Source organism: Gorilla gorilla, chromosome 20 (assembly GCF_029281585.2).
Source record: "Gorilla gorilla gorilla isolate KB3781 chromosome 20, NHGRI_mGorGor1-v2.1_pri, whole genome shotgun sequence".
Taxonomy (NCBI): Eukaryota; Metazoa; Chordata; class Mammalia; order Primates; family Hominidae; genus Gorilla; species Gorilla gorilla.
Window position 1 is genome coordinate 11,652,691 of NC_073244.2, and position 121,896 is coordinate 11,774,586.

The window sequence follows — 121,896 nt, forward strand, 5'->3', positions numbered from 1 at the left end:
TCTCAGCACTTGGTGTCAGGCCTCTGAGCCCAAGCTAAGCCATTGTATCCCCTGTGACCTGCATGTATACATCCAGATGGCCTGAAGCAACTGAAGAACCACGAGAGAAGTGACAATAGCCAGTTCCTGCCTTAACTGATGTCATTCCACCATTGTGATTTGTTCCTGTCCCACCTTTACTGATCAATCAACTTTGACATTTCTTCTCCTGGACAATGAGTCTCGTGATCTCCCTACCCAGCACCTTGTGACCCCTGCCCCTGCCCGCAAGAGACAACCACCTTTAACTGTAACTTTCCACTACCTACCTAAATCCTGTACAACTGACCCACCTCCTATCTCCCTTTGCTGACTCCTTTTTCGGACTCAGCCCGCCTGCACCCAGGTGATTAAAAAGCTTTATTGTTCACATGAAGCCTGTTTGGTGGTCTCTTCACACAGACACGCATGACACTTTGGGAGGCTGAGGCGGGTGGATCACCTGTGGTCAGGAGTTTGAGACCAGCCTGGCCAACATGGTGAAACCCTGTCTCTACTAAAAATACAAAAATTAGCTGGGCGCGGTGGTGGGCACCTGTAATCCCAGCTACTCAGTAGGCTGAGGCAAGAGAATCGCTTGAATCCAGGAGGAGGAGGTTGCAGTGAGCCGAGATCATGCCACTGCAATCCAGCCTGGGTGACAGAGGGAGATGCTGTCTCAAAAAAAAGAATCTGTGCAAAGCAGAGGTCCAGGCGCATTAGAGGAGCTGAAGGAAACTCTAGGCTGGGTCTTCACAAGTGGAAGATGAGACAGTGCTGCTTCTGGGGCTGAGCCACATCCAGCCATGGTCAATGGTGGCATGTTTAGCACCAGGGTGATAGGAAGCCATGCAAAGCTTCAAGCAGTGGGGTTGCTTTTTTTTTTTTTTTTTTTTTGGACACAGAATCTCACTCTGTCGCCCAGGCTGGAAGTGCAATGGCATGACAATGACTCGCTGCAGCCTCCACCTCCCAGGCTCAAGCGATCCTCCTGCCTCAGGCTCCCGAGTAGCTAGGGCTACAGCCATGTGCCACTATGCCTGGCTAATATGGTTTATTTTTTGTAGAGACGAGGTCTCACTATGTTGCCCAGGCTGGTTTCAAACTCCTGAGCTCAAGCAATCTGCCCACCTCAGCCTCCCAAAGCCCTGGGATTACAGGTGTGAGCCACTGCGCTTGGCCATTTTTCTTCTTCTTTTTTTTTTTTTTTTTTTTGAGACAAGGTCTCACTCTCATCCAGGCTACAGTTCAGTGTGGCGATCATAGCTCACTGCAGCCTCTAACTCCTGGGCTCAATTGATCCTCCTGCCTTAGCCTCCCTGGTGGCTAGCAGTACAGGCATGCACCACCACGTTAATTTTTAATTTTTTTTTTTTTGAGATGGAGTCTTGCTCTGTCTTCCAGGCTAGAGTATAGTGGTGCAATATCGGCTCCTCCGCCTCCTGGGTTCAAGCGATTCTCCTGCCTCAGCCTCTTGAGTAGCTGGGACTACAGGCACGTGCAACCATGCCCGGCTAATTTTTGTATTTTTAGTAGAGATGGGGTTTCACCATGTTGGCCAGGCTGGTCTCGAACTCCTAGCTTCAAGTGATCCTCCCACCTCAATCTCCCAAATCCCTGGGATTACAAGCGTGAGCCACCGCACCCGGCCAGGTTACCATATTAATATGTGGTTTGAGATGCTTTATCAGGACATGCTGGGCACAGGCCATCGGGACAGAGCAGAGGAGAGCGGGGAGGAAGAGGAGGCTGTTTTCAGGCGTCCTGGCAAGCGGTGAGGGTCCTCTGCCCCAGAGCGGTGGCCTCACCAAGGCCCTCTGTGTGCCTCAAAAGCACTCCCTTGGCCGGGCACGGTGGCTCACGCCTGTAATCCCAGCACTTTGAGAGGCCGAGGCGGGTGGATCATGAGGTCAAGAGTTCGAGACCAGCTTGGCCAACATGGTGAAACCCCATCCCCACCAAAAAAAAAAAAAAAAAATACAAAAATTAGCCAGGTGCGGTAGCAGGAACCTGTAATCCCAGCTACTTGGGAGGCTAAGACAGGAGAATCACTTGAGCCCGGGAGGCGGGGGTTGTAGTGAGCCAAGATTGCGCCACTGCACTCTAGCCTGGGAGACAGAGCAAGACTCCGTCTCACAAAAACAAAACAAAACAGAACAAAACACAAAAGCCCTCCCTTTCCCCACCCTCTCCTGTAAATCACAGGAGAAGTCCAGGGAGCCAGATAGGCTTCCTGGAATGGAGAAGAGAAATGATCTGGAAGGCTGTCCTTGAGACAGGATGGCCTTTAACTCTGTCAGTCCCAAACTGGGTGCAGAGGCGACCGAATCTAAGGTCCAGCCTCCATGTATGATGTCTTCCCTGTTCTAGAAATCATTTCCAGGAGGCTGCTTCACGCTGCCTGGGGTTCCACCATCTCGGTGCCCAGCCAGGCCCAAGACAGTGGGGCAGATTGAGGGGACAGGGCTGGGCCAGGGACTGGAGTCTCCCAGGCAGGCCATTTCCAGAAGGGGGGACCTAAGTCTGCTCTCTGCTCATGTCCTCGCTGGGGACATTCTCTGTGACCGATTAAAACAACTTGTGGGCTTATCAGTCTCAGTATCACTTTGTCCTGGTGTTAGAGGAAAGGGGTCCCAATCAGACCCCAGGAGAGGGTTCTGGGATCTCACGCAAGAAACAATTCAGGGCTAGTCCCTAGAGTAAAGTGAAAGCAAGTTTATCAGGAAAAGTAGAGGAATAAAAGAATGGCTACTCCATAGAGTAGCCTTGAGGGCCGCTGGTTGACCGTTTATGGTTATTTCTTTTTTTCTTTTCTTTTTTTGAGATGGAGTCTCGCTCTATCGCCCAGGCTGGCTGGAGTGCAGTGGTAGGATCTCAGCTCACTGCAACCTCCACCTCCTGGGTTGAAGCGATTCTCGTGCCTCAGCCTCCTGAGTAGCTGGGACTACAGGCGTGCGCCACCTCGCCCAGCTAATTTTTGTATTTTTAGTAGAGATGGGGTTTCACCATGTTGGCCAGGCTGGTCTCGAACTCCTGACCTCAGGCAATCCACCCACCTCGGCTTCCCAAAGTGCTGGAATTACAGGCGTGAGCCACCACACCTGGCCTGAACCACCGTGCCCAGCTGGTTATTTCTTCATGATATGCTAAACAACGGGTGGATTACTCATGCCTCCCCTTTCTAGACCACATAGGGCAACTTCCTGACGTTGCCATGGCATCTGTAAACTGTCCTGGTGCTGGTGGGAGTGTGGCAGTGAGGATGCCCTGAGGTCACTCTCGTCACCATCTTGGTTTGGGTGGGCTTTGACCGGCTTCTTGACTGCAACCTGTTTTATCAGCAAGAGCTTTATGACCTGTATCTTGTGCCGACCTCCTGTCTCATCCTGTGATTTAGAATGACTTAACCACCTGGGAATTCAGCCCAGTAGGTCTCCGCCTCATTTTACCCAGCTCCTATTCAAGATGGAGTTGCTCTGGTTCACATGCCTCTGAGAGTGGAGCCCCAGCCAGGATGGGCAAGGCTTCCGCCCCACACAGCTGTCCTGTGGATGTGAAGACAGGTCCTGAGAGAGGGTGTTCATTGCTGAGTCACTTGGAGTTTCAAATGTAGCAGGCTGTCTCCAGTTGGACAACTGCACTCTGTGCCCCCTGCCTCCTGCCTAGTTCCCATTCTTCAGGGCTTGGTGCAGACAGCTCCTCTAGGGAGCCTCCACAGATAGGGGCCCTCTTCCAGCCAGATCAATTCCTTCCACTGGCTCCTGCAACTGCCTCTGTCTCCCCTGTCCTAGCTCAGGCCACACTGTTTCCCTTCTTTCCCCTGCTGGGCTGGCAGCCTCGTGAGGACAGAAAACCTAGAAGAGCAAGAGATGAGGGAAGCTGGAGTGAGAAACCCAAGGGTAGGTCTCTAGTGGAGGGCCACAGGACTCTGCCCAATTCCAAAGTTGTGATCACCAGGCAATGGGAGGCTGGGCTGGCTGAGGCAATGGTGCTCCTCCTGCCTCAGGCAATGGCAATGGGGGCTAAGTCCACACTCGAGGCTGAGCTCCAATCACACCTGAGGCCAGACTCTGCCTAAGCCCCAACAGCAAGAAAGTAGAGGTTGGTAAATGCTTTCTTGGGTCATTTTTTTTTTTTTTTTTTTGAGACAGTTTTGCTCTGTCGCCCAGGCTGGAGTGCAGTGGCGCGATCTTGGCTCACTGCAAGCTCCGTCTCCCGGGATCACGCCATTCTCCTGCCTCAGCCTCCCAAGTAGCTGGGACTACAGGCGCCCGCCACCACACCTGGCTAATTTTTTGTATTTTTTTGTAATAGAGACGGGGTTTCACCGTGTTAGCCAGGATGGTCTCCATCTCCTGACCTCGTGATCCACCCGCCTTGGCCTTCCAAAGTGCTGGGATTACAGGCGTGAGCCACTGCGCCCGGCCTACTTTATTGGGTCATTAAGGAATCCTGGTCAATTTGGCCACATCTGCCCTTTCCTGCGTGTCCTGTCCCTCCACAGGGACTGGAAATGAATCACATGCTTTTTTTTTTTTTTTTTTTGAGACGGAGTCTTGCACTGTCTCCCAGGCTGGAGTGCCGTCACCCAGTCTCAGCTCACTGCAATCTCTGCCTCCCAGGTTCAAGTGATCCTCCTGCCTCAGCCTCCCAAGGAGCTGGGACTACAGGCACATGCCACCACGTCCGGCTAATTTTTGTATTTTTAGTAGACACGGAGTTTCTCCATGTTGGTCAGGCTGGTCTCGAACTCCTGACCTCAAGTGATCCGCCCACCTCAGCCTTCCAAAGTGCTGGGATTACAGGTATGAGCCACCGTGCCCGGCCACATGCTCCTTTTGACAGAGCAGGGCAGAAGACAGATTCCTGGTGAGGTCACCCCACCCCACTCAAATGTGGTCATTACTGCACTGGCACTGTCACCCATGGAGCCCCTGCCCTGTCCCCAAGATCCACCCTGGCAGCTCACGGCCCACATCTGATTGGCCCTCACCCTGAATCACTTCTTGTGTCCTTTGAACTGGTTCCCTCCTCCTGTAACATCCAACCCCAGTCCACCTTGTTCACGTAGCCAGGAGTTGGGAGGGCTGGGGGTGGGGATTGGGATTGCAACCCAGGCCCCTTGGCCATCAGATCCACAACTGGACTAGCCTCCAGCCACTGAGATCTGGAAGAGGAGCTGCGGCCAATTGCCAGAGACAGTGTGTGCTTATCTTGAAATTGCTGTGTGACCTGAGAGATTCCCTGGCCCTCTCTGAGCAGGGCTCATCAGGCTAGTGCCAGGTGAGGTCTCCCTGTCAAACAGCTGAGCCCAGAGCCCAGATTGCGGGATCACGAGGACCTCCTCGTTGGGGTCTCTGCCCTCATCGGACCCCCCAGCTCCTCACTCAGCCTGGGCTGGGTGGGTGATGGAGCAGCTGCCAGCCTGCTGGAAATTTTTCTCCCCCTGGGGCCCAGGGCTGGGAGCCAAGGGCAGCTGCCGTTCAGAAGGAGGGAGAAGGCCCCACGGGCTGGGCTGGGTGCGCCATGAACCACATGTGAGATCCGGGGCATACAGGGAGGCAATGGGGGTTGGGAGCGGTCCTGGGGTTCCAGAGGGGGCAGGCCAGCCAGGGTCCCCCAACGTTGGCCAGGTGGCTGGGCCTCTGCCCTTGTGGGATCCAAGGAGGGTTTCCATGTCCCTGTAAAGTCTCAGAGGAAATTCCAGAGGGAGAGAAAGAGAAGTTGGGAAAGGGAGCTGTTCACTCTGACATCAGCTCAGGTAGAGGCGGAGACAATGGGGGCTCCAGGGGCGTCAGGGGACAGAGCAGCCTGTCCCCACTCCAACTCCTTACCCCCAGCGGACTGGCCCCACACCACCCTGTTAGGAAGACCTGGCCTGGCCTCCCGTGAGCCCCGGATCCCCTCCTGGGACCCCTGACTTGCAGCCAGGCAGTGGAGAGAGGGGCCCAGGTGTGTGGTGTGGGTGGCAGGTGAGTGATGGGCCCATCGAGGCTGGCTCAGGCCCGGAGTCACAAGGGGGTTTGACAGAGACTCTCCAGTCCCCTCACACCTTCCCCACCCTATGCCCCTCCACCCTCCCACCTGGGCCTGGGGGAGCGAGCCATCACAGGCACCTCTGAGGCATGTCCACTGTGCAGATGGGGAAAGTGAGGCTCAGATAGCACCGGGTAGTCACCACCACCCTCCACCACCAGGTCCCCCATGGCATTCTCCAGAGAGCAGCAATTTCCCCCAAGCCCAGAATGTTCCAGAATGTTCTGGAGTGTTCCAGACGTCCTCATTTACAGTCAGAAGCCACCTGCAGCCCCTAAGTGGTGGAGCAGGGCTCTATGCAGGGCTTGCCAGATTTTGGAGTTCTTGACCTGAGATCTTCAGAAAACCGACTTTCACCTCTGGCAGCTGTGTGGCCTTGGGTGAGTTCCTCAACTTCTCTGGGCATCAGCCACCTCCTCTACAGAGTGGAGCCACTGCCGGCACCTTCTTCAGGAGGCTGAGGTCATGCTGATCCTCCCACCACCCCCGCAGGGTCTCTGCGTACCCCCCTGCAGGGAGGAATGTTTGGCCTGGGTCTCTGCGTACCCCCCTGCAGGGAGGAATGTTTGGCCTGGGTCCCTGGCCCTCTGTGGGCCTCAGTTTCCCCTCCTGTAATACTTTTAAGAAGCCCACCTCTCCCTGCCCATCCACAAGGCCACATACACGGTCACAGCCACTTGCAGACACAGCTTAAGAGTCCCACATGTGTCCACACACAGCCCACTTCACCACACCCAAGGACACAGGTCCATGCAGACACAGCCTTGCGCAGTCACACAGAGAGACACACACAGACTTGGAGAGCCCGGCACACTCAGAGAGGGGCCACTGCTCCGTCCAACACTCAAAGCCTCACTCCCAGGCCACACATTCCGTCTCACACTCACAATCACCGCCACCTACGAGCACCCACATAGAGCCACAGGCAGGCATCGAGACACATCTGCAGGCACTATCAGAGTCACGCTGAGGTCATAGCCACAGTGATGCGTTGGTGACACCCACCCGCTGGCGGTCACACCGAGTGTCCCCCAGCCATGTGCACACCACTGCTGATGGTCACACACATACCCTTTGCCCTCCTCCTTCGGGGACCCTGCCCTTCCCTGACCTGCCCTGCACACCTTGGGCAACACATCCAGCTCCCCTGGACCCCGTACCCTGGGCAGAGAGGGTCCCTTTATTCCAGCCCTGCCCACCTTCACTCCTGGAGAGCGTGGGCCCCACTCCTCAGCCCTCAGAGCCTGCATGTCCACTGTGCAAATGGGGAGATTGAGGCTCAGAGAGCACCTGGAATTCACCACCACCTTCCACCACCAGGTTCCCCTTGGCATTCTCCAGAGAGCAGCAATTTCCCCCAAGGCCAGAATGTTCCAGAATGTTCCGGAATATTCTGGACATCCTCATTTACAGTCAGAAACCACCTGCAGCCCCTAAGTCGTGGAGCAGGGCTCTATGCAGGGCTTGCCTGACTTTGGAGTTCTTGACCTGAGACCTTCAGAAAAAAGACTTTCACTTCTGGGTGGGTGCCAGAGCCCACCCCAGGGAGTCAGCTGAAGGAGAGGACCCCCGAGGGATCTGAACGCCTCCCCCAAGAGGCTTGACCTCCAGGGTCATAGAAAGTTCTAGAACAGGGTTTTCTGCCCCTGGACATTTGGAACCATCATTGTTGGTTGTAGGGGCCCCGACTCGTGCATTGTAGGGGGTTTGGAGTAACCCTGGCCTCTACCCACTAGGTGACCTCATCCTCCTCCCCTGGTTGTGACAACTGAAAATGTCTCCAGACATTGCCAAGTGCCCTTGGGGACAGAATCGCCCTGCGTGAGAACCACTGTTCTAGAGTGAGGAGGGACACAGGAGCTTTCCTTGAAGCATTCTCATCTGAAAATGTTAACAGCATTATCTGTTTGCACCCCTCATGGGTGGTTAACAACAGCAATAAAACCACAAGCGAACCAGCCTGCACCATCGCCCGGGGGCAGGGCCTCAAGGGCACCAGTTCTCAGGGCCCAGTGCCCTCCAGGGTGAGGCATCGCAACACATCCACAGGCACTATCAGAGTCACGCCGAGGTCACACCCACAGTGATGCATTTGTGTGACACCCATCCGCTGGCGGTCACACCGAGTGTCCCCCAGCCATGTGCACACCACTACTGATGGTCACACACATACCCTTCGCCCTCCTCCTTAGGGGACCCTGCCCTTCCCTGACCTGCCCTGCACACCTTGGGCAACACATCCAGCTCCCTTGGGCCCTGTGCCTCCCAGCGGGTGAGGCTCCTAGCAGGTGACATTCAGTGTGGCAAGGTCTCTGGGAGCAGGTCCCAGCAGGTAAAGTCCCCGACAGCCGAGATCCTCAGTAGGTGCAGCCTCCAGCAAGCAAGGTCCCCAGTAGGCACCATCCCCAGCCCCAGCTGGCAAGGTCCCCAGCAGGGGAGGCTCCTGGCAGTGAAGCCCGGCAAGTGAAATCCCAGGTAAGTCACGTGCCTGGCCACCAAAGACTCCAGCAGGTGAGGCCCCAGGCAGGCGAGACCCCAGGCAGCCGAGGCCCCAGGCAGCTGAGGCCCCAGGTAGGTAAATCCCCCGACTAGTGAGACCCTAGGTAGGTGAGGCCCTGGGAAAGTGAGGTCCCGGCAGCCCAGGCCCCATGCCGGCCTCTCAGGTGAACCAAGCCGCTATGCTGCGCACCGTCTGGTACCTGGATTCCTGCTGCAGCTTCCAGCAGGCCTTGCAGAAATCCAGTGCCCAGCTGAAGGAGCGAGGCCGCAGCGTCTCCCGCCAGCGAAAGTAGCTCAGGTAGCGGGCGTGGTCCTTGTCCAGCTCCTGCAGGTACCGGGCCAGGTCCTTGGGGCTCTGGAAGTCGTCCACGTGGATGAAGGCGTCGGGCGGCAGGAACCTCTCGTAGTTGCCTCTGCTGGGGCCCAGCACCACGGGCACGGCCCAGGCCTCCAGGGCGTTCCTCCACAGCTTCTCGGTGATGTAGTCGGGGTGCAAGGAGTTCTCGAAGGCCAGATAGAACTTGTACCGGGACAGCGTCTCCATCATGGTCCCCTTGGGCAGGGGCTTGTGGGAGTGTCCATACACGTCCACCTTGAGATGAGCCTTCAGGCTCTGGTAGTAGCGCACCCTGGCCGAGTCCGGCTTCCAGTTGGACACCGCCCAGGCCACCAGCTCGGTCTTGGCCGAGAGGTTGAGCGGCGGGTGGGCAGGCTGGCCGGACCACGGCTCCAGCCAGCCGTAGGGCGTGAAGATGTCGGAGTCACTGCGGTAGGACATGGTGAGATTGAAGTATCCGTCCAGGGCTTCCAGGTGCCGGCAGTTGCTGGGGGACTCCATGCTGAACCAGATCCAGCGCTGCCCCTGCGGCCTGGTGGGGGGCGGGAGGTTGGCACTGGGGTTGTACATGATATCCCAGTGGTGCACGATGACCGCATCTGCCTGTGGGTACACATTGGAGTTGGCAGTGATGTTGCAGTCGGCCGCGCCGGGCACCATCTCTGAACAGCGGGGCAGAGCCACGGGTGTGTTAAAAGGCCACGTCCACAGCAGGATCAGGAGGGTGGGGTGGGCAGGGGTCGCCGCGCTGTCCTGGCAGCGGGACCCATTGGGAGCCCTGGTGACAGGTTCCACTGCCATAAGCCCTGGCCTAGGGGATCCAGTGGCATGGTCTTGGGACACACGCAGGTAGGAGAAGAAACACACAGCCACCAGCAGCTGAAACAGCAGCCCGGCCAGACAGCGGCGCCACAGCCACTGTGGCTTGGCTGGGCCCAGGGGATCCATGGGTCAGAGTAGCTGGGAAGAGAGGAGAGAGGAGTGAGGGTCATTAAGGAAGATCACCCACTTCCTGGCCACGTGTCCTGAGAGAAGCTGTTATAATTTATGACACAGCTTGTCATAAATGCCCCCAGTACCCCTGAGTTGAGGATTGAATTTATAACTCTGACAGGGAAGGGTACAATGGGATTAGGTTTTGCAGGTAACATAAGAGTTCTCCAGATAAGGTAGGAGTTGAGGGAAAGGGTGTCCGTTGGATGAGGAAAGAGCCAGTGCCAAAGCCTGGTGGGGTGAGACACCTGAGCAGTTTGCAGACAAAGAAAAGGAAGTGCTCAGGGCTGCCAGTTTAGGCTTGATTTTCTATTCACTTGGTCTTTCAATCAACAGACACTCAAAGCTAACCCCTCTGGCCCTCAGACAACTGTCCCCGTCCTGGGGGAGAGGCTGAGGCTGGGGAGAGGTGGGGAGGATAGGAGGGAGAATGGGCAGGTGTGAAGACTCAGGAGAGGCAGGGGCTGACCAGGCAGGGAGTGGGGGGACCTGGGGCCCCAGGGAGGAGCAGGCTTTCAGGGAAGATGTGGAACCCTGCTTGTTCTGGAGACACCCAGCGTAGAACTGGAGGGAGCCCAGGGCCCTCAGAGTGTAGGCACTGGGTCTGGGAAGCCTGAGAAGAAAAACCTTCAAAGAGGCTAAGAGGGCGACCGGAGGAGGAGGAGGGAACCCGAACCATGCTTTGTGATGGGTGAGGTGAGGCTTGGACGCCAGGGTGGACTGTTTACAGTTTTAAATGTACATCTAAAAACTGAACAGCATATTTAAAAAAAATTTTATAGGCCAGGCGTGGGGGCTCATGCCTGTAATCCCAGCATTTTGGGAGGCCAAGGCGGGCAGATCACCTGAGGTCAGGAGTTCGAGACCAGCCTGGCCAACATGGCAAGACTCTGTCTCTACTAAAAAATACAAAAATTAGCCGGGTGTGGTGGTGGTGCCTGTAATCCCAGCTACTTGGGAGGCTGAGGCAGGAGAATCACTTGAAGTGAGCGGAGATCACACCACTGAACGCCAGCTTGGGTGACAGAATGAGACTCTGTCTCAAATAATAATAATAATAAATTTATAACACAGCATCTTCCTCTGTCACCCCGGCTGGAGTGCAGTAGCATGATCTCAGCTTACTGAAGCCTCAACCTCCCAGGTTCAAATGATCCTCCCACCTCAGCCTCCAGAAGAGCTGGGATTACAGGCAAGCGCCACCATGCCCAGCTAATTTTTTTTTTTTTAGACGGAGTCTCCCTCTGTTGCCCAGGCTAGAGTGCAGTAGCACGATCTCAGCTCACTGCAAGCTCCGCCTCCCGGGTTCATGCCATTCTCCTGCCTCAGCCTCCCGAGTAGCTGGGACTACAGGCGCCCGCTACCATGCCCGGCTAATTTTTTTTTGTTTTTAGTAGAGATGGGGTTTCACCATGTTAGCCAGGATGGTCTCCATCTGACCTCGTGATCCACCTGCCTGGGCCTCCCAAAGTGCTGGGATTACAGGTGTGAGCCACCGCGCCCGGCTTTTTTTTTTTTTTTTAATTTACTTTTGAGACTTGGCTCACTGCAACCTCTGCCTCCCAGTTTCAAGTGATTCTTGTCCCTCAGCCTCCTGAGTAGCTGGGATGACAGGTGGGTACCACCATGCCCGGCTAATTTTTGTATTTTTAGTAGAGACAGGGTTTCACTATGTTGGTCAGACTGGTCTTGAACTCCTGGCCTCAAATGATCCACCTGCCTCGGCCTCCCAAAGTGCTGGGATTACAGGTGTGAGCCACCACACCCGGCCTAAATAAATTTTTTTTTCCCCACCAAACACAACAGTATTGTTTTGGTAGAAACCCATGTCACCATTGCTACCCAAAATTTAGTGCCTAAAAAGAGAGGTGCTTATGGTGTCAAATTTCCATACGATTGTTATTTCTTTGTATGAAAGAAAGGATGTGAAGTAGCTCATTAATGATTTTCTACATTAATTACATATTGAAATAACGCTTTGGATGTATTGGGTGAAATAAAATATATCATTAAAATTAAATTGGCCGGATGTGGTGCCTCACGCCTGTAATACCAACAATATTGGGTGGATCACCTGAGGTCAGGAGTTCGAGGCCAGCCTGGCTAACATGGCGAAACCCTGTTTCTACTAAAAATACAAAAAACTAGCCAGGTGCTGGCACATGCCTATAATCCCATCTACTCGGGAGGCTGAGGCAGGAGAATTGCTTGAACCCGGGAGGCGGGGGTTACAGTGAGCTGAGATTGCACCACTGCACTCCAGCTTGGACAACAAAAGCAAAACTCCATCTCAAAAAAAAAAAAAAAAAAGAAAAACATTAAATTTCCTGGTATTCTTTTTTAATGTGGTTGCTGGGAAGTTTTCTTTCTTTCTATCTTTTTAAAATTATTATTATTTTTTGAGATGGAGTCACCGTGAGCCACTGTGCCTGGCCTGTTGCTGGGAAATTTTAAATTACATTCGGGGTAGAAAACAGTTTGGTGCTTCCTTGAAAAGCCTGAGAGATACTTATCACATCACCAGCAATCTCCCTCCTAGGTAGAAGCCCCAAAGAATTAACAACAAAAGGACGCAAACAGATACTTGTTCACCCATGGTCATAGCAGCCTGACTCACAACAGAACAAACAGCCCAAAGGTAGAAACTACCCAGATGTCCATCAATAGAAGAACAAATATACCTAGTGTGATCCATCCACACAATGGAATATCACTCAGCCATGAAAAGGCTGGGCGAGGTGGCTCACGTCTGTAATCCCAGCACTTTGGGAGGCCGAGGCAGGTAGATCACGAGGTCAGGAGATCAAGACCATCCTGGCTAACACGGTGAAACCCAGTCTCTACGGAAAATACAAAAAAATTAGCTGGGCATGGTGGTGGGCGCCTGTAGTCCCAGCTACTTGAGAAGCTGAGGCAGGAGAATGGTGTGAACCCAGGAGGTGGAACTGGCAGTGAGCCGAGATTGTGCCACTGCACTCCAGCCTGGGTGACAGAGTGAGACTCCGTCTCAAAAAAAAAAGAGAAAACCTGTCTCTACTAAAGATATAAAAAAAAGAGCCGGCATGGTGGCGCACGCCTGTAATCCCAGCTACTCGGGAGGCTGAGGCAGGAGAATTGCTTGAACCCGGGAGGCAGAGCTTGTAGTGAACCAAGATTGCGCCACTGCACTCCAGCCTGGGCAACAGGGCGAGACTCTGTCTCAAAAAAAAGAAAAGGAGCGAGGCTCCCACACAGGCCACAGTGTGGATGAAGGTTGAGGACATCACACTCAGTGACAGAAGCCAGACACAAAATGCCACACAGTGTGTGATCCCATTTCTGGGAAATGTCCAGGACGAGCCGATCCACAGAGACAGGAAGTAGAACAGAGGTGACTGGAGGCTGGAGAGGGGAGAATGTTTGTTTAACGGGTCCAGAGTTTCTGTTTGGGGTGATGAAAGTTTTGGAAAGACGCTGGAGTGATGGTTGCACAACACTGCACGCGATGCCACTGAATTGTATGCTTAAAAATGCCTAAATGGGCCGGGTGCGGTGGCTCACGCCTGTCATCCCAGCACTTTGGGAGGCTGAGGCGGGAGGATCACCTGAGGTCAGGAGTTTGAGACCAGCCTGGCCAACATGGTGAAACCCCGTCTCTACTAAAAATATAAAAATTAGCCGGGCATGGTGGTGCACACCTGTAATCCCAGCTACTCAAGAGGCTGAGGCAGAAGACTCACTCCAATCCAGGAGGCGGAGGCTGCAGTGAGCAACAAGAGCGAAACTCTCTCTCATAAATAAAAAAAAAAAAAGCCTAAATGGTGAAGTTTATGTTATACATATATGTATGGATATATGGAATTACAATTTAAAAATAAGGTGGCTGGGCGCAGTGGCTCACGCCTGTAATCCCAGCACTTTGGGAGGCCAAGGCGGGTGGATCACCAGGTCAGGAGATTGAGACCATCCTGACTAACATGGTGAAACCCCATCTCTACTAAAAATACAAAAAGAAATTAGCCGGGCGTGGTGGTGGGCACCTGTAGTCCCAGCTACTTGAGAGGCTGAGGCAGGAGAATGGTGTGAACCCGGGAGGCAGAGCTTGCAGTGAGCTGAGATCACACCACTGCACTCCAGCCTGGGCGACAGAGTGAGACTCCGTCTCAAAAAAAAAAAAAAGGTAACACACCAAAAACCATTGACTTATTTACTTGTACACCTTAAGTTGGCTCACTGTATGGTATGTGAATTACATCCTGATGACACCGTTTATTTATTTATTTTTGAGACTGAGTCTTGCTCTGTTGCCCAGGCTGGAGTGCAGTGGCACAATCTCAGTTCACTGCAACCTCCACTTCTGCGTTCAAGTGATTCTCCTGCCTTAGCCTCTCAAGTAGCTGGGATTACAGACACACACCACAATGCCCAGCTAATTTTTGTATTTTTAGTAGAGACGGGGTTTCACCACATTAGCCAGGCTGGTCTCGAACTCCTGACCTCAAATGATCCACCCGCCTCGGCCTCCCAAAGTGCTGGGATTATAGGCATAAGCCACCACGCCCAGCCGATGAAGCTGTTTTAAAATGATGTAGGGTTGCCTGCTTTCTCTGTTGGGCCAAGTTGGTCTTAACCTTGCAGCAGGTGACCTGGGTGTGATGAAGTGATCCAGATACCCAGTCCCAAGCTCATGCCAAGGTTCTGGAAAGAGATTCAAAACACAAGCCCTCAGGGCACAGTCGGAGCCCAGAGTGGGAGGGAGGTTGAACTTTGACCAATTACTGCTTTGTACCATTGCACTCTAGAGCCTCGGGCACAGGTTTTTATTTTTAAGACGGAGTCTCGCTCTGTTGCCCAGGCTGGAGTGCAGTGGCGCTATCTTGGCTCACTGCAAGCTCCGCCTCCCGGGTTCACGCCACTCTCCTGCCTCAGCCTCAGCCTCCCGAGTAGCTGGGACTACAGGGGCCCGGACACCATGCCCGGCTAATTTTTTGTATTTTAGTAGAGACGGGATTTCACCGTGTTAGCCAGGATGGTCTTGATCTCCTGACCTCGTGATCCGCCCGCCTCGGCCTCCCAAGGTGCTGGGATTACAGGTGTGAGCCACTGCGCCTGGCCAGGCACAGGTTAATTTTTATAAAGTAATTGATATTAAGATGGAATTACATGGGCCCTGGGTTCATGGCAGCCCCTCTTAGGAGATAGTGAAGTATATTTTAGCGAGCTATAGAAGGGTAGATTGGGGCCAGGTGTGGTGGGTCACACCTGTAATCCTAGCACTTTGGGAGGCCGAGGACAGAGAATTGCTTGAACTTGGGAGGTGGAGGTTGCAGTGAGCTGAGATCACACCACTGCACAGGAGCCTGGGCGACAGAGCGAGACGCCATCTCAGTTAAAAAAAAAAAAAAAAAAAGAAGGGTAGATTGGGGAAAATGGGTAATTCAGGGGTGGTCAGGGCTGAGGTCCCACCCAAGTTGAACCCAAGATATTTTTTTCTAGAAAAAGAATGCCTGGGCTGGACACAGTGGCTCATGCCTGTAATCCCAGCACTTTGGGAGGCTGAGGCGGGTGGATCACCTGAGGTCAGGAGTTCGAGACCAGCCTGGCCAACATGGTGAAACCCCATCTCTACTAAAAATAAAAAAAAATTAGCCAGGCATGGTGGTGGGTGCCTGTAATCCCAGCTACTCAGGAGGCTGAGGCCAGAGAATTGCTTGAATCAGGGAGGTGGAAGTTGCAGTGAGCCAAGATGGCGCCACTGTACTCCAACCTGGGTGACAGAGTGAGACTCCGTCCCCCCCCAAAAAAGCATGCCCAGTTCCTCCTGGTTTGGCGAATCAGCCAGAACCTTCCATCCCCTCCTCCATCCCACTACATGCGGCACCCAGAAAGACCCCTGCCTGCGACTAGGGCCTGCTGGCCAAATTCCAGGCCACTGCACAGCCTGCAGACCCTTCTCCGGGGATTTTGTGCCCATCCAGCTGCATCCTGAATCACAGCAGACAGGACCGGCGCTGAGGCGGGAACAAACGGAGCCAGGACGCCTTTCCTACGAGGTCTCCCGGGATTTCTGGGTTGGGGCTAAAGGTGCCCCAAGACTCTCTCCCTGGATGGTGGGGGCAGCATGCCCAGGATGAGAGCACCTCCCCAGGAGGCTGAGGACAGAATACCAGCTGGATTCTCAGGACGTGGAAGAGGCCAGACCAGGTAGCAGCAGGAAGGAGGAAGTATACCTGGAGCTGAAGCCAGGCTCTGTCCAACCACTGTACCTGCCATCAGGTGACCCAGTGTGTTCTGTCCTGGAGCTGGGACATCCTCTGAAAGCAAATTGTGTGTCTCCTCTAATCCCCGCCGTAGAATTGGAAAGGGTGCAGGGATTTGGAGGCCTAGGTCATGACCCTGGTCCCACCTGTGGCCTCAGTGCAACATGGCTTTGAGCACAAAGGGAAAAGGCTGACCTGAACCACTGGTTCCCAAAGTGGGTTCCACAGGGACACCAGGGGTTCCTTGGGAGGTGGGAATGGGGAAGTGAGCAGAATTTCCACCTTCCCGCCTTCCTTCCCACCAGATCCCACCTCCCACTTAGTTCATCAGCAAATATTTCCTGAAGGCTGGGCACAGTGGCTCACACCTGTAATCCCAGCACTTTGGGAGACCGAGGCAGGCGGATCACCTGAGGTCAGGAGTTCGAGACCAGCCTGGGCAACATGGTGAAACCCCATCTCTACTTAAAAAAAAAAAAAAAAAGAAAAAGAAAATTAGCCCGGCGTGGTGGTGCATGCCTGTAATCCCAGGTACTCAGGAGGCTGAGGCATGAGAATCACTTGAACCCAGGAGGCAAAGGCTGCAGTGAGCTGAGATTGAGCCACTGCACTCCAGCCTGGGCAACAGAGCAAGACTCTGTCTCACAAAAAAAACACAGAACCACAAATATTTCCTAAGCACTTACTAAGTGCCAGGCCAAGCACTCCTGCAAGGAGCTGGAGGGTGAGTCACTGACAATACGCGAGCCTTATAAGGGAACTAACAATTAAAACTGTGGCCTTCTAAACAAAACAGGGAGGGAAAAGCATTCTGGGTAGAGGGAACAACCTATGCAAAGGCCCCGAGGGAGCAGAGGTCCAGGCACGTTGGAGGAACTGGGGGGAGTCTCAGCAGGCTGGGTCTTCACCATGGGAGAGGAGGCAGAGCTGTCGCAGAGGCCAGGCCACGGTCAGCCATGGGGTGTTCAGCACCAGGGCAATAGGGAGCCATTGGAGGCTTCAAGCAGAGGGGTTACCATGTTGATCTGTGGTTTGAGATGCTCTCTTTTCTTTTTTGAGATAGTCTTGCTCTGTTGCCCAGGCTGGAGTGCAGGTTGGCATGCAGTGGCGCGATCTTGGCTCACTGTAGCCTCTGCCTCCTGGATTCAAGAGATTCACCTGTCTCAGCCTCAGGAGCAGGGATTACAAGTACCCGCCACCATGCCCACCTAATTTTTGTATTTTTACTAGAGATGGGGATTCACCATGTTGGCCAGGCTGGTCTCGAACTCCTGACCTCAAGTGATCAGCCACCTCAGCCTCCCAAAGTGCTGGGATTACAGGCGGGAGCCCCCACACCCGTCCTGAGATGCTCTCTTCTGACACACTAGGCACAGGCCCCACATTGGTGGCCGAGGCCTCCTCTGGTGGCCTCATCAAGCCCCTGTGTGTGCCTCAAAGCCACTCCCTTTCCCCGCCCACTCCTGCAGGGCAGTGTAGAAATCCAAGGAGCCAGGTAAGTTTCCTGGAATGCAGAAGAGAAATGATGTGGAAGGATGTCTTTGACAGAGGATGTCCTTAAACTCTGTCACTCCCAAGCTGGGTACAGAGGTGACAGAGCCCACGTTTCACCTTCAGGTATCACAACTTCCCCGTTCTAGAAATAATTTCCAGGAGGCCGCTTCATGCTGCCCCAGACTTTCACCGTCTCAGTTCCCAGCCAGGCCCAGGCCAGTGGGGAGGATCGACTGGCCAGGGCTGGGCCAGGGACTGCGGTCTCCCAGGCAAGCCATTTCCAGAAGGGATGACCTGAGTCTGTTCTCTGTTCATGTCCTCGCTGGGGACATTGTCTGTGACTGATTAAAACATAACTCATAGAGGCTGGGCATAGTGGCTCACACTCATAATCCCAGCACTTTGGGAGGCCGAGGTGAGCGGACCACCTGAGGTCAGGAGTTTGAGACCAGCCTGGCCAACATGGTGAAACCCCGTCTCTGCTAAAAATATAAAAATTATCCAGGTGTGGTGGTGCACACCTGTAATCCCAGCTACTCTGGAAGCTGAGGCGGGAGAATCACTTGAACCCGGGAGGCAGAGGTTTGCAGTGAGCTAAGATTGGGTCACTGCACTCCAGCCTGGGTGACAGAGTGAGACTCCATCACAAAAAGAAAAAAAAAACAAAAAAAACATAACTCATGGGGCTCTCAGTCTTGGTGTGACTTTGTCCTGGAGCCCCAGCCAAGCCTGGACCGGCAACGCTTCCATCCCACACAGCTGTCCTGTGGATGTGAAGACAGGTCCTGAGAGAGGGCGCTCACTACTCAGGTCACTGGGAGTCTCAATCGCACCAGGCTGTCTTCAGTTGAACAGCTGTACTCTCTGCCCCCTGCCTCCTGCTTAATTCCCAGTCATCCTTCAGGGCTCGGTGAAAACAGCTCCTCCAGGGAGCCTCCCCAGATAGGGGCTCTCTTGCCCTCCCAGCCAGATCAGTCCTTTCTACTGGCTCCTCCAGCCACCCCTGTGCCCCTGATTCTAGGCTCAGGCCGCGAGGATCTCTTCCCTCTGGCTCAGATGAGCTGAGACTTGCTTGGGGGGTGCGGTGAGGCCATCTGTGCCCCTCGTTGGGGTCCTGGTCTTCACTGGACACCCCAGCTCCTCCCTCAGCCTGGGCTGGGTGGGTGATAAAGCTGTCAGCCTGCTGGAAATTTCTCTCCCCTTGGGGCCTGAGGGCTGGGAGCCAAGGGCAGCTGCCGCTCACGAGGAGGGAGAAGGCCCCATAGGCTGGGCTGGGGGCGCCATGAACCACATGTGAGATCTGGGGCACATGGGGAGACAATGGGGGGTTGAGGGCAGTGCTGGCGTTCCAGAGGGGGCAGGCCAGGGTCCCCCAATGTTGGCCAGGTGGCTGGTCTTCTGCCCTTGTGGAACCCAAGGAGGGTTTCCATGTCCCTCTAAGCCTCAGAGGAAATTCCAGAGGGAGAGAAAGAGAAGTTGGGAAAGCGAGCTGTTCACTCTGACATCAGCTCAGGGAGAGGCGGAGACCACGGGGGCTCCAGGGGCATCAGGGGACAGAGCAGCCTGTCCCCACACCTCTTACCCCCTGGGGACTGGGCCTGCCCCAGCCTGTTAGGAAGCCCTGGCCTGGCCTGCCGAGGGCCCCATCCCCCTCCCAGGACCCCTGGCTTGCAGCCAGGTGGTGGCGAGAGGGGCCCAGGTGTGTGGTGTGGGTGGCAGGTGAGTGATGGGCCCAGCAAGGCTGGCTCAGGCCCGGAGTCACCAGGGGGCTTGGCAGAGACTCTTCAGGCCCCCCACACCTTCCCCACCCTATGCCCCTCCACCCTTCTACCTGGGCCTGGGGGAGCCATCACAGGCACCTCTGCATGTCCACTGTACACATGGGGAAACTGAGGCTTAGATAGCACCGGGGAGTCACCACCACCCTCCACCACCAGGTCCCCCATGGCATTCTCCAGAGAGCAGCAATTTCCCCCAACACTAGAATGTTCCAGACATCCGCACTTACAGTCAGAAGCCACCTGCAGCCCCTAAGTGGTGGAGCAGGGCTCTATGGGGGACTTGCCTGACTTTGGAGTTCTTGACCCTGAGATCTTCAGAAAACCGACTTTCACCTCTGGCAGCTGTGTGGCCTTGGCTGAGTTCCTCAACTTCTCTGGGCGTCAGCCACCTCCTCTGTAGAGTGGAGCCACTGCCGGCACCTTCTTCAGGAGGTTGAGGTGACCTGGAAGGTCACGCTGATCCTCCCACCACCCCACAGGGTCTCTGCATACCCCCTCTACAGGCTGGAATGTTTGGCCTGGGTCCCTGGCCCTCTGCGGGCCTCGGTTTCCCCTCCTGTAATACTTTTAAGAACTCAGCCTCTCCCTGCTCATCTACATGGTGCTGGGGCCACTAAACAGACAGGGAGTGCGGGAAGCCCCAGGTGACGGTGACAGAAACCTGGCACCCCTAGAAACCTGACCCTGGCCTCACCCTCGGGCCCCCTGGCACCAACACGCTGAGGTCTGCCCACCCCTGGTACCCAGGCCCAGCCGGGTTCATGCAGCTTCAATTTCAGCCTGTGGTGGGTGAAGAGGCGGGGGCTGGACACGCTTCATTTTCCAATTTCTAGAAATAAAAGCTGTGGGGCCATCTATTGTGGAGTGGAAATAAAGCCCATTGCAAAACCTTGTGTGTGAAAAAATAACAATAGCATTTACCTCCCTGCCCGGGGAGAGAAAATTCCAGGGAATACATGGGGCCGGGGAACAAAGAGGCCTTTCTCTCATTCTGGAAAGGTTTTGTGAAGTGTGCGAGTGGCAATTTTAGAATCAGAAAAGCTAATGGAAGTATTTTCTTTCTTTCTTTCTTTTTGAGACTGAGTCTTGCTCTGTCGCCCAGGCTGGAGTGCTGTGGTGCGATCTCGACTCACTGCAACCTCCCACTATCAAGTTCAAGCGGTTCTCATGCCTCAGCCTGCCGAGTAGCTGGGATTACAGATGCCCGCCACCACGCCCACCTAAATTTTGTATTTTAAGTAGAGATGGTGTTTCACCATGTTGGCCAGGCTGTTCTCGAACTCCGGACCTCAAGTGATCTGCCCGCCTCGGCATCCCAAAGTGCTGAGATTACAGGCGTGAGCCACCACACCCGGCCCAATGAAGGTATTTCCGAGAACGAAAACGGTTAGGAGGTGGTCTGTTGGAACCTGGAGGTGAAAAGCATAATTTTCTTTCCTTTTTTTTTTTTTTCAGATGGAGTCTCCCTCTGTCGCCTGCCCAGGCTGGAGTGCAGTGGCACAATCTCAGCTCACTGCAACCTCCGCCTCCTGGGTTCAAGTGATTCTCCTGTCTCAGCCTCCCGAGTAGCTGGAATTACAGGCATGCGCCACCACGCCTAGCTAATTTTTTGTATTTTTAGTAGAGACGGGGTTTCACCGTGTTAGCCAGGATGGTCTCAATCTCCTGACCTCGTGATCAGCCTGTCTTGGCCTCCCAAAGTGCTAGGATTACAGGAGTGAGCCACCGTGCCCAGCCAAAAAGCATAATTTTCTTGGTTTGTTTTCAGGTGATGTTTTCAAGGTTTCTAAGACACCTGTCTCTCCATCGGCAAAAATTACAGCCAGTAGAGCCAGCGACCTGGGCACCTGGGCCAGCCCTGCAGGGAGTGTATGGAGATGCCACTCACCTTGGGAAGATGCACCAGGATTTATGGTCCGCTCTGTCCCTGTTGGCGTTCTCTGAAGAGTAGAAATTTTCCCCTACCCAGACTCTGAGAATGTTCCAAAGACCTCAATTTATATTTGGTATCCACCTGCAGCCACTCAGGCCCTCAGCCCAGCTGTAGCCTCTGGTCACTCCCCCTCCCAGAGGGAGACCGTGTTGAGATTTGACTTCAGAACAAGGGCAGAGCCTTACAAAAAATGAGCTGGGCATGGTGGTGGGTGCCTGTAATCCCAGCTACTCATGAGGATGAGGCAGGAGAATCACTTGAACCCAGGAGGTGGAGGTTGCAGTAAGATGAGATCATGCCACTGCTCTCCAGTCTGGGCGACAGAGCAAAACTCTGTCTCACTCACTCACTCACTCAATAAATAAATAAGCGAAAATAAATAGGCCGGGCACAGGGGCTCATGCCTGTAATCCCAGCACTTTGGGAGGCTGAGGTAGGTGGATCACGAGGTAAGGAGTTCAAGACCAGTCTGGCCAACACAGTGAAACCCTGTCTCTACTCAAAATAGAAAAATTAGCTGGGCGGGATGGTGAGCGCCTGTAATCCCAGCTACTTGGGAGGCTGAGGCTCAAGAATTGCACGAACCTGGGAGGCGGAGGTTGCAGTGAGCTGAGATCGCGCCACTGCACTACAGCGTGGGCAAGAGACGCCGTCTCAAAAAAAAAAAAAAAAAAAAATTGGCGGGGCGCGGTGGCTCAGGCCTATAATCCCAGCACTTTGGGAGGTCAAGGTGGGGGGACTTCCTGAAGTTGGGAGTTTGAGACCAGTTGAGGTCTTTGGAACATTCTGAGACTCTGGGTAGGGAAAAATTTCTATCCTCCAGGGTACTCCAACAGGGAGGGAGAGGACTGCAAATTCTGGCGCATCTCTTCCCAAGGTGGCGTCTCCATACACTCCCGGCAACATGGAGAAACCCTCTCTCTACTAAAAATAGAAAATTAGCCGGGCGTGGTGGTGCACGCCTGTAATCCCAGCTACTCAGGAGACTGAGGCAGGAGAATCACTTGAACCTGGGAGATGGAGGTTGCGGTGAGCCAAGATTGTGCCATTGCATTCCAGCCTGGGCAACAAGAGTGAAATTCCGTCTCAGAAAAAAAAAAGATCTTGTTTATTTCTTGGTTTGTCAGTGTCTTCCCCAGATTGGGCGGCTTATGGGGCAGGTCTTGGGTCCCCAGTATGACCTGGCACCCAGTGGGCACTCAGTAAACAGGTGCTGAATAAATGTCCTTGTCTGTGATGGAAGCTTGAACTCTCACTTGGAGAATTATAAACGAAGACTGAAGATCTTTGGACTTTGGGGCAGGAGTGACCCTCCCCCTGCCCCTTCCCCACCCCCCACCGACCACCCCAGAGATTACAGCCTGTCTCAGGGGAATCTGCAGGTGAGGTAGTCCTCACCCCCAGTGACACAGGGCGGGACCTCGCAGGGCTGGAGATGGAGGAGGCCGGGTGGCAGGCGCAGGCAGGCAAAGAATGCTGCCGCAGACGAGAATGAATAAACAGGCTCCTTGGATGTCAGAGGGTGGGGGTGGGGGGACGCTTTGAACCTTACGCCTGGCTGGGGATGTTTGGACAAGGCAGGCGGCCAGCGGGTGTCATCAGGGCTAAAATTAACCTCCACTTCCCGCTCAGCCCCTCCCCCTGGGCCAGGAGGGAGGCTGGGGCCCCGGCCATCACTTAAGTGCGCGCTGTATGCGGGACAAAGCTCCTTGAAGAAATCAATGCACGTGGTCCTCTCAACAACCCCGACAGCTGCTATCAGTAATGACATTGTGATTTATCCCCATTTTGCAGGTGAGGAAACCAAGGCACCGAGAAAAAGGGAGGCTGATAGCCACAAAACTCAAAAGCAGCAGAGTCAGGACTCGAACCTGGGATTCAGGGAGTGTGTTCTCACCTGGAGGTCTCCCTGAAAGCCAGGGGAGATGAAAGAGACCCTGAGCGATGAGTCCTTGGCGGAGGCGGAGGCAGGCATGCGGCCACTCACTCACCCTCCCCTAGGGACCTCTCCAGAGGTTTCCAGAGTTACAGTAACTTTGGGTCTTTTTGTGCAAATTCCAAGAGATGCCTGCTGTGCCAGCGACCTGCTGGGACCTAAAACACGCTCATTGAGCCAGGGAAGGGTCAAGGAGGGGGCGGGGACAGGGCTGGTGGGCTGTGGAAACCTCGTGCAGATGGTGAGATATTAAAATACATCCACTCCACAAAAATTAGCTGGGCGTGGTGGTGCGCATCTGTAATCCCAGCTACTCAGGAGGCTGAGGTAGAAGAATCACTTGAACCCGGGAGGCAGAGGTTGCAGTGAGCTGAGATTGTGCCACTGCACTCCAGCCTGGGTGACAGAGCGAGACTCTGTCTCAAAAAAATTTAAAAAAAAATTTAAAAAAAAATCCACTCCAGACCAGTGCAGTTGCTCATGCCTATAATCCCAGCACTTTGGGAGGCTGAGGCATGAGAATCGCTTGAACCTGGGAGGCGGAGGTTGCAGTGAGCCAGGATCATGCCAATGGACTCCAGCATGGGCAACAGAACAAAACTCCATCTCAAAAAAAAAAAAAAAGGAATGAATGATGCTGTAAGTATATCCCAAGAATTGCATGGGATATACTTATGCCAAGCCGTGATTCATGATCTATCTGAAATCCAAACTTAACTGGATGTCTTGGATTTTTATTTACTAACTCTGATGACTTCAGCTGGGTGGGGGTGGGGGGCAGTCCCTGTAGGGGGCAGGTGCTAAGAGCAAAGGCAGGCATTAAGGAGGTGAAATCAGAGCCACACCAGGCGCTCAGGTGGCTTCCAGGACGCGACGCCTTCCTAATGGGCTTCCCAGGTGCCTCCGGGACCAGCCAGATGGAGGAGGCTTCGGGGCCTCCCTGGCCCTCACCCGCTGGGCCAGCCCCTCATCACCACCTCCCAGGTCCCTCCTGCCAGGCTCATTATTCATCTTTAACGGTCACTTGGCAGGGGGAGTGTGGGCTGGGAACACCTGGGACTCCCAGGCTTGCAGTGGGCGGCCTCACTAATGGGGGTGAGGCCCCCATTAGAGAGGCAGTAACGGGTGGGAAGGGGGTCCCGGCCCACCAAGGAGCTGGCCTGGGGCAGGAAGCATCCAATTTGGGGCAGGGGTGGGAAACAGACTTCTGCCACCCCCACCCTGCCATTTCCTTTCCTGTCGAGGCAGGAGTCCAGGGAAGCACCTCTGGATGCCTTCACCCTTCCCAATCTCCACCTGGACGGGGTCCTGCTGGGCCCCCCAGACGCAGAGGGGGCTGCTCTGGCACTCCTGCCTCCCCATATCCCAGGCAGGGGTAGGATGGATGCCCCAGCCTTGACCTTCCAGCTTCCCATCTGCCAGACTTGCTCAAGAGAGTGGCTCACGGCTAAGGAGTGGAAACTGATGCCCAGAGAAGGATCTAGAACCTCATACTCTTCCATGCTCTTAGCCACTCCCCTTTCTGTCTCTCCTCTGAGCTATCACAAATGCTGTTCCTCTCTCTTGGGCACTCCAGCCTGGATGACAAAGGGGGATCCTGTCTCTTAAAAAACAAACAGACAAGGCCGGGTGCGGTGAATCACATCTGTAATCCCAGCACTTTGGGAGGCCAAGGCGGGCAGATCACGAGGTCAAGAGATCGAGACCATCCTGGCCAACGTGGAAAAACCCCGTCTCTACTAAAAATACAAAAATTAACTGGGTGTGATGGCACACACCTGTAGTCCCAGCTACTCAGGAGGCTGAGGCAGGAGAATCGCTTGAACCCGGGAGGTGGAGGTTGCAGTGAGCCGAGATCACGCCATTGCACTCCGGCCTGGTCAACAGAGTGAGATTCTGCCTCAAAAAAGAAAAAAAAAAAAAAAAAAGAAAAAAGAAACGGCCGGGCGTGATGGCTCACGCCTGTAATCCCAGCACTTTGGGAAGCTGAGACGGGCAGATCACCTGAGGTCGGGAGTTTGAGACCAGCCTGACCAACATGGAGAAACCCATCTCTACTAAAAAATACAAAATTAGCCAGGCATGGTGGCGCATGCCTGTAATCCCAGCTACTCACGAGGCTGAGGCAGGAGAATCGCTTGAACCCAGGAGGCGGAGGTTGCGGTGAGCTGAGATCACACCATTGCACTCCAACCTGGGCGACAAGAATGAAACTCTGTCTCAAAAAAGAAAAAAAAAAAGAAAAAAGAAAAAAAAAATGTCCCTACACCCCTATTAGAATGGCCAAATCCAAAGCCCTGCCAACAGCAACCCCAAATGCCCTGAACCCCTGAGGACAGGGAGCAACAGGGAGTGTCATTCATTGCCGGTGAGAATGCAGAATGGTACAGCCGCTTTGGAACAGTTTGGCAGTTTCTTATAAAACTAAACATACTCTTAGGATGAGACCTAGAAATGGTACTCCTAGGTATTTACCCAAAGGAGCTGAAAACCTAACATCCACACAAAAACCTGCACACAGATGTTTACAGCAGCATTATTCACAGTTGCCAAGATTGGGAAGCAGCCAAGATGTCCTTCAGCAGGAGAATGGGTAAGAACACTGTGGTGTGTTCAGATGACAAAATTTTATTCAGGCTGGGCACGGTGGCTCACGGCTGTAATCCTAGCACTTTGGGAGGCAGGGGCGGGCAGATTACCTAAGGTCAGGAGTTCGAGACCAGCCTGGTCAACATGGCGAAACCCTGTCTCTACTAAAAATACAAAAATTAGCTGGGCGTGGCGGCACGAACCTGTAGTCCCAGCTACTCAGGAGGCAGGAAAATCTCTTGAACCCAAGCAGAGGTTGCAGTGAGCTGAGATCGCGCCACTGCACTCCAGCCTGGGTGAAAGAGCAAGACTCCATCTAAATATATATATATATATATATATATATATATAAAATTCAGTGCTAAAAAGAAATGAGCTGTCGAGCCATGAAAAGACACAGAGGAACCTTAAATGCATTTTTTTTTTTTTGAGACGGAGTTTCGCTCTTGTTGCCCAGGCTGGAGTGCAGTGGCACAATCTTGGCTCACTGCAAACTCTCCCCCACTCCCTGGGTTCAAGCGATTCTCCTGCCTCAACCTCCTGAGTAGCTGAGATAACAGGCGCTGGTCACCACACCTGGCTAATTTTCGTATATTTAGTAGAGACGGGGTTTTGTCGTCTTGGCCAGGCTGGTCTCGAACTCCTGACTTCAGGCATCCCTCCGCCTGCCAAGGTGCTGGGATTACAGGCATGCGCCACCATGCCCGGCTAATTTTTTATATTTTTAGTAGAGATGGGGTTTCACCACATTGGCCAGGTTGGTCTTAAACTCCTGAGCTCAGGTGATCTGCCCACCTCGGCCTCCCAAAGTGCTGGGATTACAGGCGTGAGCCACCACATCCAGCCAAAAATGACATTTATTACAATTTCTTGGCTGGGCTCAGTGGCTCACGCCTGTAATCCCAGCACTTTGGGAGGCCGAGGTGGGCGGATCACGAGGTCAGGAGATCGAGACCATCCTGGCTAACACGGTGAAACCCCGTCTCTACTAAAAATACAAAAAATTAGCCGGGCGTGGTGGAGGCGCCTGTAGTCCCAGCTACTCGGGAGGCTGAGGCAGGACAATGGTGTGAACAGGGGAGGTGGAGCTTGCAGTGAGCCAAGATTGTGCCACTGCACTCCAGCCTGGGTGACAGAGTGAGACTCCGTCTAAAAAAAAAAAAAAAAAAAAAAAAAAAAAGTCTTCATTGCTGCCCAGTGTATAGTAGCAGAAGACTGGAGGCCAGGACATGTGCTTTCACCAGAACAATGGTCCAGCCTCAAGATGGAATATTACACTGTCCTTACAAAAGAGGGGGAAGTTCTGCACTCGAAGAAAAGATCCGAGATGCATTGTTAGGAGTCAACTACGCTGAGCTGCAAGAAAGCACGGGGAGTGTGATGTTGTTTCCGTGGGGAAAAGAAAATATACAGACATGCTTGTTTTGGCGTGGAACATGGCTGGAAGGAGAAACAAGAAACCGACTAATGACCTCTGGGGATGGCGTGGGGCCTGGGGAGTGGCTGGTATTTATTCTAAACACCCTCTGGAATCTTTTGAATTGTATGGCATGAGTCTGTCTTACCTCTAAAAGAAGGAGGATAAACTGTAAAATGCATTTTAGAAAGCATGCTGAGAAAGGCCGGGCGCAGTGGCTCACGCTGTAATCCCAGCACTTTGGGAGGCCGAGGCGGGAGGATCATGAGGTCGGGAGGATCATGAGGTCAGGAAATCAAGACCATCCTGGCTAACACAGTGAAACCCCGTCTCTACTAAAAATACAAAAAAATTGGCCGGGCTTGGTGCGGGCGCCTGTAGTCCCGCCTACTCGGGAGGCTGAAGCAGGAGAATGGCGTGAACCCGGGAGGCAAAGCTTGCAGTGAGCCGAGATGGCGCCACTGTACTCCAGCCTGGGCGACAAAGCAAGACTCCGTCTCAAAAAAAAAAAAAAAAAAAAGTGCTGAGAAAAAAAAAATGGACAAAATAGAAGACTTTAGATGGGTTTGAAAAGGCTGGGGTGGCAGGGGTGGTGGCTCTAGATTTCAGGCCAGGCCATTGCTCTGCCTGCTGCCCCTCAGTTTGGGCTGAATCCCCCACCAGGCCCCCCCACGAGGCCCCCCAGAGCCCTGCTCTTGTCCTGGCTCACACCTTTCCTACTCTGGTTCAGCGAGGGTTCAGAGCCCAGTGGGGACCCCTGGAAGGTGAGATGTGGGCTGGGCTGGGGCCAGGGACAGGGCCAGGCCTGCCGGAGCCCCTTGCAGCTCGGCCCAACCACCCAGCTTTCCAGGAAGCCCAAGGGGAGGCTTGGCTGGCTCAGAGGAAGGACCTGTGTGCGCCAATGGTGGGGCTGGGGGCCAAACCAGGCCCCTCTGAGCGCCCACGCTCTGAGGAGGACCACAGCAAGTAGAGGGAGGGTGGCTAGAAAAGAGATACACAGGGAGGGAGGCCCGAGCTTCCCTATGCCTCAGTTTCCCCATAGGCCAAATGGCTCGCTGGCTGCGTGGCCCTTGTGGATGCAGGGGATGCCCAAGATGATGTGGGACCAGGGAACTATGGCTCCACTGGGTCCTAGCCTTGGACGCCAAGCCAGATAGGATAAGGGCGGCAAGCCCTGCCCCGACTTCTGGAGCCCTGAAGTAATGACTAACCTAGCTTTAGGCTTTAAGGCTGGGGCCTCCTACCAGAACACAGCCAGGAGAGAGTCACATCCTCTTTCCTAAGATCTCTACCCCTGTCTACTCCCTCTTCCTCCCTCTGTGCTCTGCTGGGGACCCTGTGGGCACAGGGATGTGGCACCCCCAAGGCATTCAGGGCTCTGGGCCCCTCTTTTTTTAGAGACAGGGTCTCGCTCTGTCACCCAGGCTGGAGTGCGGTGGCAGGATCATAGCTTACTGCAGCCTCGAACTCCTGGGCTCAAGCAATTCTCCTACCTTAGCCTCCTAAGTAGCTGGGACTACAGGTGTGTACCACCATGCCTGGCTCCAGCCCCTTTTTGGCTCTTTTGGGGGTACCCTAGTGGGCCAGTGTTGGTCCCAGGGGTCTTTGTCAGGACAAGGGAAATGTTTGGCCCAGAAGTGCCTGTCTATGGTTTAAGCAAGATCTGCAGCTGGCCACAGTGACTCCCGCCTGTAATCCCAGCACTTTGGGAGGCTGAAGCAGGAGGGTCACTTGAGGCCAGGAGTTCAAGACCAGCCTGGACAACACAGTGAGACTCCATCTCTACAAAAAATTTAGAAATTAGCCAGGTGTGTTGGTGCATGCCTGTAGTCCCAGCTTCTTGGAAGCTGAGGCAGGAGAATCGTTTGAGCCCAGGAGTTTGAGGTTGCAGTAAGCTATGATCTCACCACTGCACTCCAATCTGGGCAACAGGGCAAGACCCTGTCTTCTTCTTATTTTTTGAGATGGAGTTTTGCTCTTGTCACTCAGGCGGGAGTGCAGTGGCTCGATCTCAGCTCACTGCAACCTCCACCTCCTGGGTTCATTCTCCTGCCTTAGTCTCCTGAGTAGCTGGTATTACAGGCTCACACCACGATGCCTAGCTGATTTTCATTTATTATTTATTTATTTTGTTTATTTTTTTTTGGAGACGGAGTCTTGCTCTATCACTCAGGCTGGAGTGCAGTGACACAATCTCGGCTCACTGCAACCTCCGCCTCTCAGGTTCAAGCGATTCTCATGCCTCAGCCTCCCAAGTAGCTGGGATTACAGGCACCTGCCACCACGTCTGGCTAATTTTTGCATTTTTAGTAGAGACGGGGTTTTGCCATGTTGGCCAGGCTGGTCTCGAACTCCTGGCCTCAAGTGATCTGCCGATCTCAGCCTCCCAAAGTGCTGAGATTACAGGTGTCAGCCACTGCGCCTGGCTAAGACCCTGTCTTTCTTTTTCTTTCTTTTTTTTTTTGAGATGGAGTCTCACTCTGTGGCCCAGGCTGGAGCGCAGTGGCGCGATCTCGGCTCACTGCAAGCTCCGCCTCCCAGGTTCACGCCATTCTCTCACCTCAGCCTCCCGAGCAGCTGGAACTACAGGTGCCCGCCACCACACCCCGCTAAATTTTTTTTTGTATTTTTTAGTAGAGACAGGGTTTCTCCATGCTAGCCAGGATGGTCTCGATCTCCTGACCTCGTGATCTGCCCGCCTCGGCCTCCCAAAGTACTGGGATTACAGGCGTGAGCCACTACGCCCAGCCAAGACCCTTTCTTTAAAAAAAAAAAAATATATACACACACACACACACACACACACACACAGTAGTTGCTTCATGATGGGTGTATGTTTCGAGAAATTCATCATTAGATGATTTTGTCATGCACAAACATCCCAGCGTACACACCCCTAGATGGTAGAACGTACTGCACACCAGGCTTCATGGTACTGTCTACTGCTCCCAGGCTATAAACCTGCAGAGCATGTGACTGTACAGAATACTGTGGGCAACTGTAACATGATGACACATATTTGTCTCTAAACATCCACAAACAGAAAAGGTACAATAAAAATATGGTATAAAATCTTATGGGAGCCGGGTGCGGTGGCTCACGCTTGTATTCCCAGCACTTTGGGAGGTCGAGGCGGGCAGATCACTTAAGGTCAGGAGTTCGAGACCAGTCTGGCCAACTTGATGAAACCCCGTCTCTACTACAAATACAAAAGAATTAGCCGGATGTGGTGGTGTGCGCCTGTAATCCCAGCTACTCGGGAGGCTGAGGCAGAGAATTGCTTGAACCCAGGAGGTGGAGGTTGCAGTGAGCCGAGATCTCCCCACTGCACTCCAACCAGAGTGACAGAGTGAAACTCCATCTCAGAAAAAAAAAACAAAAACAGGCCGTGCGCAGTGGCTCACGCCTGTAATCCCAGCACTTTGGGAGGCCGAGGCGGGCGGATCATGAGGTGAGGAGATTGAGACCATCCTGGCTAACACGGTGAAACCCGGTCTCTACTAAAAATACAAAAAAATTAGCCGGGCGTGGCGGTGGGCGCCTGTAGTCCCAGCTACTCCGGAGGCTGAGGCAGGAGAATGGCGTCAACCTGGGAGGCGGAGCTTGCAGTGAGCCGAGATCGCACCACTGTGCTCCAGCCTGGGTGACAATGCGAGAGAGCATGACTCTGTCTCAAAAAACCAAAATAAACAAAAACAAAAACAAAAAACAAAAAATTAGCTGAGTGTGGTGGCAGGCACCTGTAATCCCAGATACTCGGGAGGCTGAGGCAGGAGAATCGCTTGAATCCCTAGGCGACAGAGACTCTGTCTCAAAAAAAAAAAAAAAGTCTCATGGGACCCCCTTCACATATGCGGTCCGTCAGTGACCAAAATGCTGTTACACTGCACATGACTGTTTGTTGAATGAATTCTGAGTCTCGCCCCTGGGTCTGGAGGGCTTCTCTTCCCGTGCCTTCCCACACTCCACTGCAGCCATCACCTCATGCGGGGAGAGTGAGAAGGACCCTAATCCCGCTCCGAGAGCCTATACCACCCAGGCAGCAAAGCAGGGCCAGGCAGGGCGCAGAGCCACCCCCAAGTGGTTCTCAGGCCCCACCTCTGGACCTCCTACCCTTTGCAGACCTGGAGATTCATTCATTTGTTTATCCATTCATTCATTCCACACATAGTTCTGGAGCCCTGCTGCGTTCCTCGGCTGGGTGCCGGGGTGTAGGCAGAGGATATAACAGCCAGGATGCGTCCCAGTCCTCAAGGAGGTGCACATAAATAACACACGTGATGGTGACGTGGGACTTAGAAACTGGCATGGGCTACGGGCGAAACTAGAAGGCAAATGAGTGTGGAGTGCTGGTGGCCTGGGGACGGGGGATGAGGAGGTGGCTTGTGAACTGAGAATTGAAGGAGGTGAGGGGTGAGCTTGGGGACATCTAGGGGACAGGCATTGCAGGCAGAGGGTATGGACTATGCAAAGGCCCTAGGGCAGGACTGTGCCAGGGGTGTTGGAGGAAGAGTGAGGAGGCTGGTGGGGCTGGAGCAGTGAAGAGGGGAGGGGAGGAGAGGGAGGGGAGGGGTTGGGACACACAGGGCACGGTGGGCTGTAGAGAGGATTTGGGCTTTTCCCCCAAGTGGGGTGGGAGCCATGGAGGGCTGTGGGCAGGGGAGGGGCGGGACCTGACTTAGGGGCTCACGGGCACCTTCTGGCTCAGGGGGTAGCCAGGTGACCAGGGCAGAGGGGACTACGCTTGTCGTGATGATGGAATCAGACCAGAGGCAGATCTGGGACAGATTCTGAAGGCAAAGGGGCTCGAGATGCGGGGAGGGCAGGAGCAGCTCTTCAGTCCCAGGAGGGGCACACATCAGCCCCGTGGGGTCTTCTCAGCTGTGTCCCACCCCAATCATGTCAAACGCATTTATAGGAGCCCACAGCCCACACTCAACACAAGTTTAAAGGAGTACAGTTGTGCTCAAGTTGGCAGCGAAAACACCTTCCTTTTCTCAGTGAGGTATTTTCTTTCTTTCTTTTTTTTTTTTTTGAGACGGAGTCTCACTCTTGTCGCCCAAGCTGGAGTGCAGTGGCGCGATCTTGGCTCACTGCAAGCTCCGCCTCCCGGGTTCACGCCATTCTCGTGCCTCAGCCTCCCGAGTAGCTGGGACTACAGACGCCCGCCACCATGCCAGGCTGTTTTTGTATTCTTAGTAGAGACAGGGTTTCACCGTGTTAGCCAGGATGGTCTCAATCTCCTGACCTTGTGATCCGCCCGCCTCGGCCTCCCAAAGTGCTGGGATTACAGGCGTGAGCCACCGCGCCCAGCCCTTAGTGGGGTGTTTTCGCTCCAATCTCCAAGACCACTAAGAAAGTCTTAAAGGAACAAATTGCCATTTTCCAAACAATAGCTATTCTTAGGAGAAGAAGTAACACTTCTTTTAGCTACTGCCAAGCCCTGGGAAGTCACCTCCTGGGCCTCAGTTTCCTCATCTGTAAAATAGGACTAATGCCTAACAGAGCTCACGCAGGGCTGCGCAGACTAAAATGAGCCAAAAATAATAATAACAACTGCACCTGCCTGGCAGGTGGGAAAAGCTTGATGTTCCCCACCCCCCCCCTTTTGTCTTGCGAACGTTTTCTTGGCTCACCCAAGAGCTTAGAGACCCCCGGCGGTGGGGCCTGGGTCAGCGCCAGCCCAGGCCAGCGTTATTTATTTATTTATTTTTGATACAAAGTCTCACTCACTGTCTCCCAGGCTGGAGTACAGTGACGTGATCTCGGCTCACTGCAACCTCCACCTCCCAGGTTCAAGGGATTCTCGTGCCTCTGCCTCCCAAGTAGCTGGGATTACAGGTGCCTGCCACCACACCTGGCTTATTTTTGTATAGTAGAGACAGGGTTTCACTGTGTTGGCCAGGGTGGTCTGAAACTCCTGACCTCAAGTGATCCCCCAGCCTCGGCCTCCCAAAGTACTAGGATTACAGGCCTAAGCCACGGCGCAGGGCCAGGGCAGTGTTCTTGGAGCCTTGTCTCTGCTGGGGATGTGTCTCCAGGGATGGATTCTCGGGAAGCAAGTGTGTGCCCTGCAGCCCCCAGGCACCTCTCCTGGGCCAGCAGGCCCCTGATCGCCCACGGCTCTCCCTCACAGCAGGCCTCTGCTGTTGCTGTGTGCTCTGCCTGGACCACCCTCCCGCTGGGTACACATGGAAAAGCCTCTTCATCCTTGGGCCCTCTCTGCTGCGCCACTTCCTCCTCTAGGAAGCCCTCCTAGCTCCCCAGGGAGGCTCTGCCCCTCCTCAGTTCCAGCCCTGACTGCCTGGGGCTGGGAAGGGCTCCATGAAGTTCAGGGTAAACTCAGGAAGGGTCCCCCATGGCCCATCAGGGAGCCTGCTGGGACCGATGTTCCAGACGGGGGCCCTCTTGTGTGTGGGGTGGGAGTGACGTCAGCCCTCCACAACCTAGTAAATGTTTATGGGCCAGGGGGCCTGGGCTTTGGGGTTCCCTGGAACCCAGCAAGAGACCACCCCCTCGTGTTCCATTCTAGGGGGCCTGTCCTGCAGGCGAGGTGGGGGCACCTGGCAGGCCTGCGCCAACCCTGGCGGCTGGCCCGGAATGGGCTGGGTGGGCGGCGAGCACAGCTCCTGGTCTGAGCCGTCGGCTCCCTTGAACACAGGGGGCACCTGGGGCTGGGAGGTGCGAAGGGGCTTGCTGCCTTTAAATTTCAAGCTCCACTACCCAGGGTGGGCCTTAGTGCGTGCATCTGTGGAAGAGGGCTAAGAGATCTGGTACAGGGTTTGGGCCGCACACGGGCCTGGAGGGCTGGGGAAGGACTTGCAGGGGGTGGAGGCCTGCGTGGAACCGGTCCCAGAAGCGGCCATGGTGCAGGGCTGAGGGTGACCGTCGTGGGGACGTGGACTAGTCTTTTCTCCTGTCCAGCCTTCGGTGTCCTTGGCTGGAGGTTTGGGGCTGTATTGCCCATTCCTATAAGCCATCACTTCTTGGCTGCTGTGGGCACAATGCATGGGAAGGAAGGGGGATGAGGGACAGACAAGGCCTGGAGTGCGGAGGAAGGGATGGAATCTGACGCCTGTGTCACCGCGGGGCTGGGGGCCTGGGGATGACCACCCGGGTCCACACTGCCCAGCAGGCCGTGCTGTGGTGGGCGCTGCCCCCTGCCGGCCACAGTAGAGACAGAGGCCGGTGCCCTTGAGTGGATGGGATGCCCGTGAGTGGATGCGATGCCTGCAGGGAGCTGGAATCGTCTTTCTTTGTGGGGCATCTCTGAGGGGCCCTTATTCCCATTTACCAGGTGGGAAAGCTGAGGCCTGGGTGCTGCCGTCCTCTGAGGACAGAACAAGGAAAGAATCAAGTTCTGGGATTTGAACCCAGAGTGTTTTAACAATGACTCTATTCGGGCTTGGACAGGTGTCAGGGCCCCTGCCCCTCTGGGTGCGGGGTGGGTGTGTCCGCCCTTTCTCAGGGAGCCCGAGGCCCGGGCACCCAGCTCCGGAAGTGGACGTGACCCTGAGCTGTTGCATGCCCCCCTTGTGCTGGAACACGCGTGGACATCTGTGCTCTCTCGAGAGGACTTCGAGGCAGGCGCTGGAAGCAGGGACCCAGAATCTCTGTACACAGTGGCCGGGCACAGTGGCTCATGCCTATAATCCCAGCACTCTGGGAGGCTGAGGTGTGAGGACTGCTCGAGGCCAGGAGTTTGAGACCAGCCTGCACGACACAGTGAGATCCTGTCTCTACAAAAAATAAAAATAAAAACAATTAGCTGGCTGTGGTGCTGTACACCTGCGGTCCCAGCTACCAGGGAGGCTGAGATGAGAGGGTCACATGAGCCAGGAAGGTCAAGGTTCCAGTGAGCCATGATCCTGCCACTGCCCTCCAGCTTGAGAGACAGAGCAAGACCATGTCTCAAAAAGACGAATTTTTTGGTAGAGACAGGGTCTCATTGCGTTGCCCAGGCTGGTTCCAAGCTCTTGGCCTCAAGCAATCCTCCCACCTCAACCTCCCAAAGTGCTGGGATTACAGGCTCAAACCACCAGGCCCAGCCTACAAAATTTTTAAAAAAAATTAACCAGGCATAGTGGCGGTGGCCATAGTCCTGACTACTCGGGAGGCTGAGGTGGGAGGATTGCTTGGGCCTGGGAGTTCCAGGCTGAGTTACTACTCGGGGGTGGACAGAGAAGGATATGAGGCTGAAAGTGAAGTTTGGCTTTTCACATCTAGGCCCCACGGATAGGCTTGAGAAAAGGGAAGAGATGGGGCCGGACACAGGTCAGGAGGGGGCAGGAGGGCCATAGCCAGCCCTGCCGGTTCCTGCTGTCCCCAGCCCACCAGCAGGGCCCAGATCCATCCCAGCTGGGGCTGTGCACAGCTCCGCTCCCCTGGGTGGAGCCTGGAGCACCCTAATTTGCAGCCCACCGCAGCATGTGGGAGCTTGCAGGCTTCCTCTCCAGCTGCCAGGGAGCATGAGCCAGTTCTGGAGAAGGGGCCCGGGGTAGTGCCAGCATTCCAGGGCCACCTAAATCACCGGCCTGACAGGTGGCGGGAAGGGATCGCAATTCTTTCCCTTGTCGCTGCCACCAGCCAGGTGCTGAGGGGGGTCCTGTCCCGCTCTGCCCCAGCCCCAGGGGCTGCAAGTGACCTGCCGGATGGGGACGGCTGCTGGGCCAGCCTGTCTGGGGCTCTCCGCTCCAGTGCCCAGGAATTTGGAGACGGGGCCTGGGCGTGTTTTCCACATGTTGTTGGCTTTGGGGACAGGCCCAGAGAAAGGATGGCTCAAGATCTGCAGGGGCGTTGTGACCAGAGCCCACAGCGCTGAGGGAAGGGCTGTGGGCGGCAGGGCCCAGTTTCCACTTGCTGGCAGGTCACTGGCACGCTCCCGCCCTGCCCTGGGAACTGGAGGAAGCAGAGGCTGGGGCGCATCCCAGCCATCTCCCCTCCTGGGCTCCCGATGGCCCCAGCCTGATGCACTACCAGTTCTGTGGGGCCAGGCTGGTACCCTTGGCAGGGACGGCAGGCGGCAGGCAGGCGCGTGTGCAGGGGGCCTTATCTTATCTCCCTTCCTCACTCCCTCCCAGATCCGCCCTCACCGGCCGCTGTGTCGCCGTCATCAAGCCCTCCGGACACTGACACACACATAGACACAGAATTTATTTCTGGACGCATTCTGCAGGCTGGAGGTCCCGGCAGGCACAGGGCTCACACCTTGGGTTTTGCAAACACCTCCCAGCCCTCCAGCTGGCCCATCTTGACCAGGGAGGCCGCTATGCCAAAGTACACACAGGCGGCGGCGCCAATCCCGTAGTTGTGCGCTGTGGGAGTGGGAAGGTGATGTCAGGCCCGGGTGGGGCTCGGCCGGACCAAGATGCTCCACGCCCTGGCCGGTGCCCACCCTGGGAGCCAGACTGAGACCCCTGACAGGACACTCTCTTCAGGGATTAAGTCACTCAGGAAGAGGGCCCTAGACTCTGGAGATGTGGAAACTGACGCACAGAGGGAGGCCGGAATCCAGGTTGCTTCCCAGCAGGAACCCAGGCTGTGGGTCCTCATCCCGCCCCACACTGACTACCCCCTGCCAGAAGGACACCGTGCTGTCCCCGGCTGGGGCTGGGGCAAGGCTGGGCACCGGGCCATGGTGACACATCGGTGTGTCTCAGTCTCTCCTTTGCCCTTGGATGCCAGGGCCAGGACACGCATCTGTCCTGTGGTCTGCGTACCGAGGAGCCCAGACAGTGCCCCCACTTCCCCAGGCTCTCCTGCTCTGAAGCCTCCGGGCCAGAGGAGGAAGGAGTCGTGTCCCACACACCAGGACCTAAAGGGACTCACACCCTTTGAAGAGAGACAGGGAGGCTGGCTTGGGGAGAGGGAGAAGTTCCAGCCCGAGCTGGGCTACAGTCAAGACCTCAACCCACCTCCAACCTCTGACCAGTTCCAGTGGGAGCTGGGGAGGGACAAGGCCTCCCCAAGGTCTTGACGCAGAGACAGCAGTGACGGCGTAGGCCCTGCCCTCGCACCCTCCCTCTCTGCCTGCCTGGAACCTGCCATTCATCACTCCCAACATGCCAGGCCAGAGCGGCTGAGCTGCAAGAGGGCTCGTTCACTCCTCCCGCCGGCCCTGAGGGCCCGAGCCTTGGTGGGCTGGGGGTAGGCCAGGCGCACAGGTGGGCACTGACGCCAAGCCCGGGCCCATGGGAAGGCAGGAGTGATGTCTGGCTCATGCTCCAGATGGGCTCCCCTGTGCCAAGCGTGGCCTCCTCCACCAGGACTGCACCCTCTGATGGCTGCAAAGAATGCCACTTGCTCCTCCAGGTGACCTCGGGCCACTTAATTCCCTCCCTGAGCCCTAATACCCTTTTCTGTAAAGTGAAGGTTGCAGGGGCAGCCCCCCTGCAGGGCTCCAGGTGCAGGGAGAGAGATGGCAGGGCGAGACTCCATCCATCCTCCTCTCTGACTCACAGGCCAGTGGCAGAGACAGGGGGTGACCTTGGTGACCTATGTTCTCTGACAAGGCACGCAGAAGGAAGGCGGCACAGAGCGAGGGCGGCGGGGATGCTGGCTTGTGCACAGGGTGGTCAGGACAGTGAGGGGAACAGCATTCCACCCAGTGCACTGCCCATGCAAAGGCCCTGGGGCAGGACTGTACCTGGCATGTAGGAGGAGCAGTGAGGAGGCCCGTGTGGCTGGAGCAGAGTGAGGAGGGGAGGGTGGGGAGGGGACAGGGCAGGTCAGGGAGGGCCACAGTAGGTGCTTAAGCAGCAGCAGCAGCTGTCGCTATGACTGAAATGGCTGGTGTTCAAGAACGCTGCTTTGCTTCTTGTCCGGGATGGAACAGAGAGGGTGGAGGATGAGCAGAGGTCAGGGGTCATTCTGCCAGGCTGGGAGGAGGGTGGGGGTGGGGAGGGGCCCACTCACTGCGTGCTCCCAGAGTCAGGCCTCCGGCGCAGCCACCGAGGAAGTAGTTCAGGGGGTCGTCGGGCTTCTCGCGGACATGGGCGCTGATGCAGGTGGTGAGGCCAAACACGGCCCCGACAGCAGCTGTGGGGTAGACGGGAAGAGCAAGGGCCTTGAGATGGGCACAGCAGGAGCCTCTTGGGCGTTCACTGCCAGCGTCTGGATGGAGAGAGATGCCACGGGTCGGCTGCTCACTGTGCATGGCAGCCTCCTGGCCCCAGTCCTGGAGCTGTTCTCCTGGGCCTCCCCACCCTACATGTATTCCTGATAAAGGAACACCCGACTTTCTCCGGGTGGCCAGCACTGTGGACACGGGCTGCGGAGTCAGGGAGAAGAGGCAGCCATCGAAGGTGCTCTGAGAGCTGGGGCTGTGCCAGGAGAGGGCCCAGCCATGCCCAGCCCAGCGTGCTCACCTGCAGTAAACGTGTATTGTCCGACCTTAGCCACTCCTTCAAGGAAGGTGCCCGGAGGATTGAGTGTGACTCTGTAGGCAGCGGCGGTCAGGCCTGCGAGACAGAGGAGGGAGGCTGTTCAGACCCCACTGCTGCTAAGCCCTTGCTTGGCCGGGCACCCCACTGGGTGGTCTCCCTCCCTCAGTCCTCACGATGCCCCCCCAGGTGGCTCCCAGTAGCCCCCCTTCTTTGCCCATAGTGCCCCCAGCTGCTGAGTGGCAGAGCTGGATTTGAACTCGGGTTTGCTGCTCCAAAATTGGGGGGCCTCTCACTTCCTTCCCCACTCCCCGCCAGGCCTTCCTTGGCCACCTTCTCAAGCCTGACCAGTACTGGCTCCTGCAGAGCACCTGCTGGGTGCCCATCAGCCATGCTGGCCCTGGCAGGGCACCGGCCAGCAGACGGAGACTCATCCACGTGGTGGACACAAGAACAGGCCTGAGACCTCAGTTCTGAGGCTGCTTCCGGCCTCACACCGCCAGCTCAGCGGCGCTCCCCACAGGCCCTGGCACCAGGGCCCCAGCTCCAGGTTCCCATCAATGGCTCTATTCTCCTGTGGGGCCCGGGGCTCCTGGGCCTAATCCCCCTTGGCCGCGGCTCCGCTTCCCTGCCTGGCTGCCAACGCCTCCTCCTTGCCACTCTCGACCCCCTCCTGCTGGCAGCTCGGGCCTGGGCTCGTCCCGCACACCTGGCTGCCTGGCTGCCGCCCCCGCCACCCAGCCTCGCCACTCCGGTCAGCTTTTCCATCTCTGCCATTTCCCCGGCCGCCTGGCCCCTGACATTGGCTTCTATGCATGAGGAGCCTGGGCCGGGGCCGGGCCCAGAACTCAGGGCCAGGTAGGTGGTGGGGACGGAGGTTTGATCCCAGCCCACCGTCCCTGCTGGGTGCCTAGGGGCGTCCTGAGTGAGGCTGGGCAGGCCCTTGGGCCACCTCCTCCCAGAGCCCGCCCAGCTTCACCAGCCCCTCTATGGTGGATGGGCAGATTAAGCCAGCCCGAGCCGGGGCTCCCCAATCCTCTGCCTGACTGCTCAGGGCAAACAAGCACCCCCCTCTCCCTACAGCCTCGAAACATAGCCCAGTTGCAGGCAGGGACCTCCTGGGGCCAGCCCATCCCAGAGAAAACAGAACTGCCAGGGATGGGCCCAGTCCCGTTATCCCCTCCTTCACGGGAGGTGAAGGGACCTCCGAGATGTAAAGCAATTCTCCAGAGGTCACCCAGCACAGCGAGCCTGGACGCCAGGCAGGTCTGACCACAGCCTATGCTTCACCTGCCACGACTGCCCCAGGGGAGTGGGCTCCACCCCAGTTCCCCATCCAGCTTCAAGGGACCCATGGGACATGCCAGGCCTGGCAGTGACCCCCCCCAGCAGCACCCTAGCCTCAGATCCAATTCAGCTCATGTTGGTTCTGTCCCTCAAGAGCGACTGGGGGGACTCTCACATCCAGCAGTGGGGTGAGCACATATTCAGAGCAGCCCACAGGAGGGACCATCTGCTCCCCACAAGCACAGATGGGGAAACTGAGACCCAGGATGCAGAGAAAGGGACCTCATATAAAGAGTACCTTGTGGATCTAGTTTCTCCTAATCCCACACCAACCCCTGGGATTCCTGCTCGACCTCAGAAAGGTGAATGGAGGACCAGGAGCAGTGGCTCACGCCTGTAATCCCAGCACTTTAAGAGGCCAAGGTGGGCAGATCAATTGAGGTTAGGAGTTTGAGACCAGCCTGACCGACATGGTGAAATCCCTTCTCTACTAAAAATACAAAAATTAGCCAGGCGTGGTGGTACACGTCTGTAGTCCCAGCTACTCGGGAGGCTGAGTCAGGAGAACCACTTGAACCCAGGAAGCGGAGGCTGCAGTGAGCCAAGATTGTGCCACTGCACTCCAGCCTGGGGGACAGAGTGAGACTCCGTCTCAAAATAAAAAAATTAAAAAAAAAGAAAGGTGGATGGAGCGGAGTGCCAGGTCTGGGGGCTGTGGCAGGAAAGGGGGTTGCTACTGCATCCACGGTAAGGGACTGGAGTCCAGTACAGCCGTTCCCCCAGGACTCCCCACCTGCTCCTGGCCCAGCAGCCCCATCCTCAGTCACACTTCAGTCAGTGCACACACACACATACACACATCCCCCCCTTCGAAATTCTTTTATGTATTTACTAATTGAAAGAGAGCTGGAGTCTATGAAGATTCTTTTTTTTTTTTTTTTTTCTTGAGATAGAGTCTCGCTCTGTCGCCCAGGCTGGAGTGCAGTGGCGCTATCTCGGCTCACTGCAAGCCCTGCCTCCTGGGTTCACACCATTCTCCTGCCTCAGCCTCCCGAGTAGCTGGGACTACAGGCGCCTGCCACCACGCCCGGCTAATTTTTTTGTATTTTTAGTAGAGACGGGGTTTCACCATGTTAGCCAGGATGGTCTCCATCTCCTCACCTCGTGATCCGCCTGCCTCGGCCTCCCAAAGTGCTGAGATTACAGGCGTGAGCCACCACGCCCGGCCTCTTTTTTTTTTTTTTTTGAGACAGTCTTGCTCTGTTGCCCAGGCTAGAGTGCAGTGGTGCAAACTCGGCTCACTGCAACCTCTGCCTCCTTGGTTCAAACAATTTTCCCACCTCAGCCTCCCGAGTAGCTGGGATTACAGGCGCCTGCCACCATGCCCAGCTAATTATTATTATTATTATTATTGTATTTTTAGTAGAGACGGGGTTTTACCATGTTGGCCAGGCTGCTCTTAAACTCCTGACCTTAGGTGATCCACCCGCCTCAGCCTCCCAAAGTGCTGGCATTAAAGGCATGAGCAACCATGCCCGGACTTGAAGATTCTTAATGGGAGGGGACTGCCAGCCCTGCCTGGGACCTGAAAAGTCCTGATCCAGGGCTGGGCCAGCCATGACAGTCTTATAACCCTCTCATCTCAAGAGGGAACTGACAAGACTCAGTGACGCCCCCAGAACTGTCACCGAGGGACTCCTGGGCGGAACCTCCTTACGCCACCCCCACATGCCAGCGGTCCTGACCAAGGGACCCCTAGAGCTCATGGAGCACGCCTGACACGGTGAGTGCGCCCACTATCCTCCATCCCTTCCAAAGTCCTTGAACTGGGAGTGGACGAGCTGGGACCCCCTGATTATCCCATAGAGGTCAAGGACTGCCCCACCCCAACTCTGCCCCAGCTGTCATCCAGCTGTGGTGTCCTGCCACATCCACCCCTCCAGGAGCCCCCAGCACCCTTCAAAAGGCCCCCTTCCCTCTGCTCCCCAACTGCTGGTTTCCTCTGAGCCTCCCACAGTGACCGCCAGACCCAGTGTGAATTCATTCATTCATTCAGCTACTGCCACTCATTCATTCATTCATTCACAAAGTTACCGAGTACCTAACAAGGTGCCACATTCACTCATTCATTCACTCACAAATGGTGCCCACAAGATGCTTCATTCATTAATTAATTCATTCATCCATAGTTATCATGTGCCCACAGGTCCTGGGCTCTGCTGAGTACAGTCTCCCCGTCGTCCAGGGTGCCCAACTCAGGGAAGCCAGCCAGGAAACAATTTATCTCCCTCAGATGAGAAGTGAGGGGAGCCCCGAAATGAAGTGAGTGGGGCAGTGAGGGGAGGACCCAGAAACACGTTTCAGCAAGTTCTGCACAATGAGTGGAGCTGGTCACTGAAGAATTTAGGGAGAAGGGTGGGTGCAGTGGCTCATGCCTGTAATCCCAGCACTTTGGGAGGCCAAGGCGGGCGGATCACCTGAGGTCAGGAGGTTGAGACCAGCTTGGCCAACATGGCGAAACCTTGTCTCTACTAAAAATACAAAAATTAGCCAGGCACGGTGGCAGGCACCTGTAATCCCAGCTACTTGGGAGGCTGAGACACAAGAATTGCTGGGAGGCAGAGGTTGCAATAAGCCAAGATCGCACCACTGCACTCCAGCCTGGGTGACAGAATGAGACTCCGTCTCAAAAAAAAAAAAAAAAGAAAAAAGAAAAATTTAGGGAGAATGAATGTCACCCTCGAAAACCCCGGGGCACCCTTGGAGGGCTCACAGAAGCCACTGATCACCCCTAAATCTAAATCTGATGCCATCAGCGAGCTCCTGACATGGCAACTCTATCAAAAGTTCCAACCTCCCCTTCTAAGACCCTCTGGGGAGCACCCCCTGGTCTCAGAGGGCCTTCACTCAGCAGCACCACACCCCGAGACAAGCTGTCTCCTCCAAAGGCCTCCTGAGACTGCAGCCCACTCATTTTGTATTCATGCATGAGGAATGCACACACTGTCTCACATGAATACCAACATGCACGTCTTTCTCAGTTTCAGATCCCATCCCCTGGGTGGCCCCCTTCAGCCCTTTCTCTTGAAGACCCTTGATAAGGACCTGATGGGAACACTCCTTGCTTCAGAGACCCCTAGGAGCAGGTCAGCCGACCTGGACTTGCAGCCCAGCTTCAAATGACCCTGGAGCAGTTAATATGCTTCTCCAACCTTCAGTCCCTACCTGTAAGAAATGGAGACACAATAACGTCTGTCTTACTATTAATAAATATGCAAAATATGGGAGTGATGATTAGGTCTGCCCTAATTCAAATGCCTCCCAATGGCGCCGCAACTTTGGCCGGGCCCTGTTTCACATATGCTGGAAATACAGAGTTGACCAAATTGATTCCTCAGCTTACAGACACAGCAGGTTGTAAAGACTGTTTCTTTGGGGTTTTTTTTTTTTTCTTTTTGAGACGGAGTCTTGCTCTGTCGCCCAGGCTGGAGTGCAGAGGCGCAATCTCGGCTCACTGCAAGCTCCGCCTCCCAGGTTCACGCCATTCTCCTGCCTCAGCCTCCCGAGTATCTGGGACTACAGGTGTCCACCACCACGCCCGGCTAATTTTTTTTGTATTTTTAGTAGAGACGGGTTTTCACCATGTTAGCCAGGATGGTCTCAATCTCCTGACCTCGTGATCCACCTGCCTCGGCCTCCCAAAGTGCTGAGATTACAGGAGTGAGCCACCACGCCCGGCTGGTTTTGTTTTGTTTTGTTTTGTTTTTTGAGACAGAGTCTCACTCTATCGGCCAGGCTGGAGTGCAGTGGCACAATCTCGGCTCACTGCAACGTCTGCCTCCTGGATTCACGCCATTCTCCTGCCTCAGCCTCCCAAGTAGCTGGGACTACAGGCACCCGCCACCATGCCTGGCTGATTTTTTGTATTTTTAGTAGAGACGGGGTTTCACTGTGTTAGCCAGGATGGTCTCAATCTCCTGACCTCATGATCCGCCTCCCAAAGTGCTGGGATTACAGGCGTGAGCCACCATGCCCGGCCTATTATTTTTATTTTTTGAGACAAGGTCTCGCTCTGTCGCCCAGGCTGGTGTGCAGTGGTGCAAACATAGCTCACTAGAGCCTTGAACTCCTGGTTTCAAGTGATCCTCCTGTCTCAGCCTCCTGAGTAGCTGGGACTACAGGTACGCACCATCATGCCCAGCTAATTGTTTTACTTTTTTGCAGAGATGGGGATCTTGCTATTTTGCCCAGGCTGGTCTGGAACTCCTGGCCTCAAGCGATCCTCCCACTTTGGCCTCCTGAGCGCCCGATTACAGGTGTGAGCCACCGCGCCTGGCCCAGTTTGTAAAGATTCTTCATCAGAGGGAAGAGGACTTCCAGCTCCATCTGGGACCTGATGAGTCCCAACCTGTGGCTGAGAATTAAAGGACATGATGCCCATGAAACGCTCAGGCTGGAAGGGGCAAGACTCAGATTTACTCTATGAGAGAATGCCAGGGCCGGCCGGGCATGGTGGCTCACGCCTGTAATCCCAGCACTTTGGGAGCCCGAGACGGGCGGATGGCCTGAGATCAGGAGTTCCAGATCAGTCTGGCCAACATGGTGAAACCCCGTCTCTACTAAAAATACAAAATAATTAGCCAGACGCGGTGGTGTGCGCCCGTAATCCCAGCTACTTGGGAGGCTGAGGCAAGGGAATTGCTCGAACCAGGGACATGAAGGTTGCAGTGAGCCGAGATCTCGCCACTGCAGTCAGCCTGGGCGACAGAGCAAGGCTCTGTCTCAAAAAAAAAAAAAAAAGGAGAATGCCAGGGCTTGTGGGTCCCCTTCATTCCCCTGCAAGGCTACCCTCATAGTAGCTCCTGATCCACCTCACCTAGGACCTCTCTGGCGGTCCCAGTAAAAGCTTCAGGTGTCCCTAACCACCCAGCACCCCCTGACCACAGAAAGACCTCATCCCACCCCAAAACTTTCTCGAACATCTGTACCGCCCTCAGATGCCCCAATCACGACTCATGATCCCCTCCAACAATCTGCTACCCCGTTGGAAAGTCTCGTGGTCCCTTAGCTCCTTGGACCTGATAATAGCCCTGTCTCACTCCACCATTTCCCCGAGCGTGGCGATAGCTTGGGACCGCCTCAGACGACCCCAGGGACTAGCTTGTCGCATGTCACGACCTCCCAGTGCTCCCCAACCCTGCTGGACCCCCTACCAACATCCATTACACACAAGATCCCCCCCCCACCACGACCGCCCAAGACACCCCGATGACGACCACGTGCGTACCCGCGAGACTCCCAGACCCGTTCGATCCAAACAGCCCCCAGTAACCCCACGACCTCCCTGCGGCCTCGGCCCTCCACCCTCGGGGCCCGGCCGGCGCTCACCAGCGACGCTGGCAATACTGGTGGTGCTGTAGGCTTTGCGGTGGCAATCGGTGCCATCGGGGATATCCCAGTACTGACGAAAAACCTTCGGCGCCATAGCCTGCAATCCCGACCCCACACCACGGACCCCGCCGGCTCGGGAAGCGCAAGGGCAGCCGCGGCTGGCTATCGCGAGACTTCTCGGGCTGCGCGCGCAACCTTTCGGGCTAGCGGGCCGGCAACAAGTGAGCAACTTTATTGATAGGCGCGCACATGGACATGGATCGCGCGCACGCGCCGGGGACCGTCCTGGTGGAAGAGAGCAGCACGTGGACCTCCAGGCCGATTCCCAGAGGGTGAAACTGAGGACGACTGCGATCAGTGCAGACAGATTTCGCTAGTCCCAGCTCAGGGAGTCCTAGGTTAGGGACTACTCGAGGCGGGGACTAATCTACTAGGGGAGGGGCCAGGCTCAGACTGGGACGGGCGGGACTCCAGTTGATAGGAGCAAGACATGACGAGACAATGACTGTGGGGCGGGGCATGGCGGCGATGTGGCCACACCCAGTGTCAGAATCTGCGTAGCGAGTGGTCATGCCCTGTGGTCAGTCACCAAGCTGAAGTCTGAGCCGCGTGCACTGTTTTGGGCCGTGGACAGGATCAGGGGCGGGGATTATCGGGAAAGTGACCAATGACAATACGAGAAGCTCAGCGGGACGTGGCCTCTGTTCAACCCGCGGCTGTCCCACGCCCTAGGCCGGATGAAGTACACAGGCGCTTGACTTGGGGGCGTGGCTAGAATTGGAGACATAACCTAAAAGGGACTTGACCAATCTGAGACTGTATAATGGATGAAGGGGCGAGGCCGTGCCTGGATCTACCCCTGACAGGCCACAGGTTCGGGGGGCGGGGTCAGGCTTGCTGTTTCGCGGAGTCCGGGCCAATCTTGGTGTTAGCTTCCAAGTAGGGCGGGGACAGTATCGAAGGTGTGACCAATCTCGTTTCCAGAGCCTGAGTTGCGCGAGCCGCCAAAAGATGTGGCCAGCCTGGGGGCGTGGCTGTCAAGATCTTGTCCAATCCTAGAGTGAGCCCAAACTCGGGGGCGGAGTTTCATGATCCCGGAACCGGTGGTAGTGTTTGGGTTTGAGGAGAGAGCACGACCCAGCCCTGTGGGGTGGGGTCTAGCGGGGTCAGCGACCAATCGCGCCGAGGTCTGGTGGGGCGGGGCCATCCCGGGGGCGGGGCCTGTGCCAGTTCCGGGCCGCCTGGGGGCGTGGCCGGGCCTGTACAGCGGCCTGGGCCATGTCGGCGCCGCCCGCCCTGCAGATCCGGGAGGCAAACGCACACCTGGCAGCCGTGCACCGGCGCGTAGCGGAGCTGGAGGCGAGGCTGGATGCGGCGGAGCGCACGGTGCACGCCCAAGCCGAGCGCCTGGCCCTACACGACCAGCAGCTGCGCGCCGCCCTAGACGAACTGGGTCGCGCCAAGGACCGGTGAGGCCCGGGGCCGGCCAGGTAGACTTCACCGAGGCGGTAGGCGGAGGCAGAGCCGAGGCTGGAAAGCGAGGAAGGGCAGGGGGAACCGTGTGCACTTGTATGGACGCTAGACTGAGTATGGGATTGATAAAAACACCAAAAAACTCGAATTAGTAATCAGTATGTAAAGTTGCGAGAAGTGACACAGGTGTGGACCTCTAACTTCAAACAGGCCCACTTTCCCACAGGTGCTGAGCGACGCAGGGACCACAGACCGCCCAGCGTAGGCATTGGGAGCCATAGCAGGCTCTTCAGCAGGGGAGGAGGGGATCATATCAGCATTTTAACTTTTTAAATTTATTATTATTTTTTTGAGACGGAGTTTCGCTCTTGTCGCCTAGGCTGGAGTGCAGTGGCGTGATCTCAGCTCACTGCAACCTCCACCTCCCAGATTCAAGCGATTCTCCTGCCTCAGCCTCCCGTGTAGCTGGGATTACAGGCGCCCGCCACCACGCCCGGTCGATTTTTTGTATTTCTAGTAGAGACTGGTTTTGGTCACGTTGTGCAGGCTGGTCTCTAACTCCTGACCTCAGGTGATCCGCCCACCTCAGCCTCCTAAAGTGCTGAGATTACAGGCGTGAGCCACCGCATCCGGCCTAAATTTATTATTTTTGAGGCAGGGCCTCACTCCTATGCCCAGGCTGGAGTGCACCTCGACCTCCAGAGCTCAGGTGATTCTCCCACCTCAGTCTCCCAAGCAGCTGGGACTGCAGGCGTCCACCACCACGCATGGCTAATTTTTTGTATTTTTTTGTAGAGACAGTTTTGCCGTGTTGCCCAGTTTGGTCTTGAACTCCTGGGCTCAAGCAATCCTCCCACCTCACCCTTCCAAAGTGCTGGGATTACAGGCGTAAGCCACCACGCCTATTATTTTTGAGACAGGGTCTTGCTCTGTTGCCCAGGCTGGAATGCAGTGGTGTGATCTCGACTCACTGCAGTCTCACCCTCCCTCCTCAGCCTCTCAAGTAGCTGGGATTACAGGCGTGCAACAGCACACCTGGCTGATTTAAAAAAAAAATCCTTTAGAAATGGGGTCAGACTATGTTGCCTAGGCTGGCCTTGAACTCCTGGGCTCAAGTGATCCTCCTGCCTCAGCCTCCCGAAGTGCTGGGATTACAGGCACGAGCCACCATGCTGGCCCATATCAGCATTGTTGAAGAGTCCCTCTGACAGCTGAGGATGAAAGAGATGAGACAGGCACCCAGGGAGGTGGGAGGAGCTGGGGCCCAGGTGGGAACTATTAATTCAGAGCTAATTGGACATATTCATTTTTACTGAGCACCTGCTCTGTGCCAGGCACTCATTCATTCATCTTCATTGAGCACCTACTGTGTGTCAGGCATTCTGCTGAGTACTGGAGCACATCAGTAAGACTTAGCCTTGCCCATTGGGCATCCACAGTCCAGTGGAGAGACAGACATGTCACTGGGCAGTTACACGGCCAGTGTACGTTGGCCGGTGGCGAACGGCCATGATGGAGGGGCATATGGGGCTCTGAGGGATCTCAGAGTGAAGGCTTCCCAGAGGAAGAGCCTACTAAGAATAGGTGGGAAAAGATAATGGAAAAGAACGAACTGCAGGAAGAGTGAGGGGACAAAATGAAGGTTCTCATAAGAAAATGCCATAAACTGGCTGGGTGGTGGCTCACGCCTGTAATCCCAGCACTTTGGAAGGCTGAGGCAGGCAGATCACCTGAGGTCAGGAGTTCGAGACCAGCCTGGCCAACATGGCGAAACCCTGTCTCTACTAAAAATATAAAAAATTAGCTGGGTGTGGTGGCACGCGCCTGTAGTCCCAGCTACTCGGGAGGTTGAGGCACAAGAATCGCTTGAACCCAGGAGGCGGAGGTTGCAGTGAGCCGAAATTGTGCCACTGCACTCCAGCCTGGGCAACAGAGAGAGACTCTGTCTCAAACAAACAAAAAAACAAAATGCCATAAATTAAGTGGCTTAAACAAGAGGTTTGTTTCTCAGCGTTCTGGAGGCTGGACGTCCGAGAGCAGGGTGCCAGCATGGTCAGGTTATGGGAGGGCCCTCTTCCGGGTTTGCAGATTTCTGGCTTCTCTCTGTGTCTTCACAGGGCAGAGAGAGCCAGGGAGTTCTTTTGTATCTCTTCATATAAGCACACTAATCCCATCATAGAGACCCCCACCCTGACAACCTCATCTAACCCTAATCACCTCCAAAAAGCTCAATCTCTAAATACCCTTCTGCTATGGTTAGGCTTTGTGTCTCCACCCAAATGTCAGCTTGAATTGTAATCCCATAATGCCCACGTGTTGTGGAAGGAACTGGTGGGAGGTAAATGAATCATGGGGGATGGATTCCCCTTCATGCTGTTCTCATGATAGTGAGTTCGTTCTCACGAGATCTGATGGCTGGGCGCAATGGCTCAAGCCTGTAATCTCAGCACTTTGGGAGGCCGAAGCGGGCAGATCACCTGAGGTCAAGAATTCGAGACCAGCCTGGCCAACATGGTGAAACCCTGTCTCTACTTAAAAAAAAAAAAAAAAAAAAAAAAAATTAGCTGGGCATGGTGGCACATGCCTGCAGTCCCAGCTACTGGGGAGGCTGAGCAGGCAGAATTGCTTGAACTCGGGAGGCGGAGGTTGCAGTGAGCCGTTGCAGTGAGCCGAGATCACACCACCGCACTCCAGCCTGGATGACAGAGCTAGATTCCGTCTCGATCAATCAATAAGGGAGATCTGATGGTTTTATAAGGGATTCCCCCTTTGCTGGTCTCTCACTCTCTCTCCTGCTGCCCTATAAAGAGGTTCCTTCCATCATGATTGTAAGTTTCCCGAGGCCACCCCTAGCCATGTGCAAATGTGAATCAATTACACCTCTTTATAAATCACCCAGTATCAGGTATGTCCTTAGAGCATCGTGAGAATGGACTAATACACCTCCCATTGGGGTTAGGACTTCATCATATGAATTTTGGGGAGACAGAAAGATTCAGTTCAGGCTGGGTACAGTGGCTCAGCCTGTAATCCCAGTACTTCGGGAGGCCAAGGCGGGCAGATCACTTGAGGTCAGGAGTTTAAGACCAGCCTGGCCAACATGGCAAAACCTCGTCTCTACTAAAAATACAAAAATCAGTCAGGCATGGTGGCGCATGCCTGTAAACCCAGCTACTCGGGAGGTTGAGGGAGGACACTTGTTTGAACCTGGGAGGCAGAGGTTGCACTGAACTCCAGCCTGGGCAACAGAGCGAGACTGTCTCAGAAACTATAATAATAGGCCGGGCATGGTGGCTCACGCCTGTAATCCCAGCACTTTGAAAGGCCATGGCGGGTGGATCACGAGGTCAGGAGTTCGAGACCAGCCTGGCCAGCATGGTGAAACCCCATCTCTACTGAAGATACAAAAAACTAGCCGGGCGTGGTGGTGGGCACCTGTAATCCCAGCTACTAGGGAGGCTGAGGCAGGAGAATTGCTTGAACCCTGGAGGCGGAAGTTGCAGTGAGCTGAGATTGCACCATTGCACTCCAGCCTGGGCAACAGGGCTAGACTTCATCTCAAAAAATAATAATAATAAAATAAAATATAATAATAATAAAAACAAAGAAACATTCCGTTCATAACCAGGGAGGACCCTGAGGCAGTGGTGAGGAATGTGGGCTTTATCCCGAAGGTGATGGGGAACCTCTTGCGGGTCCAGAGCAGGGAGGAGCAGGTGCTGTGGTCCTCAGTTCCGTAATCACCTCCTCTTGCCTTCCTGCCAGTGAGATTGCCACACTCCAGGAGCAGCTGATGACCTCAGAAGCCACTGTCCACAGCCTTCAGGCCACCGTGCACCAGAGGGACGAGCTCATTAGGCAGTTGCAGCCCCGGGCTGAGCTGCTGCAGGACATCTGCCGCCACCGGCCACCCCTGGCTGGGCTGCTGGATGCCCTGGCTGAGGCTGAGCGCCTGGGGCCCCTGCCGGCCAGTGACCCCGGACACCCACCCCCCGGTGGGCCTGGTCCACCCCTTGACAACAGCACTGGGGAAGAGGCGGACAGGGACCACCTCCAGCCTGCAGTGTTTGGGACCACAGTGTGAGCCTGGAATGCAGATTACAGAATGGAGACAGAAAGCCACTGCTGTCAGTGTCCTTGGGAATCACCAGCACCCTGCAGGGGGACCCTACGGCAGAGCCAAAGTCCTGTCTAAGCATCAGAACAGGCTGAACAGTCACAAAGTTTTCAAATAGGCCCACAGGCCAGGTGCAGACGTTTAACCCAGACAGAAGTGTTCTTGTTTGTTTTTAAGCTTTGAATCAGTCACCCTTGCTAAAAACCTGGCAATGCAAACACAAAGATCTGGATTTCTGGCAAGACTTGGCCAAGCTTGCCTGGAGTTCAGGGCACCCTCTTTAGCTAGGGTGTGAGTTTCTGTTGGTTTTTTTTTTTTTTTTTTTTGAGACAGAGTCCCACTCTGTCGCCCTGGCTGGGGTGCAGTGGTGCGATTTTGGCTAACTGCAACCTCCGCCTCCCAGGTTCAAGCAATTCTCCTGTCTCATCCTTCAGAGTAGCTGGGATTACAGGCGCCCACCACCACACCCGGCTATTTTATATTTTTGGTAGAGACCGGGGAGGGGGGGGTTTCACCACGTTGACCAGGCTGGTCTCAAACTCCTGACCTTAGGTGATCCACCCGCCTCGGCCTTTGAAAGTGCTGCAATTATAGGCGTAAGCCACCATGCCCGGCCCTAGCCTAGCTTTTGTAGCATGCAACTGTCTCCTTTTTATACGCCCTAAAGAATCTATTTTTGAACTCCTTGTTTCTGCGCTGTCCTTCTTAGCCCAGGACATTCACGGTGCTTTGCTTGTTGTCAAACCAGGGAAAGGAGAAAACTCCTGTGCCTTTCTGGGCCAGCCTGTCACCCTGGCCTGGTCGGCAGCCATTCCCCTACCTCCTCACTCAGGGAACTGTCACACCAGGAACCGGCGAGGGGCACAGCCTGTTTCAGACCAGAAAGGTCGGAGGCCACCCACGGCCTTCAGGATGGCGCCCGCCTGCCTGCCTGGCAACAGTGACCCATCAGTGCAGTAACAATGGGCCCATTTTCTCCTCTGGATGAACAAGGAAGGGGGTTGTTTGTACAAAAGAAAGGCAGGCTGGGGCCTGTCTGTGCTCAAGAATAAACCGGATGATTTCCTGGCCTGGGTCCTTAATCCTTTCATCCTGGCCTGGGGGCAAGAGGGAGGCCCTCTGTGTTATTTGTGCCTCCTGGTAGGGTCCTGCTGGGCCAGGTAGAATCTACGGAGCGTAGGCCAAGCACTCTCTACAGCGATTGCATCTAATCTTCGAGTTTCCCTGTAGACACAGGCTTTGTCCTCATTTTACAGCTGTGGAAAGTGAGGCCCAGGCCGGGCACGGTGTCTCACGCCTGTAATCCCAGCACTTTGGGATGTGGGTGGATCACCTGAGGTCAGGAGTTTGAGACCACCCTGGCCAACATGGTGAAACCCCGTCTCTACTAAAAATATAAAAATTAGCCGGGCTTGGTGGCGGGTGCCTGTAATCCCAGCTACTTGGGAGGCTGAGGCAGAAGAACTGCTTGAACCCGGGAGGTGGAGGTTGCAGTGAGTGGAGATTGCACCACTGCACTCCAGCCTGGGAGACAGAGTGAGACTCAGTCTCAAAGAAAAAAAAAAAAAAAGAAAACAACAACAACAACAAAAAACAGAGGCCCAGAGGTGTGAAGGGAACACACTCTGGGTCTGGAGGGCCAGGGCCACTTCCAATTCTGGGGGAAGTTATTGCTGAAATTCTGTTTTCTTTCTTTCTTTCTTTGTTTTTTTTTAAAGAGACAAAGTCTCACTGTTGCCCAGGCTGGAGTGCAATGGTGTGATCACAACTCACTGCAGCCTCAAAATCCTGGTCTCGGCTGGGCCAGTGGCTCACACCTATAATCTCAGCACTTTGGGAGGCCAAGGCAGGTGGATCACCTGAGGCCAGGAGTTCGAGACCAGCCTGGCCAACATGGTAAAACTCCGTCTCTACTAAAAACACAAAAATTAACCGGGTGTGGTGGCGCGTGCCTGTAATCCCAGATACTTGGGAGGTTGAGGCAGGAGAATCACTTGAACCCGGGAGATGGAGGCTGTAGTGAGCCAAGACTGTACCACTGCACTCCAGCTTGGGTGACAGAGGGAGACTCCGTCTCAAAAAAAAATCCTGGGATCAAGCTATCATGCTACCTCAGCCTGCCAAGTAGCTGGGACCATGGGCATATGCCACCATGCCTGGCTGCGTTTTTGCATTTTTTCTAGAGATAAGGTCTCATTACATTGCCCAGGCTGGTCTTGAACTCCTGGCCTCAAGTGATCCTCCCGCATTGGCCTCCCAAGAAATTCTTACTAAACATTTACAAATGAGATGCCAAAACAGCACTTCAATAATAGTGGTTATATTTTATAGTTCTCTACACAGAAAAAAAAAATGCTGCTTGTAACACTCATAGACATGAAAGTATTTCTCTGCCTATTTAAATAACTCTGGATTGCAGTGAGCCACCAGGATTTTGGCAGCCAGATGTCACCATGATTTCTCATAAAACTGATGATGTTACATCAGTGGTGGCCTGAATCAAGATGCTGGGATGCCTGTAACCTACAGATTGGTTTCAGACTCCAAAAGCAACCTCTTTTTTTTTTTTTTTTTTTTTTTTGAGACGGAGTCTGGCTCTGCCACCCTGCCACCCAGGCTGGAGTACAGTGGTGTGATCTAGGCTCACTGCAACCTCTGCCTCCAGGGTTCAAGTGATTCTCCTGCCTCGGCCTCCTGAGTAGCTGGGATTACAGGCATGCACCACCATGCCCAGCTATTTATTTTTTTAGTAGAGATGGGGTTTCAAAATGTTGGCCAGGCTGGTCTTGAACTCCTGACCTCAAGTGATCCGCCCACCTCAGCCTCCCAAAGTGCTGGGATTACAGGTGTGAGCCACCGCGCCCGGCCCTGGCCTCTTTTTTTAAGTTATTTATTTATTTTTGAGACAGAGTCCCACTCTGTCACCCAGGCTGTGGTGCAGTGGCATGGTCTTGGTTCACTGCAACCTCTGCCTCCCGGGTTCAAGTGATTCTCCTGCCTCAGCCTCCGGAGTAGGTGGGATTACAGGCACCCACCACCATACCTGGCTAATCTCTCTCTTTTTTTTTTTTTTTTTGAGACAAAGTCTTGCTCTTGTCCCCCAGTCTGGAGTGCAATGGCGCGATCTCGGCTCACTGCAACCTCCGCTTCCCACGTTCATGCAATTCTCCTGCCTCAGCCTCCCAAGTAGCTGGGATTACAGGCACATAACACCACGCCCAGCTAATTTTTTGTATTTTAAATAGAGACAGGGTTTCACCATGTTGGCCAGGCTGGTCTCAAACTCCTGACCTCAGGTGATCTGTCTGCCTCGGCCTCCCAAAGTGCTGTGATTACAGGCATGAGCCACTGCGCCCGACTGACTAATTTTTGTATTTATAGTAGAGACAGGGTTTCACCATGTTGGCCAGGCTGGTCTCGAACTGCTGACCTCATGATCTGCCCGCCTCGGCCTCCCAAAGTGCTGGGATTACAGGCGTGAGCCACCGTGCCCGGCCAGTTTATTTATTTATTTTTAAGAGGCGGGGGTCTTGCTCTGTAACCCAGGCTGGAGTGCAGTGGTGCGATCATAGCTCACTGCAGCCTCCAACTCCCGGGCTCAAGTGATCCTCCTGCCTCAGCCTTCCAAGTAGATGGGATTACAGGAACACACCACCATGCCTGGCTAATTTTTTGGAGTTTTTGTAGAGATGGGGGGGTCTCACTATGTTGCACAGGCGGGTCTCAAACTCCTGGGCTCAAGTGATCTTCCTGCCCTGGCTTCCCAAAGTGTTGGGATTACAGGCATGAGCCACTGCACTCAGGCAAGGCAACTTCTGACAATATAATTGTGCTGTGAGCGAGGTAAAGCCAGGCTTGGAGAAGGCTCCGATTGATGATCCTTGGGTCGGGGCGAACAGTGGGTCCTCAAACAGGGCCCACGTTGCAAGTCCTGGAAAACCCACCCATCTTAGCGGGCAGGTATATCCGACGTCTCAGTTGAAGGCCTTCGGTGAGGTGGCTTCGTCTCTTGAGGTTTATATCCAGGATCAGGGCTGCTCTTCCACTCGGGGTCACAACCTCTGGCTCACCACCTTGTCAGGAGCCAGCCCACTAAGTCACGTTTCAGGCCTGAAAACCAACAACAAAAGATCCGTAAAGACAGAAATCCTGGGACTGGCTCCTAACAACCACCAGTGACAAGCTTTGTGGCAGTGAGCAGAGGTGTCCCTCAGGCTCAGCTCAGTCTCTGTGGGTTGCAGGACCTGCCCTTGGAGATGGGCCTGGGTGGGAGGTCTTAGGGCCCCAGGACCTGGGCCACCTGGGGCTTTTTTTTTTTTTTTCTTTTTGAGGTGGAGTCTTGCTCTGTCGCCCAGACTGGAGTGCAGTGGTGCGATCTTGGCTCACTGCAAGCTCCACCTCCTGGGTTCAAGCGATTCTCCTGCCTCAGCTTCCTAAGTAGCTGGGATTACAGGCGCCCACCATCATGCACGGCTAATTTTTGTATTTTTAGTAGAGGCAGGGTTTCACCATGTTGGTCAGGCTGGTCTCAAACACCTGACCTCGTGATCTGCCCAACTCGGCCTCCCGAAGTGCTGGGATTACAGGCGTGAGCCACCACGCCCAGCCCACCTGGGGCATTTTTGTTGCTGGACAATAGAAACGAGTTCTCTATATGTTCCTCAGGCTGGTCCAAACTCCTGGGCTCAAGTGATCCTCCCACCTAGACCTCCCAAAGTGCTGGGATTTCAGGCATGAGCCGCTGTGGCCGGTCAGAACCTGGGGCCCTTTTGAACTCTGATTCCTCAGCAATTTTGTCAGCCCTGGCTCGGGCTGAGAAGCCCCTGTGAAGCCAGAGAGGGAAAGGGACCTGTCCAGGGTCACACAGGAATCATGCCTGGAGCCTCCCCAGCCACGGACTTGTCTCCATCCCGGGCATTTCAGCCCCTGCAGGGCAGTGGCCTGTCTGTCCCTCCTCCTTGGAGCCAGGAAGGGATGCAGTGCCACAGGGATCTGGCTCTGTCCCAGGCCCTGTGCGGCTGGCAGTTGAGTAAGCAGTCCGGCTGGGCGCACCCATCCCTCCCCCACTCCCCACTGCCCAGCACAGTGCATTCATGCAGCTGGGCCCCGCCCCATCTCCAGAGGCACCTTCCACTAGCAACAGTCTCCCCAGGCACAACACAGCTAACACAAGGCCCCGCAGGCAGGACTCTGGGACAGACGCAGGCCAGGTGAGCGTCTGAACAAGGGGTAGTCGGCCAGGGTGGGCTTGCGGGAGTCCCCACCTTGACCTCTCTCCCTTCCAGCTGCCCAGAGCCCAGACCAAGCATGGACGCCGTGGATGCCACCATGGAGAAACTCCGGGCACAGTGCCTGGCCCGCGGGGCCTCGGGCATCCAGGGCCTGGCCAGGTGAGCTGTCCCCTCTCACCTTCCTGACCCCGACCCCTGAGACCACTGTTCCAACCGTGTCCCCTGCCTCCAGGTTTTTCCGCCAACTAGACTGGGACGGGAGCAGATCCCTGGACGCTGATGAGTTCCGGCAGGGTCTGGCCAAACTCGGGCTGGTGCTGGACCAGGCGGAGGCAGAGGGTGTGTGCAGGAAGTGGGACCGCAACGGCAGCGGGACGCTGGATCTGGAGGAGTTCCTTCGGGCGCTGCGGGTGAGCCCCCACCTCACAGTCAAGGCGTGTGCCCTGGGCATGGGGCGACAGAGGATGCTGAGATGCGGAGACAGGGGACTCCTCCCTAAGAGCTGCTGTTAAGAGGCGCCTGCTGGGGCATACAGCCCCAGTGCTCTGCACAGCGTCTTGGGGGTTTGGGTGTGCTACCCACCACCCCCAGTCACCACCTCCTGTCCCAGCCCTCCATGTCCCAGGCCCGGGAGGCTGTCATCGCAGCTGCATTTGCCAAGCTGGACCGCAGTGGGGACGGCGTTGTGACGGTGGACGACCTCCGCGGGGTGTACAGTGGCCGTGCCCACCCCAAGGTGCGCAGTGGGGAGTGGACCGAGGACCAGGTGCTGCGCCGCTTCCTGGACAACTTCGACTCCTCTGAGAAGGACGGGCAGGTGGGTGGCTGCGCGGGGGGCCCCCTCCCCAGGCAGTTCCTCGGCCGTGCCCCCTCACGGCCCTCTGTTCCCAGGTCACACTGGCGGAATTCCAGGACTACTACAGTGGCGTGAGTGCCTCCATGAACACGGATGAGGAGTTCGTGGCCATGATGACCAGTGCCTGGCAGCTGTGAGCAGCTCCAGCTCAGCCCTGCTGCCCTGGCCTGTCACTCCCCACCCCCGCCGGAGACCTCCCTTCCCTGGGCCCCTTCTCTCCTGGGCAGCCACACCACAGAGCGGGGAGGGGCAGGTGGGGGAATGGAGGCTGCAGGACTGGCTAGACCAGGTCCCTGCTGGGCCACCAGGCGGAGGTGGGACAAAGGTCCTAACAGGAGTCGCTGGCTCAGGACCCCAGGGAGAAACGCTCTCCCCACCCACGCCATGCTGACCAGAGGCCTTGCAGCCCCTGTGGATGCCCCCGCCGAGGTCCCCCGATCCCCCCACCCAGACTGCTGCTCCCCGCCCCTCCCTTGCGGGTCCCCCAGGAAGCCAGGTGACCCCGGGTGGGAGGCTGTGTGTGGAGGCCATCCTGGAAGGAAGTTTAGACCTGCCCAGGTGTGGAGCGAGGGGCACGGGGGCATCCTAACCTCAGAAACTGAAATAAAGCCTTTGAAAAAAAAATCTGTAAAACATCAACCCCCAATCAGAAGATGGCAAATGGGGAATAAAAATAGCAGTTAACACGTCCAGCGGGCCCAGTATCTACACTCTGGTGAGCAGCCCGAGGCTGGGAGCTCTGGGCAGGGGCAGACCGGCGGGGCCTTGCAGCAGGGGTGGGGGTAAAGTGCGGGTGGTGGTGGAGAGAACAGGGCTGTGGCTGGACCCCAGCACTGGTGACACGCTGGGTGGGAGCATGAGGCCCCAGGCTGCTGGAGGTCCTCGCCCGGGGAGGTGGAGGCCGTTCCTGGTCAGGGGCTTCCTGAGGCCCCTGGGGCATGCAGAGGCCAGGGTTTTAGTTAAAAGTTTAATGTAGTTCCCAAATACATTTCATATGACAATCTTACATAAATGTTCCAAAACACATGGGCGTTATCTTGTTGTACTCGTCACTAGCTGGCTAAGGCTTAAAGCAGAGACGTGTGACTGGGTCTCTCGGGAGGGCCTCTGGTTCTTCCCGGGCTCAGGCTTGCTGGGGGCTGGCGGCCAGGGCTCTGGCGACCTAGAGGTGTGGACGGCACAGCTGCAGGAGGCCTTCTCTTAACCCTCCGAGAGTGGGACTGGGAGATTTCCTCTGAAGTCCCAAAGAGGCCCTGTGCCCAGGGGACCTCCTCCTCGGCCTCCCCAGGTGGGTGGTGCAAGCTGGCTCTTGGCCATGCTCCAGGGTCGGGTGGGCACAGGCGTCCACTCCAGTGTGCTGCGTGCTTGTGAGACTGCCTGTTCTGGGACCAGCCCCCGGGCTCTTCCACCAAGACTTGCTGAGGGTCCCCCTCTGCCTCTCACAGAAGCCCCTGGCCCTGGACTGTCCTGGGGGCAGGGACACCTGCGGCTGGGGAAGGGATGGCCAAAGCGGGAAGCAGTTTGCGCCTGGTGCCTGATGATGGTGAACCACGTGACAGATGGAGACGGGAGTCAGGGGACCCTGGGGACCCTTCCAGGTCCAGTGACCTTTTCCCAGACAGGCACTCTCCAGGCCTAGGACAGACAGGGCCCCAACTCCTCATCACCCCATGACTTGGCCTGGAGGAACCTGGGGTGGGAAACAAGTAGTCCCCCAACCTCAGAGGCCAGAACCACAGGTGGGGGACAGGGACCTCGACAGAGCTGTGCCTGCTCAACGCTCGAGAGCATCTTAACCTAAGAAACCAAAACAAGGCCTTCGAAAATAAAAAGAAAAAAAGATGTAAAATATACACCCCCAATCAGAGAGGGGAAGTGGGAAATGAACATAGTAGTTAACAGCACGTCCAATGGGCCCAGTGTCTACACTCGTACGAGCAGCCCCCCAGGCTGGGCGGGGGTCCCAGGCCTATAGTTGGGGAGCCCCGGGCAGGGGCAGAGGGCTGGCTGGCTGCTCCCCACAAAGGCAGGGCCCCGCAGCAGGGTGGGAAGGGTGTGGGTGGCGGAGAAGCCAGGGGCTCTGGCTGGACCCAGAGGCTGGCGACACGCGGGTGAAGGAACGAGGTCTCCAGTCCCAGTGAGAAGCCGTGACAAGTCTTAATGTGCCATTTCAATTCAAAGGAGGGAGGGAGGAAATGTTCTTGTTTGTTCGCTCATCAATATGATGAGGTCTCGTGTCCCAAACCACATTCAGGCCGTTCCCGAGTCTGCTTTTGAACAGGACGTGCGGGTCCAGACTGTGGCCGGCCCAGCGGGGTGTGTGGTTCCCGGCCCCGCACCTGGACGCTGCCGGTGGGGTGGGGGCGGGTGGGCGGGCGGACAGACGGACAAAGCAGCAGCCTGGTGTGCAGCCGGGCTCCCGGCCGCTATGTGCTCCCGGTCGTCTGCCCGTCCCCTTCGTCACCAGCACCTGCAGGGAAGCAGCAGCCCCGCGTCAGGATGGAGCCCGCACTTCCCAGGTCTGGCCACCCCCGCCAGGAGATCAGCACTGGATCGAGGACGGCGGGCAGCTCTTTCTATCCCCCCAGGGTAGGGACCACCCGACTCACCAGCTGCGGTGGCCCCTGAAGGAGCCAGGACATCGTCATCGTCGCTGTCGTCCTCCTCGTTGGATGGGGCTGCCCCAGGCTCAGGCGCGGGCATCTTGGCCTCCTGCTCCTGCTCCACGCGGCTGCGCAGGGCCAGGATGCGGTGGTGCAGGGCTGCATACAACTGACCTGTGTCCTTGGAGCTGGCCTGGGAAGGGAGGAGGGTATGAGACCCTCCGACCCCAGTCCTACCCCCTCCTGCCTTCTGCAGAACACAAGTGCCAAGTCCCAAGGTTCAGAGGTGACACTGCCACAAGGCCTTGTGGGGAGGCCATTGGCCCTGGGCCTGCCGGCCTCTCCCCGAAAGGATGCCACCACTCCCAGGTGGCTGGGAATATCCCAGAGGTCAGGGTTGGCGGACTCGACTGTGACACCATGACACAGGACAGAGGTGACCGCCCCACAGGGCTGTTAGCCCTGAACACATCACAACCCCTCAGCCAAACCCCAGCGGCTTCTCTGGGTTGAGAAGAGGACAAGGACCATGATCTCTATTCCTGAAGGCTGGGACTGGCGGGTCCCATAGTGCTTCTCGTGTCCCAGGAAGCAACTGAAGCCCCTCCCCCCTCCCCTCCCCACCGTCCTGCCTGATCTGTGTGCCCAGGAACCCCCACATGGCTGGCAGGATGAGGGGTCCCAGATGCACCCATGTGGCTGGCTCACCGAGATCAGGAAGACCTTCACGCCCTGGTCCTCGGTGTCCATGGCTGTGATGCGGATGCTCTTCTCGCTGGCCTTGTCGATCTGCATCTGGGCCCACAGCTTGGTGTTGAGGATCAGTCGTAGGCTCCCCTGGGTCCGCATCACTACAACCAACAAGGCCACTCAGCCCTGGCCCCCACACCGGCCCCCTCACAAACAGCCAGCTCCAAGAGCCAACACAGTCCAGATGGAAAGCGACATCACCGCGCAAAAGCCCATGATCCTCCCAGGACCCATCCACAGAACAAGACTTCTCCCTGAGGCCAGCCCTGGCACACCTGCTCCCGGGGCGGGGCTCCTCCTCCCCAAGCCTGGACCACTGAAGGCCACAACTGCAGGTGGCTGCACAGGCTGGTGCTGCAGATCAGTGGCCAGAGGCCACATGCAGCTTGTGGGAGGTTGTCTTCGGTCCACATAGGTGGGCACCAGGATGGCAGTTCCCTTGGAGAAGGGGGGATTCGAGAGGAGCACGGGGTGGGCCGCGGGAGGCAGGGGCTGACACTCAAGGTGCATGTGCTTTCTGTGTGTGTGAGACATCGGCCTCCATGGGAGTCCACGTCCTCCTGACTGGCCTCCCCTGAGTGGGCCAGCCCTGCCCTCTGGTTTCCTTAGGAGAAGGCAGAGTAGGACCGCAGCTTAGCACTTCCATGGAGAGGAGACGAGAGGACTGCGGGCAGCAGATTACGGAGGAAAACGGTAGGGCCCTGACTCTCTAGACGATGCAACACCCCCGCGCCTGGCCTGGGCCTACCCCGTGGACTCAGCCAAGCCCCTACCTTCCTGCCAGCCGCCTCTCCCCACTGGAGCAGGCCTGGAGACGGTCAGAAACTTGTCCCCCTGCCCTGGCCCAGCGAACAGATCTCCCTGAGCCCAGGTGCCCACCTCAGAGGCCGAGTGAGAGAAAGACAGAGGTGATTTTGCTCTCCCTGAAGCTGGGGAGGGTACTGCTGCCACAGGGCTACAGGCTGATGACCCAGGCAGAGGGGATGACCTGGGGGCTCAGGGCTCTATGCCCTCTCTTTCCATGGACATTTGAACATTTCCACGAGACAAAAGGAAAAACACAAGAAGACATCCATAAGGCCGGGCACAGTGGCTCAAGCCTGTAATTCCAGGACTTTGGGAGGCCGAGGTGGGCAGATCACCTGAGGTCAGGAGTTCGAGACAAGCCTGACCAATGTGGAGAAACCCTGTCTCTACTCAAAGTATAAAAAAATTAGCCAGGCTTGGTGGCGGGTGCCTATAATCCCAGCTGCTCGGGAGGCTGAGGCAGGAGAATCGCGTGAACCTGGGAGGTGGAGGTTGCGGTGGGCCGAAACGAAGCCACTGCACTCCAGACTGGGCAACAAGGGCAAAACTCTGTCTCAAAAAAAAAAAAAAAAAGAAGACGTCCATGGGGAACAAAAGAGCAGTCCCAGCCTGCAGGGACATCCCATGTCTGTTCTGACCAGAGCAGTGTTTGTGATTGAAGTGCATGAACACTACCCTTCAAGGGGGCCGCTTGAGTTACTGCTGGGCCTGAAACCCATATTTATGAAAAGGCCAGAAGACACTTTGATTTGGGAAGATAAAACAAAAAGATGGTCCCAGCGCAGTGGCCCACGCCTGTAATTCCAGCGCTTTGGGAGGCTGAGGTGGGAGGACTGTTTGAGGCCAGGAGCTCAAGACCAGCCTGGGCAACACAGGGAGACCCGTCTCTATAAAGACAAAAATAAAAAAATTAGCCAGACGTGGTGGTGCATCTGTAGTCCCAACTACTCAGGAGGCTGAGGTGGGAGGATCACTGGAGCCCAGGAATTTGAGGCGATGATCACACTGTACTCCAGCCTGGGTGATGGAGTGAAATCATCTTTAGAAGGAAAAAAAAGACACGCCCACATTTCAAATGTGCACACACACAGGCTGATTTCCTTAAGTGGGTGTGTGTATGCAGGTACTCCAAGCTAAATGTCCACCAACAGGGAAAAGTCCATTGACTGTCAATGGAATATTAACACAAAAGCTTTTCAAAAACAGTATATTTTATTTTTTTTGAGATGGAGTCTTGGTCTGTCGCCCAGGCTGGAGTGCAGTGGCTCAATCTCGGCTCACTGCAATCTCCGTCTCCCAAGTTCAAGCAATTCTCCTGCCTCAGCCTCCCGAGTAGCTGGGATTACAGACATGTATCACCATGCCCGGCTAATTTTTGTATTTTTAGTAGAGACAGGGTTTTGCCATGTTGGCCAGGCTGGTCTTGAACTCCTGACCTCAGGTGATCCGCCCACCTTGGCCTCCCAAAGTGCTGGGGTTACAGGCGTGAGCCACTGCGCCTGGCCAAAATTTGTCTTTATCAAGAGATTAGACTTGATGTTTGATTTCATTTTCCTTTCTATCATAAACCTGCCACTTCGTCAGAAAATCAGCTTAAAAACTTCCATAGACGTTTGTCCATTTTGACACTAAGAGGGTCACGGACAAGCTGGCAGCTGGAGCCAGTGTGTGAGGGTGGTGTTGAGGGCTGGGTGCAGGGAGGGGGTTTGGGGGGCGGCTCTCATGGGAGACCGACTCTGTGCCTTGACTCTCACAAGGGTAGGGTCAGGATCTCTCCCGCTTCATTCCCTTTGGAATTGCATAGTCCCCAGCCCTCCCCATGGGGACCCGGCCACAGCCCCCGCCCTCTGCAGCTCACCTAGTCGGGACTGTAGTGTGCCGTCGTCGGTGGACGCCATGTCATTGAGTCTGAGCAGCCCCCGGCCTCTCTCCACCCAGGACTGTGAGGTCTTGTCGAAGACAAACAGCTTGCACTGCATCTGGAACACAGTGGCCGCCGGTAAGCAGGGACCCCAGCTGGTGTCCTGCTGCAGCCACACCCTGAGAGTTGCCCTTTAGCCTGTGGGGACTGCCAGGGCCAGCCAACGATGGCCTGGGGGCCACCTTGGTCAGTTTTTTGTCCTGCCCTCAAGCTAGAACAGGCTTTACATTGTAAAAGGGGTATCTGAAATTAAAAGAATCACTAAGGAAATGAAAAGCAAAACAACGGTGAGAAACCTCTCTGCGCACTCTAGGATGGCTATACCCACGTGGGGAAGCTGGAACCCTCACACACTGCTGGTGGGAAGGCCGCATGGTGCCACTGCTGTGGAAGAGAGTCTGGTGGCTCCTCAAACTGCTCAACAAGGAATTACCACATGCCCAAGCAATTCCATTCCTCGGTATGTACCCAAGAGAAATGGAACATTTGTTCGTGTTCACACACAGATCGCACATGAACGTGCACAGCACCATCATTCACGGTAGCCAAGTCTCAAGGAGGAATGGAGTGACACACATGGTCCGCCCCTACAGCGCATCTCACTCAGTCTTCATAAAGAACAAGGCTCCGACACCCGCCGCAACGTGGATGAACCTCTGGCTCAGCGAGAGAAGCCAGACACAAAAGGCCACATAGTGCGTTGACGCCATTTATATGAAATGTCAAGGACAGGCAAAAAACAGAGACAGGAAGTGGTTCTGTGGCTGCCAGGGGCTGGGGAGGGAGGAGGAGTTACTGCGAACGGACAATGCTCTTTCTGGGGGAATGGGACGGTGTTCTTTTTGGGGGCAAAAATGTTGTATGTTAGATTGTGGTGAAAGTTGTCTGACTCTGTGAATATACTAGAAACCACGGAACTGTATGCTTTAAAAGGATGGATTATATAGCATTTGTACTATATTTCAATACAGCAGTTTTGTATATATAAACAAAGAAAAATACGAGACAGACACCCCTACATGGCTTTCCACATACCCCCTAAGTCAATCTCTTTCAACATGAACAGATGACAAAATGGTAAGTGGGAAAAAAGAACAGTGCTCTTAAGAACCCCACGATACGCCACCCGGTTTACAGACACAGACACCTGCTTATGTGCCACGGGAGAGGAAGCAGATGGATGCTGCCCAACCCAGGTGGTGCGGCCTCAGGAGGAGGGACGGGGGATGCCAGCAGGGGACGGTGGGGTGGAACCTCTGGCCGCACCTGATCTTTTCCCTACGAAGACACCACAGGATGCCAGGTGACAAATAATTACAGTTGCCAGCTCTGGGAAACAAGAGATGTTTGGTATGACAGTCTTTGTCATTCCCTGAACCATCAAAAATGTCTCAGGCTGGGCGCGGTGGCTCACGCCTGTCATCCCAGCACTTTGGGAGGCCAAGGCGGGTGGATCACATGAGGTCAGGAGTTCGAGACCAGCCTGGCCAACATGGTGAAACCCTGTCTCTACTAAAATACCAAAATTAGCCTGGCGTGGTGGTGCACACCTGTAATCCCAGCTACTCAGGCGACTGAGGCACAAGAATCCCTTGAACCCAGGAAGCAGAGGTTGCAGTGAGCCGAGACTGTGCCACTGTACTCCAGCCTGGGTGACAGAGTAAGACACTGTCTTAAAAAAAATTAAAACAAAACAAAGAATGTCTCAAACAGATCCTCCTCCTCTGAAACCAAAGACATGCGAGAAGCCCCTGAGCCTAAGCTCTCTCTACAAACGCCACCAACAAAGTCCCAGAGCGTGGGGCCAGTGGCCCCTCCATCATCTCAGGGGCAGGCCTGTGTGCTCAGAGGATGTGGGCCCAGCCCTTGCGGTTGGACCCCCAGGTGCATGGAAGACCCAGGGCCACCGAGGAGGGGCCGGCCCCTCACCTGTAACACATTGCTCTCCGCCTCCTCCCCGGTGATGACTTCCACTTTTTCCAGCAAACACTTCCGCGCTGTTGCCTTGGTGTAGGCGGCTGCCGACTCAGCCAGGGACTCTGAAAAGTTATTGGCCAAAAAGACTGACTGATTATTTGGCGAGAGGAGAGCCATCTCCCCTCATCCAACAGGAGATGAGAAGGTTGGTACTGGTCTCAAGGACGCCTGCTGCCCCTGGCAGGCCTGCCCCGGCCACCCAAGTGGACCCTAGACACAGCCAGGGCATGTGGCCTCAGAAGCTGCAGGGAGACCATCTGGGGGCCAAGTGTGGCCCCAGACTCTCGTGTTTGTGCCGAGCAGACGACGGGGGGACAGTGAGGGACTCCTCCACGCCTGCTGCCTGCGCCTCCCCACCCTCCCCACGGCCACAAGGCGACACAGGCCCTCGAGTTCTTTATCACAAACCCTTGCTCGCTGCAAGGCAGGGCCCTGGAGCTGGCTCACATGTGCTCGTTACTGCTGCGGGAGTTGGGCCCCTTATCCCTCCCGGCTGGGGGTGTGAATGGACCCAGCATCCCCTCATCATCCCCCAAGATGACCTACCATGAGCCCCATGCAGTGGTGGGCCGCTAACATACCTTTCTCAGGGGTGGCCTCCTGGGACGAGGACTCAGACCCTGACTCAGCAGCTGCATTTTCCCTGTTGGCATCTGAACTGACCTCGTTTAATTTTGGGGGGCTCTGCAGGGACACAAAAGCATACAAGGAAGAGGGGACTTGTGTGGTCCTTCGGCAGCAGCTCTGAGCACCTCTCTGCCTGGCCCCCAACACTACGCTGCCCCCAGCACTCCTGCCCGCTCCTGGTGACACTCTGAACTGCCTGGGAGCTCCCCACATGGTCCCTCAGGCATCACTACGGGGTGAGTGCCACCAGCCGACAGTCCCCTCGAGCCACACTGGTCACTCCGTCTGGGTGAGGCAAGACTTTGAACATTTCATTGAAATAGAAAAAGCACAGCATGGCCACGAAGGAAGAGAAGCTGCAGAGTACTTAATGCAGCCTAACTCGAGACAGAGCTAGAGTGACCAGGCAGCTCAGGACAGGCCCTCACGCAGTCGCAGTGGAGCTGGGTGGAATCAGGAAGAAAAAGGAACAGGTGTAGAGACGTAGGCAAGCCATTCTAGAACCCTCTCCCAGGCTGGCTGGGCTCCTGGGAACGGAGATGGGCCTTTCGTGCACCCAAGGCCTTGGCCGCGGTTATGCTCACAGGAGCAGGGAGGCCAGCAGCCCTGTCCACCAGCACGGCTGGCCCCGTCCCACAGGACTTTTGTCAGTTGGCCTGGTGGGGAGGAACCATGGACCCCGACTGCCAGCAGGACCCTGCAGCCTCCAGGGAAGCCCGTCTTGGGATGAAGTTGGCCCTGGTCAGCACGGAGGAGCCGGGAAAAGCGAATGCCAGTTCGTAGGCAGCCAGTGGCCCTGGCCAGTTTTCAGGCTGAGTCTGAGCAGGGTCTTCCCTCTCTCACTTGCTACTGAAGGCATCCCCATCTCACACAGGACGACACAGCAGCCCCGCTCTCCATGTCCCCTTGACCTGTGGCTGGCGCCGAGAGCCTCTGGTCCCTGAGAACATTCCCAACACAGCCACTCACCAAAACTCGCTCGCTCATGTTCTGGCCAAATACGAATTTGTTGCTGGAAGCGTCGGCACTATTGGTTGAGTTCTCTAAACTGAAGAGAAGATGTGCAATGAGTGTGGGGCGCCACGTGGGAACGTGGCCAGGCAAATGTGTGGGTACCCATGGAGCACACACTGGCGCAGAGGGCACAGTGGAGGGGCCTCCGCCACTGTGCACGGGGTGGCGTGTCAGAGGCAGGAAGCCACACGCCTCCCTGTGCCATTGAAAACATTAACCCTTAGCTCGCCCTGATGGAGGGGCCCCACAGCATGAGGGAAGCCACCTTCCACCTGCTCTACCCGCCCATCTCCCAGGCGGGACACGCTTTCTTCTGAGACACCTGTAGGGGCAGCTGGGCCGTGGGTAGCATTACCCCCAGCCACGTCAGTCAAGGACATGATGAGGTCTTTGCCCCAGGTGCCCAAACCCAGAATAAGGGGGCGCCTGAGTTGCCTCTGGCCTGCTCTGTTCTGCTCTGGGCATGAGGTCCACAAGACAGAGGGCACACTCCAAGGGCTGGGCTGTAGCCTCCATGGGCCCCTGGACAACCCCACAGAACTCTGGTCCTGTCTCAGGCGTCCAGTGAATCCCAGGACAAGGCCCACCACCCTGGCCCACCCAAGGTTGTGCCCAGAGTGGGGAATGAAAGAGAGGGGCCTGATAGCAACCTGGATTCTGGGCCTGAGTCGGGCACGGGGACCACAGACCCCTCTCTGGCAGAAGCCCTCGCGGCCACCTGCATCGCCATGCCAGGCTGGCCGCTGGGACCGAGACACACACCTGGAACTGATATACTGGAGGAAATAGTTCGTTGCGGTTGGCGTGTCTGCGTTGGGGTGTCCAGCATTCTCCATGTCGGCTTCGTCCACGCTCTCATTGATCAGCTGGGAATGAGATGGAACGCTCAGTAATCGGGGGTGGGGTGGTGCCTGGAGTTCCACAGCTCAGTGTCTGCAGACCCTCTGAGCTGCATGGAACTGCTCGGAGCCATGAACCCTCTCCTGTACCCGCCTGTGTGTTTGCGCGTGCATGTCCTGGGGGGCAGGGCTATAATCAACTCCATCACCTTTTGCTTTAACAGTTAGGATGGAAAGAGAGCTCATGAAGCTTCAAGGAGCCTTTTCCACCTTGTTACAAAACCATGCCTTGTTATAAAACCACGCCTAAGCTGGCCTCTCGGTCAATGCTTCATACCAATAACACAATGTTATAAAGCTGATGTTTTGGGGGGTTTACTATGAACATGACAGAAGCAGAATTTCTTGAGGGCCTCTTTCCTACCAGCTGCTATGCTAAGTCTGTCAAATGCACGATCTGCTTTAATCCTCACGAGGCCTGGAAGGGGGATGTTAGGGACCCTGTTTGACCAACAAGGAAGCAGAGGCTCAGAGGGTTAAGAAACCATGGCTCTGGCTGGGCGCGGTGGCTCGTGCCTGTAATACCAGCACTTTGGGAGGCTGAGGCGGCGGGGAATCACTTGAGGTCAGGAATTCGAGACCAGCCTGGCCAACATGGAGAAATCCCCACCTCTACTAAAAATACAAAAAATTAGCTGGATGTGGCAGTGGGCGCCTGTAATCCCAGATATTTGGGAGGCTGAGGCAGGAGAATCGCTTGAACCCAGGAGGTGGAGGTTGCCGTGAGCAGAGATCATGCCACTGCACTCCAGCCTGGGCGACACAGCAAGACTTTGTGTCCAAAGAAAAAAAAAGAATCCATGGCTCAAGTTTGCCCTGGAAGGAGAGGCTGCGATTTGACTGACACTGCGAAGTGCATGTAAGCCTCTGACTTCTGCAAGAAGCCAACCCCACCAAATTCAAAGCAGCTGTCTCCCCAGACTCAAGGCAGAGATTCCACAGGGCCTGAACTCCACAGGCCAAGCCCTTCCCCGCCTCTTGCCCTCCCTCCTTGGAGGGAACAGCCCCTGAGGGACTCATTATTTTGCCTAAAGCCATGGCAACAGCAACATCAACTTTCCACGCTTCTCGACTTGGGCTTCTGTTGGACGGTGAGTAACAGAAAGGAAAGCAGAAAACACAAGCCGGTGCTTTCTGCATGCTAGAGAGGTTTTTGTTTATTTCAGGGCCCTCCCCGTCGACACTACTGACATGTTGACACTGGGCCCAGAACATTCCCTGTGGTGTGGCTATCCTGGGCACTGCAAGGGGCGGAGTGGCATCCCTGACCTCCAGAAGTACCTCCCAGTTGTGACAACCACAAATGTCTCTAGACACAGCCACCGATACCGCCTCTCGGGCTTTGAAAGAAGCTTCTTGCCAGTGGAGCCGCTAGAGATGCCGTAGCACATTCCATGTCTGTGGCTGGGAAAGGTGGTGCTGGCTGACCCTGGTCTTCCTAGAGTCCCAGTGCATGGTCCAGGGCCACTGTTTCCAACCACTGCCATCCCTTCCCCACCCTACAATCTCCAAACTAGGACCACATGTCTGGAGGGCAGCCACGAGGTGGCAGACGCTTTGCTCCCTTTCAGGAGAGAAGACAGTGTTGTCACCCCACCCTGCCCCACTTAAAAAAAAATAAGGTGACAGTTCTTAATGGGGGCGATTCTACTCCACAGGGAATACTGGCCACGTCTGGGGACATTTGTGGTTGTCAGATGTCAGGAGCATTGGGTGGGTGGAGGCCAGTGATGCTGCTCAGCACCCTGCAGTGCCCAGGGTGACTCCTCAGAAACTAAGAATGGTCCAGCCGTAATGCTGCCAGTGCTGAAACGGAGAAACCCTAAAATACGGGAACAGAAACCTCTGGGCAGAGCTGAGAACACTGGACCATGCTGTCTTTCTTCTCTGCTATGAAAGCCTGAGGCCTCAGGTTCAGTCACCTTCCCTGTCCCCGCTACCATGAGAACCAGGGACCCTGACTTGAGAAGTCACTGCAGGTGAGGGCTCCGAAGCCTGGGCCGCTGGTGGGGAAGTGCCAGGGCCCAGCACACGCACACCAGCAGCGGACTGTGCCGTGAGCCATGGGGCTGCCTCGCTAACACCTTCTTTGTCCCACGCTCCCCTCCCCTGTTAAAAGGAAAATCTACCTACTTGCCTGCTGTTGAACCCGGGGAAGGCATAAAAAGTCAATGTGCTGGTTCAACAGCTCACATACCTTAACTCTGTCCCTCAAGTTCTGCCCAAATACAAAGGCTTGCTGTGTGGCGGGGTCTTTTTTCTCACAGGCTTCCTCTTCAGAGGCATTGCTGGACTCATTTTTCTGGGGCTCTTTCTCCTATCAAAAACCAAAACAAAACAGAGTAATCAAAACCAGTGCCACACTTGGCTCAGACGGATGCCCAGCAATCCCACACCAGATCATGTACTCCACACGTCTCCTCTGCATGTGCCTGCACTCCCAGCTATTCAGAAGGCTGAGACAGGAGGACTGCTTGAGCCTGGGAGTTGTAGTGAGCTGAGATCACACCACTGCGCTCCAGCCTGGGTGACAGAGCAAGAACCTGTCTCCAAACAACAAAAAAGAAACACCTGTGCCCTGCAGAAGCCTTAGTGCTGGCAGAGGACAGGAAATAACCTGGTTGCTCATCATTGGCCAAGGAATGAAATAATTTATAATAGAAAATACGGGGGAAAAAAAGTACAGCACAGCTGTTACCACCGAGAGGGAGGTAGGCCTCTGACATGCCCACAATACATGGATCAGAGAAGAAAGCAGCTTGTGGGACACGGAAGTGCGATTCCATTTCTGTTAAAGCCAACCCAGTCCCGTGTGTGTGTGTGTGTGTGTGTGTGTGGTGTGTGTGTGTGTGGTGTGTATGTGTGTTGAGGAATGCCCAGGAAAATAAGCTGGGAGAGAGAATTCAAACTACTGACGGAGGTTACCCAGGAACCTCTTAGCTGGAGGGTGGCTCCCGCTTGTTACTTTCTAGGATTTCCATTTTGTGTAAATGTTTTCAACATGTAGGCATGACTTTTGTAACTAAATATCCTAAGACCAAATGCATTTATCTTCAGATAATGGAATATGGAGTTGCTAGTAATTTGTATATGTCTTTCCTATACCACATGATAAAAAAGGTGTTGTAGAATTTGAAAAGAACTTTTAAAAGGCTTTTGGCAGATCTTTGGAGTCTCTGGCGACGTGTACAGTGGACATGAACGTGAGGCAGGGAGCGTTTTCCTGGGAGATGTCGTGAAGGGACCTGACAACCGTGAACTCGGAGGTGAGAAAGGCTGCAGGCAGCTTCTGACTGGCTCAGCGTGTCCAGCGGGCAGGGAAGCCTGGAGTTACAATGCCAGGCCCAGAATCAGCGGATCACAGCGCTGAGGGCACTTTCTGGTCCAACTGTGAAGGAAGTGAAAAGTGTAAATGTTTCTCTACTGTGCTCCCTAGAAATTCTGCTACTGCTGACTTCACGCTGCACCCTTGTGCCTGTGCAAGAGTGAACGTGGCTTTTTAAAATTAAACACACACCGTGTTTGGCGACCTGGAAGTCCTCAGAGGATGGGCTAATCCCCAGCCCCACTGGGGCCGCCTGCAGACCGTGGGGGATGCACTTCCAGCAGAAACACTCCCTGGCTCTTGGCTTTGTGCACTGTGTGCCCTCTGCTCACACCGACTGGTGCTAATCCCGGGTGGGTGGAGCCCACAGAGTCACCTGAGATGGGGCAGGCAAACAGCAAAATGTTTCTGACCACAGGGTATGTCTATGACCTGGCGGAGCCTGCTTAGAGGATTCGCTTAAACTGATAAACGAATCCCGAGGCCTGTAACCAGTCTGAGACTCTGTGTGTGTGTGGGGCGGGAGGGGAAGCCTCTTCCCCACTTTCCCAAAGACGGTACCAGGAGTTCTCCCATGGGTGACCCCAAACATCTAAGCCCTCCTTAGAGGAGATGCCTCAAAGCTCACGTTCCCGATGAGCAGCGTGTGCCATGTTCATGGGCGGCTTGGAAAAGCTCGGACTCCTGCTGCAGGGCCAGAGAAGGATACACATGGCGAGCCTGGTGAATCTCAACAGTACTGGGTGTGGTCAGAGGGCAGCGTGGGTGTGGCCGCATGGCTCCACCCCAGACCCACAGGGAGCAGTGGCTTTGGAGCCAGACGCAGGAGCTGGGAATGGCAGCCAGCAGACCATGGGGTCCAAGGATCAACTTTAGCTACTGCGGCTGCCCAGCCTGCTGGAGGGAAGATAGCACATCACAACTTCTGAGCTCAACGATTTGGGAACAAGCTGTGTGCACTGCTGAGAAGGGGCTGGAACCGGCAGGAAGACGGACTCCGTCCCCTGGGATGGGACACAGCAAGGCCTCTCCAGTGAGGAACAAGCTCTCGGTAGCGGGTGCCACCAGGTCAGCCTGTGCACTCACCATCGAGGACAATCAGAGACACTGGGAGATGGCGGGACGGGCTGGGTCACTTCGAAGTCCTTCTCCAACTCAGAACCGCACACCTGATCTGCTCAGGAGACCTCAGCAGTCAAAGCTTCCAAGCCGCAGAATGCGGTGGAAATGATCCCTATTTCCAATTCAGCAAACTCGTTTGAAAAAGGGCGTGGGGATGTTTTCAAATTTAATTGTGGACAGCCATTTTCACCCTTTGAGCCAGAACATCTACTGGGGATGGAGGGTATAAAACTGCAGGCCATGGACACAGAGCGGAAAATAAACACAAAGATCCAATCTGGCTTTTACACGGAAGATACCACATGGTGTTACCCTAACTCTGACTTCAAACCCATCTCTGCCAACTTCAAAGGAGGCTCTTCATCAAAGGCCCTTATTTCACAGTGGCTGTGAAACACAAAGCTTTTGGCCCATATAATCCAAACCATACCCCCGCTTAAATGGAACTATTTCTTTTTTTTTTTTTTTAAGGCAGGGTCTGGCTCTGTCGCCCAGGCTGGAATGCAGTGGTGTGACCTCGGCTCACAGCAGCCTCCCCTTCCCGGGCTCAAGCAATCCTCCAGCCTCAGCATCCTGAGTAGCTGGGACTACAGGTACATGCTACCATGCCTGGCTAATCTGTGTATTTTTTGTAGAGACAGAGTCTTGCTATGTTGCCCAGGGTGGTTTTGAACTCCTGGCCTCAAGCAATCCACCTGCCTCGGCCTCCCAAAGTGCTGAGATTGCAGGTGTGAGCTACCGTGTCCGGCCTAAACAAACTATTTCTGAGATGACTCCCAAAGAAAAATTTTCAACTGGAACCACACAGATAGGAGTCTCTGAGGGGTGGTTTGGGTGTGGACACAGAGAGGGGAGACATTCCTCATGTTAAACATTGCAAGACGCCCATCAGTGACAGCCGTTCCTCGGGCCCTAGTGACTCCTCAGAGTGCAGTGGTTCAGGTCCTCCCTCAAGGATCACTCCCTTGAGACATGTGGCGGTCAGCCTTGGGTGACAGGCCCTTCCGGCAGAACTTTGGGCAACAGGTCCTTCTGGCAGAGCTTGCTTGGGAGACACTCTTCTTCTGCCTGACCAGCAAGACCACCCTTGGGAATCTAGATCTGGTTTGTCAGGTACTGTTATATAGAGCCTACTGAGCAAATCCAGAGAGCCTTACAATAGGCCCACGTGGAAACTGGTTGGAACAGGCGACAGCGTGTGGACTCCACAGCGTGCTGGGAAAGCTGCCCTCCCACTCCCAAGGGGCCTAGCATGCAGCGCTTCCCTGCCTCAGGACCCACTGACCTCAAGTGCACACACCTCATCGGCAGCTTCGGAAGGACTTCTCCGTGCAGCAGTGTCAGGGGATGCTGCGGGCACTGCCCCCGTGCAGTCTGCTGGGAGGCTGACCCCGTTGGTGCCACTGCTGGGGACTGTGGGAGGGAAGGAGAGTGGGGAATCACAGGTGCTTGGCGGCCCTCCCACCCCCACTCACATAGCTGAGGAGCTGGGCCATGTCTAGTCTAGGGCCCCTTCCATGGTAAAGCCCACAGCACATGTCTCCTTTTTAAGGAAGGACCTGGTATCTCTACAAAGAGCCAAAATTCTTGGATTTAAAAAAAAAAAAGAGAAACAAACAAAAAAGAGAAACCTGCCGGGCACAGTGGCTCATGCCTGTGGTCCCAGTGCTTTGGGAGGCTGAAGCGGGGAGATTGCTTGGGGCCAGGAGTTTGAGACCAGCCTGGGCAACACAGCAAGTCCCCGTTTCTAAAATAAGATAAAACAAATTGGCTGGGTGTGGTGGTGCACACTTGCGGTCCCAGCTACTTGGGAGGCTGAGGTGGGAGGATCGCTTGAGCCCAGGAGTTCGAGGCTGCAGTGAGCTTTGATTGCACCAGTGCACTCCAGTCTGGGTGACAGAGCAAGACCCCATCTCCAAAAAAAAAAAATAAATAAATAAAATGACCTTTCAAGTTTTTAAAGATAACCTGTGAAAATTGAGGCTGAAATTCTATCTGCAAACACACAGGGATAAATCTCATTCCCAGGAGCCGGCCTGCTTTTATGAAGACAGTGAATGAACAAAGCAGGTTTCACCCACACAGTCACACGCGGCCGAGAGCTGTGAGGAAGGTGTGGAGCCGCCTCTCCCTCCTCCGTTGCCAGGGCTCAGGAGGCTTGGGGCTGGAGATGGCTGGGGGGTGATTTAAAGGATCATCTTCCCTGATCTCTCTGTATTTCTGGTGCATTCAGCAGTCACCTCTGTCGCAACACTGCTGTCCCGGGTGCAACTTCAGGAACGCTCTACCCTGCCGTCTGGGCCTGGGCGCCAGGGCTGCCGTTTCTTACCAGTCTGGGACAGCGCCTTTGGCTGCGGAGCTTGTAACACTGCCGGGCGAAGCACGCTCCGCTGCTGCTCCTTGGGCTTCTGGCTTGGCAGACCTAGGAACAGAAGGCGGCCTTCCCAGTGCCCGCGGACCCCTGCCTGCCCCCAGGCGCTTCAGAGACTGACCCCTGGCATCCCATTTCATGCCCCTTGCAGGCTAGACTTTGCAGGGAAGCACTTTTTTAAAAACTTGAGGTCTTTTTTTAACAGCTGGCCAGGAGATCTGGCTACTGTTATTTTTACATGTGATTAAGTGAAACTCCCAGTGACCGATGCCTGTGAATGAATCCAGTTAGCACAGTAACGCGGCGGGGCGTCGGCAGACTCAACAGTCAAGTGGAGACTGTAAGAGGAGAGCAGTGGATTCACAGGCAGCTACCTGGAGGCTCAGGACTCGGTGTGGGGTCACATACAGGCACATTTTGCACCTGTTTTTCAAAACAGCCATGCTGAGGAAGTCCCTCTGCCAAAGGCAGACGGGGCAAGGACCCTTGCATGTGCCCTGCCCTGTGCAGCATCCCCGGCAGCCTCACTAGCAGCCGGCTCACTAGCAGCGCGCCGCTGGAATGCAACCACCCTGCTAACTGGGGCGAACACTGTGGTATGTGGGGGCCAGAACATGAAGGACAGACAGGCTGAACCAAGTGCGCTACTGCTGGGCATGGAGCCCGCCCGATGCACCCCGCCTAGCCTGCTCCCGTGCCACCACTGCCCACTTTTCTGAACACACGAGGCTCACAGTCAGGGGTCCCAACCTCCCTGCTCAGACAGCCTCTCTTTAAAGGAACTTTCCAGGGCTCATGGGTCAGGTTACAAGTGATCTTTCTAGAAAGCAGGCTGAGCCCGCGGTGTCCTGGTGTGGCCGAGCAGAGGTCTGAAAAACGTCAGAAAGCCACCCCCCACCCCAGGGAGGCAGACGACCTACCTGCGCTGGGGGCTTGGCCGTGGATCAGCGTTGGTGGCTTCAACCGGAAGCCACTGCTCCTTTCCTCTAAAAGCACAAGACAAAATATCAACAGCAGGCCTGCCTGGGCTGGGGCTGGGCCTGGGGGGCAAGGGCAGGAGAGGACTATGGTCTTGGCCTCAGTGACTTCAGGCCTGGAGAACCAGGGAGAACATTTCCAAATTACAACAGAAGTCTCGTCCGATCAACAGGCCTGGAAGGCGCCTGGAGGAGGGGAGAGGCAAGGGCAGGAGGAACGATGGCTCTTGGGCCAGCTGCTGACCATGGGGGCAGGTGGGGCGTCAGCCGCCCTCCCAGCTGTCTATGACCTGCTGCAGGCTCAGGAGCCGAGCTGCTCAGCGGCCCTGTACCTGGCTCTGGAGAATGTCAGGCAGCCACGGAACACAGGCGCCCAGGCCCCACTTCCCTTTCCTAGAAGGCTTGTCTGTCAGAGGATGCAGCTGTGGCCAGGAAGAACCTTGGCACCACTACAGATGTCTGGGAAGTGAGATAGGTTTTTGTGATGAAAAGGTCAAAGGTGGCACACAGTGAGCCTGCCTCCCCTTTCCAGATGTGCCTGCGGAGCTTCCCGTCTCAGTGAGGGGGCACTCCTGGCCACCGTGGAAGAGGCCAGCTCCCCCTAGGCCGGAGTCCGGGCTGACAAATTCACAAAACTAGAGGGAAAGGTGAATGCCCAGGAGCTCCTGGGATGGCTCAAGAGCCCAGCCTCGCCCAGCCACCTGTCCACATGGACCCCTTCATCTGTGTGTCCTGGCAACTGTGCCCATACGGGGAGTGGGGATGGTGGTCTAATCTGATCCACAACACGAAGGATTGTCATAAAAGGCCTGTGACTCAGGCAGGCAAGCCTGTTCCTGGGCAAGGCACAGAGACTGTGGCATTATGGCTCCTGGAGGTGGCCCTGCGTTTGTGCTAAGCTTTACCCCCTTGTCAAGCTACAGGACACAAGATCAATATACAAAAATCAATTGTGTTTCTAACTCTAGCAGTGAATGACCCAAAAGCAAAATTAAGAAAATAATTCCATTTACAATAACACCAAAAGGAATAAAATACTTGGGAATACATTTCACAAGATAAAACTATAAAACAATGTTAGGGCCGGGTGCAGTGGCTCATGCCTGTAATCCCAGTGCTTTGGGAGGCTGAGGCAGGAGGACTGCATGAGCCCAAGAGTTTGAGATCAGCCTGGGCAACACTGCAAGACCCTAACTCTACAAAAAATTAAAAACTTAGCCAGGCATGGTGGTACATGCCTGTAGTCCCAGCTACTCAGGAGGCAGAGGTGGGAAGATCACTTGAGCCTGGGAGCTTGAGGTTACAGTGAGTTACGACTGTACCACTGCACTCCAGCCTGGGCGACAGAGTGAGACCTTGTCTCAAACAAAACAAAAACATTGCTGGAAGAAATTAAAGGTGTAAATCAAAAGAAAGACACCCCCTCATGCTGTCTGATTGCATTTCTGTGACATGCCAGACTAAGCAGAAAGGAGCTGAGTGGTTACCAGGGCTCAAGGGAGAGGGTTGGGGGCAGGCTGTGACTAACGGGGATGAGGTTTCTTTTTGGGATGATGGAAATGTTCTAAAATTAATCACGTGACGGTCGCACAACTCTGTGGATGTACTAAAACCACTCAATTGTACACTAAAACGATGACGACAAAACCCAAAACACTTTGTCAGCCCAAATTTTCAGACTCAAAATCAAATCAAGATTCAGCAGGCCAAGGAAGACCCCTCTCCCGCTGTGCCCCGGAGGCGCCGCTGTGCCTGGGCAGCAAGAGGATTGCAGCAACCCTTCTTACTATAATAGTTGTATGAGGGAGTCGAGCCCCAGGGGCTTCTGGCAGCCTGTGTTAGCAGAGCTGGTGCCTCTCCCGTAACAGACTGGTCATAAAAAAACAAACTCAGGAGAGCCAGATCCTGCAGGATGCGGGGGTGAGCCGCCAGATGTTCCTTTTCCGAAGGAAACACTCAATTACATTTCCAAAGCACGGAGCTATGTAGAAGACGACTGGCAATTTAGATACGTTTTTAAAAGGTCAAATTCACAATTTAGATAGTTTTTAGCAAGCTCTTCAAGCTGGCTCTCCACGCTGATGTTTTGGTCACAGACTGACTACTGCCCTTCCACACTCCGCTCCGTGCAGTGCTGGCGCTAACGCTGAGGGGAGCCTGGGGGCTGGCCCGAGCTGCCAAGTGGAAGCAGGAGACTTGGATAATCCCCGCCACCGACCTGCCACTAGTGCTAGGCCCAGAGCGTGGCCCTCTCCAGAGCTGCAGACAGACAAGGCGCGCTCCAGGGGCAGCCAAAATCTGGAGGTCCCTGTCACAGGCCCTGCTCCATGAAAACAAGGGTGGTCTCTTCTCATTCCTTCCAGAAATTTTCTTCTGCAACACAGGTCGCAACACAAGTTGCTGAATCATGGCCAGAGCCTGACGCCTGCCACATACCCAAGGGGTGTGGTCCTGTAGAGGATGCTGCACCAGTCTCTGAGGGATGCGCATCACTCCAGACAGGAAGAGGACCCCTCCCGCCGGCAGCCTTTGCCCCCCTGGGAAGCTGGCAGGCTCCCTGTCTGAGGGTGCTTTTCGCCTGCCTCAGAGAGCCCCAAGTGATGTCTGTGGGAAGCCATGCTTGCCCCCCAGGGAGCCCCAATTTAACCAGGGAAGGGATGGGAATGAGACTGTGTGCATCAAATGCTGAGAAGGCAGCCTGGCTGGAGCTGGGGTCTGTGCGTGGACGGCGCTGGTGCAGGGTGGGGAGGAGGCTCAGCCATGCGGTGGGCAGGGAGTGATGCCTGACGCACAGAGGACAGAGGGTGCCGGTTTCTTAGTGCCAGAAGAGGGCGGAATATACCAAGGGAGGTGCCCATGTGCCCCTGGCATCATCTCCACATGCAGGCAGGCAGGCAGAGAGTAAGAGATCATGTGGACAAAGATGTGTGTCCCCAGCTCTGTCCGCGGAGGGCCGGGAGCAGGGCTACACCCGAGTCAGTGAGATCGCAGTACCGCACGGAGTGATTTCAGACCTTGGTTTCTAAAGACCATGTTCCCTGAAGAACCAGCGTGCCTCTGAGAAATGCAGATTCCAGGACTGGGATGAGAAAAGAGGCTGAGCCGGGAGGCTCTTGTTGTGACAAAGTAAGGGAAGTGCTCAAATGAACAATGGGGACCTGCCTGACAGGGCTTCCACTGGCCAAATCTGGGACAACCTGAACATTAAATAAAAACCAGTAACCATAGACGGTCACCCACTGATGCCAACAGAAGCTCGCCTGTCTATGTTGACACAATCGATCAAGGAACAAGCACGTGGGGAGAAGGGCAAGCTCCTCCTTCCAGTGAACACCACTAATCAACGCGGCAGGGATGGTGCTCAGAGAATCCCACGGGTGGTAAGTGCCTGTAATCCCAGCTACTTGAGAGGCCGAGGCTTGAGAATCTCTTGAGCTCAGGAGGCAGAGGGTGCAGTGAGCCGAGATTGTGCCACTGCACTCCAGCCTGGGCAACAGAGCAAGACTCTGTCTCAAAAAAAAAAAAAAAAAAAAAAGGGAAGAAAATCCCATGGGGCAGTCGTCAGCGGGAAACATCACTCTGAAGACATCACTGGGTGCAAACACTGGAGGGCAGGAGTGTGACGAGGTACACACAATCCCAGAGTCTAAAGTGTCTCTCAGAAACCATCCAGCACAAAGGGGAAAGTAGCTTTACAGTGGTGAAACCTGGCAGACAGCACCCTGATCGAGGAGCATGGCCACCCCGTGCTGGTAAGGGGACAAGTGAGTACTGTGCATGGCTTGTGCGACGTTCTCATCCAAGATGCCACACCTGGGTCTCACCACCAGGACATACTGGACAGGCCCCAACCGAGACACTTCGACCCAACAGCTGACCTGTAATCCTCAAGGTCATGAAAGTCAAGGGAAGCCTGAAGACCTGTTCCCGATGAAAGTGGAGGTATGTGTGGTAGGACCAGGGTCTGAGTCCTTTTTTCTAATGGACTCACGGAGCTGACTGGAGAAAGCTAAATGGGGTCTTCGGACAAAAGGGACAGAGAAATTCTTCTGTAAGTGTTAAAGCTTTTCAAAATTAAAGCTAAAAAGCAGAAGGCAGGCAGACAAGGATGTGAAGTTGGCTTTGCAGAACTGATGTGTGGCTAATATGACTGCCTTTTCATGTGTGAGGGCACTGGGGCTTTAAACCATGCCGCGTCAGGGCCTGCGAAACAGCTGCCCTGCTCCTGAGGCTGGAGGGGAAAGGTCTGCGGGGAGAGAGACAGGAGGGAGGCCATCGCTCACAGACCTCAGAAGTGATCATGAGATTTGTAACAGAGCTCAGCAGCACAAATGGGTCCAGACATGGCTTTAGTAACTGATCACCTAAAGCAGAACCTGCCTCACCGTGGCAGGCTCTGTGCCCCCATCCAGACCACCACCTGCTAAGCGACACCCCAGGAATAACCAACATCGTGCCCTTCCTGAGGACCCTGAAACACCAAGCCCCTCTGCAGGATGAGACCAGGTGGTCGGCTCAAAACAGTTTGCTTTTAGAGTCAAAATGCCTTGCTGAAACGGGGCCATCAACTCAATGCTGAGAGTTATAAGAACCCACCTCTTCCCTTGACACGGACATCACGCCAGCAGCTAACTTATCTCACAATGCTTTTGAAGTCGGCAATGAATTTATATATGGTAGGTTGGGTTACAGAATTCAGGTTGTTAAACTCGCTTGTTAAATCTTTTATGAGGAATTTCAGCCACGTGGGAGAAACTTTCAGGAAACCTTGGAGTTGGTTCTCCAGTGAAAGACCAAAAAGGCAGGCTCCATATTCTTCAGAAAGGGGGAGCGGCTTTCCTTAAAATTTTAAAGCTGGGGGCCAGACGTGGTGGCTCACGCCTGTAATCCTAACACTTTGGGAGGCTGAGGCGGGCAGCTCGCTTGAGGTCAGGAGTTCGAGACCAGCCTGGCCAACACGGTGAAACCCTTGTCTCTACTAAAAATACAAAACATTAGCTGGGCATGGTGGCACATGCCTGTAATCCCAGCTACTTGGGAGGCTGAGGCAGGAGAATTGCTTGAACCCAGGAGGCAGAGGTTGCAGCGAGCCAAGATCGCCCCATTGCACTCCAGCCTGGGGGACAAGAGTGAAACTCCGTCTCCAAAACACACAAAAAAGTTATGAAGCTGTGATTAAACATATTTATCTAGGTAGGTCTGAGCAAAATTAATGTGAGAATACACAAAAAAGAGGTCTAGAAATTCACCAACTTCACAGGCGTTACCTTTGGGATGGCAGGGTGAGTGGGGAAGGGGCAGGGATTCTTTTTAGTTGAAATATTTCTGATTTACTTTAAAGAAAAAACAATTATGGGCCAGGTGTGGTGGCTCGTGCCTGTAATTCCAGTACTTTGGGAGGCCGAGACAGGTGCATCACCTGAGGTCAGGAGTTCGAGACCAGCCTGGCCAACAGGTGAAACCCTGTCTCTACTAAAAAAATACAAAATTACCCCGGCATTGTGGTGTGCGCCTGTAATCCCAGCTACTCGGGAAGCTGAGGCAGCAGAATCACTTGAACCCGGGAGGCGGAGGTTGCAGTGAGTTGAGATCACACCACTGCACTCCAGCCTGGGCAAAAAGAGTGAAAGTCTGTCTAAAAAAACAAAAAAACCCAATTATGAATGCATTACTTGTATAAAATTTTGAAAAATGAGTGATACATTTCTTCACAGGTTGTTTTTAGAGGACTTGGAGCTCCATGCAACCAGGCCCTGCTTGCAGAAACAAACATGAGGGCTTATGAAGCCTCATCTCACGCCAGATCCCCAGACTATGAGCTGAAGAGTTGGGGGAAAAATTTTAACAGCTGAAAAAGAACTGACTTTAAATGCCCGCTGAAGATCTGATTTTCCAACACCAATTGCTTTTCCTCCCAGGAGAACCCCCAGGCCGGGCGGGAAGGCAGAGGGGCCGGGGCTCACCTGGCTCTGAGTCGGAATTGCCTGCAGATGGCTCGCAGAAGCTTGATGGCATAAAAACATTGTTTTTTGAAACTGTTGACAAGGAGGTGCAGGCGGGGGAGGGAACAAGAGGAAAAACAGCATGAATGGGTGGGGTGGACGCTCAGAGATCACCTCTCCCACCTGAGGGGTGGATTCTCACGTCCCACGGGAGGAGACGGAACAGCACGCAAACAGGGCATTCAGTCTTTCCCCAGAAAAGCAAACCCCAAGACTCTCTTTACAGCACTACGAGGGTCTCCAGCCCGACGGCCTTGATCTGTCTGATGACTACAGTCAACTCTGGTCAACTGGGGGCACCCCCTTGTCCCTGCACCTCTGCAGGGGCAGCCGGCAGGGGAGATATCAGATGCTCCAGGCCACATTGGAGGCCCTGACTCCTTCTCACCTGTCAAGGCTTGTCCATGGGGTTCCCCCTCCCCCACCTAAGATCTTCCTTCACCAGGGCAACTGCTTCCCAGGGTGTGGGCCAGCCAACAGGTTTCCACAAATGAAGTGGAATTCGTAGGGGAAGAACTCACTCTACGCAGAATGGAACCAAAGACAACACTGTTCAAATTATTGGTGCCCCTCACGCCTCCAGTTACCCTGGAGAGCTGAGTGTCTCTTGGGGGCTGCTGCACTGGACGGGAGGTGATTTGAAGAGGGCCGGGGAGAAGAATGGTGGTCCCTCGCCTCTTTAGCCTACAGTCACAGCCCAAACACCTCCTCTTCTCTATGCTGGTTTTCGATGCAGCAAGCATGGTTCAGCAGTGGGCGGTGAGTGGGAAGGAATAAAATCAACGAGCAGGAAGTGGAGCTCCCTCATTCCACAGAACACCTATCCACGGGCGCAAAGATCCTTAAATTAAAAGGATGCCAACTGCAGCCTGGACTGCAAGCCATCTGGACAGTTCCGCAATATCCAGTCAGCAGATGACAGTGTAATTGCACTGGAAAACCTAATGCAGCTGTGCAAAAAAACGCGGCCATGTCCAAAACCAACGTGAAGGGAAAAGGGCATGAAAACAAGGGTGTGGAGGGGTGACTTGGGAAGGACCCTGGCTTCCTACGCTGTGTGTTCCTGTAACGCATGCGTGACTTCTGTAAGCAGAAACAACTTGACATCCTGAAGGTTCAGGACTGTAAAATGATTTACATGAACTTTCCAGGAATGGATTTCAGTTGGATAACCAGAGAACCTGTCTAAACACTCATGTATGTCCAAGTTGGCACTACAGACAGCTAAGACAGAGGCCACGAGACAATGCCAGAGTGGGAAGTCAAGACGGGGACGAGAGAATAGCCCTGCAGTGGCATTTACCCTCAAATCTGCAGAGTTGTGCCCACGGCAGGAGGCCGGGCTTTCTGAGTGTTACATGAAGTAGTGCTGATGGCATTATCTGCCTCAGGAACCTCTCTCCTGTACCAGCCTGCATGAGTCCCCAGGCCGACCTCCAGGCCTGTGCTCAGACCAGGCCTCACGTCCAGGGCCTTCAAGCCCTTTAGCCTGCCCTGCTCCACAGTCCGAGCCTGGCCCACCCTTCCAGGCCCCCGCAAGCTCCTCTCCTCTGGGAGTTCACAGCATCACACACGGGCCTCTGCTGGGGCCTCCTGGCTTGCTGGTTACCGTGTGTGTGCACGCTTGTGTGTACATGCGTGTGCGTGTCTGGGCTACTGCACTGGACTGCCCGCGCTGGGCATACAGCTGAGGGGTCGGGAGAACACCCCACCCCTAAACCCCCAGTCTGTGTCCAGCCTTGGAAAGAGGAGATGTAATTAACAGGCAGAGGCCCCAACAGGGCTCTCAGCAGTCAACCCCTTTCCTCCATTTCAGAGGGACGATCTCTTCACAGTCTTCCTCAGGCCACCAAGTCTCACCATGCCGTCAGTGTCACTGATTCGAGACGAGGACCCCTGGTGCTGCACTCTGGACAAGCTCTCACCTCACTCCTGACCGCGCCCGAGCCTCAGATCGACTCTAACCGGAGCTGGGCAGGAAGGACACAGCAGACGGATGCGCGGCACTGAGGGGAATGGCGGGTTTGTAAGCATAAACGCTTTCACCATTCCGTAAGTTTGCATATTTTACCTGACTGTGAGGGTGGGAACTGGGTTAAAGAGGACGTTCTTTCTCGCTTGACAGGAGGGCAGTAATTTCCATCTTCTCTGTCAGAATCTACAGAAAATGATGAGAAGAGGAGGAGAAAAATCAGGTTGCTTCTGTCTTTAAAACTGAAGATGGTCAAAGGTGTTAGAGAGCTCCTTACCTTCTCCGCCTTCAGGACTGGAGCCGCCAGCTGACCTCTGAAACAAGGAGCACACAGCCGGGGTCAGAGGGCATCAGGCTCACGGCAGCCGAGCAACTCTCGGCTCCGTAACAAATATCCCAACATGCACCACGGGCAGCTAATTTCCAGAGCCCAGCACCCGAATGAGAGCCAGGATTTTAGCCTAAAGCTCAAAAATCCCCCCGATGAACCTCTGCACCCAGCTTCACAAACACATGCCAAGGAATCCTCTCAGTGGCTGGGAAAGCATCTGCAGCACCCGGATCAGTTTCTTGTTTCTCCACAGGTTACGCTAACTGGCCTGACACCCCTAAACTCAAACACAGCCGAACCTCATCTGGCCCCCGTTCATTCTGCCAAGAGCTGAAAAGTGACCCTCTCCACCCTTGAGGGCAGCGGACTTGTGTAAAATGGTCGCATCACACCGGATAGGAGCGATTTCCCTTCCTTGCCCTGGAACATTCTACCATGCACATCCTTGTCTCAGGGTGGGCTGTTATTCCCAGAGCAAGCAAGAGCTTGGATGTTTTGGACCAAAGCCCACTTGCGAAGTGTTTAGAACAGAACCATCAAAGACAAAGCCCAGCCACAGGCTGAGGGAAGGCGCCTGAAGAATTCCCTATTCCACAAACTTTAGCTTTAGAGTGTGAACAACCAGCAACCAAGACTTAAAATGGGCTCATGACCAGCCTGACCAACATGGTGAAACCCTGTCTCTACTAAAAATACAAAAAAAAGTAGCTGGGCGTGGTGGTGCACACCTGTAATCTCAGCTACAGGCTGAGGCACAAGAATCGCTTGAGCCCGGTAGGCGGAGCTCGCAGTGAGCCGAGATCACGCCACTGCACTCCAGCCTGGGTGACACAGCGAGACTCTGTCTCAAAAAAAAAAAAAAGGACTTAAAATGGACTGGGCGCAGTGGCTCATGCCTGTAATCCCAGCACTTTGGGAAGCTGAGGCAGAAGGATCGCTTGAGCCCAGGAGTTTGAGACCAGCCTGGGAAACATGGTGAGACTCTGTCTTTATAAAAAACCCAACCACATAAAAATCAGCTGGGCAGGGGGGTGAATGCCTGTAGCCCCAGCTCCCCGGGAGGCTGAGGCAGGAAGATCACCTGAGCCCGGGGTCTGAGGCTGCAGTGAGCTATGACCACGCCACTGCACCCCAGCCTGAAGGACACATCTCATCTCAAAACACAAACAAACTCAAAACTTAACATGAGGAGTGTTTATCCTCTCCCCCAACACAATCCCTCATTTATGTCCTGTCTCAGAATTTAGCAGCCCAAAGCGCACCGATGAGTGAGGGCCGCTCCTCCTGGCGCGCACCCTGCAAGAGCAAGAAGAAAAGCCAATTTTCTTATTTTCAAAAATGCTCCTCAGAGGTCAAGTTTAGCCAAATGAGGCCCGCCTGCCTCGATGAGCTGCTGGGGCTTAGGGGAGGTGATGCATGTGAAAGGGCTTTGCAAACTGCAGAGTGGCCTGGGAAAGCAAACTGCAATAAATAAAACTGAGGAGCACAGGAGCCAAGGCAGACCCCCCTCAAGTCAGGGCGATGCATTTTCCCATAAAGGGCCAGACTGTCGGTACTGCTGGCTTTGTGGGCCACATTTGGTCTCTGTCATATATTCTTGTTTTTGCTTTTATAATCCTTTAAAAATGTAAACATCATCTTAGCTTACAGGCCCAGGCCTGGAGCTTGTGGCAGTGAGAGCCCAGAGAAGGTAGGAAGTTGACTTGAAGTCATATAGCTCGTTCACGACGGTCAGAGAAAAAGCTACCCTGGACTTTCTCCTCCCGTGTGAGCTGACAACATGGGTTTGTGTGGGAAAAGCAAGCCTGGGCTTCTTGCTTGAGGCCCGTGTTCTGAGAGGGCTTTGGAAATGCTCCCAAGGGACTGTACGAGTGAGGGCTGATTATCACTATCCCCACGAGATGACATCATCAAAGTGTGTGGGAAACACAAAATCCTTGTAACACAACAGTGGGTTCTATTAGTCACTGGGGCAATTGTGAAAATACCACTGAGTCCAAAACGCAATGCCATCAAACAGCCAGGCCCTAGAGTCAGTACCAACTCCGGCCAGGACGAAAGCACGAGGGGTGCAGAGGCTGCTTGGTCCCTGCTGCCTCTTGAAGGCCGGAAGAACTCAGTGTATTCCGGCTCTGCCATTTTCTACGGGTGAAACCTTACCTTGCCCAGCCTTCGGTCTCCTCACCTGGAAAACAGGGATGCGTGAGGTGACAGGCAGGGCAGGTAAGGTGCTCAGCCCAGTGCCCTGCACGCTGGGAGCAGATGATTACAATGCTCGTGACCCACACCTGATGAGATCAAACTCCCAACCGATGTAAAATCTGGAGGCTACGCTGGGGGCAGGGCTTTAGAGCTCAAGGCAGGCATGAATAGGGAGTCAGGGGTGTGGAGTGAGTCCTGGGTGCAGCCAGGAGGCGAGGGACCTGGACTGGGAACCTTTCTAGAAATGCCAGAGCCTAGGGTTGCATCTGATAGTGCTGAGCTGTCACCACCCTGTCATCCCTTTTCTTGGGTGACATCTGTGGGGTGGGTACAGGCTTCAGCTATCGCTTGCCCTCATACTTAGCAAAGGTGACAGAAGCACAGAGAAGCAGCATCTGCCCACCCGGGCAGCCAAAACCTTTGCTCATCCAGCCGAGCCTGGGCATCTCATGCCTGGGGCAGCTACTGCCCTCGACGGGCCCTTACATGAGCCTCCCAGCACAGGCAGCTGTGAGAAACAACACCTGACACAGCCTCCTTGCCCTCTGGGTAACCCATGCCCTCCAGAGCCCTGTAGGCTGGCTTTGGCCTCCAAATGCTCTGTGCAGGTCACCGTCTGAGGCCAGCTGCCTCTGCACAGCCCGATCTCCTGGGACACCGCACTGCTCGCCTCACCTCTGGCTTCCCTGGCCTCACCAGTCCTCCCATCTATTCCTAACAGCAGGTCCAGGACATCCCCACCCCCAAGTCCCATCCTGTGGCTCTAGACTTTTCTCTCCCCTTTTAATCCAACGAGCATTTCAACTGTTCCAAAATCCTTACACGGTGTCCTCCCTGGTCCTGGGGGATCTGTCCCTTCCTAAATGACTTCTGGGACCAGGAGATGGCCATACCCTCTCTGGCCTCTGTAGACGACCTGCTCTCTCATCCAGTGACGCCCTCCTTTTCCCTCAAGCGAGAATGAACCCCTTGGTGAGGTGACCTCCAAGCCCCTTATACTCTTTCTCTGTGGCTTATTCTGATCCTGGGAGTTGTGTCAGGGACTCCACTAGACTTAGGAAGGAACTGGACCTCACAGTAGAAGCCCGTTTAGCATTTGTTCAACAAAAGACACTGCATCCCAGGCCCCCTGCAGGCCATGGAGAAGCCGAAGACCTGAGTCCGGCCTTACGGAAGGAGCTGGTCCCCGAGCTCCCTCGTGTCTCCTCACCCCTGCACGGGATGTTTCTCCTGACACCTCCACACCTAACTCTCTGGCTCAGTGGTTATCTAGGTTAATTTCCACATGTGTCAATTTCCTAGTTTCCCTGTTTTTGATTTCCAATTTTATCTCCTTGTGGTTGGAGCACATACTCCATATTTTGATCCTTTAAAATTTGAGATGTGTTTGGTGACCTAACAAATGGCCTCCCATGGAGAATTTTCCGTGTGCACTTGAGAAGGCCGTGTACCCCACTGTTTGGGTGGGGTGACCTATATGTCTGTTAGGTCTGGTTGGTTTTTGTGTTGCTGAAGTCCTGTTTCCTTACTGATCTTGTCTAGATGTTCTATCCATTACTCAAAGTGCGGTACCGAAGCCTCCAACTCTTACGGTTGACTCAACTATTTCTCCCTTCAGTTCTGTCCGTTTTTGCTTTGCGTATTTTGGGGGCTCTTTTCACGATATCCGTGCCTCTCAGGGATCATGGATGCCATGGATGCTTTCCCCAGAGCAGCATGTCCAGGTCAAGAGTGTGGCTCCGGGGCTCCCAACAGTCTCTTGGGGTCTACTCGTGGCTCTAGAAGCAGCCCCGGGAACACTGCGGTGCCCCTAGGCATTCTGCACTCATCCTCCCCTTCACCCACCACCTCCAACCTGCCAGCAAGTCCCATTAGCTCTAGCCCCCCGAGAACGTACCTTTCCCTCCTGCCTTGGTGGCCTCCTCAGGCACAGGGTCCCCTCTGCCACCAGGCTCTGGCCATGTGGCCTCCTGTTTTCTGAACATGTTGGCTGCTCCTGCCTCACTGAGTGCTGCTCCTCCGTGGGCGCCCTCCCTCCAGGTCCCTGAGTGTCTGAGATGCTGTGAGCACCACCTCTAGGGTAAGCTCGTGCTCACTCCCTATCCCAGCCCCTCTCGGGAGCTACCCTGTTTTGTTCTGTCACATAGGGAAATGATCTCAGAGGTGTCTCCTACAACACAGTTCATTCATGCGACACCTGGGACACCTGCACAGAAGGTACTTGCTGAGGACTTGCTGCATGGGTGGAGTCCGTGTCCTCCACCATGTCCCCTTCAGTGACCTTGAGAAGAATGGGTGCCTAGGCAGACAAGATTCAGATGCTGCCTGACCCCTGATCTCAGGAGACCCTCAAATCCGTGCCCCAAATATCTTCTAAGAGCCTGCCTGCAGCAAAGTGGGGGGCCTCTTGGTCCTGGAAAGGCTGGGAAGCCAAGGCCTGGGAAGAACAACACAGGAAGATTTGACAGGGGACCCTCCTGCCAGCAACTCTCCACTAAGACCCAGCGGAGGGAAGCAAGAAGACAGAATGCGTGCCTGTGGACAGAGCTCTTCTAGAATCCTAACCCGCTGGCCACGTGAGGCGCCGCCTGCCCTCTGCCCCCATCCAGGCCTCCACACCCTGCACCTTGCTGGGATGGAGGGCCTCTCCTCTCAGGAGACGTTGGAACTTGCTGTCCAGCTGGCTTGTGCTGCCTTCTCCAAAGCAGGAAAAGGTTTGGGGTGAAGGAACCTTTAAGCCACCCAGCCCTGCACACAGCCAATGCCAGCTCCACATTTTCCATTTCCTAGACTCAGCAGCCCAGGAGTCTGGACCTGTTTGGTGTCAAGGCAGTCTGGGGCCACCCCTCACCCCAAACAAGGCAGTGGGTCCTCAGGGGTTGGTCCCGAACAATGCCTGGGACACACTCAGGGTCAGCCCCCAGAGGTCTGCAACCAGAGCTCAGGAGGATTTTAAGAGCAAGCTCCAGGCCGGGCATGGTGGCTCACGCCTGTAATCCCAGCACTTTGGGAGGCCTGGGCGGGTGGATCACCTGAGGTCAGGGGTTCGAGACCAGCCTGGCCAACATGGAGAAACCCCGTCTCTACTAAAAATACAAAAATTAGCCAGGCATGGTGGTGCATGCCTGTAATCCCAGCTACTCGGGAGGCTGAGTCAGGAGAATCACTTGAACCCAGGAGGTGGAGCTTGCAGTGAGCCGAGATGGCGTCACTGCACTTCAGCCTGGGCAACAGAGGGAGACTCTGTCTCAAAAAAAAAAAAAAAGAAAGAAAAGAAAAGAAAAAAGAAAGAAACAAAAACAAAAACAAAAGAGCAAGCTCCGAAGACTCGAGCTTAGTGGGGAGGAGCGAGGACAGAAGCAGGACATGAGAGCCCCATTTCCTCCTCCTCCTCCTCTGCTTTTCCCAAACTAGACTCTACTGCTGCGAGGCGCAGGGCTTCAGGATGACACCGGGGAATGCTGGGTCAGCATCCACTTCAACACCATGATGACAACATCCCAGAGTAATAATAAGGAAGCAGAAGAGAAAGAAGACCAGAAGGCCCTTTGACTTGTCTCTCTGGCATTGGGACAGCAGGAGTGAACAGAGCAGGCTCAGAAAAGATGAAGCAGCCCTCCCGCGGCTTGGGCTGCAGGCTGGTCGGGAGCGAGCACTGTGAGTGCTGATCATGTGCCCCGCGTCCCTGCCAGCGGGGTGGGGGCTGGTGGCGCAGCAAGCTCCCCACCGGGAGCCATAGGGAGCTTGCGGGAAGTAACTCAATTCTGTGAGGCGCATGAGTCCCTGTCACTAAATACAAGACAGGGGGGCACATCCCATCTGGAATGGGAATGCAGGGGTGGGAAGCTTGTTCTTTGCCTAAGGAATGAAACAGTGAAAATCATGCTTGTCACATTTATTAACAATTGCCCTGTCCAAAAAACATGGATCTTGTCAGACTGTCTGGTGTGGCCTCAAGGAGGACACGGGTGCCAAGGCGGCCCAGGGAAAGGGACAAAGCTTTCAGAAGCCGACTCCACAGACACAAAGACGAACAAGGAAGAAGCAGGAAGGAATGGCACTGTTTACCTGGTCCCCTAGGAAAGGCCAGAAAGCAAGGCCATGTCAGATAAATTCCCTCTAGATGGCTGGGCGTGGTGGCTCACGCCTGTAATCCCAGCACTTTGGGAGGCCGAGGTCGGCAGATCACAAGGTCAGGAGATTGAGACCATTCTGGCTAACACGGTGAAACCCTGTCACTACCAAAAATACAAAAAAAATTAGCTGGGCATGGTGGCAGGCGCCTGCAGTCCCAGCTACTCAGGAGGCTGAGGCAGGAGAACGGCGTGAACCCCAGGAGGCGGAGCTTGCAGTGAGCAGAGATCAGGCCACTGCACTCCAGCCTGGGCGACAGAGCGATACTCCATGTCAAAAAAAAAAAAAAAAAAAAAGATAAATTCCCCCTAGAAAACTGGCAACCAAGCGGCGTACCAGGGCCTCAGTGAGTCTGACAAGTTAGAAAACCTGGCTGGTCATGGCTGGATACCTGGGATACAAAATAAATGATGGGCCAGTTCAATGCTTTTTATTCTGTGGCAGAGGCAACCAGCTCAGAAATTCTTGTCAAAAGGGCAGGCCCTGAGAAAAGCAAGTGAGAGGCGGCTTCCAAAGGTCTGAATGTTGAGGGGTGCTGAGGGTCAAATCCTGTGCAGGGGCTGGAAGGTGGGGGGAAGCTGTCTGGCCGGAGGGATTCATTCCAGAACCTCCTTAAGCTCCCTGGTGGGTCTAATAAACATATCTGAAGCTCGGCAGGTCCTTGGCAGGGGGCTTCAGTCCAGTACAATTCCACCAGGCTCGGAGTGAGTGCCCAGAGCTGCCTGCTTTCTCCGCATCAAACAGAGAACTTAATCGGGATGTGGTTTGGTCTTCTTCAGACTGTCTTCTGAAAGCCAGGAAGTCTGATATATAGAGACTTTTTCCTGGTACTGACTCTTCCATGGCCAGGGTTCTGACGAGACTAAAAGATGGTAAGGGCCCTTTACAAGTAACAATTCAGCGCACCACTATTTATCATCAAGAACTCTCAGCTTTATATTCCCCCCAGGGACCATGGAATAAAGTGAACAGACTAGATGTGATGGATGAGACCTGCCGGGTAACATGGGGGTGGTTTCCTGAACACCAGTGTGATACAGAGTGAGACCCAAATTTCTTCTGATGCAAACGAAAATGGTCTGAGTTCACACACACAAAAAAGTCTCAGGCCAAGAAGCAGTTGGCATCGGGTTCCATCTGACTTGATCTATGGCCTAACTAACCCAAAATAAAGTTTACTTTGCTCTGAGCAGGGCCGTTAGTAGAGAAAGCCAATTAACAGGAGCCCTTAGCAACCAGTCAGGGTGTTCTCTGCAGACAGCCTGAGGGAAGAGCCCTGGTTGGCTCAGAGCTGTCACAAGGGGCTTGACAATGGCTCTCCTGGGGCTCCTGAAAGTGGGTGTCCAAAAGTTACGAGTGCTAAAACTACAAGGTGCATGTTATGCACATGGTCACCAGAGCTACATTGGAACATTTACATACTGCTCTATGCAGCCTCCAATCCTGGCTCTCCCACGGTGACCACAAGCTCATCCCAAGGCTCCCTGCCATACAGCTTCACCTTCCACCTGCCAGTGTGGGGGACTGCTTGAATTTCTCAGGATCAGAGCCTCAGACCCAAAGTCCATGAGAATCAGGATGCTGAGATCTACCTGGGCTGGCCAGGCCAAAGAGATGAACATGTGGACGAAGTGAGGCCCCTCCAGACACTCCAACATGGGCCTCTGTGAGAAGTACACAGGGCACAGAACAGCGCGTGTGCTCTTGAAGAGCACCTGCTGTCACAAAAACTCTGTGATGCACTTGTTTGCTACTCTCATTCTAGAACCTGTCACCTCTGCAGCTGGAGAGTCCTATGTGGGCTGCATTTTTCAAACCCAGGCACCTGCAGAAGGCCTCTGGGGGGGACCCTAAAGACCGTCTGTTCCCAGACAGCTGAAGACGGAAACCTGAGAACACCATTTCCTGTGCTCTCAAAGACCAGAGGTGCAGTAACTCACCATACCTGACTCAGGAGAAGTTTCCAGCAGCCACTCTGCCAACAAAAGAAGGACGCAGCCACCTCCTAATTCTTGCTCTGGCGGCAGTCACGTGCGCTCATGGGAGGGCTGTACTCCTAATGCACTGTAGGTCAAGTGCCTCCTGGCTGGACTCCTCCCTGCGGCTCCTGTATCTCACTACCCCAAACCCACTTTTGTGCCACAAAGGCCACTACCGCCGTTACCTCCCCCACACCCACAGCCTATGGCACAAGTAAAGACTGTTGCTTCTTTTTCCATCACACACTGACTCCTCCAAAATGTTAAAACAGGACTCCAACCCACCCCTGGCTGAACAGTGCTTCCTAAGTATCCTGGGGTTTGGTGGCTGTAGCTGAACGTTAACAGTTTCCTTAAAAACCGGGGACTGTTGTGTGCTAGAAGGAACGCTGAGGTCCGGGATAAGGTTTGGGACCGTACCAGCCTGGAAGGCTGCCTGGTGCTCAGGCGGTAGAGCTGGGTCCCTTCTTTTCTTGTTAAGAGTCCTTTTTCCCTGTCCTGAGAATAGGGGTCTTCTGTCATGAGTTACCTACAGGATGGAGTTTTCAATCCTGAATGTAGGATAATGTTTACCTTTCCCAATTTATCAAACTTCAAAAACCCAAGACATTTCTTGTTCTTGAGAGTTCACAATCTTCTCCACCTATAATCTTCAAAAGGCTTCTTAATACAAAGATAAAGGGCTCAGGGGATTCCTTCTGGGTTCAAAGGAAGAGTCTTTTCTTCTTCCTGCTTTGATTGAAGACAATCAGTTCACTGCCTTAACCACAGTCCAAACACAATCAGTCTTGCAAAGCAATCTGTGTTGGAGAGCGCCTCTTCCTAGATATCAAAGGAAGCCTTAGCTTCTTGGGTTTCTAAGACGGTAAACTTGAATGCCCGCATTCAGGGAAACAAGAAGGAAAAATGGAAGGAGGATGAAGGGGTCAAATCAGGTTTGGAAGGTTCTACTTCACATGACTCAATTCCTCCTGACCCCTCGCGTCTTTTTTGGGAAACAGGATTCACCTCTTGCTGTGGGTATATATTCCCACAGCAATTTAGAAAAGGCTAAAAGGGGATTCGATTTTCCCTGACTTTTCAGCAGCATGAATTAAAGCGAGCTGGAAGAAATCCTTGTCATCTTTTAAGTTACCATCAGCTGCTTACAATTAGCTAGGGCCAGGATCTGAGGGACCCGAAGGGAAAGGGGCTGGTCTGGGTTGGGCTCCCCCTGGGCGGTAGGAGTGCCGGGTAGGTGTGGACTTACCCCTGCCAGTTCTCGCGGAAAAGGAGGAAGCTGGGCTTCAGGAGCGGGAGGCGGAGGAGTGCTGGCTGAGGCGCCAGCAGGGGCAGGAGGTTCTAGGGCATGCTCGCCAGCTGACTCGGGGTGACCCGTGCCATGGTGGGGGGCCTCAGCCTCCCCCCGAGGCTCCTCTCCCGAATCCGACAAGTTTTTTTGCTCTGCAGGGGACTGGGAGCAAAAAAGACAATTTTCCTTCAATGTGAATAAAGGCTGCACCACACAGCAGGAAGGGTGGGCAGGGGTCAGAGGCTGGAGCTGGCTCAGCTTGCAGCAGCTCCTGCGCCTGGGAGGAAGATGGGGAGAGCAGGCACCTGCTGCTGGGTTCTGCTCAACAAAACCGGCTGTCCGGCTGACGGAAGGGAAGTGAGTGTGGACTAGGTGCCATGTGACTTTGCAAGGAGCTCTACAGTGTATGAGAAGCAGGACCCTCGTTTCCAAAACTATGGGCTGCCTCGCAAGGAGCTACTTGGCTTATGGGCCTTGGTGATCAAGGGACAGGGACGATCATGCAAAATATTAAAACCCCTTCAGGATCTCAAAAATACTGAAGTGGGGGAGCTGGCCATCAGCACCATTTCTGTGCTTTAGGAAAGTGGGAGGTGGCTGGAACCCCAAAGTTAGGGAGAAACCAGGGAGGCTGGGGTCAAGGGCTTCTGCCTCTCGCCGGGGTCAAGGGCTTCTGCCTCTCACTACAGTTCTTCTAGCACTTTCCATTTGTTCTGCTTACACCCAGGATCCAGAAAGTGCTTTCCCACCTCAGTGAGTGCAGGTGTGGGGTGACATGGACACTGAGAGCTGGTTTTTACATCAGTGGCAGGCGGGTAGTTCAGATGAAGGAGGGGGGCAAATCCGCAGAGCCCCTCGGCCTAGGATTCTCCCGGGTGCATCCTCAACACCCCAGGCAAGGGCTCATTTGGAAAGCTGCCAAGGTGAGAGCAGCCGGTTCTGGAAGTCTTCCTCCCCACAGTACAACACCCGGCATCCTTTAAGGTGGTTCTTGGGACTCCAGCAGGGCTTCCATGGGCTGAGAGCTCTGTGGCCATAACTCCAAGACTTTTCTTGAGAAATGGGTTAAACACCTGGTGTCCTAAAACAGACTCCAGTCCCCAAACCTCCCTCTTGGCATCGTACAACGACATGGAGCCATTTCTCGCACTCGGTGACCTACATGACTACAGGGCTGCCCCGTCTCCCCGTGGACGTGGCTGTGTTTCTTCTGGGTGTGAAGTGGCTGACCTCTTTAGACGGGGTTTGGGCACTACTTAAAAAGCAGTGATCCGGGAGGAGGAAAGGAGCTACAGAAAGAGGATGTAAGAGAATGTACACAAATTCCTAGGAAAGCAAAAGCAATCTTCACTCAAAAGTAATCAAGGGGACACTGTCGCCTCTTTGTATCCAGGGCAGAGCCACGGACCAGCCGCTCTCTAAACCTGCACAGGGCACCGTGGTTGGTCCAGCCACCCATGTCTTTTGCTACTTTATGGTGAGAGACTTAATACCTCACAAGAGAAAAATTAAACCCAGAGCTCTGTGGGGGACTGCCTATCTCTAATTAGAACCACTTGAATTTTTTGTAATCCCTGCTTTTGAAATGTAAATATTCAAATATCCTCATGGTAATTCAAAATGCTAAACAGGAGGACCAAGAAGTAAGTCATAAACATGGAAATCAAGACATCAAAACAGGATCAAATTCGTCATCTTTGGTTAAGATGAATGATTTGTACAAGTGTTGAGAAGTATTACATCACTTCCTCTCTCAGATGGGAGCATTAACAATGTCATTCCAGCATTTTCTACTCAGGTCCTAGCATTTCTCCTGGGCAGGAAGCGTAAGCTCTAAAGAACTAAGGTGAAGCCTGGAGTTTTTCAACATGTCTGGTAAAATCAGACATCAAGATTTTGCCAGCCTTTGACCTCATCCTAAAATACGCATGGCTGGCAAAAACCACGTGCACCAGGGCTAAGCTCATCACACCAACGATAAGCCTCAAAAGCAGGTCTAAACACCCTACGACCACATTTTCAGTGATACTGTACTTTCTGCTAAATAGCATTTCTGTAACTGCCTTCTTTTTACCAAATGGCCATTATTCTGCTAGTACAACCTCAAAGCCTCCCCACTTCAGATTAACAAATGCTCTGGAGAGAGAGCAACTGAAAGAAATGTTTAGTCTTTACAAAGAATGGAACAGCCTACATAAGGATATTTAAATTCTCTTCACATTAAAAAGAAAAAGAAAGAACTCTATCTCCATCCAAGGCAGTTAAGAAAGAAAGGTTTCATTTTTGCCCCGGAAACAATGGTGCATGTAAACGCAGGCGTTTCGCTGAGACAGCACACCCCTCCCCAGGAAGCACAGGCATGGGAAGGCAGTAACATCCCTGTGCTGCCAATCTGACCATGGCTTCGTTTTAGGCCCTAGGACTACAATTAAAACCACACATGGCTTTTTCTACCCTGGAACGATAGGATTTGGCAACCTCACCCAAGGCTAAGTGATGCCACCGGCACCCACACGCAGGCCACGGTCCCAGTCCGTAGTGTGCTGAAGTGCAATCTGACACATCAACGGGACCCACAGAAAACCGCTGTGTGGCTTTGCCACTGAACAAAAACAAAATATTCCTCGGCTGGCAGCTTCGTGTCTTTCTTTTCAACTCCAAATTATGCTGAATCATGATTCAGCAATAAAACCTGAGCATACAGAGCTGTCTCCTTTGAATGGCGTGAGGGGGATGGTGGAGACGAAGGGGCTCTTTTACTTGCACCCCATCGGCTGTGGTCTGAGATCTCGTTTACTGAAAGGTAAGTCAGCTGGTCCCACAGTTGATGAGACTTCTTGATCTTTGAGGATCAAGAAGTTGTTAAAGTCACTATAAGTGACATCTGAGGGGCAATTAGGACAATTTAAAACATGGACTATATACTGGAGGATATTACTGAATTAACATTTTCGTAGGAGTAACATGGTGGTAAGGCCATGCAGGAGAATGGCCTCATCCCTATGAGACACCCGTGGAAGAATTTAGGGCAGAAATGTCACATGGGCTTAACTTCCAGTATGAGAGGTGAGGGCAGCAATGTTAACAGAGAGGTCAGGGGCAGGATACCCAAGTGTTTGCAGTGTCACTCTTTTCCAAGGATTTGAAAATTTTCAGAATAAAATGTTGAAGCAAAAAGGTTGGGGCAGGGGGAACCTCCTCAGAAAAACAACGGCAGCAGCTCTAAAAGCTCGCTCCCAGCTCGGCTTCTGGAGAGCAAGACAGGGATGGGTTGATGGCCTCCACAAGAGAGAATGAAACCATAAGGGCTCTCAAACCCTCACTTCTGACACACACTGCAGCTGCTCCCTGCAGGCCCTGAACCAGAAAGCCAAGGAGAAACAAAGCCAGCCACCCGCCCTGTGTGTTTACTTTCCACCTCACTCCCCAGCGGCAGAAAGGACTCTAGGGCCATGTGGACACTGTCCTCCGACAGCGAAGCAAACACGCTCCTCCCGCTCCTGGCCTCAGCAGAGGTTTCCCACATGCCTCTTCAGCGACGGTGCCACAGAAGTGCGAGTGACAGAAGTGGGCAGCCCAACTCCCAAGGCTGGAGGGTAGTTATTTTTAGAAGTCCATTTAGAATTGGCTGTGAGCCAATATTTTGATAAGAACTATACTTGGCATTTTATTTTTAATTTTTATTTTTAATTTTTTTTGAGACGGAGTCTCACTCTGTCGCCCAGGCTGGAGTGCAGTGGTGCGATCTCAGCTCACTGTAACCTCCGGTCCCGGGTTCAAGCGATTCTCCTGCCTCAGCCTCCTGAGTAGCTAGGATTACAGGCATCTGCCACCACGGTAGAGATGGGGTTTCACCATGTTGGTCAGGCTGGTCTTGAACTCCTGACCTTGTGATCTGCCCACCTCGGCCTCCCAAAGTGCTGGGATTACAGGTGTGAGCCACTGTGTCTGGCCTACTTGGCATTTTTAAAAATGCCTTCCTGGCTAGCCTTCCGGTTCAACTCCAACATGTTTATGTAATTGGCATAGACCCCTTGAAGGTCATACATGCAAATTAGCCTGCAAATCACAAAGCAACAAAACCCCCTTAGCTGTGAAAATAGTACTGACACAGCAGCTAGTGACTTTAAAAGCACTTTAAATTCATCCGAGCCAATATTACACATTACTGTTCCATCTTGCTGGTTGCCCTAAAGTCTTCAGATTTAAAGAATTACTGATTCCTATTGTTTGTTTTAAACCAGGGGTTGGCAAACTGTTTTCTGCAAAGGGTCAGATACTGAATATCTTAAGGCTCTGCAAGCCACACGGTCTCTGTCTAAATACTACTGCTGTAGCAGCCACAGGCTACTGCAAAGGGGATAGTTGTGGCTCTGCTCTTGTTGGCTCATGCCCACAATCCCAGCACTTTGGGAGGCTGAGGCAGGAGAACTGATTGAAGCCATAAGTTCGAGACCAGCTTGGGCAACACAGCAAGACACCATCTCTAAAAAAAAAATTTTTTTTTTCAAATTAGCCAGGTGTGGTGGTGGTGCCTGTAGTCCCAGCTACTCAGAAGGCTGAGGCGGGAGATTGCTTGAAGCCAGGAGTTCAAGACTGCAGTGAATTATGATCACGATCCTGCACTACAGCCTAGGCCAAAGAGTGAGGCTCCGTCTCTCAAAGATAAAAACATAAACAAATAAAACAACAGCAAAAAACAAAACAAAAAAACACAGGTGGCAGTGCTGTGCCTTAATTTGCTAACCTTTGTTTTAAACTAAAAATGGTTCAAAAGATAATAAAATGCAAAATTCTAGAAAATCCTGATTTTACCGAACACCTGAGGAATGACTATAACATCTCCAACATAGCTCTAACACACCCAACTCCTGAGACTTTACTGTTCTCTAAAACTAGAGAAATGCACCAGTCCTTTCGTACTGATGGAACCTCCAAAAGACAAATCATAAAGCCACGTCATTAAGCTGTACTTGTCAGGGCCCAAGGGAGAGGAGATAGCAGAGGCAGATTTATCTTGGAAATACCTGGAGAACCAAAACAAAACTAGAAGAAAGTTTTCATGTTTCTGGATTGCTTCTTCAGCAAAAAAAGTAACAATGGGAAAGTTTCACGAGTTAAAGTTACAAGCTTAGTAGATAAGTCCAGGCTAACACACAGGTATCCTGGGAGGGGTGTGCTGGGGGAGGTTTAGAACAACCATTTTCCCCTCCTCCCCAACGCCTACAAACACACACACCCAATCCCCACAGAGCACTTCAACATTGCTCAGGAAAACCGGGCCACATCAAGATAAATGCTGGCTTTGGGACAGGACCTAAGACCAGCAGCTGTGAGTCCCAAATCATGAGAGCGGCTTCCAGCCTGGGAGCCGGTCACCTGTGAGGGGACAGAAGCCACAGGAGAATGGAGTTGATGAGATTCTCAAATCCTGTTATTACCAACAACATGCAGACATCCTCAAAATGCACCGAATTCAGCACAACACTTGGTCACTCTAAAATGTTGCAATGGGTATGAGGTGGGGAGTGCCGCCGCTGGGCATCAGTGGGACTGCTGCAGCGGGTATGAGGTAGGGAGTGCCGTCACTGGGCATCAGTGGGACTGTTGCAGCGGGTATGAGGTAGGGAGTGCCGTCACTGGGCATCAGTGGGACTGTTGCAGCGGGTATGAGGTAGGGAGTGCCGTCACTGGGCATCAGTGGGACTGTTGCAGTGGGTATGAGGTAGGGAGTGCCGTCACTGGGCATCAGTGGGGAGGGACCACACATTATTTCTGGATAAACAGTGGGGGTCCCCATGCAAGCTGAGGAGTCACTGCCACACAGCACCAACTAACTTCTGACAAAACTCTGACCATCCACACCGATCTGTCAGGGAGAGAAGCCGATGGCTTCAAGGTAAATAGCATCCATCGTTGTCTTATCACAGAACCCTGCTGCCACGCCAGTCAGACCTTCCACAGGCTGCCCGCTCACCGCCATGAATCAGGCGAGGTACTTCCAACCACACTGCGACCCAGACACCCTGAATCCAAGGGAGAAGCAGCCTCATGGACACAGGGGATAAATATATAATGCAAACAAATGAACAATTACTCTAAATGCACGTACGCCAAGTTCGTTAGGGCCAATAAATCCAGCCTTAAAGGTCTTGTTTCCCCTGTAACCACCACTGCTCTCCTCCTTTCCCTCCCTCCCTGACTCCCTCCCTCCCTCCCTGACTCCCTCCCCACCTTCCTTCCTCCCTTTGCCCCCTACTGTCCCTCTGCTGTTGGTTTTCCTAAGGTACAGTGGCATTTCTCAAACAAATCATCAGGAATTAGGAAGAAGCTTTCTAACACTGTTTCAACAAACTGTACTCTCTGAGCCCTTTCCACAACAGACCCATCCTAACCTCTCCACGGTAACCTAAAGCCACCAGGCCTTTTCCCTCCAAGCTCAACGTGAAAGTGTAAAGGCCTCTGCTTAGGTCTCCCCGTCTGTGGGCAGAAGTGGCCTTGGCAACGCGACCTGGAAAAGAGACTCTCAGTAAAGAGAGAACAAATTAGAGTAACGAAGTGAAGAGAGAACGTACCGGCCCCTTACCTTTTGTCCTTTATCCTTCTGAAACACAAAGACGGGCGGAGCAATGGCAGGCTTTTCTGCAAAAAGAAAAATTAGTTTTTTTCCCCCCAACACTATATGCATACAGTAAACAAAGCTACACTTGTTTGTAATATGTTAAACATATATATAAATGAAACTAGTAACTCCAGAGAACATCAAATCGCTTAGAACTGCGTCTTGACTCGGATGCCTGGAGGCACAGGTGTGCTGGGTTTGTGAAATGCACACAGAATGATGTGACGTGTGCCCTCTGCTGTATGCATTTATCATCAATAAGGAGCTTTCAAGACTCACTGAGAGCGGGCATGTAAATGGGAGTGGGAGAGCAGTGGAGAGTGTGGCAGCGCTATTTGGCGCCATGAACTGTGACCTTGCAGGAATGTGGCACCTCCTGAGTTGCAAATGTTAGAGACTAATTTAGCTTTTTAAAGTTTACAGGCCAGAGGGCAAAAAAAAGGGCCACACTGCTCGTGCTGTTTGCAGACAGTTCTGGTAGAAGAATCCTAATGCTCAACCTGGATCTCTAAGTGAGTGCTGGTTGGGAGGAAAGGATGTCTGGAGTTGCTAGAGGCCTGAGAGTCCATCTTGCACAGCGGCTGAAGGAAGAAACACTCTGGGGTGTTCTGTCACTTGATGGGACAAGGGCAAGGCGGCCTGTAATGCCCACGCAACACCATCTGTCTCCTACCCAGGGGCAGCCAGATCCACAGCCCTGTGCCACTCAGCCCCGGAGTGGGTGGCAGCCCAGGAGGCCCTGCTGCCTGCACAGGAAGCACAGATGAGGACTGCCTCGACCCCACGAGGAGGCGCAGACCACACCTGCCTCATGGCCTTGGGCCTGCATGCACTTTGATGAACTCTGGGGGTACTCCCAGGGCCTCTTTCACCATTCAGGGCACTGAGGGCCCAGCATGGAGGCCAAGCAAGAGCAGCTGTGACTCTGGTTAATGCCTGCTGTGGGCTGCGGGCTGCGCACTGGTGCCTCCGCGGCGAGCAGGATTTGGGAAGAGCCCTGCTTTCGCAGGCTCCCCCACCCCGGTCGTGGGGAGCCAGACATTACCCAGGAAGCATGCGCTGCCCATGATCACAACGAAGGCACTCTGCTTGGGCATTGACCTGGTCTGCTCTGGAGTCCAGGGGAGGTCCCTGAGAAGAGGGGGCTGTGCTGGGGTCTCAAGAAGAGCTGGAAGGGAGAGCAGCAGCAGCTTGAAGTCACAGCTTGCGGGGTGATGGGGCCAGGGGCAGGCGGTGGGCATGCTGACTTGCTGGGGAAATGTCATAAAAGGCAAGGGGATGCCTGGGGTTGGTTTAGGTTGAAAGCAAACAGTTTGGGGAAGGGAGTGAGAGTGGCTGTGGGGAGACCAGGTGGGTAGTGACTGAGATGGAGAGAAAGGGACAGCACCAAGATGACCAAACAGACACCATCCCACTCCTGCAGACGCAGGACAGACTCTGGTCTTGACCTTGGGGCATCAGTCCACAGCCAGGCAGCCCACTGATGGTGACATTCCCCCCACCATGCTCCCCGAAACCTCGGCACACCAGGGTCTGATTCACCGCGTACAGCCAAGGCAAACACTGGAGTGAGTGGCGTGCGCGAGACCCAGGGGCTACAAGGGAGCAGGGGAGGTCAGAGGGGTCTCCAACCAGACTTGCAGGTTTCCCTAAGCAGACTTCTTGCCAACACAGCACACAGGTGCTGCTTGACAAACGTGAATGAATGCACCTATGCCAGGCAATAAATGATGTCAAAGGAATGCTGGGGGACTCTGGGACAGAGCAGCAGCGTATCCACACCATGTGTGCCACCAGGATCCTAGAGGTCTTCCGGTGCCACGCCTGTACCCCACAAGCCCAGCCCTGACCTCTGCATTTGCCTCCCTGCCAGCTGCCAGGTGACAAAATGCACAGGAAGGAGCCAGGGTTTGAGCCAGCTTGGCACTCTCCAACCCCATTTTCTTTAGGGAGCTACCCACCCCTCGTCCCCCTGTCCCCCAGTTCAGATGGAGCCAAGCTCAGCCCCAGCTCCAGGCCTGACAAGAAGAGTCCCGCATGCATCGTCTAACACATGACACATGAACAAGGCCAGGCCTTTCGCTGGAGATCCTGGGGCTGCTGAGCTGCTGGTGAATGACCCTGAGGCTGCCAGCAATCCCATGTCACCGATAGGGGCCTTGGACCAGAGCCAACCAGAGGGTAGCAGAGTCACAGAGGGAGGGGGAAGACTAAATCTGGCCTGTGTTCGGCCCTGAGTCAAGCTTGGCCCAAAGCTAACTCTGCTCCCAGACTTTTCAGCGAAGCCAATCAGTGCTGATTTTTGCTTAAGCCAGTTTGAGCTCGATTTCTGCCCCTTGTCGCTAACAGACTCTGGTGCGGTCCAGCCACTGCAGACTGAATTACACACATGCTGCACTCCAGCATCTGTGGAAGAGACCTCGGGCAGGCCTCAAAGTGACGCTAAGATGCTTTCTTTCTCTTCACAGCAAGTGTCACTGCCTGATCCACTCCATATCGATGGGTTTATGGTCTGTCTCACCCATTAAGATATAAACTCCATAAGATCCGAGACTGCTTTGTTCCCCTGGGTACCCCATGGCCTGAGAACAGTACTTGGCACACTGTATGGATTCAACAAACACTTCATGAAGGGGGAGGGAAGGAGGACATTAGTGAAAATGTGAGGCGAAGACACTTGGTGCCAGGCTAGTAAGGAAGGGCTAGAAGAGAGAGAACCATCTGGATGGGAGAGGAGTGCGCGCTGGTGTTGAGAACCGTGTCGGTGGATCTGCAGGTGCACGGAAGGGACTGCAGTTATTTGAGTAACTATGGGAGGCCTGGGCAGGCTGTGGTGCCAAGGTGCTGCCCGGAGCCTTCTGGACACACAGGAGGGCTGAGGGGCATGGGCCAGGAGAGGGCCCCTCTGATGGAGCAACAACCCTGTCCTGTGCCTGGACATGTGACCCAGCTGGAGACAGAGGGAGGCTATGGAAGGGGACGTGAGGGTCAAGCTCTGAAAGGAGCCACCCAGAGAACAGAAAGCCAGGGTGGAGTCCAATCAGATCCTCCACAATTGCCTCCCATCTCTTGTTCCTGTACCCACCCCTGCCACCATTCAGCCCTCCTTTCCTTCTCTGCCTCTACTCTCACTCCCTTAGATCTGGCCTCCACAGAGCAGCCAGAAGCACTATCATGAAACACACACTTAAAACTGCAGTGTTGGCCGGGCGCGGTGGCTCACACCTGTAATCCCAGCACTTTGGGAGGCCGAGGTGGGGGGATCACGAGGTCAGGAGATTGAGACCATCCTGGCTAACACGGTGAAACCCTGTCTCTACTAAAAATACAAAAAATTAGCCGGGTGTGGTGGCGGGTGCCTGTAGTCCCAGCAACTCGGGAGGCTGAGCTTGCAGTGAGCCAAGGTTGCGCCACTGCACTCCAGCCTGGGTGACAGAGGGAGATTCCATCTCAAAACAAAACAAAAACTGCAGTGTCGGCCGGGCACAGTGGCTCATGCCTGTAATCCCAGCATTTTGGGAGGCCGAGGCGGACGGATCACCTGAGGTCGGGAGTTCGAGAACAGCCTGATCAACATGGAGAAACCCCTTCTCTACTAAAAATACAAAAACTGAGCCAGGCGTGGTGGCGCAACCTGTAAGCCCAGCTACTCAGGAGGCTGAGGCAGGAGAATCACTTGAACCTGGGAGGCAGAGGTTGCAGTGAGCTGAGATGGTGCCATTGCACTCCAGCCCGGGCAACAAGAGTGAAACTCTGTCTCAAAACAAAACAAAACAAAACTGCAGTGTCTCCCACAGACTAGAGGCTGAGCACCTTGAGACAGGCCACACCCGGCCACTGACCCTCCACCTCCCACTGTGGTGGCACTAAAAAGCCCACTGTCCCTGCACGTCCCACACTTAGGGTGCACTTCTGGACTTCTGCTTGGTTTAGTCCCACTACCAAGAGCCCGTGGTTCACCTTGTTTTCCATGGCCAGTGCTTACTCCTGCACGGACACCATCTCCTTCAGGAAGCTCCCACTGTGAGGGGCGTGCCTGCCCTGCTGCACTCCCTCCAGAGCAGGCCTTATATCCTGCCACGGGGCATGTGGAGACCATGGCCACAGCAGCTGAAACAGCCTATCACCCAGCGTACACAGCATCAACACCCTGCAATGAGTGTTTGAACTAGGCCCTCTCTCTGTCGTTCATCTACACAACACCAGCTGCTACGTACTCACAAATATTTACTAAGCCCTCATTCTGTGCAGGACGCCACAGGAAGAGTGGAGAACAGGAAGCTGAGGGCAGACGCTTCAGGAGAAAACATCTGACTGAAAGGGAGGGGCGTGTTTGCACTTGGTGACCAGGCACTGTGGAGCCCTGGCACTCCCAGAGGGGTGTGTGGTGACAGCATCTACCCCTAGATGTAAGTTCTAGAAAGTGGGGCCTCGTCTGTTCCGTTTCTCTCTGTATTCTCAGTGCCAAACACAGAGCCTCACACTTAACAGGCACTCAACCGGCAGTTAGAGGGTGAATGAAATGTCACATGCCGCAAGGACAAGGACCCAGGGAGGCATGGTCAGGGCTCTCCAGAAGAACGGAACCAAGAGGATACAGCAATAGGAGATGAACTTGGCCCATCTCGGCCCATCAGGACCCCTGCTGATGGCAGGTCTGGCATTCATGACTGACCCAGCCACTGCACTAACATGTAGAAATGAGCTTTAGTCACATCTGCACCCAAAACACAGAGCGTCAGTTACTCACGCTGCATTTCTACTCAGGCCAAAGGTTGATCAACTGCAAATCAGCACGGCTATTGCAAACAGACAACACACACAAGCCCCATTCCAGGCAGGACCGCCCCACTGCCCCCGACCACCAGACACACGGGTTGCTGTTCGTAACCATTCCCTATCACCAGGCTGATTCTGGCTGTATCAGTGAGGAAGCACTGTGTGAACACCGCTACCTCCAACTCAAGTTTGGGGAATGGACAGGCGGCCAGAAGTAGGGAGGCTTCAACAACCTGCTTCAATTCCTAGCTCAGCTTTTCTTTCACAGGTCAAGGGAAAATCACCACTGCAGATTTCTAGAGACCCACCATGAAGACCTTTAATATTGAAACAGGAGTCAAATGCAGACTATTTGACCCAGAATCTGTCAACCAAGTGGTTGGGTTTTTTGTTTTTGTTTTTGGTCCTGTAACATGCTCCCTGTTGAAACCTAGTTTGTAAAAAATGCAGTCTGTCTGGAGATTGACTTTACACATCAGTATATTAAGAGATTAGAAAACCAATATGAGGCACAGTGGCTCATGTTTGTAATCCCAGCACTTGGGAGGGTGACGAGGGAGGATCACTCGAGCCCAGGAGTTGAAGACCTGTCTGGGCAACATAATGAGACCCTATTTCTACAAAAAAACAAATAGCCAGGCATGGTGGCGCACTCCTGTAGTCCCAGCTACTTGGGCGGCCGAGGTGGGAGGACTGCTTGAGCCCAGGAGTTAGAGGCTGCAGTGAGCCATGATCGTGCCACTGCACTCCAGGCTGGGTGACAGAGTGAGACCTTGTCTCAAAAACAGAGAGAAAGGAAAGAAACTCATTTGACCAGATGCTTCCCAAAGTTATTTGACTAGGGAATCCCCCCATTTCCAGGGACATCCACAATGAGGCCTGAGAATGACGTTTCAAGGACCACTGTGGACAACACTGGTGTATGAAGTGGGGGAGATTCTGAGCCCCTCTTCCTTGGACACAAGTCACCTCAAACAACGTGTGAAGTGCTCTGGCCCACTACATACTTCCTCTCTGGCCTCACCATGGCCTTCAGGGGCACTGTGCACCAAGTCCCACATGGCTGCTGCTGAATTCAAAACCCTCGTCCCATCTAGCATCCTCTACCCTGCGAACCTTCTCAGCTCACATGCCCAGACGGCACCCAGCCTGAGCCCAACAATTGTGATCCTGTGACGATCACAGACCCAGGCCAGGGAGAGTCCCCTGCTGCCCCTGGTCCCCCAGGAAAACAGCAAGGGAAGATGGCCTGGCCAGAAACTGAAAGGAGTGAGCCCCTGCTGGCATCCGGGCCCACGGTGCTGGCTCTCCCTCCCGTCCCCTGCTACCCTCAACCCACTTGTGAGGCTCAGATGCAAAATGGGACCAGCTGGGATTCCCCAGGACAGGGCCGGTGTCCTGGTCCTGGTCTTTGCAGCCCCAGCGATGAGCACAGACAGGCTAAGAAGCAAGCCAACCCCAGCACAGGAAGCTTGGCCATCTCTGCTCTCCTTTCCAACTTCTGCCAGATGCTGGGAACCCCTTAGACCTGCTTGGCCCTGCCCCTCCACCTCCACCCAGTCATCCTCATGTGGCTATGGCTGTCAGGGTGCTCTGTCCCACCTAGTTGAGCCTGGGAACCACTCTGCCAGCTGCACAGAGGATGAAAAGATTCAATCCTAATATTCCCTCAGCAATTCCACACATCCCTGCACCCACTGTGCGCTAAGCACTGCGTCGGCCTCTGGAGACACGTCCCTGTCTGTCTAGAGCGCCCATCACACCTTATCTGAACAGATGGCACAGGGGAGGCACAGCAGGCCCTGGGAACATAGAGCTGGGGCTTCCAACCCAGTGAGGCTGTGAAGGGAGTGAATCAGGGAATGCTGCTGGGAGAGGGGCTGTCTGGACAGAAGGACAAGCAGCATTTGGCCACATGACCGGGAAGCACACAGCAGCAGAGTGAGGAGTGCTGGAGGAACCAGGTCAGAGTGGCACATGCAGTGGGCCTAGTACTGTGCTAATGCTTGGGACATGCCTTGGGGACAGACTGGAAAACAGGGCAGCCTGGGGGAAGAGGAGGTAAGTGGAGGTGGTAGGGTGGCGGGGGTGGCGCTGGGTGGGGCACCTCCGCCCTTCCCTGGGGTCTGAGGTCTGCACATTTATACCTGCATGGGTCAGTGTAGAAGCTCCTAGGAAGGAAACTCCAATCAAATTGAAGCAGTTCCTATGACAGCTTTTTTGAGGAAAGAGCCAAAGATCGCTGCGATGAAGGTGGGGATCCTGGTGGAAGGGGGTCTCTTCCCCTGGTGGGATACAGGCTTCCTCCTGACCCTAGAGGAACTGTTCTCCTTGCAGGGGGCAGTAGGTCTCTGAGGAGGTGGGGGGCTTGAGGAGGTGGGCCCTTCCTCTAAAGCAGAAACGACCGACCTGGGACCCAGGTGGCTTGGGGGTGTGTGTGCGAAGTCCATAAAACCCTCACCCTGAACCCTGATGAAGCCACCTCTGTAATTTGGTGGACAGCATCTTTATCTAGGGAAAGGGCCCAGATACTGCCTCTTCAAAGAGTAAGGAGGGTGAAAGGAGGAGGGCGGTTTCAACAGCCCACATGTGAGAGTTAAATAGCAGGCTTCCTGGTAGCACCTCTACAAGCAGCCTCCAGGGACCAGGACTCAAAAAGGTTTTATCTGTATTTTTTCTGCCAAGAGACTGACTGGTGGCAAAACTTTGATGACAAAATGAATTCTGTGTCTATTTCAGAGGCAGCAAGGAGGGGAGAGGGTGCTGTAGAGCCCCTTGGGACAGGGTGGGTAGTGGGGGCTTCCCAGACTTAAGGAAAGGAGTGAGGTCTCTGCAGCCTACTGCAAGCAAGGAAAGGAGAAAGCAAGGAGCTGGGCTGAACCCCAGCGGTGGCCCAGGGGAGAAAGGTGAGTTTCCCAACCCTCCAGGTGAAGAAGGGTTGTAGAATCCTGTTTTACCTCTTAGACTTATCTTAGCTTCTGCCATGATATGCACAGCAAAGGCATCCACAAATGGGGTCTCCCAGACGCGTGATGGTTTCATATACGTGGCCAGCGTTCTTCGAGCACTTCTTTATGTGTTAGGTTTTATCTGCATCATGTCACCTAATCTCCACAACCACCTTAGGAGGTGGCTTACACCAACATCCTTTCACAGGAAAGGAAACGGATAATCAGGTCAAGCGACCTGTCGGAGGTGGGCCCGGGTCTTCGGGCCAGGTGGGCCGACTCTGAAGCCCCGGCCCACGCTCCTGAGCGCCACGCTCCACTCCGCTGCTGGCCAAGAACTACGTGTGCAAAAGGGAGGAGTTACCTGGACTCCAGTTTGCTTCCTCTCACCTTTTCTGTGCAGGTAGGCCTCAGAGCTACAACACATACACTCTTCCCTTTAGAGAAATGACAGCAGGAATAAAGTAGCTGTCAGTTGCTGTTCTGGATAAGCACCTACGGAGGAGCAAGAACCAAACGAGGGGGCTAGTCATGAGTTCCGGGGTCAGTGCAAGGCTTCCCACAGGTCACGTGACCACCTGCCTCAGCCAACACAGTGTGTGATTATCCCAATGGCTGATCCCCAACAAGACTGCAATCCTTTAAGGTTGTCAAGACAAGGATCAAAGACACATTCCAAGGCACACACTCAATGGTGACACAAGCTGCTTTCTGTCTTCATCTGTCAAATGTTCGGCCCTGGAATGCTTTGCGTAATGTATTCAGAATCTAAGCTGACAACACACACACTCTCGCCTCCGCCTCTCTCCTCTTCCATATAAACTTTCTTTCCTCACTGCTGCAGAGAATAATTTACAAAGAAGCAAGGGCAGCCCTGCCTTACAGTAAGCTTTGCTTCCCCACCGGCCCATGGCTGTCTCCAGCCTGTCATGGAGGATCTCCCGCTAAAACTAAATAGAAGAAACTACGTAGGCCCAGGAAAACACATATAGGAGAGAATCTGGAATATCTTTGCTTTTTCTGTTTATTCGCCTCCTGACTGATGACTCCAATACCTGCCAAGAAACTGCCCTCATCCAGAAAGCAACTTAGAACTCCTGACCAAACTGTCAGCAAGGTACTTGTATAAAATTAGCTTTAATCCTGGGCTGATATGTCTTAATCTTCTCACCTGTGAAAAAAATATGGAAAGCATCTCACCAACACAAATAACAGTCTATTAAAATGTGGCAACTCCTGTAATCTGGTGACACGATCACAACCCTTCAAGTCATTTATTTTTTCAGAAATTATAAACAGTTCTGTGCCACAGCACAAAGGTAAATCTGTCGCTGACGTGTCAGGTCTGTCCTCCAACTGATTGTTTGTTATGGAATGGAACTGATCTCAAACATGCAGTTGCTAGGTGATGCCTCTGAGGATCTCCGTGTATAGCATGCTTGGGGTTCTCCAGCCCAGCTAGTGCAAGGCGGTGGGACCCTGGATGACTCCATTCTTTTCTCAATACTCGAATATATTTCTATAACTTTCAACTGGTCTCATGGAGATTATGGGGACACACTTTTTGGAGCTGATGATATCCTACATTTTATGTACTTCTTTCTGGAATGCTCATCATCTTGGCATTACCTTCAACTACCGAACTCCAAGCCAACCTCCACCACTCTCATCTCACCACCAGATACTTACACTTCCAACAAGCATTGCAGGGGCAACAGGCATTTGTTAAAAGGCCTTTACTGGACTCCGAGGTAGGTACTTTACATATCTAGTCTCATTCATCATAGACACATCCCCATGACATCCTCCTCATATCCCACTCCACCCCATGAGGGCCAAGCCACATTCTGCCTTCTTTATTTCTACCTTTATCAGCCCTGCAGCCAAACCCTTCTAAGCTTCCACTCCTGCACCACCCAGACCGTAAGCCCCTGGGGGCAGAACTTGCACTTCTGAACAGAAACCCCATAAAGTTATACAAAGTCAGCAACTCTGCCTACAACTGTATGGATGGCTGGGCACAGTGGCTCATGCCTGTAATCCCAGCACGTTGGGAGGCCGAGGCATGTGGATCACTTGAGGAAAGGAGTTTGAGACCAGCCTGGGCAACATGGTGAAATCGTGTCTCTACCCAAAATACAAAAATTAGCTGGGCCTGGTGGGATATGTAATCCCAGCTACTCGGGATGCTGAGACCCAAGCATCACTTGAACCCGGGAGGTGGAGGTTGCAGTGAGCTGAGATAGCACCACTGCACTCCAGCCTGGGCAACAGAGTGAGACTCAGTCTCCAAAAAAAAAAGAAAAGAAAGAAAAAAGAAAAAACTGTATGGAGAGATGGAGGATCCAGCTTTAACGGCACTTTTCTGTTCCGCCACTAGGTGGTGTGACACCAACACAGCTGAGGCAACATGCAAGTGGCTGAAGACTCGGGAAAGTTCCAGTAGAGACAACAGAAATCCCCTCCTCTCTACACGGAAGCTTACAAGAAGGAAATCCAAGAACTACAGAATTTATGCTGAGGCAGCAGAGCAAAACTGATGATACTAGAGAGCGCGGGCTCTGTCTTTGTGTGTGTTCAAACCTGCCCTGGCCACTTACTTGCGGTTGGGATCCCAGATAAGACAACGTACCTCTGGCACAATGTCTTCATTTGCATATCAGGGCTGTTATTTCACCCCAGGCAGCTTCGGCAAGGATGAAATGAAATGCTGCACATGCCGTGTTTGGGGAAGTGGTTGGCACACAGGATGATTCCACACTGGCACTGGTAGCATTATCATGCTCGGAAGATTGCAAACATATTGATGCCACCTTAAAGCATAGGCCTTGGATTCAAGGACAGCTGCCAGTGCTCGGCAATGACAAATGCGTCAGAGTCTGACCCCTTTTAGGGGGTGGAATGGTTGGATCCAAGAGCTGCCTGGACGCCTGGGACACTCAAGGCAAACGCTCAGGTGCCTGGAATGCCTGAGCCCTTCTGAGGTCACAGGAAACAGGTGGGATCTGAAGGCAGGCCGAGCCGAGCAGCCAAGCCTTGCTCTCACCAGCAGGATCTACCAAGCACAGACTTGTGCTAGGCGCCAAGCTTGCCACTGGAGACAGGAAAGAAATGGCAGACAGGGCCGCAGCTCTCTACTGGGAAAGAGAAAACAAACAAGTACCTGCTGTGTGCAGAGATAATTGGGTAGTTCTGGAGCTGGGTGCTGCAGAGAAAATACCACAGGATGGTGGGAGACAGTGAGTGAATGGGTAAGGCCTCGCTGAAGCTCACACATGAAGGGTGAGCAGGGATGAGCCAGGTGAAGGCAGGGGATCCCAGGCAGAGGGGACCCCAAGTCAAAGGTTCTAAGGAAAGGAAGAGCCTGGAGGCCCATGTTTGGAGGGGAGGAGAACGGGAAGGGCTGGGTGGAGCCCACAGGACGTTCAGCCCTTGCAGGCCATGCTGAGGAATCTGGATTTATCCAGTGTAAAGGTTGGGGCCCAGGCTCTGGACTCTTAGGACCCAGTGGCCATCACCATCAATGCTGCAAAACATCCTCTCTCCTCTGAGCAGAGGGTAACTGCCTGTTTTCTCACCCTCTCCCCCGGAGAAAGGCAAGTTCTCAAGGACCGTTTCCACTCACGCTCTGCTCTCACAGATGCAACGCAGGAATTAATTCTGGGTAAATAAGTTCCCAAAATTCTCTGTGGCAAACCTGGGGGAGTTTAATTTAGCAAAGGCATTTTAAACTTACTGCAAAAGGCAAGGCCTGCCTTCTAAACATGTGTATGGAGTAACTACTACTGTCTCTAGAATTTCCTCCCTTTCTTTGAACACCATAAACAGCGACAGCGAAATGCAGTGCCCTACGCGGGTCAGTTTTCAGGGGCGAACGAGTGCCCATTACCTAGAGTTTATTGACTCACCGGGAAGGACAAGCATGAACTCCTAGACTCCATGGCTGGAGACAGGCGCACTGGCCCTAGCCAGCCCTACCTGCTTCCATGGCCTCGGGCTTCAGCCCCTGTGAAATGGTGCAGCCAGGACTCAGGCATCCCTGAAGGTTCTTCCCAGCCCTTACATTCTGTCAGGTCCTCACCCTGGACCAGAGGCAGTGTTAAAGGTCAAGGAAAAGACTGTTCTTCCTGAAGAGGGATATGATGTCCATTGAGGCCTACTCAGCCGCCAAAAGGCCAGAATGGAAAAATAAGGTTGGGAGGAGGGGTCTTAAACTCTAGCTGGCAATTAATTTATTCCTGGGTAGGTTCCTTTGATCCTATGACCAGTGGTTCTCACCCAGGAGTAACTTCATCTCCCTGGAGACACTGGTCAAAATCTGGAGACATTGTGACTGTCATGTTTGTGGGGGTGTGGAGGAAACTGTTACAGGCATCTAGTGGATGGAGACCAGGGATGCTGACCAACATCCTAGGAGGCTCAGAACAGTGCCCTACCACCAAGTGACCCTAGTCCAAATGTCAACTGAGCTGAGGGCAAGAAACCTTGCATTAATCTTGGGCAAAAAAATTGAGCTGCATCTCTAACTCACATTATACACCAAAATAAATCCCCAACAGATTAGATGGCACAAACCAGGGTGACCCCCCACCCCGGCTTCTGGGATTCACTGCCTCTCTCCCTCCCGACTCAGACTGTGGCTTTAAATGTGTACAGGCTCCTACGACCTCAGTAGGTTAGATAACTATGGAACACAAAGTCTCTTGGGTGTCAATGAAATCCCATAACCCAATGGTTCTCAAGTGGGGGCAATTCTGACACTAAGGGGACACTGGACAGTGTCTGGAGACCTTTTATCTTCTCATGACTGGGAGGGGATGGGTGGGATGACTGGGTGCTATGGCATCACATGAGTAGAGGCTAGAGGGGCTGCCCAACATCCTCCAAAGCACAAGATGGCCACCACCAGCCCCAATGTCAAGAATACTGAGGTGGAAAAACCCTGGTATAACTCACAGGGTGCTTTCTCTCTACTCAGGCATCCAATTAGGAGAATCACAGCTAGAAGTAACTGACATGTATCTCCACATTCCAGTAGGTCAATTACCAGAAGTATATTCTCTCTCACACCACAATCCTCAGACTTGCGTATCATCATTCCCATTTTACAGATGCAAGAGCTAAGGTCAGACAACCAGCCCATGTTTCTAGGGCAGAAGGCAAGACACAAACCAAGGACAGCCAATCCAGGTGCTTCCAACCATGCCACAAGTTGCCAATGGGAACCTGCTGGTCAGCCCTGGTTTAGAATTCTCCCGATGTTGGCAAGGCAGCGGAGAAACCCACACTGTACACTGAGGCTCTGCTAGCACATGCCAGTGGTTCTCAAATTTCCTGGTCTCGGGACCCCTTTCCACACTTGTCAATGACTGAATATCCCCAAGAGCTTTTGGAAATGTGGGATGTAGCTACTACTGACACCATATTAGAAATGAAACCTAAGACAATTTCAAAATACTTAAGATTATAATAAACTCCAGAAAGGTTTAGTTAAATAACATATTTTTATGAAAAGTAAGTATTTAAAAAAAAATCTGTGAGAAGAGTGGCATCATTTTACATTTTGACAAATGTCTTTAACGTCTGACTTAATAGAAGATAGCTGAAATCTCTCTCTCTCTTTTTTTTATTAAAGAGAGGGGAGCTTGCTATGTTGCCCAGGCTGGCTTTGAACTCCTGGGCTCAAGAGATCCTCCCACCTCAGCCTCCCGAGTAGCTGAGACTGCAGGTGTTTGCCACTGTGCCCGGCCTGAATTCTCTTATCTGCTTCTATAGTTCATCTGTTGGTATATCACACATCCAATAACCTCTGGAAAAAAACTCCACTGTCCATTTTCAAGTGAATGAGAGTGAAAAAAGAGCAGATAGTGTCTTTGTGTTGTTATGAAATAGTTTTGAACTTGCAGTCCCCTTGAAAAGGTCTTGGGGACTGCAGGGCCCCGGACCATCTTTGAGAACTGCTGCCATATGCTATCTGAGTTCTAGCATTCCAAGGACACTAAATCCTAAATTACAGACCATGAGGTGCTTTATGCTAAGGTTCTAGCTAAAGAGCACTCTAAGTGTAGAGAATGCAGAGTCTAGGAGTCTGTATAATAGGATTGAAACCCAAATACCAACCAAGGTCACAGGCACTGGAAGAGAAGGAAGTGGGCATGGCCCCAAGTAACATGGCGGAGACCACAATATCCAGTCTAATCTTTCCACAGGCGCAGCTGTTCCTTAGCACTGAAAAATCACTGCTGTGCAAGAATGCAGGCCAAGGGTGGTTGCTGTTTTCTGAGAGAAATCAGAAATACAATTTTTTTCCCTCTGAAATCTCAGAATGTTAAGTGTTGGCTCCTAATTACAAACAAAAGCCTAAATGGGCCAAATTAAATATGTCTGTTTGCCCTTCAGGCAAGTTTGCAACTTCTGCCTGTGGTTTTCAACTCTGGCTTCATGTTGTTAAACATCTGTGGAGCTCTTTAAAACCACAGACACCCTAGAACTCCTGGAACCATCTCCAATGGTGCAGCCCAGGCAGCAGTTTTGATTTTCCCTGACAACCTCCTTAAACAAGTGTGAAGCCCATCCAGGGCTGAGATCCATAGCTAGTGCTGTGTGGCAGCTCTAAGTGCCAAGACTACTGAGGAGGAAGCAAACTGTGGACATGTGGAAGGTGGTGGTGAGGAGCTTTACCCTGATGTCCCAGGCCACGTTATTCTCTACTGCGTAGGGCAGAGTCAAACAGAACACCGCTCCACCAGGACCCCCTAAAACAAAGAAAACATCACCACCAGACCCTGAATAGATAATGATGCAAGCCCAACTGCCTCACGATTGCTTCAAAGTACCATGGAGAGCTACCGAATGCCCAGCCAAGCCAATACCAGCCATCTCTGCAGTTTTGTGGTCCTCTGGTAAGTTTTGAGGAATGGCGCTCTCTTCTCAGATTCCCCAAATGCATCTCAACTTTCCCCAAATGGCCTTCGTCTCCCACTACACCCAGGCCTATTCACTGTCTGAACTCACGTAGGAGGGCAGAATTCAACCCCCCTTCTCCACCCCAAGCTCCTCCAAATGTCACTCGAAGCTCACCCCATTCCTGCTGCTTCTGCTCACTCTGACCACCTCAGAAGAGGAGCACACACCAGACCCAGGTTGACTCTAACACCTAATGAATGCACGAGGGTGCCGGGAAAATCCCATTTTCTGGTAAACGGAGAGGCAGGCTGAAGGCTTGTTTGAAACATTTTGCAGAAGCCCAGTGAGGGCTTTTCTGTCTATACGCAGGATCCTGGGCAAAATGGAAAGTCTCTTCAAAGAGTATAAAGATTTTGCAGCCTGGATACCCCTTGGGTACCAACAGGCCCCTTCTGCTACAGATACAGGAGGCACAGTGGAGGTGAAAGCACACATTCCGCTCTAAGCAAAAATCCCAGAATTAGTTTTTATCATAAATTCATGAGAAATTTTCCAAAAGTTGTTTAGGATAGGTTCCAACTATTTCAGTTCTAGCTAACCAATAAAAATTCAGTTGCATCTCACCCTCTCAGGGGCTAGGTTTTAAGTCAACAAGGTGCAAGCTGAGAGAAGCCAAACCACCCTCGAAAATCTCTCGACTCATACCTGGTCAGGCTTTTAAATCAGTAGTTCTCAACTGAAAGCAACTCTGCCCCCGGGGGGACACTGGGACGGAGACATTTCCGCTGTCATGACTGGCGGGGATGAGGAGGGGGATGTGCTATTAGCATTTAGTGGGGTAGAGGCCAGGGATCCTCATTAAGATCCTACAGTGCACAGCGCAATCGCCCACAACAGAGAATTACCTGGCCCCAGATGTCTGTAGTGCTCAGGCTGGGATCCCTGAGATCACTAAGTGACAGGCAGGACAGAACTTAGGAGGACCCAGAGCCCAGGCCCTGCTGGTCTTCTGCCAGGGGCTCAGCCCAGGGCCAACTCTGAGTGAGGCAGGTTCACCCACACAATGGAGACTTTGCTGAACCCTTAAGCTGAATGTGTCCAGAGCAGAGTGCACTGTAGTAAAAACAGCGACCTGAGTGTTTATTACTATGAGCAGAGACTGGTGCTAAACAATGTATGTGCATTCATTCCTTCAATGCTCACAGCAACCACGAGGTGGGTGTGGTTACCATTATTCCCATTTTATTGGTGTGGAAACGGGGGCTCAAAGAGGTTAAGAAATTTGCCCCAAATGACTCAGAGTGGACAGCGGAGTTAAAACACAAACCCAGTTCTCTGAGGACCAAAGCCTGTGTCCCCACCATCGATACCAGTGAGTCTCTCACCTGGGGGCGATTCTGCAGCCTCCCCGCCCCCACTCCCCAGGGGCTGTGTCAGGAGACTTCTTCTGTTGTCATGACGACCCCTCGAGTGAGGGGAGGTGTGTGCTACTGGCATCTAGTGAGTAGGTCCAAGGATGCTACCCTGCAACGCACAGGACAGCCCCTCCCGCCAGAGAGAACCATCAAAACATCAACTGCACTACACAAAGGTGAGAGCCCTGCTTCACACCGTCTCCCGGGTTTCCACCACGCATGTCCACAGGCCAACAGGGCCTTTCATGTCAGGATCTAGAATCCAAGATTCCCTGGAGTTCAAATGTGCTTTGCTCACCCTCTTCCCAGTCTTCTTTACCTTTGCCAGGGACAAAACTCTGCCTTCAAATCCTGATGTCAGCCTACAATGCAGAATAACCCTAGAGACAGGATGAGTAATGAGTCTGGGAGGTATCAATGGGGAAATGCCAAGCAGGGGAGACTCATCCCTGGATGCAAGGGTGAGACATGCACACACACTGTCTGAAAGGAAAAGCACTCAGGTGGACTTTAAAAGTCCCAGACCACAGGAGGGGCTGTGAGAGTTGCTGTCACCATCCATGAGGCGTTCACCATGGCGACAAGGGCCAACAAGATGCTTTACACAACAGAAAACATTTCCTCGTATACAAGCAGAGGACACCTACCCTCTACTACTCAAACCAGCGGGTCTCAACCCTGCCTGCACATGAGAATCACCTGTGCTGCCACCTGTACAGAGGCCCAGAACCCACCCAACACCAGAGAGAATCGGAATCTGCAGGGCGTGGGGACTGAGCATCTGCGGTTTCAGGAAAGTTCCCCAGGTGGTACTGATGCCCAGCCGGGTGGACAGCCGCTGCTCAGCCTGACACAGAGGTGGGACTGGCCCAGAGAAGAGAGATGGCAAATGGATGCAGGAGGGACTGGGTGTGAGGGTGGAGCAACTTGTGATCTCAGTCTGGAAAGGCAGAAGCCAAGAGGGCATTTGACTAGAGCTTAAACAGCAAGAACAAACACGTGACCATGGGGCAGCCCCTAAAGCTTCAAAAGGCACAGGCAAGGAGGCCCCACTTCACACAGTGAATAAGAAATTAAACATCCTGGCAGGCTGTACAAGCCAAAACCAGAAATGGAGTGTTCAAGAAACACACAATGACTGATTAAAGGACGGCAGGGATATCTGAGGCACAAAATCCACCAAGGTTTGATTTCCTGAGGACAGTTATCCCAGAACTAGCATCAGGGACAACGTGCTAGGTGAGTGTGGCACTTACTAGGGAAAAAAAGTGAAGTTCAAAACATTCCATTTCTCTCTTTGGCCCTTACCAGTTCAACTATCCCATTCACAACCAATAGCTCATGTGGACAGCATATGCTAGAAACAGTATCCCCTGGAAAAGGGCAAGCCATAATTTCCCCTTTGTGCTCAAATGTATTCCTCACAACAGTGTCCTCACTGGTGAATTCATTCATTCATGCATTCATTCATTCAACCAATATTTCCTGTGTACCTACTCTGTGCCAGGCACCATTCTAGATGCAAGGGGGCAATCAGTGATCATAACATAAAAATCCCTGACCTCATGGAGCTTACATGGGGCAAACATGCATGTAATATCTAGCATGCCGGATTGTTAAGAGCTATACAGGAAAATCAAGCTGGGTGAACGGAATAGAGAACATGGATTTAATTTGAAATAGGTGGCCAGAGAAGCTCTCATTAATAAAGTAACATATATGAGTAAAAACCAGAAGAAGTGAGCCATGGGGGTATCTGGGGGAAAACTGTTTCAGTTAGAGGAATCAGCAGGAGAAAAGGCTAAAAGCGGGGAGTGTATGCAACATTCAAGGAAAACTGAAAAAGCCAGAGTAGTTAGCACAGAGCAAGGCAGCAGAGAGTGGCGAGAGAGAAGGACAGGGACATATTGGGGCCCACTATGGGCTGAGAAGTTTTCAGATGGGTAAGGGTGGAGGAAACGGGGGCTAAGCATTGACGGTGTTGGTGGGGAGAAGTGGTGGTCCACCTTTGGGAATAATTTTAAGGTAGAAATGATAGAATTTGCTGTGCAGTATGAGAAAGAGGGAAACCAGGGGTGACTTCAAGGTTTGGGGCCAGAGGAATTCAAAGAATGGACCTGCCTAACTACAATGGGTGAAAGACCATGGGATGGGCAGGTGTGGTGGGGGAGATAAGGATTTTGTTTTGGAAACGCTCTAGACTTACCTATGACACATCCAAGTGGAGATGTGGAAATGTGATGCTGGACATGAGTCCTGAGTTCAAGAAACTACGTGGGCTCAGGATGCAAATACATAAAATATGTCATACTGATTCCCACTTACCTAGTCCCTCTGTAACTAGATCTCATGAGTTGGAACGCTGCAACCCTCCATGGGCTCCTTTATCTTAAAAAAAGAGATGTGGCAGCCGGGTGCGGTGGCTCACGCCTGTAATCCCAGCACTTTGGGAAGCCGAGGCGGGCAGATCACGAGGTCAGGAGATGGAGACCATCCTGGCCAACATGGTGAAACCCCGTCTGTACTAAAAACGCAAAAATTAGCTGGGTGTGGTGGTGCGCGCCTGTAGTCCCAGCTACTCGGGAGGCTGAGGCAGGAGAATCGCCTGAACCCGGGAGGCGGAGATTGCAGTGAGCCGAGATGGCGCCACTGCACTCCAGCCTGGCGACAGAGCTAGACTCCGTCCCAAAAAATAAAATAGAATAAAATGGCCAAGAATCAGGGAGAGAACCTGTGCTGCTTCCTGTACAGATGCCCAGCGCCCGCCCAACACCACACAGAATCAGAATCTGCAGGGATTGAGCACCAGTGGTCTGGCATCTGAAGCCAGGCCATCGTGGTTCACATCCCTGCTCCTTCCCAGCTGTGTGACACGCCTTGGATAAGCGACTTAACCACGTTGACTCAGTCTCCTCATCAAGTGAATGGGGCTAACAGTATCTATACCTCCTACCAGGGAAAACAGTATGTCAAGACTTTGCACCACACCTGGTAACTACCCTAAATGCTCCACAAGACCGAGCACTTCCTATCATCATTCATTCATTAGTGCAATTCGGTAGGGAAAACCCTCCAGTCACAGGGAGCACCGAATGGGTAAATCAGAGCCAGACAGGTAGAGAGCTTGCCTGCATTTGTGCAACTAGAAAAGGGGGGGAGCTAAAAATAGGCCTCAGAAGTCTTGAAGCTACAGCGATGGCAACACGACTGTGGATGGAAGCAGACATCAGCCTTATGGTGCCTTCTCGGGGGATCTGGAAGTGTAACCTTGTCAAAAACACTCAGGTGGGCTGTCAGCGCTCCACAGAGGAGGGACTCGCACGGTCTCTTGTCTGGAAGTGCAGCAAAAAGGGCCAAAGAGCAGCCAGGGTTTTCGGCGGCCCAGATCCTGCGGCGGGGCCTAAATGAGGGGGAGACGAAGCGCCCCGAAGGATCCGGGGGGAACTGGCGGGAAGTGGGGGCCGAAGTTCGGGGCGGGGACGGGGTGAAAACGGCCTGGGCTTCCTCCGTCCGCGGTGTGCGGCTGGCCCGCGGAGGACGAGGGCCTCACGGGCTTAGGAGATAGGCAGCCAGGCCGGGGAAGGGGAGATGCCGGGTGGCGGAGGACGAGGGGGCGGGGAAGGAGCGTGGCGCGCTCCGGGCCACAACTAGGCCCTAAGGTCTATTTACATCCGTGGCCGAAGCACTGGGGCCGCGCCTCCCGCCCCCTTCAGCCCCGAGCTTGGCTGCGACGCAGAGGGGCCTTAGGGCTGCGATCCCGATGGCCACCCGGCTCCTCTAGCCAGACGGCTGCAGGGGCCGGGGTTGCCGGGAGTGATGGGCCGGGCCGGTGAGCCCGGCCTGAGGGGACGCAATAGGGGGCGGCTGCAAGGCCCGCCACGGCGCTAGCCTGGAGCGGACGAAACCCTTGCACTCTGCGGTGCTCCCCGCAAGGGCTTGTGGCCCCTAGTCCTCCCGCCGCCCGTTCCCCGGCCGCCAGCCGGTCCCCAACGGCGCCTCCCCTACCTTCGTTCGCCAGGTCCGCCATTTTACTTCCTTAAGCCCTCCCACAAGGCCCCGCGCCGGCCCAGGCTCGCTTGCTTTCTGCCAGAAACTCCCGCGCGTGCGCACTTAACAAGCCGACTCCGTGTGAGGCGGCCAGCTCGCGCCTGCGCGCTGAATGCCGCGCGGAGGCGAGCCCCGGATCGCCTGCCCTGCAGAGCAGCCTGCCCTGACGAGCCGCGCTCCTAGCACGCACCTGCGCACGAGCCATCTCCCGCCTCCTTTTCCCGCCGACTGAGAGGGCGGGGAAAGGGCCGGGTAGGGCGCATGCGCAGTGGCAGCGACTAAGGTTTAGTGAGGCGGCGTCGCGCGGCCCGAGGCGGGTCTTGAAGCACTGGTTTTCCGGGGTTCCCCCGCGGTGGGACAGTGAGCAGTTCAGGGCGCCGCAGCCGAGGCCTTCCTCCAGGTAAATCGCCGGGCCTGTGGGGGCTTCCCACACGCGCGGGCGGGAGACGCGTTGCCTCCTGCCTCACTTTACCCGCCTTAGGAGCCGGTACCTTCGGCAAACGCTTTCCTGAAACCACGGGGGAAGTGGCGAGAGGGCGCGGGGTGCTTGGGATTGGGGGGGAAATCAGAGCTCATCGGCGGGGGCGGGGGTCGTGGTCAGGCTCTAGGAGGGGGCGCAGCCCTGGGACCCAGGTGCTGGCGTTGGGGGCGGGGGGAGCCGGCGCGAGGGACTCGACCCCTCGGAGCTACGAGAATCAACTTCACAAGCTCATGGGAGGGGAACCGCGCGCCTCCAGGTTCCGCATCTGTAAAATGGGACCATCAGCCTCACTCACAAGGCTCATGGGAGGGTCCTGGACACCCTGGAGTTGTTCTCTACTCACCTGCTATGAATCTCTCAGCAAATCCTTCGGACTTGGCCTTGCCTCCAAAATACAGCCCAGAGCCACCCATTGTCACCAGCCAGGCTGTCACCACCCTAGGCCACATCGTCCATATCTATCTCATGGAAGACTTGGACAGCGGCCTCTCTGCTATCCTTTGCTGCATTCTTTTGAAGCCCCAGACTCGGTTCTGCACATGGCCGCAGGCTGAGGAGTCTTTGAAAAATATAATCAGCCAGACGCGGTAGCTCACCCCTGGAATCCCAGCACTGCGGGAGGCCAAGGTGGGAGGATCGCTTGAGCTCAGTTCAAAACCAGCCTAGGCAACAGAGCAAGACCCCATCTCTACAAAAACACAAAAATTACCCGGATGTGGTGGTGCAAGCCTGTGGTCCCAGCTACTTGGGAGGCTGAGGCAGGAGGATCACTTGAGCCCAGGAGGTTGAGGCTGCAGTGAGCTGTGACAGTGCCACTGCCACCATCCTAGGGACACAGCAAGAACCTCCCCCATATATATACACATATATACTTTGTTTTTATCTATATATATACACAGAGATATATACATACACGTGTGCATATATATGTGTATGTGTGTGTGTATATATATATACATAGACTGAAAATGGAAATATCAAGGCCACTCAGTGCTTCCAGAGGGCTCTCAGCTGAACTTGGAATATCCTAAACCTTGTATTCAGGTTTATGAAGTCCCCTGAACTTGGCTCCCATGCCCCGCTTTGTTCCCCCTTGCTCATTGCTGTTCAGCCGCATGGGTCTTTCCATCCTTGGAGCACAAGCTCATTCCAACCTAAGGGTCTTTGCACTTGGTCATCTCTCTGCCTGGGACCTTGTGTTTCAGGTCTTACCTAGGTTGGAGTCCCAGCTCTGCACCTTTTTGAGTATGATCTAAAAGAGAGCGAGGAGTACTACAATCTGTGGGCCAGATATAGTCTATGAGCTAAAAATGGTTCCTCCCTCCCTCCCCTTGTTCCCTCCCTCCCTTTCCTTCCCTTCCCTTTCTTTTATTTATTTTGGAGTCT

At 54.1% G+C, this 121,896-nt stretch overlaps 4 protein-coding genes and 1 pseudogene across 20 annotated transcripts in view; 1 reads left to right on the forward strand and 4 right to left on the reverse strand.

Moving 5' to 3' along the window:
- The window catches only part of FUT5 (fucosyltransferase 5), a 14,360-nt gene extending 1,602 nt beyond the window's left edge, over positions 1 to 12,758 (reverse strand). Inside the window, exons 1-2 of one of the 2 annotated variants that reach the window (XM_055371401.1) lie at positions 12,565 to 12,758; positions 8,754 to 9,850 (exon numbers count right to left, since the gene is read on the reverse strand). In XM_055371401.1, coding sequence (XP_055227376.1) covers positions 8,754 to 9,838 — 1,085 coding nt within the window. In that variant the 5' untranslated portion in view covers positions 9,839 to 9,850; positions 12,565 to 12,758. Of the gene's footprint in view, positions 1 to 7,915; positions 9,851 to 12,564 lie in introns of those variants that run through there. The other variant, XM_055371402.2, reaches the window with a different exon arrangement.
- A 20,171-nt stretch (positions 12,759 to 32,929) lies between these two features.
- Positions 32,930 to 36,328, reverse strand: LOC129528862 (uncharacterized; annotated as a pseudogene).
- A 78-nt stretch (positions 36,329 to 36,406) lies between these two features.
- Positions 36,407 to 45,853, reverse strand: NDUFA11 (NADH:ubiquinone oxidoreductase subunit A11). The gene is made up of 4 exons (XM_004059821.5): positions 45,329 to 45,853; positions 38,639 to 38,731; positions 38,187 to 38,309; positions 36,407 to 36,586 (listed from the first exon to the last, which is right to left on the reverse strand). Exons 1-4 carry the CDS (start codon positions 45,423 to 45,425, stop codon positions 36,474 to 36,476), a joined length of 426 nt encoding a protein of 141 aa, XP_004059869.1. The 5' UTR covers positions 45,426 to 45,853; the 3' UTR covers positions 36,407 to 36,473.
- A 695-nt stretch (positions 45,854 to 46,548) lies between these two features.
- LOC101125570 (vimentin-type intermediate filament-associated coiled-coil protein) lies at positions 46,549 to 57,697 on the forward strand. Of its 8 annotated transcripts, none has more exons than XM_055371405.2 (6): positions 46,562 to 46,800; positions 50,570 to 50,884; positions 56,207 to 56,311; positions 56,385 to 56,562; positions 56,763 to 56,888; positions 57,044 to 57,697. In XM_055371405.2, exons 1-6 carry the CDS (start codon positions 46,610 to 46,612, stop codon positions 57,143 to 57,145), a joined length of 1,017 nt encoding a protein of 338 aa, XP_055227380.1. In that variant the 5' UTR covers positions 46,562 to 46,609; the 3' UTR covers positions 57,146 to 57,697. The 8 variants fall into 8 exon arrangements, with proteins under 8 accessions (XP_055227382.1, XP_055227380.1, XP_055227379.1 ...); XM_055371404.2 differs by having other exon boundaries at positions 46,564 to 46,800; positions 56,763 to 56,969; XM_063702024.1 differs by having other exon boundaries at positions 46,742 to 46,821; positions 56,763 to 56,969.
- Positions 57,698 to 57,961: 264 nt separating this feature from the next.
- Positions 57,962 to 120,283, reverse strand: RANBP3 (RAN binding protein 3). 9 transcript variants are annotated; one of them, XM_063702019.1, is made up of 18 exons: positions 119,988 to 120,220; positions 99,899 to 99,954; positions 93,271 to 93,474; positions 83,653 to 83,689; positions 83,475 to 83,561; positions 81,365 to 81,436; positions 75,345 to 75,410; positions 74,383 to 74,475; positions 73,354 to 73,466; positions 69,804 to 69,923; positions 67,470 to 67,573; positions 66,663 to 66,741; positions 65,648 to 65,750; positions 65,019 to 65,128; positions 63,027 to 63,147; positions 60,320 to 60,462; positions 59,618 to 59,804; positions 57,962 to 59,478 (listed from the first exon to the last, which is right to left on the reverse strand). In XM_063702019.1, the coding sequence occupies exons 1-18, from the start codon at positions 120,007 to 120,009 to the stop codon at positions 59,435 to 59,437; spliced, it is 1,761 nt and encodes a 586-aa protein (XP_063558089.1). In that variant the 5' UTR covers positions 120,010 to 120,220; the 3' UTR covers positions 57,962 to 59,434. The 9 variants fall into 9 exon arrangements, with proteins under 9 accessions (XP_063558089.1, XP_063558088.1, XP_018871557.3 ...); XM_063702018.1 differs by having other exon boundaries at positions 73,339 to 73,466; XM_019016012.3 differs by lacking the exon at positions 81,365 to 81,436 and having other exon boundaries at positions 73,339 to 73,466; positions 119,988 to 120,282.
- Between the last annotated feature and the right edge of the window lie 1,613 nt (positions 120,284 to 121,896).

Excerpts from the sequence above, each read along its gene's own strand:
- NDUFA11 (XM_004059821.5), bottom strand. The coding sequence starts at position 45,425 with ATGGCGCCGAAGGTTTTTCGTCAGTACTGGGATATCCCCGATGGCACC. Across the intron at positions 38,732-45,328 it reads CAGTATTGCCAGCGTCGCTG|GCCTGACCGCCGCTGCCTAC; the intron begins GTGAGCGCCGGC and ends TCTGTCTCGCAG. Across the intron at positions 36,587-38,186 it reads CCTGACTCTGGGAGCACGCA|CGCACAACTACGGGATTGGC; the intron begins GTGAGTGGGCCC and ends CCACTCCCACAG.
- LOC101125570 (XM_055371404.2), top strand. The coding sequence starts at position 46,610 with ATGTCGGCGCCGCCCGCCCTGCAGATCCGGGAGGCAAACGCACACCTG. Across the intron at positions 46,801-50,569 it reads CTGGGTCGCGCCAAGGACCG|TGAGATTGCCACACTCCAGG; the intron begins GTGAGGCCCGGG and ends CCTTCCTGCCAG. Across the intron at positions 56,970-57,043 it reads CCTCTGAGAAGGACGGGCAG|GTCACACTGGCGGAATTCCA; the intron begins GTGGGTGGCTGC and ends CTCTGTTCCCAG.
- RANBP3 (XM_063702018.1), bottom strand. The coding sequence starts at position 120,009 with ATGGCGGACCTGGCGAACGAAG. Across the intron at positions 81,437-83,474 it reads GTTCCCACCCTCACAGTCAG|TTTCAAAAAACAATGTTTTT; the intron begins GTAAAATATGCA and ends CCTTGTCAACAG. Across the intron at positions 69,924-73,338 it reads ATGAGGTGTGTGCACTTGAG|GAGAAAGAGCCCCAGAAAAA; the intron begins GTCAGTGGGTCC and ends GGTTTTTGATAG.